The sequence below is a fragment of the Elephas maximus genome, chromosome 25 (genome assembly GCF_024166365.1).
Source record: "Elephas maximus indicus isolate mEleMax1 chromosome 25, mEleMax1 primary haplotype, whole genome shotgun sequence".
Taxonomy (NCBI): domain Eukaryota; kingdom Metazoa; phylum Chordata; class Mammalia; order Proboscidea; family Elephantidae; genus Elephas; species Elephas maximus.
Genome location: NC_064843.1, coordinates 33743240 through 33885591, shown reverse-complemented (window position 1 = coordinate 33885591; position 142352 = coordinate 33743240). Strand labels below are relative to the sequence as shown.

Sequence of the window (142352 nt, the reverse complement as noted above, 5' to 3'; positions counted from 1 at the left end):
ATATTTCCCGCTAAAACAAGTGATAGAAAAGTGGTAAGACTGCATCCTGTCAAAGGTAGAAAACTTGTGAAACTCAGAAAAATAAGACAGTCCCATCAAGTTCCAGATCTCACAGGTTTCACTGTATATATAACAATGATATCACAAAAGAGAGGGGAAGACGTTTCTACGTTTTACTGGCATTAAATTACCATTAATCTGAAATAGATTGTGATAAATTAATATGCATATTGTAATCCCTAGAGTAACTACTAAGTAAAAATCAATGAAGAATTAAAATAGTACACTAATATCTATTTAATACAAAAGAAGGCAGTCAAGGAGGAACAGAGAAACAAAAACTATGAGACATATAGAAAACAAATAGCAAAATGGCAGACATAAATCCAACCATATCAATAACAATGTTAAGTGTGACTAGAGCAAACACTGCAATCAAAAGGCAGAGATTGTCAGACTGGATTAAAAAAACAAGATGCAACAACATGCTGTCTACAAGAGACACTTTAGATTCAAAGACCTCTTTTTCCTAATATTTTGGCATATGACTGCAATATTTCTTTTGTAGGAGAAATATGTTTAAAAAGCTTTTGAAGAACTAATGCTTATAAAATTATCTTTGGGGGAAGTTTACCCCAAAATAGGACAGCTCACCTCTTGCTGAGTTGGATAGAAACAAAGACTGAAGTGAAAGGGGTATGGGTTCCCCCATTTGCAGTATGAAGTAAGAAATGAGAGAGAACACCCCTTGGAGTTCAACGAGCAACCCGCTTTCAGTTTCATCATCTTATAGCACAGTGAAGATTTCAAACTGAAAACTCCTGCATGTGAAACAGTCATAAAATAGTGTTGTTGTTGTTGTTTGCTGGTTGGTTTGACCACCTAGTAGTCGGGAACCACTGTGCTTTGTCTCAGCGACCCTGCCACACAGGCACAGTGTTTTCATTTTACAAAGCCCTTTCACCAAGATCATTTCTCTCAACGGCTCCTCACACCGCTCCTACAAGGAGACACCTGGTGTACTCCCTTCCAACCTTTTTCTTTTGTACCTGTTAGCCATATTTTACAGATAGAAAGGCTGAAGCTCTTATAAATAAGACAAGTGATTTGACAAGCTCATAAGTGGCACTGCCAGAATTTGACACCAAAGTCTACCCTACCACAGACCCACCCATTGCCGTTGAGTGGATTCCAACTCATCTGGACCCTATAGGACAGGGTAGAACTGTTCCACAGGGTTTCCAAGGAGCAGCTGGTGCATTTGAACTGCTAACCTTTTGGTTAGCAACCACAGCATGCTGTAGCTCTTAACCACTACACCACCAGGGCCCTAAGTCCATCCTACAGTAATTACAAATTACACAAAGAATGTATTTTTCTTCTCAGCCCCTGGTGTCTCAGAGACTAGATTCCTTCACTAAGTACAGGACTCATCCTTCATGACGCTTGGCTAATCCACTCATTTAATAGAGCCAAGAAAGCATCACTGGCCCATGGACCAATTCAGGGGTCAGCAAACTCTGGCCCATGGAACATATCCAGCCCACTGCCTGTCTTTGTGAATAAAGTTTTATTGGAACACAGTCATATTCATTCATTTACATATTGCCTATGACTGCTTATGTGTTACAGTGGCAGAGCTGAGTGAGTAGTTGTGACACAGACCATAGTGCCCACAAAACCTGAAATATTTACTATCTGGCCCTTTACAGAAAAAATTTGCCAACAACCAGATAAAGGTAGCCAGCTGGGAATTTGCTCCTTTCACTTCTCAGCCCAGCACTCCTTGCCCCACAGCCTGCGCCCTCACCACTGTCAGATGCCTGATGAGCTCGGTGAAATTGGGGTTCTCACGGTAGCTGGCCAGGACCTCGGACTCCACACGTCGCCCAGCCACCTCCAGCACAACCTGGGGCTGTTCCACCTCAAACAGATGCACACGGCCGAGGCCCCTCAGACCCCAGAATAGCACCTGAGGTAGGGAAGTGGGAGATTCAGGGACCTGTGCCCAACAGAGGGACATCCAAGTGTGGGAGATGGGGTCTGTGAGTGCCTGGTGCTACCTCAACACGGAACTCCCTGAGCACCGGGCGCACGTTGGGTGGCAGGCACATGCGTCTAGAGAGGGGCTGGACCAAGGCTGTCAGGTCCTGGGGTTCCACATCACTGGGCACTGAGGGCTGCAAAGGGCAAGAGGTCAGAGGTCAAGGAGAAATCAGGCCAAAGGAGGGAAGGCTTGGGGGCTTGGAGGATGGATGTGGAGGGCTACTTGAGTATAAATCCAGAGAAACTGGGCAAGGCTCGGTTGGTGGGAGGCAGGTGTCTCAGAAATCAGCCACACACAGGAAGGGAGGGTGAGTGAGGCATGAGAGATGGAGGGACACCGGGAAGAACCCACAGCTGGGTTCTCTGGGATTGGAGGCCTGGCACGGTGAACCTAGGGTCTATCCTCTTCTAGTGTTCCCTGGGGCCAGGGTGTCCACTGAGGTAATCCTCTGAACTGCTTTCTCTGGGGGTAAGGGACGTGGTAAGGTAACTCTGGGACATGCTCATGCCTAATGGAATAACAGGATGGGCCTGCAGCCTATGCCAGCGAGGCCAGGGTACTCTGACCTCAAGCTGTCCACTGTAGTCCAGTTCAATGAGTTCAAAGGTGGCAATGAGCTCTCCAGCTGCCCGGGGCCCCTTCCTCAGGGGGAAGAACTGCAGGTCAGGGCATTGGTATGGCTCCTCCATCAGCTTTACTCTCGGGGCAGCCAGGGCCCTGCCCAGGAACACGGAGGCACCCTGCAGGGAGCCGGGCAATGAAGACAAGAAGGGAAGAGGCTCACGGGCCATGGGTGGGGGACTCAGGGTCAGAACCTAGGTGGGACCCATGCCACACTCACAAACTTATTGTGGTTGAAGACATTGATGACCACCAAGGGAGGCTCCTCCTGCAGGTGCTCCCTCCTCCCATCCACGATCAGCTGATCAAATACCAAGAGTTCATCCCACAGAGGGCTCAGCGTCTGCTCCAGGACCTTGGAGGCCAGGCAGGGAAGGAGGTAACAGCTGGTGTCAGAAGAAGTCTTACAACACACATTCCAGGTCAGTACCCCTAACTCTAACGTAATACTTGATATAGGGTGAGAATGTGATGAAAATGAAAGCAACCTCCAGGCTGGTGTTGGAGCCTACCTGTCTTCCCACTAGTGACTCCCTATTAAATGGGAGCCTAGTCCGAAAGTCAACCCCAGAACCCAACCCCTTACAGCTAAGGCCCTCTGGTTCCGCACCATCCTCTAAGTCAAGTCTGTTCTAATATCCTGTCCTGAAAATCCAGGGCAGGAAGAGAGTCTTAGATGGGGCTTTGGGGGAGAAGCTCAGACCCCACCCCACCTATTCTCCCAGAACCCTCCCTCTAAACACCCACATCCCATCCTAGCCCTCACCTGGGTGGTCTGACACTGGGTAGAGATGAGGACTCTAGCAAAGGGGTCCGAGAGACCACTGTCATCTGCTGCCAATACACCTCGGGCCTGGTACAAGTGAGCTCGGAGCTGGAAATAGCTGAAGTCTTGGTGTGGGAGAAGGGAGGAGCCACGTTTGCTCAGGGGACCACTGGAGTCCCTGACCCCAGACCACTCCTAACCCACAGCTGAGCACCTAGCCCCACACCTTGGGCAAATAGCAGTCTGGGCCCCTGGCCCCGTGCTCACCGTCCCGGTACAGGCTCTGGGGCAGCCCAGCCGAGGGCTCAGGCAGCAGGTCCGAGGGTAGCTCTGAGCTGCAGGCCTTGGCTTGCTTGCCCAAGCCCAGCCACAAGAAGAGCTCCAACTTGGCACAGACCTCACCAGGGGCAGCCCCAGGTGCCTGTCATGGGGAAGAGGTATGTTAAGGCCCTAGATACCACATCTAAGAACAACAAGCTGCTCCCCCAAGGCACACCCCTACTCTCTACGTTGCTAAACTATTCCCCAGCTCTCTAATCTAAGGAACCTCCACCCAAGATACCCTCCATCCTACACTCTAATATCTATTATGCTCCCATTCCTTATACTTTCTGCCCTAACACTCTCACTTCCTACACCCCACAACCCCATACCCCAAATAATGCTGAGTCTGCACTCCCATACACCACACTCATCCTCTTCACTCCCTCTATCCCCAACACCTTTACATTCACTGTCTCCTACCCCAAGGCTCACAGCTTCTCATCACTAGGGACCCCTTTGTGTGTCTTCTCCAGCTCTACTTGTAAAAAAAAAAAAAAAAATTTTTTTTTTTTTTTTTAAGGGACTTATTAATCATTCTCCATTTTTATTACCCTGCCCATCTGTCAGAGCCTAGTCAGCAAAAGGGCTGGTGCAGGCCCAGAGCTAACAAATTTTTTTTGTGTGTGTAGCTCACTTCAAAGCTGATATGTATAATGGCACAATCTCCTTTCCAGCTTTTTGGGCAATTGAAAACAGTTTGGGGAAACCTGGTTGGGAACCACTGAACCTCCACCCTCAGTGCCCCACCCTTGCCCTATGAGCATCTCCCCCCCGTAGTCCCATTCCCCTGGCTCACTGTAAGCAGCAGACTCTGGATCTTCCCACAGTCCCGGCCCCGCTCCTCCTCCACCACAGAGAACAGCACATCCTGGGCGGGGATCCGGGCCCAGGCCACACGGCGCCGCCCACTGAACATCCAGACAAGCACATCAGGGAGGGGTGGCTGGGGCTGTGGAGGCAGAAAACTGGGTCACAGGGGTGGATTGGGAGCTGAGACCATCTGCTCCCCTAGCTTCAACTGCATGAATGGACTAAATATCCATCTCCAGCTCTGACCTCCTCCTGATCCATGTGGCCACCTGCCTCTGGTGCCCCTCAGATGATCTCAGACTCAATGTACAGCTGATTTCTTTACCTTTCCTTCCTTCCCAACCTGATCCTTCTCCAGCGTTCCCCACAATATGCCCTTTCACATCAGCCAAATATCTGACCTGGTGTCACCCTTCCCCTCTAACATCCAATCTGGCCAGCTACCCGCTTCTCTCCATTCCTCATTGCTCTAGTCCATGCCACCATAACTCTTCTCCAGACAATTGTGACAGCCTCATACCCAGTCTTCCTGCCTTCAGTCTCTCCTCCCAACCCATTCTCTACCGTCCAGCTTCTTCCCATCCTCTGGGTCTCAGTTTAAATGGCATCTCCTTAGAGAAGTTATCCTTGACTAAGTTACCCTCCCGCCCCCTTAGCCTCTATAACGTCTTTCTTAGTGATTCTTACAGACTTGAATTACTTTTCTTATTCATTTACAGAGTTATATCTCCCTTACTAGAACTTAAGCTCCAAAACAGCAAGGAACATGACAGGCTGGATCTCCAGAGCCTAATACAGAGCCTAGCACATAGTAGGCCTTCAAATGTCACTGAGTAAGCAAACAAAGCACAAATCTAGCCCTTGTTCAAAGTCATCATCCAGACTTCAGATATTTCCAGCAATATCATAAGCTAAGGGACAAATACTGACCTCCCAATAAAGACAACTAAAATGTCTGAGTAAAATATTTTCCTAAAGGCAATGGTGAGATAATAAGAGTAAAAAAATTACCAGACCAAGTGCAGATGGGAACCAAAGAGGTTAGCAGAGCACTTAAGCTTTAACACTATTGCCACAAGAACATTTGCCAAACCTGAGTTTTTCATGACCTAATAACAAATTAAAAACAAATTAAAAAGCTCAGATCCCACTCAGGGAAAGGAGTTAATAGGAGATCTCCCCACCCCCACCACCAGAAAGCTAGAGTCCCAAAGAACTATGCCTTCGGAATAAAGGTAAACCATAAATAAACCTGCCCTACTCTCACACCCAGGAATCTACAAGGAAGGTTTCCTGGCCGAGAGGAATAGTAGGGGTTAGAAATTATTCCCGAGGACATGTAACTACAGCTGATCTTTTCACAGTGCCTGAGTGGTGCTAAACATTAAAATTTTGTTTAAGGTGATCTACGGCAAAAGCAAAGTCAAATGCTTTCTGGAAGAATGTACCTTTATTCTAGGACTGAACGAATTCCCACAAATTATTATTATTTTTTTATTGTGCTTTAGATGAAAGTTTACAGAATAAATTAGTTTCTCATTAAACAGTTAATACACATATTGTTTTGTGACATTGTTTGCCAACCCCACAACGTGTCCACACTCTCCTCTTCTGGACTTTACATTCCCAATTTCCATTCGTCCAGCTTTCCTGTCCCTTCCTGCCTTCTCATCCTTGCCCCTGGGCTACTGTGCCTACTTAGTCTCGTATACATGGTTGAACTATGTGTGTTATTGTTTGTTTTATAGCCCTATATAATTTTTGGCTGAGGGGTGAACTTCAGTACTGAGTTAAAAGGGTGTCCAGGGGCTATACTCTTTGGAGTTTCTCCAGTCTCTGTCAGACCAGTAAGTCTGGTCTTTTTTTGTGAGTTTAAATTTTGCTTTACTTTTTCTCCAGCTCTGTCCGGGACCCTCTATTGTGATTCCTGTCAGACCAGTCAGTGGTGGTAGCTGAGCATCACTTAGTTGTGCTGGACTCAGTCTGGTGGAGGCTGTGGTAGTTGTGGTCCATTAGTCCTCCCACAAATTATTTTTTAAGGAAAACGAGAAGTTTATAGTCAAAAGCACAGAAGGAAACAAAATACCATGAAGGAGTACCGGCAGAAACAGACAGCAAAACCAAGTGAACAACAAAAAAAAATGTAATACTGGATTCATCTGACATTATAAAAACAACACCGCTTACTATGTTTTAACAAAAGACAAACTTGACAAATATTTATTGGGAATAAGAAAATATAGAAAATAACAGTGGATTTGAAAATAATTGAACTTGCAGAAATGAAATTAAAATTCAATAGAAGCACTTACACAGTCTTCTGATTTTCAAAAAAAAAAAAGCAATCTAATGGGGAATGGAAATCTTTTCAACAAGTAGTGCTAGAATATCTGGACATCCATGTGGGAAAAAAAAAATGAATCTTTATCCACATGTCATACCACACGCAAAAATTAACTTGAGAACAATCAAAGATCTAAATGTAAAATACAAAACCATAAAGCTTGTCCAAGAAAACAAAGAATATCTTTGTGATTTGGAGAAGGGCAAAGTTTTCTTAAACAGGTAACAGAAAGCTGTAAACATAAAGAAAAATTAGATAAATTTGGAAATTAGACTTTATCAAAATTTAAGACTTCTTTTAAAATTTTCCTCAAAAAATACCATTAGGCCACAAGCCTGAGCCCAGAAGAACTAGACGGTGCCCATCTACCACCATTGACTGTTCTGACAGGGATCACAGTAGAGGGTCCCAGACAAAGTAGAAGAAAAATGTAGAACAAAAGTCAAATTCACACACACACGCACACAAAAAGACCAGACTTGTTGGTCTGATAGAAACTGGAGGAACCCCTGAGACAATAGTCCCCGAATACCCTGCTAATTCAGAACTGAAGCCACTCCCAAAGTGCACCTTTCAGCCAAAGAGTAAAAAACCAAACCAAACCTGTTACCATCGAGTCATTCCAACTCATAGCAACCCTATAGGACAGAGTAAAACTGTCCTGTAGAGTTTCCAAGGAGCGCCTGAAGTATTTGCACTGCCGACCCTTTGGTTAGTAGGGGTAGCATTTAGCCACTAGGCCACCAGGGTTTCTGGCCAAAGATTAGACAGGCCTATAAAACAATAACACACGTGAGAAACGTGCTTCTTAGTTCAATCAAGTATACAAGACCAAATGGAAAACACCTGGACAAAAGCAAAGATGAGAAAGCAGGAAGGAACAGGAAAACTGGAGGAATGAACGCAGGGAGCACAGTTGGAAAGGAAAAGGGGGAAAGTGCTGACACAACGCGGGGATTGCAACCAATGTCACAAAAACAATTTGTGTATAAATGTTTGAAATGAGAAGCTGATTTGTGCTGTAAGCTTTCACCTAAAGCACAATAAAAATAAAAATTAAAAAAATTAAGAAAATGAATAGGGAATCCACAGACTGGGAGAAAATATACATAAAAAGTAGTGGTACTCAAGATATATATATATATATATATTTTAAACCACCTGCAATTCAATCTTTTAAAAAACCCACAATTTTGTAAATGGGCAAGATGTAGAGAAATCAGAGCCCTTATATACTGCTGATGAGTATGTAAAATGATCCAGCTACCTCAGAAAACACTCTTACATATATCCACACAAAAACTTGTACATAAATGTTCACAGCCGCATTATTTTTAACAGCCAAAAGGTGGAAACAACTCAAATGTCCACCAACAGGCAAATGCATAAACAATGGTATATCCATACAATGGAATATTTTTCACATGGAAAAAGGAATGAAGTACTAATACATGCTGCAACATGGATAAACATTGAAAACATTATGCTAAGTGAAAAAAATCAGTCACAAACTTCACATATGATTTCATTCATATGAAGGTCTAGAATAGAGAAATCTATAGAAACGGAAAGTAGATTAGTGGTTGCCTAGAGGCTGAGGGGGATGGGGGATAGAAGAGTGATAGCTAAACTGCGTAGAGTTTCTTTTTGAGACGATAAAAATGTTCTAAAATTGACTGTGGTGATGGTTGTATCGGTGAATATACTAAAAACTACTGAATTGTACACTTTAAATGAATGAACTGTGTGGTGTGTTAATTACATCTCAAAGCCGATTAAAAAAAAAAAGGAATCTGTCATAATTGGAGATGAGGAGAAACCACACTACTTTTAAGACTCTTTTTTTAATGGCTATGTATGAGGTAGCATGCCAAATTAGAATCTCAGGAACTCCAGCCACAAAGTAAGTTTATATCTACCTACCAACTCTTTCCTATGGTTTTTACCAAGAGCCAAAGCTGGGAGCAGGGAAAGAGAGCTGAGAGATCCTCCCTGAAGCACATGGGTCTTCTCACAAGTGCAAAGTAACTACGCTTTGAAGTAGGTGGTAGAGAAGCAGAGCTAAGAGAAATCTACCAGTAGCCCTCTGGAATTTTAGCTACTGAAAACTAAGGGTGAGTCAGGAGAGCCAAAAGAAACCTCTCCCAGGCACTCAGTACCAAATGTTGAAGGCTTAGCTGAAAAGCCAAGTGAAATCTCTCTGAGGCATCCTGGACTCTCAGAGTGTGGAGTGGGTACTCTTCAAAGGCCAGGAGAGGGGAAGCAGGACTGAAAGGTATCTTCTAAGGTGCAGGGATCGGGAGGCAGGACTGGAGAGCAAAAAACACTCCCCAGCTACTGAAGAACCTAGTGGGTGGTTTGGGAAACAGAGAGAGATCCCCCACAGACTGAAAGCATAAGTGGGTTTCTGGAATCTTGCCCATGGTCACCAATCCTAGGACTGAATGAAAGAAAAGTCCTGATCCCACCATCAAAACAGCTGAAGCCAGAGGTGGACTGAATCAAATTAAATCCACAACAAAGTCCAGTTCAGCTACAGAGCATAATGACTCAGAATGACTCTAGAGTCTGGCATAAGAAGGGGAATGTCTCTTTCCAGAGATACATAATATTTGCCTTAGTCTCCTTACTATGTGACCCTGAGGACAAACTGACCCAAGCAGTCAAAACATCCTGTGCCTTTGAGAAGGACTGAGTTTCAGAATCAAGCAGAGCTGCCTTTGAATTCCAGCTTTGCCACTTACCAAATGTAACATGGTAGACCAATCACTTTCCCTCTCTAAGCTTCCATTTCTGCATCTGTCAAATGGGGTAACCTCCTCCCAGGGTTGTTGAGAGGATCATGCAAGATAACATTTGCAGAAGTCTACAGAGGAAGTCCTCTAAAAACGTGAACTCCCTTCACCCTGCACATATCATGTTCAGTGCTCCTAAGGGAACCTGTTGTTGTTGTGAGGTGCCATCGAGTCGGTTCCGACTCAGCGACCCTATGCACAACAGAACAAAACATTGCCCGGTCCTGTGCCATCCTTAAAAGTGTTGTTATGCTTGAGCTAAGGGAACATAGCTACCCTCAAATCTTCATCCAAAGAGATCCCCTGCCAGGCCCTGGGACTCCCATCCACACCCTTAGCTGCTCCAAATGGACCTTGGTCCTGTGCCCAGAGCAGTGGGCCTTATGGTCCTGACATCATACCATAGGAAAAATGTTGAGCCACCCCTGCCCAGAGATCTCGAGAACAGCTCAAAAGCTTAGCAGCAAGAATATTTAGGGGTGGGGAATGGGATGAACAAGGTATTACCTCCAGGGCCAGGAAACGCAGTTTTGCCAGGAGCTTCTTGGCCAGTGCTACCTTCTCTTGCACATTGCCTGGTCTCAGGTCCTGCAGGAGCCGTAGTCCTTGCTTTGCCAACAGGTTCTGGAAGGGTAGGAACACAGCATGAGTAGAGGGCCACAGGCAGTTCCTCTTAATCCCGCTTCCCCAGGCCTAGCCCTTACCAGGCTATGTACCAGCAGCTTCCCTCGGCAGCGATCCAGAGCATTGGGCCGGGTCATTGTCCTGCGTTCAGCCCCACGGCAAAACTGTCTGTGGTGACCAGAGGAGTGCACAACACGTGGGGTCAAAGAATATTGACCTTTAGGGGCATGCCTCCTACACCCAGACTCCCTCAGAACCCCTCTCAGTCTTGTCCTCGGAAGAAGCACCCTTTCTCACTCAAAAATGGCTTTCTACTTTGGACCACGTGGGAAAAAGATGTGGCAGTCTGCTTCCATAGAGATTTATAGCCTTGGAATCCCATGGGGTCACTATGAGTTGGAATTGACTTGATGTCAGTGGGTTTGGTTTAGTTTTTTTTTGGTACTTGGACCACGTGCAAATTCATCGAGGTTAGACTGGCCTTTTAGCCCCTGAATTCATGAGTATTAAAGTATTCACCACCCTGGCTACTCAAGTGTGGTCCATGGGCCAACCGCATTGATATCATCTGGGCCCCCGTTAGAACTGCAAACTCTCAGGCCCCATTCCAGATCCACTGCATCAGAATCTATACATTCTTACCCCAAGAGATTCCTATGCACAGTGTAGTCTGAGATGGGCTGTATTTGACATCACTACCAGGTTGACTACAAGATAGTGCAAACATTACAGCCCCAAACCCATTACAGTGTTAACATTCCAATCCCAGAAAAAAACCCCTGCTTAATCTCAAAACTTCAGAGTCATCTTTCACTCCTCTTTCTTTTTCTCACATCCACATCAATCCACCAGCATATCATATAGGTCCTACCTTCAAAAAATATCCACACTCTGACCACTTTTCTCCTCTTCTCCTTCTCCAGAATGACCCTGGTCCAATCCACCATCATCTCTCACCTAGGATTATTGCAACAGGCTCCTAGCTGTACCCTCTGTTTCTACTCTTGCCCCCTCCCCTACATAATATTCTCAGTACAGCATCCAGATATGGTCTTTCAATGATTTTCCAAGCCATTTCACTCCTCTTCTGTAGCTTCTCTTCCCAGAGTGAGAAACAAAATCCTTAAAATCGCCTCTAGGCCCTACATGATCTGGCTCCCTCTATCTCCCATCCTCATCAGATATTACTCTCCCCCTCATGCACATACCTGTAGCAACTCTGACCTTTTTGTTCTTCCATAAATACATCAAGCCTGTTCCTATCTCAGGGCCTTTCTATTAGCTGCTCCCTCTGCTAGCATGTTCTGAGATCTTTGCGTGGTTCACTCCTTTTTTTTCATTCTGGTCTCTGCTCAGATGTCACCTTCTCATAGGACCTTCCCTGACCACCCTATCTAAATAGTCCCTGCCACTGTCTTCATCCTTATATGCTGTTGTATTCTTTTATTTGTCTCCCTAAAAAGAAAGTAAGCGAGAGTAGTGACTTCATTTTGATTACCACTGTATCCTCAGGGCCTGACACCTAATAGATGCTCAAAAAACATTTGTTGGGCAAAGTAAAATGATTTTTGAGACAGGATATTTTGGGCCAATTTTGAGCCTCAATGATTTTTTTAACTTTGCATTATGGAAAGTTTCAAAATTACATAAAGTGAATGATTCCAAGGATTTTTAACCTAATACTGCTCCTACAGCTTACACTTTTGCCTTACTAATGCTCTTTGCTCTAAGACTTCTATTGATAGAAATAATCAACATAAAATAAAACTAATAAGGGCCAAAACTATTAATGTTTGTTATTGATTAAAAATTGATAGATGAATCAAATCTTCTTCACAAGATTTAGATCCACAAAATTGGATTCATGGAAATTAGATCTGGTAGAAATAACGGCTGCAAAAGAAAACTACACTTGCTAAACTATAAACAGTGAAATATGATATGGACATAAAACTGATTAATCAAGTCTTTCATTGAAATTTTTCTGCCAAAGGGTTGGGCCAAATAAAATAATTTCAGTAAAGTGAAAGTGGAAACAGTTTAACTGTACTGTATAGAACATCAAGCAAGGAATTAAATTGGGTTAAAAGTGGTTGGCCTTTTGGAAACTTAGAGAATGTAGACAGAGAAGAGAGCCCCAGGACTAAGCTCTGAGACACACAAACATTTGGAGGTCAAGAAGTACAGCAGTCAGCAAAAGAGACTGAGAAGGAATGGCCACGAAGGTAGAAGGAAAATCAGGGGAATACAGGGTGATGGGAGTCAACTTCAGAGTATTTCAAGGAGGAGGGTAGAACGAACTGTGTCAACTGCCACTGATAGGTTTCGATGGTTAATTTTATGTGTCAGCTTGGCTAGGCGATGGTTCCCAGTTGTTTGGCCAAACACTAATCTATTTGCTGTCAGGGAGTAGTTACACGTGATAAAATCAGTTAGTCTTGGGTATAGCAGGTTATCTCTCATAATGTAATTACCTTCCACAATGCAACCTAATGTAGCATCACGTATAATGTAATTAATCAGTCAAGGTCATCCTAAATCTAATCACTTCTGAGTCAGAAAAAGAGCAGAATGAACACAGAAACACACACATGCCAAGGAAGATAGACACCAAGTGAGGATCATCTATAAGCCAAGGAACTGAGGAAAGCCTGGGGCTGCCTACAAGGAAGGAATCAACACAGCCAAGACCCTCATTTGGACTTTTACCCTCCAGAGCTGTGAGAAGATAAATTTCTGTTCTTTAAAGCCATCCACTTGTGGTATTTGTGTTACAGCAGCACTAAGTAACTAAGACAGAGGTTGAGGTAGACAAGGTCAGAAAAGTTACACCTACAGCCTACTACCTTACTGTCCCTCCTGATCGAGGTCCTTTTTTTTTTTTTTTTATTGCGCTTTAAGTGAAAGTTTACAAACCAAGTCAGTCTCTCATACAAAAACTTATATACACCTTGCTATAAACTCCTAGTTGCTCTCCCTTTAATGAGACAGCACGCTCCTTCCCTCAACTCTCTCTTTTCGTGTCCATTTGGCCAGCTTCTGACCCCCTCTGCCCTCTCATCTCTTCTCCAGACAGGAACTGCCCACATAATCTCATGTGTCTACTTGATCCAAGAAGTTCACTCTTCACCAGTATCATTTTCTATCCCATAGTCCAGTCCAATCCCTGTCTGAAGAGTTGGCTTTGGGAATGGTTTCTGTCTTGGGCTAACAGAAAGTCTGGGGGCCATGACCTCTGGGGTGCTTCTAGTGTCAGTCAGACCATTAAGTCTGGACTTTTTATGAGAATTTGAGGTCTGCATCCCACTGTTCTCCTGCTCCCTCAGGGGTTCTCTGTTGTGTTCCTTGTCAGGGCAGTCTTTGGTTGTAGCTGGGCACCATCTAGCTCTTCTGGTCTCAGGCTGATGTAGTCTCTGGTTCATGTGGCCCTTTCTGTCTCCTGGGCTCATAATTACCTTGTGTCTTTGGTGTTCTTCATTCTCCTTTGCTCCAGGGGTGTTGAGACCAATTGATGCATCTTAGATGGCTGCTTGCTAGCTGACTGAGGTCTTTTGCCAACTCCTTCTCTTCCACTCTAAATGCTGGAGCTTTCCAGTTCTCAGCCTTCTCTTCCTCTGCTCCCTAGATGATCTTATCCAGCCCCATTTACATATTGACAACTCTCAAAGTTACATTTCCAGACTAGAACTTCTCTTATAAATGAACTCATATGGCTAGCTGCCAATCTGACAAGTCCACTTGCAAATCTAATAGGCATCTCAAAGTTAACCTGTCCAAAAATGAGCTCCTAGTATTCCCCTCTGCTCCCATCAGACCTTCTTCTCTTGCTTTTCATATCTCAGGAAATAGCATAATCTATGCAGTCATGTAAACCAAAATCTTGGAAGTCATTTGTGATTTTTTTTTTGCCTACATCCTCCACACTTATTCATCAGCAAGTCCTGAGGCGTCACCTCCAAATTCCAAAATTGCTCTTGGATCCATCCACTGCTCTCCAACTCCACTGCAAGTACTCTAGATTCAAGTCATCACCGCCATCATCTCTCACATGCAGTATTACAATGGCTTCCTTAGTAATCTCCCTGCTACCTCTTATGCCACCATCAATCATTTCAAAAAATTTTAAATTGTGATTATATATATATCATAAGATTTGCCAGTTTAACCTTTTTTTAAGTGGCATTAAGTATATTCATAATGTTGTGCAACCATCACCATTATGGATTTCTCAAAGTTTTTCATTGCCCCAAAAAGAAACTCTGTCACCATTAAACAGGTAATCCCCATCCTCTCTTGTCCCCAGCCCCTGGTAACTTCTAATCTACTTTCTGCCTCTATGAATTTGCTTATTCTAGATATTTCATATAAGTGGAATCTTACAATATTTGTTCTTTTGTGGCTGGCTATTTTGCTTAGCATAATGTTTTCAAGGTTTAATGATGTATCAGAACTTCATGCCTTTTTATGGCTGAGTAATATTCTATTGTATGTATATACCACATTTTGTTTATCCATTCATCTGTTGATAGACAATTGGGTTGTTTCCACATTTTGGCTATTGTTAATAATGTTGCAATGAGCATTGGCATACAAGTATCTGTTTGAGTCCCTGTTTTCAATTCTTTTGGGTCCCACTGATACTTTCTAGGGGTAAATTACAGCATGTCTCTTCTCTTTTCAAAACCTTCAGTGGCTCTCCATCTTACTTAGATAAGTCAGGGTCATTGCAATGGCCTACAAGGCTCCCACTTGAACTGCCTCTCCCCTGACTCTTCAACTTCATCTACTCTCACTTAGGTCCAGTCACACTGGTTTTCTTGCTCTTCCTCAAACACACTAGGCATACTTTCACCTCAAGGTCTTTGCACTCACTGTCCCCTCTGCCTAGGATGCCCTTACAGACATGGTTTGCTCCTTCATCTTCTTCATATTACTTTCACAGTGGCCTTCCCTTGCCATCCTTTCTAAAATTGCAATACTTCTCTGTAACACTTCCTTGCTTCATTTCCTCCCTTAACACTTGTCTTTATCATGCTTACATTTCTTCTACTTGTTTGCATGCTTATTATCTATGCTGCATACACACAACATCTGCATCTGCATCTATATGCTCTCCTTTCTTCCTGTTATATCAAAGGAAGTATCCCTGTTCTCCCCACTCCCAACATACCAGAATGTAAATTTCAGAAAGTTTTGTAGACAGGAATGGTTTCTCATTGCTATTCCCTGTACCTAGAACAGTGTCTGGCATGGTAAGTGCCATAAATATGCATTGAATAAATAGACAAATAACTATTTTGAGAAATGAATCAGAAAAACACTAAAGTACCTGGAGGAGGTTGTGAAATTCAGGGCAGTGAAGGTGAAAGATGGAAGCAACTAGAACATGTTTATGTGCTTAAGGTAATGATGTGGTAACTAGAGGCCAGTTGATGATGCAGAAGAGAAAGTGGACAATTGTAGAGCTAATTCAACCACTGGGTGAGAGGAGATAAAATCAAGGTCACGGCTGTGGCTATAGGAGAAATACTTCCTTTGATGAAGCAGGAAGAAAAGAAGGCATATAGATGCAGATGCAGGCAAGAAGGTAGTTTGGATGTGGGAAAGGCAAGGCCCCTATTTTCTCTGTGAGGTAGGACAGAAGGTCATCGCCTGGAAGTGTGGAGGAGTGGATGAGGGGAGGTTTGAGGAGAGAGAATAAGGCTTAAACCTCTAGGAATGTGGGAAAGGAAGCATCCTGGAAATGCAAGGCAACAGAGGGTCAAAGGATCTGGGGTGGCCTAACAGCCAGTAATCTCCATCAGCATCCCTCCATCAAGCTCCCTTGATATGGACAATCAATCCTTTCTCATTCTTCTGTAAAATGCTGAACAAACGCAGTTTCAAGGCACCCTTAGGTCCAGACGGCCACCAGGACTATCCCTCACCCTAGAGTTGGCACATAGGACAGGCAACAATGAAGAGGCGCCTCTCAGCTCACCTGCCGCCAGCCACCAGCTCTTCCAGAGCCTGCTTGAGTCGTGTGCAGGCGCCGGGTCCGATCCTGCGCTGCAATGTCTCAGTTTCCTGCAGCCCCTGGTCCTGCACAACCGGGAGAGACCATCAGAGTTGAGGGTCTTGACAGTCTGAATCGGACCTCCTTTATAACACACCCCATCCAGGGCCATGCCCACTCATGATCCACCCTCTTGGCCCCGCCCCTTTTGCCCCCCCCCCCCCCCGCCCCGTTCAAGTTTCCACTTTTCTTGCCTCTTACTGGCTCCACTCCTGTGGGACCCGGCCCCCCATAGCCCATCTCCTCCACCCAGCTCCTTCCTGGACCCAGAAATTCTGAATCTCTATTCTCCCACTACTTCTGGCCTCAGGTAACCAGAATTTGTGCTCTTTGGCCTCCACCCTTTGGCCTTTAACCAACAAGGTCCTAGCTGCCTGGTGCTCCGGCCATTAACCCTGCCCTAGTTTTTTAGTAGTTGTTTAAAAAAAAAAAAATTTTTTTTTTTTTTTTTTTAGTAGTTGTTGCTGTTAGGTGCCCTGGAGTAGGCTCACAGGGACCCTATGTATAACAGAAGGAAATGTTGGTCAGTGGCGCCATCCTCACAAGAGTAGGTATGTTTGAGCCCATTGCTGCAGCCACTGTGTCAATCCGTCTCCTTGAGGGTCTTCCTCTTTTCCCTGATCTTCTCCTTTACCAGGCATGATGTCCTTCTCCAGGGATTGATCCCTCCTGATAACATGTCCAAAGTATGTGAGCTGAAGTCACACCATCCTCTCTTCTAAGGACCATTCTGACTGTACTTCCTCCGAGACAGGCCTGTTCGTTCTTCTGGCCCACCCAGTGCCATCGACAGTCCACGGTATATTCAATGTTCTTCACCAACACCATTACTCAAACACTCCCTTCAAGGGCTGCAGTCTTCCTGAAGCCCCTAAGCCCCGCCCCCTAACTTCCTGCCCCCTAACTTCCCGCCTCTCTCCTGGTGGGCTCTGTTCCCGCCCTCACCAGCCTCTCTGCTACTTTGCGCACGCAGTTGCTGCTCTGCAGGCGCCATGTGTGATCCTCCCAGGAGCTCCAGACGCTGATGCACGGCTTGCGGTGGCGCAGGGGTAAGCAGAAGTACGGCCTGAGCCGGGCAGAGAGGAGCGGAAGCTGCGGAGGACAATCCTGGGCCGTGACCCTAAGACTTCCCAGGGCTCTCATCCCAGCTACCAGAAGCACTTACCCGCTCCCATCCATGGGCTCAGGCCGCTGAGCTGGGATCCCCACCTCCTCCTCCGCCTCAGCCCCTGCATCGGACTCCAGCAGAGGCTGTGCCTCCACCGCTGCGCCCTCCGCTCTCTCCCTGGCCCTGGACCCTCGGCCCATTTGCTCCTCCTGGCGGCCTGCGCGACCTGCTCGGAGCAGCAAGAGTCATTAAGCACCATGCTGAGGGTCCCAGCCCTCTCGCAACTTTTCTGCCTCAATAGAAGTCAGAATCCACCCCGTACTGAGGGTCAACAGCCCCCTCCAGGGGTCTAAGATCCGAAGCAGAGTGGCCACCCTCAGACCCATGACTTCAGGGGTTAGGCTAGGTCACACACCGATGGAGATCTCAAAGCTGATGGGCTGGGAGACCAAGGCAGGGTCAATCATCGCGGCCTCGAAGAGCACACCGAAGAGCAGAAAATCTTCGCAGGGCGCCAGGGCGTTCTGGGGAAGGTGGGTTAGGCTGGCGTCACCCCCATCCTTCCAGGGAGCAGCCTCAGCCACAGAAAGACATTGCGACCAAAGGCCTAAAATAGTCATTGTGAGTATCCTACCTTCCTCTCAGCCCCTTTTAGCACCAGTCACCTGGACCTGGGGCCTAGTCCTGTCTGGCCCGCCTCTGGGTGGTCAGACACCCCCACACAGGTGTACATACACGAGCACATGAATACACACTGCAGTCTGCACCCAGGCCCGCAAATGGAGACCTTATGGAGTTTAATGTCTGGGATCCGGTTTACACCTCCCAGAGGAAGTTGTTCCTTGTGGTTGGTGGGCAAGCTAAAAGTGGCCCCCCAGCCTTCACCTCTGGCAGCGGCAGCAGCTCCTCCACCTCCACCTCCATCGCACTAGGAATCTCAGGCACCTCCGCACTGGAGCTGGCATCCAGGTGCTGCGGAACCCCCATTGGAGCCTGGCCTCGCTTGGCTTTCTTCTTCTTCCCTGTGAGCCGGGATAGCCTGGACCTCTGTGAGGCCTGAGGAGGCTTGGGTTCAGCTCTGCCTTCCAACACCTCCATGGACACAGCCACAAGCAGGCGGCCGCGAAACCAGATGCCTTGGCCAAGGCCTTCATTGAGATTTTGAAGACTATCTCGGAGCCCCCCGCTGGGGGGTGAGCCATAGAGAGGCACCCAGGCCGGGCCGAAGGTGGGGTTAAACCCCGCTGTGGGAGCAAGAACTGTTTTGGAGGGAGCATAGGGCAGGTGGGTACTAGGTCAGTGTATGTGCCACGCCCTCATCTCCTCTAATTTCTAAGTGTGGGAGGAGCCTGGGCCTCGGTAGCTCTGGGAGGGAAGGGGAAGTCTACGGATAGCTGTAGACGGACAGCTGTGGACCACAGCCTGCAAGCACTTCTAAACGGCGGGGGCAGCGGCCAGGCCTGGGGGCGGAGCCATCGCCCTGGGGGCGGAGCCAGAACTGAGAGGAAGCCTGGGCTGGAGTGATTATTGGATGTGCCGCTAGGCTCAGGGTTTTGTCAACCGAGCCAACCGACGGCGCGGTTTGTAATCTGCGGGCGACATGCGAGGCTCTGAAAGACCGGGCAGGGTTGGAGAACTGTTTGTTTAGTGGACGGGACTCAGAACAAAGTGAGGACGGAGCCTGCCGTCGGGTGGAACCTAAGGCGGGCTGGGGCTCCCAGGGGCCGAGGCTCACCCGCGCGCCCCGGGTGCGAGATCTGCCTCAGATCCAGCACGTGCGTGGCAAGGGCCACATCGACCAGCGGCGCGTCGTCCCGCAGCTGCAGCCGGAGGCCGCGCGTCAGGGGCGGGAAGAGCTCTACGAAGCTCAGCTGCTCGTTCCACTCGGGCGCCACCGCCTCGCTGCGCACGGATGTCTCACCCTGCGGACGGCGAAGGCCGGGGGAGCTGTCAGCGTGGGATCGGGGCCGGAGCTGCTGCGGACTGGGGCGGGCGGGGCTTGCTCACCTGCTGCCCCAGGAAAGACACCCGAACATAGGGGTCCAGGAGAACGCGCTGGTCGTGCAGGGCGCGGGCCAGGCTGCCCAGCAGCCCCGGACGCAGTGCAGGCAGCCCCTCTGCTCGGTACACGCGCACGCGGAGACGTGCCCACGGTCTCTCAGCCGGCACCCAGCGGGGCAGGAGCAGGTTCCTGAGGGGAGGGGGGCGCCGAGGCGGAGAAGCCGGAGTCTGCGCCCCTCCCACTGGCCGCGCCTCCGAAGCCTTGCCTCCCCCAGGCTAATCGAATCCCGCTATCACGTGTCCCTGGCCACACCCCGTTCAATTCTCCACTCCCCTGCTCACTTTTCAATGTCCGAACTGTGCCCCGGTCCCGGGGGTGGCAGCGAAGGGGGCAGGTCCCCGCGCGCCCTCACTGACAAGGTGACTTTGACGAAACCCTTGGTCCCAGCGCGAGTGTCCTGGGGGTCATGCAGCGGAGCCCATTTCTGGTAGAAGTGGCCGTCTGGGGGCGGAAGGGCGGGTCACGGATCAGAAGAGACCGTGGGATGTGCAAGGGTGTGTTCAGAGGGATGGCCAATGATCGCGGAGGATCGCGAGTGCAAGATCAGCCTTGGGGAAAGATTACTACCTCAGAAGTTAGTGTTTAGGGGTCCATGAGGGGTCAGTGCCCAGAGGGTTCGGTACCTGGCTGATCGAAGGCTATACCCAGGTCCATCCTGAAAGTGCCTATCCTGGTGGCCATAAAGGGAAGGGTCTGCGAATGGAAAGCCTGGGAGGAAGAGGTGTTAGTCCTGAAACTTTAGCACACGCCCCCCACTTCCTCTGTCGGAAACCTCTCACCCCCAACTCTCTCACCGTGATCTCCAACACCAAGTCTTGGAGGCGAACCCGGGTCTCATGAAATTCGAACAGGAAGTACTGGGTTGAAGAGGGGAGACAAGGGAGGTGAGAGAAGGTTATGTGTTAAGGGTTCACGCCAGCCTACCCCTGCCCTTTGCAAACAGAACCCCCACCTCTTACACCAGACCACTCTTTAATTCCTTTTCCCTGCCTATCCATAGGCTCCTCCTCTTAGCCTCAGGCCCGCCCCTTGGCACGAGTCCACTTAGGCCACGTCCCTCTGGGCCTGATCCCTACCTGCGTCCCGCCCATTCCCTCAGGCTCGCACCCTTCCTTGATGGCGCCCACCTCGTTGTAGAAGGGGCAATTGGTCCCGCGCTGCGTGGCAGTTACTCGGCGCTGCTCCCCAACACGCACAGCCACATAGGGGTTAATGTTGACTCCTACCAGCTTCTGGGCCTCGAGCACCGTGACCCCCACCTACAGAGTGGAAGCCAAGCGTGCCCACGGCCAAGTAGGGGCGAGGAATGTGTGTGGAGGGCGGGTGGTCGTCCGCGAGGGCTAGGGCTTAGAGGAAAATTAGTACCTGGAAGTCCTGGGCTCTGGACACCTGGAAGGGATCCCCGCGGGCCAGGCCCCGAGCTCGGCTGCGGGAAGAGTTAATGTCAGCTCCACTCGGCCCGCCCTCTCAGTTCGCTGACACCTCCCCACCCCCTGCTCAGTGCTGAGGATGAAGTCTCCTCTCCCTGCAAACTTTTGAATTCTGAATCGCTCAGGTCCTGTTTTGCCTCCTTGCTCACCATACACCCAGAATGTGACTCATACCTAGAGCCCTGAAACCATTTATTCACTCAACAAATATGCCTTGAGCACCTACTATGTACCAGGACTATTCTAGGCACCGTGGACACTGCAGTGAACAAAACAGACAAAATTCATCACCTTCATGAAGATTTCATCACCTACATGGGCTCCAGAAGTTGTGTGTGAACCAGTGTAACTGTGTATATGACTGTGGCAGTATCTGTGCCTTTGAGTAAGTGACCCTTGACCCCAGGATGTCCACCCTTCACTCGTACCTTGACATATGCCTGTGAGTGTGGAAGGGTGTGAGTCTGCATGTTTGAGCGAGTGACACTGACTCAATGGTGAGATGCGGAAGCAGCTGTGCCGTGGGTACAACTTACCTCTTGAGGGGGCTGAACACCACGCCGGAAAGTTCCACTTCAGGTTCATCCTCCAGCTCCAGCTCCAGCTCCAGCTCATTCTCTTCATCATCCTGCTGGCCTAGGCCTCGAGCTAGCTTGTGACCCAAAGCCACTGCCCGCCGCTCCATTCGGGCCTCGGCAGGCCTGATAGGAAGGTTGCTCAAGGGACATGTCTGGACCCTATCACCCATCTCTGGGTACTCCCTGACTCCAGGACTGACCCCTAATCCTGGGACTGACCCTGTTGATCCTAGGATTGACCGCTGACCCTGGCACTGACCCCTGTAATTCACAATTGATCCCTGATCCCAGGATTGACCTCTGACCTCAGTACTGTCCCTTTGGCCCTGGAACCAACCCTTTGATTCCAGAGCTGGCTCCTGACCCTTAGACTAAACTTGGCTCTTCACCCCAAGACTGACCCCAGTGATCCACGTCATCCCCATACACTTACTCCAGCTCCTGGAAGCCCACATTGGGAATGATCAGCTCAGAGCTGGAAGGAAGAGAAAGTAGAGGAAAGGGCTATAGAGCTATGTCTATAGAGCTGCAAACTGGTCAGCAAGACCATTCACACTATCAGGCAGATCCAAAGTGTAACTGGGTACTATTCCTTCCTCCCCAGGGCCTGCCTGGGCTGGGATCACCAGGCCTTACTGAGGTTGGTGAAGGGGTTACCTGTCCCGGATAGGTGCCCCAAAGTCCTCCTCTGCCCAGGCCCCAGTGGCCCCCTCTGGGGGCTGGTACCTCAGGTCGAGCTCCACCTGGATCTGAAACCAAATACAGTTTTCTCCTAGGGCTCCTCAAATTGCCCTTGGGCTAAGATAGGCCCAAGGTCAATGTCTTTTACACCATCCGTAAACAGAGACCCTCCTGGCTTGCATCTCTAGTGGCATGTAGTTCCTTTCCGATAATTATAATATTGACTACCCATAATCTATTAAGAACATACTACATGCAAATTACCTCTTAGGGGAGCTGAAAGCAATGCCAAAGTTCCCTCATTGCTCTTGGAAACCCCTTACTCTGACCTCCAGCACTCCTGGCATAGTCTGGCCCCTGCCCACCTTTCCAACCCCATCTTATATTGGTTTCTGCTCCGCTCTGCACTGCAACTAAGCTCCTTCAGGGCATTGGGCTTTTGCATATGCCAGTCCCTCTGCTTGGAACGTTCTCTCTGCCCAACCTAATTAACTCCTATCATCCTTCAGTTTCTAACTCAAGCACCGCTTCTTCAGGGAACCTTTTCTGATCTCCAGATAAGTTGTATCCCCTTGTTCTACACTCTCCCAGACTCCATTAACTCTTTTATAGCACTTCTCAGTTGCAATTTTACATTTATTTGTGTGAATATTTTTTAATGTTCATCTCCCTCTTTAGGTAGGGAAATCCACAAAGGCAAATCCTTGTCTGGTTTTGCTCACCCCTGAATCCTCATTGCACAGCACAGCACTTGGTGCATAGTAAGGGCTCAATAAATAATGACAGGCTGAGTAAGTGAAAGGGTGACTCCCTGTTGTGTAAAGGAGGAAACAGCTTAAAGAAGTTAGACAACATGTCCAAGGTCTCACAGCTGGAAGGTGGCAGATCCATTTCCATTATGCTATACTCACCTCCATGGGAAAAAAACAAAAAATAAACAGGAAAATCTAGCCAGATTCACCTTTGTCTCCCACAAAAATTGAGTCTGGTACAGGGCCAGGGGACAGCTCAAAACCTCTTATCTCCCTTTATCGCCACACCTCTGGCCCTCAGAACTCAATCTGGTTCTTGTCCCATGTGAGACTTAGGCAGGGGTTGGAATGAAAAACCCCTGGCTGAATAAAAGGAACCTTGTTACCACTCTTGTCCAGGACTTGGGTTTTCTCCTGTGAGAACTGGAACCCTCTATCTAGAGAAATTCTCTCAGGCTTGGGGTTGGCCTACTGAAGACTGGTAGGGCTCACCTGGGACACTCGCAGGTTCTCATCTACTAAGGCCTCACGCAGTACCAAACGCCCGACGCTCTCTAGCTGCTGTAGGGAGATCACCAGGGTCCCCAGAGGCCTGGGGGGGGGGGTGGCATGGAGCAGTAGAATGACCCAGAGAAGTGGCACCAAGTCACCCCCAGGCCAATCTGCATCCCAGCCCTCAGCTTCCCCAGGCCAGCTCACCTGGGGCTGAACACACGGCTGCAGTTAATCACCTGCACGGACAGACACTCCCCAGCCAATGGAGCCCCATAGTGTGGCCAACGGAACAGCTGGGAATAGGGGGAAACTTGAAACACCCAATTCTGAGCTGACCCTGACCCCCAATCCAGAGCCTATTCCCAAAACAGGGGCTTAACTTGGAGCTGACTCTAGGACTGACCACTCAAACCTGGAACCAATTTCCCTAACGTGGTTGACTGAACTATGGCTGATCTAGGGCTAACTACCAACCAAGAACTAATCCCCTCAATCTTGGGACTGATTGTCCCAAACTGGGTCTGACCTCTCAAGCCTGAGACTGACCTCACTTCCTGAGACTAAACCACCCAAAACCCAGGAATGAGCCTCCCAAACCCCAGGATGGATTTGGACTGGGTTCAAATCCAGCTTTTCCCCATCCAGGAACCAACCCTACTGACCTCACCAATATCTGCTTCTTGACCACAATGAATTTTCCTTGTTTTCTGGGTAAAACCTGTTCAGAACTGAAACTAGTCATTAATCAGCCCTTTTCCACAAAAACAGATCATTCTCCTCCACCACCCTTGGCCCAGGGCTCATTCTCCCTGGACTCACTTTCAAAGAAAGGTCAGGATAGAAGCTGGGTAGGGAAGGAGGCAGGAGGGTAGAGATGTTGGGCTGGCAGTGAAAGGGGACAGGCTGTAGAGATGGCCAGGAACCAGAATGGAGAACTAGAGCCCCCCAGTTCCAAACTGCAGGCCTCACCCCGAAAGCTGAGCCTCACTTGTCGGTCATGGGTGCCAGGTAGCCCTGTCAGTCGCCGCACACACACAGTCAGAGCCATGGTCCCAGTGCACTGGCTCTCCTTCTGCCTGCTTGCCTTCCTGACCACCTGCCCACCCACCTGAATCGCCTCTGACTCACTGGACTCACCCAGCAGGCTCAGCAATCCCTGCCCTTTAGTCAAACACACAGTCGGCAGGCCTGGGGGGTCATGGGTGAGCAGGGAGTGGAAGGACTAAGAGAATGGGGGTGAGGTCCCTATGTTCAGCTTAGTCTTCCCTACCTGCACCAGCTGCAAACTGGCAGGACTGTTTCAGCCTCCATGCTGCATCCTTGTGGGGTGGGAGCTAGAATGGAGTGAGAGGATGGAGGGAAGAGGAAAGGACAGGACCCTGGTCTGGTCCCTGATAGCCTATGAGGTCTCTAGGGCATAGATCTCAAGTTGTTCCTCGTTCATCTCTCTGTCCCTAATGCGCAGCTCAAGGCCTGGCACATGTTAGGTCTTCAGCACACTGGGTAGATTAACAAATGAATTCCCTAGCCCCCAACATTAGTGCAGTAGGCATTCAACGCATTTATTGAGTGAATGAATTAATGAGTAATTGAATGTGTGTCTCTAGCTTGCACACAGTGGGTATTCAAACACTTCTTGAGGCCAGCGAGCCTTAACTTTGGGCCCTGGGACCTTAGTGGGACCATAGATGGGCTCCAGGGAGTCTATGAACTCTTAAAATTATCTGCAAATCCCACTTTGAAGAGTGGCATCTGGGTCCTTAAACGCTAGCAAGCAGCCATCTAAGATACATCAATTGGTCTCAACCCACCTGGATCAAAGGAGAATGAAGAACACCAAGGACACAAGGTAATTACGAGCCCAAGAGACAGGAAGGGCCACGTGAACCAGTGACTACATCATCCTGAGACCAGAAGAACTAGATGGTGCCCGGCTACAACCGAAGACGGCCCTGACAGGGAACACAACACAGAACCCCTGAGGGAGCTGGAGAGCAGTGGGATGCAGACCCCAAATTCTCATAAGACCAGACTTAATGGTCTGACTGAGACCTGAAGGACCCTGGTGGTCATGGCCCCAAGACCTTCTGTTGGCCCAGGACAGGAACCATTCCCGAAGCCAACTTGTCAGACATGGATTGGACTGGACAATGGGTTGGAGAGGGATGCTGGTGAGGAGTGAGCTTCTTGGATCAGGTGGACACTTGAGACTATGTTGGCATCTCCTGCCTGGAGGGGAGATGAGAGGGTGGAGGGGGTTAGAAGCTGGCAAAATGGACACGAAAAGAAAGTGGAGGGAGAGAGCGGGCTGTCTCATTAGGGGGAGAGTAATTGGGAGTGTGTAGCAAGGTGTACATGGGTTTTTGTGCGAGAGGCTGACCTGATTTGTAAACTTTCACTTAAAGCACAATAAAAATTTATTTAAAAAAAGAAGATACACAAAATTGTCTGAAAAATATTGAGCATATGTGCATTGTTCAGGACATAGGGTTCCTAGCTTAGGTGAATAACCCTTAAACTTTAAACAGATGTGCAATACTTTTGGTGAATGAAAGAATGAATATATCCCCTTGTCTGAACCCTTAATAAGTGGCGGTAACTATGTGTTGAGTACATTTCGTGGCCATCCATAATCTTTCTATTTAATGATACCTCCTGTATGCAGGACTTGTCCTATGCCACCCTGGGGGTAGGGAGAGCAGCCAAGAGAGGAATCAGATATGTTCTCTGTCTTCCATAAACTCCAATACCAAACAAAGCCTAGAAAAATTGCAAGCACCATCACAGTGGGAAAGGATAAGGGCTGGGGATCTCAGTGGGAGGAGATCAGAGGGGGTGTTTACAGTAGTCTCTGAAGTGTAGCAAACACTAAGAGTGAATACTGCTGAAGAAACTGACTAGTACCATTTGCCATCTAGTCAACCCCAACTCACAGGGACTCCATCTGTGTCATAGAAAAAATGTGTTCCATGGGCTTTTTAATGGCTGATTTTTTTGAAGTACATCAGCAGGCCTTTCTTCCCAGGCACCTCTGGGTGGACTCAAACCTCCAACCTTTCTGTTAGCAGCCTAACACATTAACCAATTGCACTACCCGGGGACTCCTCAGAGAGAGTGTTTAAAATGGGCTTTGAGGATAGTTGAGAGCAGAGATAGACATTCCAGGCAGCGGGGAGGAATGCAGGGTGTGTTCTGAGACATCTGATTTGTTCATTTTTGCCTGAGTACAAGGCGTGTATCAGGTAGCAGAAGCAGATAAGATTAGACAGTCAGAGGAGTCTTGCTGTATAGCCTTGACCCAGAGACAAGGTCCCTTCTTATGCTTCTCCATTTCAGCTCTGGAGTTGGAAATCCCTGTTCTATTTCCTAGTTGTTGGGGGCTCAAATGAGTTTTGGGGGGTATAAAACATCAGACAAGATGGAAGAGTTCTGTTTTTGTAAGCAAGGTCCAGGTTAGATCCTAAGGCCCTCAGATACTGGGAGAAGGTTTCACCATCCCATTTGACAGATGGAGGAACTGAGACCCGAAAGAGTTCACAGTCAGGAAACGGCAGGGGCAGAGGGGAGGACCAGAATTCTTAGTTTGCAGTGTTTTGGCCTTCCTCTCCCACTGAGGAGAAAAATAAAGCAGGGAAGGGAGGCAGAAATTGTTCTATGCTGGGAGCAATGTTGGATGGGTTTTCAGGGAAGTGCTGTGATGTCATTGCTTGCTTTATAATGTCAGAAGAGATAAGACGGACTACCATGACTCCCCGTCACGCCAGGGCCATCTCTGTGACGCCCAGTTAGGACGTTACGCGGTGATTGTGGTCTCCTCTATGACGTCAGCAGCCAAGCCCAGAAACCGGGGGGAGAGGGCTGGGTCCAGCCGCGGGGCCCGCCGGCTGCACGCGGGGTCTGAGGGGTCCGGGCGGCGCGCACCGCCTGAGGGCCTTGGCTGCTGCGGCGGCGACTTTGGCGTCAGTGAGGGCAAGGCCCCAGTCAGGATGAGGCGGAGCCCCGGTCCGAGCTCCGCCGCTGCCCCGCACAAGCACACACCCAACTTCTACAGCGACAACGACAACAATTCAGTGAGCGCCACCTCGGGAGACAGCAGCGGGCACCGGTCAACTGGGCCGGGGCCCGGGGAGCCCGAGGGCAGAAGAGCCCGGGGCTCGAGCTGTGGTGAGCCCGCCTTGAGCGCAGGAGTGCCCGGAGGAACCACATGGGCTGGAAGCTCTCGGCAGAAGCCGGCGCCCCGGAGCCACAAGGGGCAGACAGCCTGTGGCGCGGCAACCGTGAGGGGCGGGGCCTCGGGTGCGGGCGGGGTCGAACCCGGGTAAGCGTGGGCGGGGGAGGGGCCTAAGTGGGCGGGGCCTGGCCTGGAACCGGGATAAAATTTTGTCCGGGCACCTTCCGAGGGGAGGGGCCTGTAGGATCTGTGGCTGCAGGCACTAGATAAGGCCCCTTAGGGGCCGCGGCCTTGTGTGAAGGACGGTCCTGGGAAGGGGCGGGGAAGGTCCTGTGATTGGGCATCACTGAGGAGGCGCGGCCTCGATGTCAGCTCGAGGAGCCACCGCGGAAACGGGGCCGCACCGAGGCCTCGGGCTGGGGGCGGGGCCCCGGACTGGGGGCGGGTCCAGCGTCTTGACTGCGCTCCCTGAGGGGCGGGGCCTCAGGGTGCTGAAAAAGACCTGGGATGCGGGTTCGGCGGGACCAAGGCCTGCGAGGCTGCCCTGCTTCTGGGCTGGGGAAGCTGAGGTGGGGTCTCGGGGAAAGAGTGGGCCTGCGATGCGCATGGCCCCAATGGAGCCCTTGGGCTCCCGCAGAACTGGCTGGGACTTCCGTAGTCTCTGAGGAGCAGCTCGACCTTCTCCCGACCCTGGATCTGAGGCAGGAGATGCCACCCCCGCGGGTGTCCAAGAGCTTCCTGAGTACGAGCAGACCAGCCCTACTCCCCTCTGGGCCTCCGGCTTCTCTCCCTGAGCGCCAGTGCTCATCTCTGAGACCCCGTTCTCGGTTCCGAGCCCCCATCCCATCTCAGAGCCCCCAGCCCTATTCGGAGACCTCTGCTCCCTCCCAGAGCCGGGTCCTGTTCTCTGCGTATCGAGCAGTTCTCCTAGGCCGTACCTAATTCTTGTAGCCCACGCCCTCTTCCTGAGCCCCAGGCCCTTCTGAGCCCCCCTTCCTTAACCCCTTCAGAGCCTCACCACCAACCCGCCTCCCCTCCCGCTGGGAGCCACAGCCCCTTCCCTGAGCGCCCTCTCCTCTCCTCAGATCAGCTCTTCCAGGTCCTGAGCGTGTTGTTATCCCTGCTAGGAGACGTGCTGGTCAGTGCGTCCAGGTCAGAGGGAGGGAAGGGGGAGCCCCAGGCCAGGGACTGTTCTTTGGCGGGGGGTGAGCTGCGGGGCCGCAGCGGCTGAGGCTTGTGCCCATCCAGACCTCGTGTTCCCAGGAGCTGGGTCCAGGACCGCGGGGTGGGGGCTAGGGGAGGTGACACGGGTCTGGGACCTCAGCCTCCCTCCGGTCCCTCAGGGAGGTCTGTTCCATCCGCTTCCTGCTCACGGCTGTGTCGCTGCTAAGCCTCTTCCTGGCCGGTAAGAGGGTGCTGATTTCCCTGGGCCCTGAGGGAGGCGACTCAGCCACAGCCCTGGGTTCTCGGGAGCCAAAATGCAGCCCGTTTTCTCCTGTGTCCCTCAGCGCCGTGCAGGCCCCCCAAGGCCCTCTAGTCCCTGCTCGGACCCCCACAGCCTGCCCCTGGCTAGACCCCTCAAGCCTCTTCCCTCCTCCCCGTCCCTTTATGCCGGAGAAACCATTTTCTTCCCTTCCCCTGAGACCTCCTCTTTCTCCAGCGCTCTGGTGGGGGCTCTTGTACCTGGTCCCTCCTTTGGAGAATGTGAGTGGGGACACTGTCCTGGGGGGCGGGTTGGCAAATCCTGAGCCGGGAGGCTTCTGGGAGGAGGGCAGTGCCGAGGCTGGAATCCTAAGGAAGGGCTGGATATGAGCCGGGGGTTCCTGAGGGATTGTGCCCAGAGGTGCTTGGGGGCCTCTGAGGCTGTGATCCTGGGAGGTCAGGGAAGAGTGGGGGCGCACAGTCCTCAAAAACGGGGCACTGAATCTGGCTGCTCCGAGGCCAAAGTGGGGAATCTGGGGAACAGAGAACTGAGCGGCGCTGTATTTGTCCCTTCCTCCCCACTAGGAACCTAAGGAGATGCTGACTATGAGGTGAAAGAGGGCGCCTGGGGTGGGAAATTGGGAGGCTCCAAGGTACTTATGTGCGGGACCCTACGGGGTGATACGGAGCCAACCCCTCGGCACCAACCCCTCCTCCAGCGAGTACCACGAGCGCGTGCGCTCCCAGGGGCAGCAGCTGCAGCAGCTCCAGGCCGAGCTGGATAAACTTCACAAGGAGATGTCCAGCGTCCGCGCCGCCAACAGCGAGGTGAGCCGTGTACCCCATCCTGCCCACCCGTGGGTGTCCAGGAGCCCGGCTCCGATGGCTTCAGCCCCCCGTGGGAAACCCCATGCGGATCCCGCTCCCCGGGTCCTGGAGTCCTGACCCTGAGCCTCACCCCAGAGCCTCGACCTCGTAGTTTCTTCCTGGGCCACAAAGTTCATTCCAGAGAGCCTAGTTCCCAGAGACCCCTGCCCACCCCCCAAACGCCTCCCTCGGTCTTTCAGAGAGTGGCCAAGCTCGTGTTCCAGAGGCTGAATGAGGACTTCGTGCGGAAACCGGACTATGCGTTGAGCTCCGTGGGTAAGGCCCAAAGACATCGGGCGACAGATTCACAGTCAGTGACACAGACTGACCTGCGGGAGGGGACAGAGCTGCAGACAGACCGTCCCCCAGCTGTCCGTCTGGCCCGGGAGCCTCATCTCCTTCTCTGCCCTGCTCCAGGAGCCTCCATCGACCTAGAGAAGACATCCCGTGACTACGAAGACGCAGACACTGCTTACTTCTGGAATCGCTTCAGTTTCTGGAACTACGCGCGGCCGCCCACGGTTATCCTGGAGGTGGGCTTCCAATCGGGTTCCCGGGATGGGACTGTGGGCGGGACGCTAGGGAGAGAGCCAGAGCCCGGGCTGCAGGCGGGGCCCGACCTTGCCGAGGTGAGACACTGAGCTAGGCCGAAGACAGCGTTAAGCTGAAGAAGAGACCTAAATTCTGGGAATTGGGGCTCTGGGAAGGAACCTCGGGACCAACGGAGGGCGGGGGCTGCCCAAGCCGGGCAACAGCCAAGCTGGGGAGGGCCGCAATCGCTCAGACCGAGGGTTCTGATGGTCTATCCGCCCGCCTACAGCCAGACGTGTTCCCCGGGAATTGCTGGGCTTTTGAGGGCGACCAGGGTCAGGTGGTGATCCGGCTGCCCGGTCGTGTACAGTTGAGCGACATCACCCTGCAGCATCCGCCACCCAGCGTGGCGCACACCAGGGGAGCCAACAGCGCGCCCCGCGACTTCGCAGTCTATGTGAGTGGGGCTGAGGCCAAGAAGATGAGGAATTGGGGCTAGATTTTACCTAGAAAGCAGCAGGTGGTCGTGGACACTATCGCCAATATCTGAGCCTATGCTTGCTCATCTATAAAATGGAGATGTCACCACTTGCCCCTCAGGGCTGCTGCAGGTTATAATCACAACCACACCCAAGTGTTAGTTATGGCTTATCGAGGCTTAGTGTGTGCCCAGCCCTTCACATGGATTATGTCATTACATCCACAGAACAACCTACGAGGTATTATCATCTCCCCTGTTACACTTTATTCAATTTTTGCCTGTAAATAGTGTGTTAAAACCATGAAAAAGTGCTAAATACATTTTGGACCAGAAAAAAAAAAAAAAAAAACCACTTGTGACTGTGATTTACACAGGTTTTCAACTTCTGACAGTAGATGGTGTGTTAAGTCTACGAAAAAGAGGAAACTAGTGTTCAGAGCCGGGAAGTTACTTGTCCAAGGTCACACAGCTAATAACTGGGCAGACTAAAATTCAAACCTTGTCTCTACATTATACTGTCCCTAACACCAAAAAATACCTGAGAGCAGGTGTACAGCTGCTGAGTAGATAGTAGGTCCTCAGTAAAGCCATTTTCTCCCTCCTTCTACCCGTGCCTCACTGCTCTCCACTCACTCTTCACCCTCTAGGGCCTCCAGGTTGATGATGAGACTGAAGTTTTCTTGGGAAAATTTACCTTCGATGTGGAGAAATCTGAGATTCAGACTTTCCACCTGCAGGTGTGTTTGTCTCAGGGGATGGGTGTGCGGAGGGAGTGGGGCATCAAGGGAAGATGAGGGAGGGGGACAGCCCATAGGAGGATTCGAGCCCTGGCATGTTCCATTTGTCTCCCCAGAATGACCCCCCAGCTGCCTTTCCCAAAGTGAAGATCCAGATTCTAAGCAACTGGGGCCACCCCCGCTTCACATGCTTGTATCGAGTCCGTGCCCATGGCGAGCGAACCTCAGAAGGGGCAGGGGACAGTACCACAGGGGTCACTGGGGGGCTCCATTAAACACACTGATGATTGGAGTAGAGTGGAGGTCTGTGCTGAAGGAATCTGGATCAGTGCTGGGGGGTGCTCTGTTGGAGGCCTTGGTTGCCTTTAGCATATAAGTATGGTGGGGATCTGCCTCCCAATACACCCTCCTTTAAGCTTGGAGAAGTTCATGTCAATGTAATAGCAGCAGCTCACATTTATGGAGTGCTTACCATGTGCTAGAGAAAGTGCTCTGGACATTATACACATCACCTAACTTAATCCTCACAATCAAAGAGGGGGAAACCACTCAGGAAACTTACTGAAGGTCACACAGTGAAGAGCAGAGCCAGAGCAGGACCCAGGACTGCCTTCCCCCAGAGGCCATCCTCTTTAACTGTAGAGCTGCCAGTCTGCCTGGAGCCAAATTTATGCTCTGCAATCCCTACGCTCGACCTCTTGAAAAGTCCCCCAATCCCTGCTAGGTGCATAATGAGGTGAGGGGGAACTACCCTCTTTTCAGACAAACACAAAAACTGAAGAGACTTGAGAACCTGTCGGAAGCTTGTGAGTCAGAGCTGATGCAGCCCTGGTAGCCCTTTCTCATATTGTCTTTATTGAGACCTGAGTGCCTGTCCCTCTGCCAGGCACGGTGTAGGTGGTCTGGTGTTCAAGAGTCACTGCCCTCAGGAAGCCTGATCAGAAAAAGAAGATGCTCCAGGAAACAGGACAGTTCATTTAGAGATCTAAGAAATCTTCACTCTGAGGGTTGAAAGTAGAATTGGAGGACTAGGGGATGAAAGAAACAGGCATCAAAGAATTGAGTTCTACCTGTGCAGAGTGCAGGAAAGAGGGACCACCATGAGGAAAAGAATGCTCAGCAACTTGGCTAACAATGTTAGGATGCTTCCCAGTGTGTTCATGTTTTAGAAGAATGCACAGACTATTAACAGTAGTTACACATCTAGGAAGTAAAATTGAGATGTCTAAATATGTGGGGGTAGAACATTTATCCATGTTTGAATTGTTGGGGTATTTTTGTAATCTGAAGACAGAGAAAAAAGTATTCTATCTGGGGCTGTCAAAGCCTAAAGTTAGACATGTGAACTAGTAAGGCTTTCCAGAGGCAGTTTCACAATAGAAACCAAAAGCCTTGAAGCTTTTTATATTCTTTGATCACAGCAATGCCATTTCTAAGAATGTGTCCAAAGGATACGTAGATGTATTCAAAAGATAATACTTATCAAGGATATTCATCACACTGTTGTTTATAGAGAAAAAATAGGGAACTTAGCATCCAAGTAGATAAATTACACTACAAAATGAGAGTCAATAGAAATGGTAATATAAGGCAATGTTTAATGTCATGGAATGTAATTAGTGATATACTGTTAATTTTTTTAAAAAGCAAGCTATTTGGCATACATAAAAAATTTAAAACTTCCTATTAAGAGTTCTATATACCAAAGGACACTGTAAATGAAAAGACAACAACCTGGAAGGAAATACTTTAAACATATATAAGGCTAAGAGTTAACCAGAATAAAGGCTGTAACAAAAAAAAAAAAAAAAAAGAAAGAAAAAGCTATGAATAGGCTACTACTCAAAAGAAATATAATTCACAAATATATGAAATGATACCTTGCCTTCATAATTAAATTCAAACAAAAGATCTTTTTTTTTTGGCCTGTCAGGTTAACAAAAGAGGTAAGTTGACCATAACTTTTGTTATGGAGGGCAATTTGATAATATTAAAATTATAAATAACATTTCCACTTCTAGGAACAAATTCTTTAGAAATATTCCTGTACGTATATAAAGATAAATGTGCAAGGATGCTCATAACACCATTACTTATAGAACAAGAGTGGAAGTGACTCATTTCTCCATCAATAAGGGATTGGCTAAATAGGCTATGGTATATTCACAGCATAGAAATAATATGTAGGCATTAAAAGATAATATGTACGCAATAAGTTCGGATGGATAAAGATACTCAAAACATATTAAGTAAAAACAAGGTGTAAGCAGTATGTCTAATATCCAATTTTGGAAAAAAAAATTTTTTTGGAAACCTATACTAAATTGTTAATTATCTGTCAGACATATCTGATGGGGGCCCTCACCTGCTCCATCACCTATTTCTGTAATACTCATAATTTGTGCTAACTAGCATGTATTACTTTTAAAATTAGAAAAAAAATTAAAGTATGCTGCAAAAGCAGTGTGTGCAATACCCTATTTTTGTACAATGAAAACATGCAGACTATCGATATGCTTAGAGAAAGCCTGAAAGATTACACCAAATGTTTTATGGGAATATGGGAGTTTTGGTGATAACTTATTTTCTATGCATACAATGAATATAAATTAACTAGCTATTAAAAAATTTCAGGCTTGTAGCCTATCTTTACACTGCTCCCTCCTACAGGAAGTCTAACATAGCCCTTGCTTCGTCTAAAACTCACCCTTCCCTCAACCATTGCCTCTTCCTATGAGGCTTAGCACTCCCCACTATGTCTATGTTCTGTGTTTGGCTTACATTCAATCTTTGTATTTCCAAAAATAGCATCAATGTCTCTGTTTGGCTAGTAATGCCCAGTGTAATGATACTATTCTTTGACTGGGGCTACTGTGCTAGAAGGAGCCCTGGTGGTGCAGTAGTTAACTGCTTGGTTGTCAATGCAAAGGTCCGTGGTTTGAACCCACCAGCCACTCCATGGGAGGAATATGTGGCAGTCTGCTTCAGTAAAGATCACAGCCTCGGAAACCCTATCGAGCAGTTCTATTCTGTCCTATAGGGTTGCTATGAGGCAGTTCTATTCTGTCCTATAGGGTTGCTATGAGTCGGAATCTACTTGACGGCAAAGGGGTATCATGCTAGCAACATCCTTCATTCAACAACCCCTGACATAAACATGGCTAACAGCAGCCTCTCACCCAAAAACACACAGAGCAATAGCAAAGCAGTGGTCTTTCTTGTTTCTTGGTCTTTATTGAATGAGAGGCACCAGGGACAGGAAATTGGGATCAAGAGCAGCAATAGCAGGAGCAAGTATAAAAGTATAAAATATAAAATGCTAGCACTGGGGTGTGTGTACAGGGTTGGACCATGGCCCAAAGGACTTTTGGGGATACAGGATTGAGGACTGTCCACAGCCCATCCTTCAAGGGAACCTAGGCCTGGGGGACTTGTGCAGGGCCCTTAGCTGGGGGTGGAAGTGGCTTGGATGGGGCCCAACCTTGGGCCTTGAAGTAGGAGACTAGTTGTGTAGGCACTTCTGCGAGCACAGTCTGCGCCAACGCCTCCCGAGGGGCCTGCCAGGAGAAGAGGGGCGAGGTCAGTTAGGGTCCATAACAGCCTCCCAAGGTCTACATTTTATGGGGTCAAAGGGCAAATACATCTCGGGCCTCCACCTTACATCAAGGAGGGGCCCTACTCACATCCTGGAAGCGGCGATAGGGCACAAACTGCACTATGTCACGGGCAGCTGCCTCTCCAGAGCGTGTATGCAGGGGCCCACCATCAGCATCCAGCTGCTCCATGGCCTCGAAGTCTGCACCGCCCACACCCACGATAATCACTGACATGGGCAGGTTGGAGGCACGTACCACAGCCTCACGTGTGGCCTCCACATCTGTCACAGCACCGTCGGTCAGCAGCAGCAGCACGAAGTATTGCTGGGGGTAAACCCATTCATATACCAAGGCTGATCCTCCCAGCCCTTGTAGACAGCTCACAATGCCCCTCTCCAAAAGAACACCCATCCAAAATATTAAAAAAAAAAAAAAAACAGCCACACATTCCCACACTGACAGGAAGTCCCTTGACCAGGACCATCCCTACCACCCATGTCCCATCCCCATCACCCATGCCCCATCCCCACCACCCATGCCCCATACCGAGGCAGTCCTTTCATGTGCAGCCTGAGCTGCAAACCTGGCCACGTGGTTGATGATGGGTGCAAAGTTCGTAGGGCCATAGAGGCGAACTTGAGGCAGGGCTTGACGGTAGGCATCCACAATGCCCTGGATGCCTGCAGAGAAAGAGGGCAAAAAATACTGTAAATCCCTGGGGACAGTGTGTGAGTCACAAGTCCTGAGATCTTGGGTACACTCCTGTAACTCAGAGTACCTAACCCTAGCTTACAAAGGTTCAGAGAGACTTGCCCTACTCGCAGCCTGAATTAAAAACCAGGTTAGAGGAGTCCTATATCAGATTATAACCTACTTAATAAAATAAAATCCATTTAATAACATTAATAGTGGAGAAGGAAAAGCTACTGAGAAATGTAAAAGGAGGAACTACAAAATAATGACAGTCACAGAAATTACTGATTTAGGCAAGGACCATCAATGGATGCTAAAACTAGATGCTGAAAGTTGAGTAACCAGACATTTACATAGCCTCAAAGACACTAATTAATTACAAAGGGAAAAACAGTGCTTGTATAATAGAGAAAGCTGTTAGACAGTACCTCAACCACTCAACCAAGTGGTCAAAGTTAGCATGACTGGTAACGGGACAAACCAACACCATATGCCTTCTGATATGACGCACTGAGAAGGACACACAGCATCCATTCTGTGGTATTCCCGTCAAAAATGCAAAGTCTGAATCTAATCATGAGGAAATACCAGGTAAACCCAAATTTAGGGATATTCTATGAATTATCTGCTCTATACACTGTCACGTAAGACATGAAGAACTTTTCCACATTAAAAGATAGGACAACTGAATGCAACGCGTGATCCAGGATTTTCTTTTGCTGTAAAGACATTATTAGAACAACTGGCAAAGTGTGAATAAATTCTATAGATAAAAGTATTGTATTGATGACAATTTCCTGTTTTTGAAAATTATACTATGGCTATGTAAGATAATGTCCTTGATTTTAGGAAATACACACAAGTACTTAGGATGATGAAAGGTGCAAAGTTGGTGAGGCTACAGAGGTAAACTTTGGATCAGGGCTTATTCTCTGCAACTTATTCTCGAACATTTCAGGGGAAGGGGGAAAAAATACATATATAAAAACCAAAACCAAACCTGTTGCTGTCGAGTCGATTCTGACTCGTAGCGACCCTAAAGGACAGAGTAAAACTGCCCCATAGGGTTTCCAAGGAGCGCCTGGTGGATTTGAACTGTGAAGCTTTTGGTTAGCAGCCGAGCTCTTAACCACTGTGCCACCAGGGCTCCATATATATACATAAAATGCAAAGCAAATACAGTAAAATGTTAACCTTTGGGGAATCTGGGTGAAAATAAACAATAGCCCCTGTGACCCAGACCCTGATCCCTGAGCTCCATGACCTCAACCCCATGACTATTCTTGCAACTTTTCTCTAAGTCTAAATTTATGTCAAAATAAGATAACATTAAAAAATCCAGATCTGATCAAGTCAGGTCAAGTTTTCCACTTCAGCTTGTTGCCTACCTGGAGGCGCTGGGGAACCACAAGGTCAGAAAGCACCAGTCAGAGGCAGGGTTTGGCCACCCCCTAGACAAAAGGGCTTGGGGGGACTCAGGCAAAAAGTACCCTGATACCCTGAGTCCTCCAGGACTCATCTGGGGCCAACAGCACAGACTAATAATAATATAACAGCTGCCATTTTCTAGAGGGCATTTAATATGTGCTAGGCTCACTGTGTCAAACTTACTGCTTTACATGTATCCTTTCCTTGAATGTTCAATATCTTTACGATTTTGCCTTATTGTGAAACCAAAGTACACAGAGGCTAAGCAACCTGCCCCAAGTCAAATGTTTACCAAGTGGCAAGACAAAGATCTGAACCCAAACAGTCTGACTCCAGAGGCCTAGTTCTAAAACCACTCCTCTGGACAATGGGGTCAGGTATCTGCCCTCCAACTCTTCCTTGCCTACCCAAGTTTGGCTCTCTAGATGTGGATAGTTCTGCTTCTGTGACTTACCTGCACAATAGGGGTTACTGGGGTTGAAGTTCAAAGCAAATTCGTGGGAAACCTGAGGGTGAGAAAGAAAATGAGGTTCTTCCCCCCATGACTTCCTTTATGCCAAGGAAAAGGGCACTATGGCATGTACTGAGCATCTTACAAGAGATACTTAGTACTTGCTGCATACATGCCTACAGGGATGTACCCCTGTATCTCCACATAATTCTGGTTGCCAGGCAGCAAGTAAGTTAGATGCATCCCCCAAAATCAGAAACTTGAAACTAAAAACAGGAGTAGGGAAGAAGAAGGGAAAGCTCACCTGCCAGTCAGGGGGCACCTGGGCCCCAAATCCAAATGCTGGGAACAGCTTGTCCCTGTGGGAGGACAGTGAGTTGGGAAAGAGGCAGTGAGGGGAGTGTGAGACCAGAGGCTAAAGTATCTGCTGGCAGTGTGGATGGGCAAGAAAACTAGTTACTCACGAGTCATAGTCCTGAACCACACTGCCCACACTCCACAGTGCTGTAAGGTACTCATTGACACCTGTTGGGCTCAGGTAGTGCAGGGAGTCGGGTGAGGAGGGGTCTCCATTTGAGCCAGTGAAGTCCACACCTACCTGGGAGATGAGAAGGGGCTCTGAAGGTAACCTTAAGCCCCAGACCTGCCCTCTTGCCCCTGGTACGGCAACTTACAGTGAAGTTGATTTGACAGCCTCCCATCACATAGTCCAAGAAGGAATACTCTGTTTCTACCTGCAGATAAAGCCAGGGTCATGGCTGGGGTGATAGGGGTTAAGGACATGGAGCTCAAGGGTCAGAGGTTGAGTCACACGGGTTGTTTCACCTGGCAAGTCTTGATACAGATAGTTCCAGAGTTCTTGTAGCTTTTCTTTTTCTGTTGCTTCTCAGGGTGAATGCATTCAAAGATGGCCTGGTGAGGAAAGAAAAATTAGGGTAGGAAGCTCCCAGAGCATCAACCGAGGACTTAAGTTGCCTGCCCCCCCGCCCCCCCGCCCCATTCTCCCTGGGACTGCAGTCCTCTAGGCCCACCTTGACATCCCTAAGCATGGCCGGCACTCACCGGGACTGATTGGAGCTGGGCCAGGCTAGTGTGGAAAGTGCCAATGAGGTCATGTGAGCCATCACTGTCATAGTCTAAGCATCGCACCTGGGGGAAGTCATGTGTGTATTTAACTACTAGGAGACAGGTGAGTAAGCCCCTCCCCAGGCTTCTTGCATCTGTTCAGTCCACTCAGGAGGCAAGCTCCTCACCTGGATGGGTGCGCTGGGTTCTCCCCCACAGAAGTGCTGAAGGGGAACTGAGAAGCGCTTCCATGTAGGGTTCAGGTTGTTCTTGATTACCTGAAGGTGGAGGGCAAGGCCTCCAGTGAGCTCTGTCCTGTCCCATGGGGTGTTGCCACCATTCCCTACCCACCTGCAGTTCCTTTCTCCATGTGTTTCAAACCTTGGTCCCAGGCCCAAGGAGACTCTCTCCTATCCCACCCTACCCAATCCCAGGGGTCTCACACCTCAGATCTGTATGTCAGGTGCCATTTCCCGTCACCCTGGCGGAAGAACTCCAGGAATGGGTCCGATTTTCCTAGGAAGTCCTGCCAACGCCACAGAGACCCCAGTTATAAGGTTCAAGGAGAGATGACCACTATGCCAGCCCTCTGTCCCACTTCTCCCCCACATAAATCATCCCTGTGCCCTTATTCCTGGAACCCTAGGGCATCTCTTCCAGACACACCTTCTTATCTAGGTTTCTGGCCTCCACCTCCATGGTTACTACACGATTGTCCTTCAACTCTTGAGCTGAGACCTAGGTTGCGGAGGCAGGAGACTATATCACTCACGAATCCCTCAATGATATAATCCTTCACCCCCACCCTTACTGAGTTCTTCCTTACCGTGACGGTCCCCCGCCCAGCAGGTTTTCCAGCCTTCAGCATCAAAGGTAGAGTCAGTATCTGGCTGGACACAATCTAAGGCAGGGCAGGGGTAGGGGGTCAAGATCTGGGGCATGGTTAGGTTAGGTCCTGCTTGCTATTCCCAAGTTCCAAGCAGGCTGAGTTGTCTGACAGCATTCTTACAGAACCCAGGTCTCAAGGTTCGCAATCCCTGGCCCTGCATACCTGACCCAGGGAACACTCAGCTCCCCCTAGGAAGTCATCATCCCCCAGTTCAGGTGTCTTGTTGTCTATGTCATAGATGCCAAAGCGGAGCTTTTGAACTGTTTCAAAGTGGTACTCAAGTTGCAGGGTCTTGGAGAACTCGGGGCTTGAGCAGTTCCGTACTCGCTCGGTCCGGCCAAGCTGTAGGCATAACCCAATAAGCATTATAGTTACCAACCCTATCAACACACTGCTAGCCTCCCTCCACAACCTCAACTCCCCCAGTTCTCACCTCAGTCCAGTTGCCCCCTCCCACATCCTGTAAAAGAACGCAGAGTGGGTCCGACTTGGAGCCGATGTCTTTGTCAATGAGGTGGTCACAGGAAATGGACAGCTGAACCAATGTCACGCAGTGGGCCATCTGGGAAAAAGGAATCAGGTCAAGCACCAAGGGCCCTTCTCCACCTTTCCCTGACTGTGGGGCTCACCTTACGAGGGCCAAGAGCCTTTGCCCAGGCAGGGTTGAGCCCATATCCACCCCTAGCACACCCAAGGAACAGAAATCTCTACAACCTCCATGTCTCCAACCCTCTGATTGCACTTCATGGGACAGGAGATGGACAAACCGTGGTCCAAGAACATGATGGGAAAATATAAAAAAAGTATATTGGCCTCCATCTACAACTTAGACCCCCAAGCTAGTCTTCACTTTAAAATTAATCCTTACCCCAATGTTGTTACGTGCCACTGAGCCAGTTCTGACTCATAGACACCCTATGTACAAGACCCTACGTCTAAGAGAAATTGCCCAGTTTTGCACCATTCTTATAATTGTTGCTATGTTTGAGCCCATTGTTGCAGCCACTGTGTTAATCCATCTCATCGAAGGTCTTTATTTTTTGCTGACCCTCTACTTTACCAAGCATGATGTCCTTCTCCAGGGACTGGTTGGTTCTGATAACATGCCCAAAGTACGTGAGATGAAGTCTCACCATCTTTGTTTCTAAGGAGCATTCTGGCTGTACTTCTTCCAAGACAGATTTTGTTCATTCTTCTGGCAGGCCATGGTATATTCAATATTCTTCACCAACACCATAATTCAAAGGAATCAATTCTTCTTCAGTCTTCTTTATTCACTGTCCAGCTTTTGCATGCATATGAGGTAATTGGAAATACCAGGCACACCTTAGTTCTCAAAGTGGTATCTTTGCTTTTTAACACTTTAAAGAGGTCTTTTGCAGCAGATTTGCCCAATGCAATATGGCGTTTGATTTCTTGACTGCTGCTTCCATGTGTGTTGATTATGGAGCTAAGTAAAATGAAATCCTTGACAACTTCAATCTTTTCTCTGTTCATCATCTTATCTCTTACTGGTCCAGTTGTGAGGATCTTTGTTTTCTTCATGCTGAAGTCCAACCCATACTGAAGGCTGTAGTCCTTAGTAAGTGCTTCCAGTACTTTTCAAGGTTGTGTCATCTGCATATCGGAGGTTGTTAATGAGTCTTCCTCCGATTCCAATGCCTCATTCTTCTTCATATAGTCTGGTTTCCTGTTTTATTTGCTCAGCATACAGACTGAATAAGTATGAAGGAACACAACCCTGATGTACACCTTTACTGATTTCAAACCGCACAGTATCTCCTTGTTCTGTCTGAATGACTGCCTCTTTGGTTTATGTACAGGTTCTGTATAAGCACAATTAAGTGTTCTGGAATTCCCATTCTTTGCAACATTATCCACCATTTGTTATGATGCACATAGTTGAATGCCTTTGCATAGTCAGTAGAACACAGGTAAACATCTTTCTGGTATTCTCTGCTTTCAGCCAAGATCCATCTGATATCAGTAATGGTATCCCTCATTCCACATCCTCTTCTGAATCTGGCCTGAGTTTCTGGCAGTTCCCTGTCAATGCACTGCTGCAACCATTTTTGAGTGATCTTCAGCAAAATTTTACTTATGTGTGATACTAATATTATTCGATAATTTCCACATTCTGCTGGATCACCTTTCTTTGGAATAGGTATAACTGCAGATCTCTTCCAGTTGGTTGACCAGGTAGCTGTCTTCCAAATTTCTCAGCATAGACAAGTGAGCATTTTCAGCGTACTGTCTGTTGGAACATCTCAATTGGTATTCTGTCAATTCCTGGAGCCTTGTTTTTCACTAACGCCAATAATGGTCCCTAAATCCGGACTCCAACCTTGATTTCCACAGAGACCAATACCTCTCACTCTGGCCCCCTTACTGGCCCCAGCTCAGACCCTAATTCAAGTTCCAATTCCAGCATTGTCCCAAGTGCCCCAGATACTGCTCCCCAAAAAGATACTTCCTCCAATGATTTCCCACTAACCCTGCATCTTGAGGTAGAGTTATGATCTCTTACCACTGGTTCTCCTAGTCACTAATAAGCTACTCATATCCCATTCCTCACTATTCCCACTGCCACTAACCTGTCCAAGTCATCGTCTCCCACCTGGTTTATAGCATTAGCTTGGTCTCGCTATTCCACACCATTCCCATCCCACAAGCTATTCTCAATACAGCAACCAGGGCTATCCTTTTAAAACATAATATGGGTCATGTCATAATGGCCCATACTCTCTAAAGATTTGCTATTGCTCTTAGAAGAAATCCAAACTTTACCATGGCCTACAAAGTCCTGAAAGATCTAGATTTCTCTAACCTGATCTCCTAACACTTTTGTTTACTCCATTCTGGCCACACTATTCTCCTTGCTTGCCATTCCTCAAGAAGAGTAAGCTTTTTTCTACCCCCAACTCTCTGCAGTATCTGGAATGTTCCTCACCCAGATTACCCATATGGCTTGCTACTCCCTCAGTTCCTCCACATCTTTATTCAAAATCATCTTTTCCATTACGCCTTCCAACTGATCTAAAATTGCAATTGTACGGCCACTGACATGTCACATAGCCCTTTTCTAATTATTTTTTCTCTTTAACATTTATTACTATTTAACATATTACATGTATTTTGTTATTCATGTCCCCCACTAGAATATAAACTCCATGAGGGAAGGGATATTTACATGTTTTGTTTATTGTTCTATCCCAAGCACCTAGACAATATGCCGAATGAAAACTAAAAGGCCATTTCCAGCCCCAGCTCCGAGCCCATCCAGTTCCAAACTGACTGGCTTCAATCAATCAATCAGCACTGAGTGTCTCCAATTCACTGATTTCATCTGTTGGAAACACGCCCCTCTTGCAAGGGTCACTATGGTAACTCCCCTGTTAGTCCTTCCTCTTACAGCCACCGTAACAATCATCCTCAAACCCTTCACTATCTCTGTGACCCCTCGGACTTATACACCTGCATGGTATCTACACCAGGGACACAAACAAGGTTAGATTGCTCACTGAGCATGACTCAACATTCAAGGTTTCCCAGCAGTATACCTCAGAATGCCTCCAGCCTCAGCCTCCCCTACAGTGACCCTTACTTTCTCCCTCCCCCACCCAGCCCAGTCACTGTCAGTCCAATCTCGGTAACTCATGGTCCCCCATTTGGAATGCTGCTATCAACCAAAACTGGAATGATTCTTATAATTCACCTTGCTTCATATATTGCTCGTTCATAGGAGCTCTGCTTGAATGCATCCAATGATGGAAAACCCACCACTCTTGCAATTCACTAATCAGAAAGTCCAGGTCCATAAAGTCCTACCTCAAACTGACTCAAATCTGTTGAATTCTCACTTCTACCCATTAGTCTTGTTTCTTCCCCAGTCTACAGTTACATAGGAGAGCCTATTCCATCTCCCTACAAGGACCCATCTGATACTTGGAAGCAGTAAACAATCCCAGTTAAAATCATCCGGTTCTTTTAGCTGGTGCTTTTAGAATGTGGCCTATAGGCTTCTGACCATCCTGATCATCCTCTTGGAAGATGAACACCTACTCCCAAGAGAGTCAGCCTACAACTTCATCCAAATCACAACCTGATCTCCATGCTTCTCATCTCATGTTCTCTAAGACAATATTTACACAGTAGAGACAAATGAAAAAGAATGCTCATTTCACTGTTGTTGAGAATAGTGAAATACTAGACACAGTTTAAAAGTTCATCAATTATGTGGTGACTAAAGGTCCTGGGTGGCACAAAATGGTTTGCACTTGGCTACTAGCTGAAAGGTTGGTGGTTTGAACCCACCCAGTGGTTCCACGGAAGAAAGGCCTGGTGATCTGCTTCCATAAAGATTATATCCAAGAAAATCCTATACAGTTCTCCTCATGGAGTCACCATGAATCAGAATCAACTTGATGGCAACAGGTCTGGTTTATTTGCAAATAAATTATGGTACATCTAAACAATGGAATGCTGAGAAGCAGCTAAAAAACAAGGCAAAGGTATATTGATATTATATGAGAAAATAATGTAAAAAAATAGTAAGAAGGATAAGATTCCATTTTAAACTTCAACTGTATGCATATGTAGATAAACTGGATTTGAATACATATATAAAAAAATACACACAGAGATAAGTCGAAGAAGACACTCCAAATAAATGCAATCTTAAGATCTCTGGGGAGTGTAATGAAGGTGAGACTTTTATATAGTGTACACACTTATTATTTCAACATTTTATACTGTTATTTTGTATTTTTAAAGGACCTCATCTGCTTTTTCCTCAATTCAGGCTCTGGGTCCTCTTGACTATTCATTCTAAAAACTTCTAAGTGTCTACCTAACTTCAAGCCTCATTGTCTCTTGCCTCCTCCCTAGCACTGCCATCCTTGATGCAAGCTTCCAGAGTCTCATCTCTAATTAGAAGCCCTATACAGCTGCCCATGATCCTGAGGTTCAGAGCCAAACTCTCTAGCAGAGCCACCTTGTTACACAATTCCAGAGGGCACATTCGCATAGAATTTAGTAGTTGTACATGATGGTCCTGCATCCCTAGTTCAACCTTCAAAGCCCTTCCCAGACTGCCACCTGTCCTACCTCCTGCCATTTCCCCACCCACCCTACCACCCAAACTATTTCTGGTTACACACACACACACACACACACACACAAAACACATAGGTACCTCTTTCCTGCCTATCAAATATCTTCTCATCTAAGATTCTGCTAAGACATTATTCCTTGATGAAACACTGACCATCTTCCCCAAGTAGAATTTTATTACCTCTCCTCTAGATGACTGCAAAGATTTCCTCACCAGTCTCTCTGCAACCACACATACCTGTGTGTTTATTTGCCAACCAGCAACCAGGGTAAATTAGACCACTTCATTGCTCTGCTTAAAACTCTTGTAATGGCTTCCCAAAACACTCAAAATCCAAAGTTCTTAACACAGTCTACAAGGCCAGGCAAGACCCAGCCCTGGCCTATTTAATTATCTAGCCACCCTTCTTCTTGCCCACTTTGCTCTAGGTTGGCCTTTCTGAACGACGACAACAATCTCATTCTCCCATCTCAGGGCACCTCTGCACTGACTCCCAGAAAATAAGCTGTGCAGGAGCAGAATCATGTCTGGTTTGTCCAGCTCTGTATCTCCAGCGCTGACCCTATAGTAAGTACTTGGTAAATACCCCATGACTGACTTAAGTGTTTAAACCACTAAAGCATTATTTTGATTTCTGTTTACCCCCATAAACTATGGGCTCCTTGGGACTAGGGCTAGGTATTATCTCTATTTTCCCAATACTAGCGCTTACAGGGTCGCTATGAGTCAGAATCGACTCGACAGCAGTGGGTTTGGGTTTTTTTTAGTGCTTAGCACATAGTTGGTACCCATAACCATTTGCTGAACAAATGGCTTTTGCTAAACTCAAAAGTTCAGGTCTTTTTCATTTGAATACTCAGCAGTAAATCTTCTGTATCCTCACTCTGAAAAATTAAGCTTTAAAATTTAAATGCAGGACTCCTACAACTCAACACTAAATGACAGTCCAATTAAGATATGGGCAAAAGATTCATCAGACACCTCATAAAGTAAAAGTGATGAATCAGCAATAAGCATAAGAAAAAGTGACCAGGAGCATCAGTCATCAGGGAAATGCAAATTAAAGTCAAAATGAAATACTATTACATGCCCACCACAATCGCTAAAATTTAACATGGAATGTTGGTGAAGACATGGAACTCTCATACACTGTTAGTGAAAGGAGTAAATACACTACTTCAGAAAAGGCCTGGCAGCATATTAGAATAGTAAACATACATGTCACCCAAGAGCAATTCCACTCCTAGGTTTTTATCCAAAAGAATTGAAAATGTTATGTCTATAAAAAGATTTATACAAGAATGTTCATAGTAACTTTATTCATAATAGCAAAAAAAAAAAAAAAAAAAAACTTGAAACAGCCCAGGTGCCTATCAAGATGATAACAGATAAATAAACCATGATGTATTTATATAATAGAAAACTACTCAGCAATAAAAAGAAGCAAACTACTAATATCTGCAATATGGATGAATCTGAGGGATAAAATACATAGATTTCATTTATGAAGTTCTAGATTAGACAAAACTAATCTACAGTAGAAAAAAGTCAGAACAGCGGTTACCCAGAACCCGGGGCTGTGGGAGGAAAGAAAAGTTCTATGTCTTGATAGGAATGTGAGTCACAGCAATGTGTGCATTTATCATTTTTATCTAACGGTACAATGAAGGGGTATATAGTTTATTGCATATAAATACTACTCCCCCCAAAAATACCCATAAGCAAATATTGAACTTGAACTAAAGCATGTAAATATTTAGGGGTGAAGTATACTAATGCCTGCAACTTCTCTGAAATGCATTCAAAAATGAAATTATTGAATCAGCACGTATAGGGTAAAATATAGAAAAAATATATAGAATCTAAATAGTAACTATATATGTAGTTTCTGCACAACTTTTTCAACTTCTCAGTATGTTGAAAGTTTTCATAATAAAATGCCGGGAGAAAAATACAGGAATGTTGATCCCTGCTAAGATTCTGTTGTGAACTACAGAAGTATTAGCAGTGATTACCTGTGGTAGTGAGATTACAGGCAACAACTGGGGCTGCTGCCTTTTCCTCACTCCATGACTTCTCAGAGATCCCCAGAGAGGCTCTGGTCTGAGCCAAACGCATGCAGTGAGCCAGGAGCTACTTCCTATGCCAGGCTTCAATTTGTGGGGGAGGACTGGGGCATTCTTCCCTAGTCTACTACCAAAGCTGGTCCAGTTCCATCCTTTTTCAGTCTCTTCTTTGAACTTGGAATTTCTTGGGCACATGTGTACTTCAGTATCACATCTGGGGCTGGCCTCTCACTGATGCCATTACATTGCGCTGGGGTCTACTCTGAGGCCAGCAACCATGCTGCAACCATGCTGGTTTGTTTTGCACAGATCTGTCTCCTTTTCTTTCTCATTGGAATTACCAACTCTTTAGAAGGATATCTTTATAATTTGCAGTTTTCTATCATATGAAACATATTCCCTTTTAAATTATCTAATCCACGGGACTATTAACCTCTTCCAAATCTGGTTTATCTCCTTTAAAATCTAGTTCTAAGCCTACCTCTTATTGGAGATCATCTGTGATTAAAACTCCTGCTTTATGTCATTCTATCATCCTATATCCTTTGAACTCTAAATCAGTCTCATTTGCTTTTCTTCTCCATCCAGCTGCTGTGGAGTCGATTCTGACTCATGGCAATCTCATGTGTGTCAGAGTATAACTGTGCTCATAGGGTTTCTAGTGACTGATATTTTTGGAAGTAGATCACCAGACCCTCCCTCTGAGGTGCCTCTGGGTGGACCCAAACCTCCAACCTTTCAGTTAGCAGCTGTGCATGTTAACAGTTAACACCACTCAGGGATTCACTTTTCATCTGATGCCATCATGATTAACACTTCTGGACTTAAATTTTACAAAACCTTATTAAATATCACATCCAAATAAGTCAAGAGAAATCTTAGAAATTGTTATCATTTAAGCTTCTTATTTTTGTAAGAGATCTTGCCAGGTCTTTGTGCATCCTCTTCTGTCATCAGTATATCTTACCTAAAACCAGTTGCCACTGAGTCAATTTCAACTCATAGTGACCCTGTAGGACAGGATAGAGCTGCCCCATAGGGTTCCCTAGGATCAGTTGGTGGATTTGAACTACTGACCTTTTTGGATAGCAGCCATAGCTCTTAACCACTGCACTAACAGGGCTCCATATCTTGCCTAGATGTCTGTAATAGCCTTCTAACTAGTCTCCTTGTTTCCACTCTAAATTCCTTCCAATCTGTTCTCTGTAGTAAAGTCAGAGACCTTCCCTGACTCTAATCCAACACTCTAAGACAAAACCCAGTTTCTCATATATAGGTAGTCTCAGACTTATGACAGGGCTCCATTCCGACGACTCTGTCTTAAGTCAGTTCTGACATTAAGTTGAATATTTAATTTTTTTTATTATCAGTATCTTTACAAATCTGATCTTTGTCTTTGGGGGCTGGAAACATTACATATGAACTTACACAGATGATGACATCAGCAAATTACACACTGCAACATCCTCTGTAGGACATATTACTAACACAATAAGACGCACACACACAAAAAAGACAATCGTTTTAAGTGTAGTTCACAGTAACTCGGCTACATCATAAGCTGGGGGCTACCTGTATCCTCTCCTGGAAAAGCCTCCTTTCTTATATATTCTTCCACAGCAATCTGATGTAATGGACAAGAGCATGGGTTCTGGAAGGTGACTAGGCTCCAAATACCAGCTTACTCCTTTCTAGCCAATATACTCCACCACAATGATGTCCTACCTATGTAACTTGGGCAAAATACTCTCATTAAGCCTCAGGTTCCTCAGGTGTCAAGTGGGGATATTATCTATTTTCTGAAAATTAACTTAAATAATGCATGTACGGTGCTTGGCACAAGGTCTGGAACTATTACCATCCTTCAAACATTACTCTCATATATATGCCCCCCTTTTCGCGATCTCTCCAGCACTCAAAAACTTCCTGTTTCTGGACTATTATACTCAGTCTATACCACACAATTATATTGTCAGTTTCCAGTTCCTCGCCTGTCAAAGATATGACAAACTTTTTTAGAACAAATGCTGCTTCAGCATCTCCTATATCACATGAAGACCTGAGCACATAATGGGAATTCAAAACACGTGAGGGAAGTTTGCAGCAGTGTACTGGAACAGGCTTGTAGAGCTTGCAAAAGTAAATTGTGAAATATTAAGGAACTGTTTAAGCAGATGGCAACAGTAAAGGTTTGAAATCACAGAATTAGACAAATGCTAAAAATTAGGGTGACCCTTCCCCTCCCCCACAAGCCAGTTTATCTACACACAACAGTTGACAGAGAAGAGGGAATAACTGGGCTTCAAACCGGTTCCTTTGGGTTCTAACCCCTGCTGAGAATTTGTACTTCTAACAAGTTCCCTGCTAAGAATTTGCATTTCAGGTTCCCAGGAAGGTATACATTAGAATCACGTGGGGATCTTGTTAAAATATAGATTTTGATTCAGTACATCTGGGGTGAAACCCTGGCGGCATAGCTGTTAAGAGCTGCTAACCATAAAGATCGGCAGTTCAAATCCACCAGGCACTCCTTAGAAACCGTATGGGGCAGTTCTACTCAGTCCTATAAGATCGCTGAGTTGGAATTGACGTCACAGCAATGGGTTTGGGTTATATCTGGAGTGAAATGCAAATTCTTAGCAGGGAACTTGTTAGAAATGCAAATTTTCAGCAGAGGTTAAAAAAAAAAAACCCAGAACTGGTTCAAAGTGCTGCTGTGCTCTTCATAGATTTAAAGATCTTTTTTCCTGAGTCCAGTTAGATCCAATTCTATACCAGGTGAGCTGGGATCATTCATCAGTCCTTCAAGCCCAGGAGTTACACTAACCTCTTCCACTCTGAACAGCCTAACCAGGCACCAGCATTCAATTTCCATTAGTCCCTTGCCCGCCCCAGGTAATGACACAGAAGTTGCAGAGATCCTTCAGTCAAAGAGCACGCTGCAAGGAGGAGGAATACAGTGTCAAAGTTTCTGGGTGGCGGGATCACTCCTTCAATAAACCAAAGCCATGCTCGTGCTCCTGTTGCCTACCTTGGCATGCTGGGGCAGCCCAAGATGCTGGATCAAGACTTGAAAGCAAATCACGTAATCCTTCATGTTTTCAATGGAGAAATCACTATCTGATAAATCCACTGATTGAAAAGACAAACTATTCCCCCACCCCACCATTCTCTTCTTTCTCTGCCTCCCAGAGAGCCATGAAGACAATTTTTCTTATTCCTGCTTCTCTCTCAAACCCAGGGATTTTCCAAATTTATACTGGCATCCCCAAGGACACTTCTCACAGGTCAAACCAAGCCAAAAATGCAAATCCTTACTAAAAAACAACACATCACCTTTATTCATACATACGACTAACCAAAAAACCCACTGCCATGGAGACGATTCCAACTCATAGCGACCCTATAAGGCTATTAAGATTGTGTTCATGAATTAAACTTCAAACAATAATTTGGTTTAGATCCATGTACTACTAAAAGTCTGGCTACCAAGCAGTATTTGGCAAAACACTGCAAAGTTTAAAATGTGCCTGTGCACACTAAAAGTGAAAAATGGGAAAAGGCAAAGATAGGAGCCACAGTTTTCCAATTCTGCTGTAACGTGTGAAGGTCAAGTTTGGAAGCCACTGATCCAACCCCAACATCCCCAAAGACTTATCCAAACACAACAGAGAATTCCTGAAGGAGCAGGAGAAAAGCGGGATGCAGAACTCAAATTCTAGTAAAAAGACCAGACTTAATAGTCTGAGACTGGAAGGACCCCAGAGGACATGGCCCCCAGACTCTCTGTTAGCCCAAAACTAAAACCATTCCCGAAGCCAACTCTGCAGAAAAGATTAGACTGGACTAAACCCCCAAAAAACAAACCCACTGCCATCAAGTCGATTCCGACTCATGGACTATGAGACCTAAATTAATACTGGTGAGCAGTGTTTCTTAGCTCAAGGAGACATATGAGACTATCTGGGCAGCTGTCTGCAGGCGAGATGAGAAGGCAGAAGGGGACAGGAGCTGGTGGAATGCACATGGGAAATCCAGGGTGGAGAGGAGTGTGCTGTCACATCAGAGAGAGAGCAATTAGGGTCATATAACAACGTGTGTGTAAGTTTTTGTATGAGAGATGGATTTAATTGTAAACTTTTGCTTAAAGCACAATTAAAAAAAAGGAAAAAAAATTAAAAGATATTTTCATTGCCCCCCCCCCAAAAAAAAACTTAGCAAAGTTGAATATATCTAACCCGTGCCCAAATCTTCAAAGAGAACCTAGCTTGAAGAGCACTGGATATACGGAAACAAACTAAGGATACATGATCTTCAAGCAGGACAGGACTGTATCGAAGTGGGAGGAAAGGAAAGTCTTTCTCTGCTGAAACGCTGAACATACTTACTCAACTCCTCCACATACTTATCTCAAAAGTCCAGGTCTCACTATGCAACAATAAGGTTGGCTGTAGATGCCAAGAAGCGTTATCAACCAACAGGTCATGCTGTCTGTCTGCCCCTCTACACTGTACTTGGGAGTTGGTGAACTGAAGAGACATTGGAGTCAGGCTGGAGCCCTTCTCCAGTAGGCTCAGGACCCTGACAGAAAAACACTGCCAGTGGCCTCCTGCATCTTCCCAAAAAGTCAGAGAGGAGCTCTGCCTCTGGAGTCATGCAGGTAGTCTATGACTGAATAATTTTTTTTTTTACCCCTCAGTCAGAAACCCTGGTGGTGTAGTGGTTAAGAGCTATGTCTGCTAACCAAAAGGTTGGCAGTTCGAATCCACCAGGCGCTCCTTGGAAACTCTGTGGGGCAGTTCTACTCTGTCCTATAGGGTCACTATGAGTCGGAATTGACTCGATGGCAACGAGTTTTTGGGTACCCTCAGTAGCAACGAGACCTTGACAAGTTGTTTTGCTTCTCTTTCCCTGGGTTTCTCCATCTGTAAAGTGGAGATAATACCAATTTTACAGGATTATTGTAGGGATTAAATGAGACCGACTATGGAAAGTGGCCCCTACCTGGTACTAGTGCCAGTGTGTTAGATGTTCCTCTTTTTGGGGTTCACAAATAGGTGAGTGCACCCTCGGATCCATTTGCAGTTATCATTAACTGCTTGTTGGTTCGTGGGATCCCAAGGAGGAGGCCTCTGGTCTCCCTGCTCCACAGGACCTAACTGGCAGGTCAGAACAGCCCCCAAAGGGGGAAATGAAATCTTCCCTTTTTTTTCTCTCTTGGTGAAGTTTAAAGCTGCAGTGTGGGTAACTATAACACTCAGAAAAAGCAGCAGGGTAGTGGCCTGTGTTTAACATTCAAATTCACTGCAGATTTCCAGAAAAAAAGAATGGCTGGATTCACAGACTCACAGAAGTTTAAAAGTGGTTAAGAGATTACCTAGTTTAATCCTTTTTTGCAAAAGAAAACACTGAGGTCAGAGAAGGGAAATGACTTGTTCTGGGTCACACAGTAACTAAGTGATAGAACCATGACCTCATTCCCTGAGAATGTGAATTCTATATCCACCCATCTTAGCAGCAGCTCACATCTTGCAATCCAGTCCACCCTGAAGTCCACTTGGTCACTAAAACAGATGTGAGGAGGTTCATGTGGCCTCCCTCCATACCCTATCTTACTAGCCTTACACACAGACAGAAATTAATTCTGCATCCACCACACTTTCTCCCTATTTGTCTGACTGCTGGGGCATGAATGGAGGAATTGCTGAACTCCACATCTTAGGAATTCATCAAAGGGACACATTTTACATAATAAGTATGAACAGTGCAAATAAGGTAGGGTTTGCCTTAAGAAAATGTGATTTATATCAAAATCTTCAAAGAACATGTACTGGCTAGTCAGTTCTACCCACATTCTGCTCCAATGGAATCTACACTCTTTTAATAGACCCCTGTCTCTCTACTGTCTGAGACAACAGTACTGGACCACCCTCCTAAGTATCTCCAGGTCAGAGGCATTGCCAAGAACTTCTGCATCTCCAGAGTGTAATACAATCTATGCCTGAAGAACTGACTAACAAAAGCGGCACGCCAGGAAATCTAACAATTTTTCATAATGTGAGGCCCCCCACCAGGATTCACTTGTACTTAGGAGATAAGATGGGTTGCTCTTCAGAATTTGCATGTTAGGGGCAACCAAGACGAAATTAAAAAGGAAGGATTTCAACAATACCAAAAACAGCAAACCTGTTGCTGTCAACTCCATTCCAACTAATAGCGACCCTATAGGACAGAGTTGAACTGCCCCATTCGGTTTCCAAGGAGCAGCTCGTGGATTCAAACTGCCCATCTTTTGGTTAGCAGCCAAATTCTAAACCACTGTGCCACCACAGCTCCATTTCAACAATAGGGGAACTATATTATAGCCACAGACTGGTTTACCTATTTGCCATTGTGTTCGGATTCGGGGATTCTAGTTCTGCTGCTTTTGGTGCAGGACTGATTTTACAAGGTGAAACTGTCACCTAGCTAATCTCCAGTGTGGGCTATGAAAAAGGTGACTAAGGCAGTTCTCTTGAAAAAAACTGCAAACACAATAGAAGTGGAAAAGTCAGGAGAAATGCTCAGAACAAAATTTAATCAGGACTGAAAAAATGCAGGTAGAAAAGGCAGCAAAGCTAGAGGAGATAGGAACAGGGAAGAATTTTTTTTTTTAATATTCTAAATTTGTGTTGCTCAAAAAATGGTAGCTCCTAGCCACATGTGACTATTGAGCACCTGAAATATATTTAGTTCAAATCAAGATGTGCTGTATAATTTTATACAGATTATGTTGAAATAGTAGTATTTCAGACATACTGGGCTAAACGAAACATTAATTTCATCTGTTTACTTTTTAAATGTGGCTACCAGAAAATTTTAAAATATGTATGTGGCTCATATTTCTATTAGATGGTGCTACTTAGATGTGACAGAAAAAGGGAGCTTTCTGTTATTCTAGGAGTCTAAGAACTGCACTGTCCATATGGTAGACACATGGCTATTAATTACCACATGAGTACAAATTAGAACACGTTCATTGGAGAAAGTTCTTCTGGACAGAGCTGGTCTAGAGGATTAAACTAGGGCCAAGGGGTAGACATTTCATATAGAAAAAAGATAAAACTGTAACAAATCTAAGGAACCCTGGTGGTGCAGTGGTCAAAGTGCTCAGCTGCTAACCCAAAAGTTTGCAGTTTGAAGCCACCAGCCGCTCCGCAGGAGAAAGATATGGCTGCTTCTGTAAGAGTAAAGATTTGAAAAACCTATGGTGCAGTTTTACTCTGTCCTACAAGGTCGCTATGAGCAGGAATCAACTTGACAGCAGCAGGTTAATGGGTAACAAATCTATCCTAAACTAGAAAACATTATCAGGCAGTCAACTGTGCATGTAAGTGGTTATACTGGGGGAAGCTCACTAAATTCTGGAGTGTTACTGAATGTCTTATTATAGCACTTGTTTATAAGTGGTATTTAGCAATTAGTCAAAAGATTACTAAAGAGACAAAAGGTTCTATCCCTATGCTGGGCCAGGACACCCGCAGAACCCTCACTGCCTGCCCTGACAATTCAGCTCAGTCATGCCACTCAGACTGCAGGCGGCCATCAGAGAGAGGCTCAACATGAGCTTCCAGAGCAGGCCCATTTTAGACAGTGCCACCGTGTTTTCTCACACTATTAATCGCTTTATTACTAAATTACTGTTTTCTCTCCAAGAATCTTGGTTAGCTTACACATTTGTTTGTTTCAACCATCATTAAGCAACTAGCCAAGGCCTTGGTGGTGTAGTGGATAAGTGCTATGCCTCCTAACCAAAAGGTGAGAAGTTTGAAACCACCAGGCGCTCCTTGGAAAATCTATAGGGCACTTCTACTCTGTCCTATCGGGTCGATATGAGTTGGAATCGACTCGATGGCAAAGGGTCTTTGGAAGCAACTAGCCAGGAAAGCTTCTACCCAGTTCATATGGCATATGGGGAGCCCTGGTGGCACACTGATTAAGAGCTTGGCTGCTAACCAAAAGGTCAGCAGTTCGAATCCACCAGCCACTCCTTGGAAACCCTATGGGAGCAGTTCTACCCTGTCCTATAGGATCATTGAGTTGGAATCACCTCCACGGCAACAGGATGATGATGGGGTACATGAGAATGGTGACTACACACGACTGAGAACTTATGTAATTTAGGATTTTAAATTCTTGAAGGACAGACAGTAAGTGCTAGGATGCACAACACTGCTCAAAATTTTTATTGTGAGTATGGGACATAACTATGGCTAAAGCTGTAGATCCAGGAAAACTTGTGTTAAAAACTCAAAGCCAATAGATGTTTCCAATCTCATTAAGTAGAAGGCTTTGAAACCCATCTGTTAATCCAACGGTCAAAGCAAAGGTAACTGGCAGTATCTGTTTCATTAAGCCCTGGTGGCGCAGTGGCTAAGTGCTCAGCTAACCTGAAAGGTCAGTGTTTGAACCCACCAGCTACTCTGAGAAAGATGTGGCAGCCACTTCTATAAAGATTACAGCCTTGGAAACCCTACAGGGGAAGTTCTATTCTGCCCTACAGGATCATTGTTCCAGCAAGTAGGAGTAGCATTAATCTTTCCACTTTAGCCAGATTTTTAACAGAGGGACTCTACTGGTTCCACGGGCCACACCACAGAAGAGAGTTAAAAATAAGGAAGTGACCACCCCTGAATGGCAAACCCATGTTCGGGAGAGTGAAGGGTGTCATTAACTCACTCCTCCCAAGCGGAACAAAACAAAACAAGGACATCAGCAGAATTTACGGCAGTAGTATACTTTTAGACCCCTTAAGTCACTGATTTTCTTTACCCTTCTCAGGCCTTTCCCTCTATGTGGGGAGTAACAGGTGACTCATGGTGGCACAGTGTGGTTGTTACTCACATTTGATATGTAGCACAAATATTCACTCATCAAGAGCTATGAGTGAACTATCCCCTCCCCCCTTGAATAGGAGGCTGGGACTACGTGGATGGCAGTGAGTGGGCTTCAGTTGAATAACTCATAGTCCTGGTTACTAGCAGATCTACTATACAAGCAAGGGTACAAGAGAACAGACTTAAATGAAGATGGACTTAAACTCCAAGAGCAGGATATTTGAATACAGTATAGCTCACTCTTGGGATGAGTTAAACTCATTCAAAGTCTTTGGTTTTGTTCATACTGAATTATGTTCTCTTGCTGGTCATTGCTCCATTTTCCCCAGATAGTCACCCCTGCCTTCTCTCAACGTGGAATGACAAGCCATCAGCTGATTAGGAAAAATGACACTAAACTATTAAGTTACTAAGGTCAGAACGGTCAGAGCCTAGATGTCTGGAAAGAGCTGAGGTGCCAACTCATGCTCTACTGTGCCGGTTACTTTTCTATAGCTGCTGTGTGCAGAGTCTCTATGCTATAACATTCAATAATTTCACTGGGTGGAGGTCCCTGGGACTTGACAGAATTCAAGAAATAGTGCTGAATGGGATTTTCCTCAGTGCTATTTCCTGTCCCCAGACTTTTAAGGTGCTATTCTTCCCTCCCTGGGGCTGGAATGCCTACATCAGGTGGCCTTTTGGCCCTTCTGGACTCTGTAATAGTAGAGCAATACATAGAAAAACAATGCTACCTCGGTTGCTCGTTGCTAGTTACGTTGATCCAGAAAAGGATGCTTGTGAGATTCTCTGGCACACAGTAGCTTCAAGTGCTGAGAATAAACCCAGGAACAGCACAGTAAAGCATTAACATTTACCTGAGCAGGCACCAACTGCTGATCAACTTGCTTATGTTGCTGACCAGAAGAAAGAGGCTTCTCAGAACAGTCACAACAACATCACAGAATTGTGCCACCACCAGAGTACTCTTTCCAAAACATTTTACAGTAAATCAATGTGATCAATCAGATTTTACTCTAAAAAGACTAAAGTGAAACCAAGCAATTTTTGAATAAAAAAAGATAGCCCTGAGTTTGGATTCAATAACATCCCATTAAAAGCAAGCTCTACTTCTGGGGGTGGGCAAGAGAATGGTAGTGATGCACATAATTGATAAGCTGTTTTTTGATATAAACCACTAGAAAGCAGACCACAATGAATTATAAAAGTGAGTGAGCTTCCTGAGCGAGCATGAAAACAAAAGACGTATTACCACAGTTCATTCATTTCAGATGGTAAGGCTATTCTGGATCTCTGTAGGTAGTAATTTTTCAAATGCTTAGTCAAACCTTGATAATTTTAAGACAGCTCAGATATTACCTGGAATAATTATGGCTGATAGAAACCCCTTAAATTAAGCTGAGTATTCAAACTCAAATACAGGCTACACTTTTATGATAAAGATAAAAACTATAAACATTTTCCAAGGGCTTTGGTTATAAGCAACCGTCCACTAGTTTCTTTGCAACTCCAGTATAGATTTAAAAAAAAAAAAAAAGGTGGACGTGGGGGACACTAGAATTTACGGAAACTTTTCATTTGTTAACTTTCTCTGTAGAAGTACAAATGTGAAAACGATAAAATCAGGGCAACAATGTCAGAAAGCAGCAATGTTTTTGATTTCTCTCCCTTCTTTCCCACCTCAAATACCTCACATACCAATGCAAAAACAAACAAAAAGAGAAAAACAAAGCTTTAAGGGTGTGTGCAACTGACAACCTAAGGACTTCTTGCCCTGCTTCCTACTGCAATCAGTGTATATTCACAGCCCCCTTTAAAACTCCTTCTGTGAAAAGGAGCAGCTGGTTTCCAGTTCTTTCTGAATCCACATAACGAAGTAGCTTGCTAACAAAACACACATAATAAAATTAAATTCTGAAAAGGTGGACACCATGGGGTTTGACCCAGGATCAAGTTTCCTCCCTGCTTTTCCAGGTGTCCTCTTCTTTCCATACTTCAGCATTAGCAGACAAGGATAAGCAACAATTGTTACCACCAAGACCACCAAATCAATCTTTCCAAAGGCACAAGGTATTTTCCAGAGTTAAAAAACAAAAAACACCCAATAATGTTTTAAGATGGTGACTTCACATCCCCATAGGAAGCGCAGCTTAGAGCTCAGTACTCTTGTGCATTTAAAGCATTAAAAGCATCAGCCTGTTTATTTTGTGATAAGTTTATTGAACAGTGTTAAAGGCTCCATCTTTATAAATGAAATCCTCTGCTGAAGGGTGCCAAGGCAGCATTTGCCGGCAATATTCAGGCTATATTGGCAATGAGCCATTTTACTGTTTGGATTCTAAAGTTTGGACTACTATAGAACTGCCAATAAAACAATAAGTGTAGCAATTTTGCAAAGATGGGAAATAATTTTTAAAAGTGATTACTGCCAGAAATTCTTTCCAAGATTTGACTAGCAGCAATTTTACATTTTCTTTACTCATTTTTCAAATATTCTTAAAATTAATTAGTGGATTTCTTAAAATTTTTTACACACTTGACCCACACCTATACAGTCACAGAACCCAGTAATCGGAGCCTGTAAGGCCTTCATGCAACCTTAATGTTACCCAAGGTGGCTATCTCCACCCAACATGTATGTGTTTGCTCACTTCCATACGCAGCCCTAGGTTTTCATCCAGTGGGTTAAGACTGACCTTAACTACACTGAATATTACTCTGTGAAATTCTGAATAAAGTTTTCTAATGGAATTTTCATTATTGATGCCAGGACAACTTAAGAATACAAAGCTAATAACTTTCACTCAACTCTGTGTTACATTAAAAAAAAAAACCCACTAGTGATTGTACAAACTATAGTATACACAGAACACACCTTTAAATTCTGCTGCGAACTAAATGTTTCACTAAAATTCAGAAAATTTACAAATTATTTATAAAATACATTTTGTAGATTTTTCTTATTCCTTTAAACCAAAAGAAAAATAACACCAATAAAAACTCAGCATAGGGGAGAGAAAAATAAGCCTAAAAGATTCTCTTCCATTAATGTAAGAGTCACCAAAAGCAGACAATAAAATTTACACAGAAAATTAAAAATATCATGATAGTGTTTACAGATGCACACAACTTTAAGCAAAACTTTACAAATCCTTCATACCATACAAATCGAATGAGAAAATAACGTAAATTCATTTCCATCCCAAACCTACTTCTTGTGAGAAAATTTGAAGAGGGATATAAGAAGTTTCACAGAACATATTTTCAATAATTTTTTTAAAAATGAAACTCCCAATACTCAGAACAAGATAAACAATGTGCTTAGCAGTTAGCACTGTTAATAAGTCTCAGATACACAAAAATCAAGTTCCAGAGGGCATAGCATTTAATTACATTTCACAACAAAAAAAGTACTGTTGTGATTCAACCAAATATGAAACATAGTTCTCTCTGATTTCTACACAAACCACTATTTTATTTACTTTGATGAACAATTAAGTCAGGTATTCCTTTTCAGCATTTATCTAAGATGTAGAAATAACAAAGTAGTTGCAATAAAGTATATGAAATATTTAATAAGATGCACGAACATAGAACCAAAATAAATTGTGAAAAAAGACTTTCATCTTCAAACAACTCATTTTTCTAAAATGAAAATTGTCAGTTTTCCAATGAGAAAAAAAATCTATAATTGAAATAAAAGACTCCCAAGAAGCGCTGACGTTTTTTGCACTCTTTGGAATGAGAAATGATTACTTAACAGAAAACTTAAACAGCATATACAAACATCATAATGCTTTTTAAATTGAAGAGACAATGTATCTAGGGATCTGTCAAAGCAAATTTGTATTAGTGAATTATCCAAAGACCCACAACGCAGACACCTCTTCTGTGAAAAGTCCGAACAATCCTTTTCCCTAAACAAAAATCCTGTACTGTCACACCTCTAAGAATGTAGTATTGAAAAGGCTTTCCAAATCTTATCACACAAATTAAGCTGCTGTCACTCGTAAGCTCTAAATTACACGACGCTTTATTTCAGTATTCCCCTGACTTGCAACATCAAGAAGGCACTATAATTTTTTTAATAGGAAGTACTTGTTTAAGAAGGCTGCTCCTTTATGAGTACATTGATTTGCAGAAATGTTGGGGATGTTTCAAACCAAAACAACTGGGCCATGCAAAAGACAAAATTTGTTTTTCATGATATCTTACCAATCTCCCACTCTGTAGGTTTGTTAAGAACATGACACATCTTAAGGACATTTTAACTAAGAAGGAAAGTAAACCTAAGTAGTGCCTTCTGTGCAGTGAGCAGGATGTTTTAAGGCTAATGTTTTCATGACAAGGACACTTATCAACCAGAACCTATGCGGTCCTCCTCCCTTAGTGTCCCAAATGTCAAATAAAAGAGTATGAAAGGGCAAGGGCCTCAATTCTCTCCCCTCTAGCAGCTGCACTTGTAGTCTGTATGAAGAATTTTTGTAAGCAGGCTCCTAATCGAACAACTATGCCAAGAAACCTCCAAGAAACAGGATTAAATGCGTATCAACCTACGGACTAGCTTGTACATCTTTTGTTCTGTAATACCACTGCTAACAAAGCTAAGAACTTCAACTTCAGTTTTAAAAACTAGAAAATATAATGCTTTCTTATGAATGGACCTTAGTTAACATATAGCCCAAAATTTCACATAAATTGGGACAGAAGGAAATTGCCAGAACAAGTAGTTCATCATGGACAGGATTTCAAATCAAGCATCTTAAACACTGATTATTAAAAGTGGTTTCTGGTTTTCAAAGCCACCCAAACAACATGAACAATTTTTAAACTACCTAAACTAAAACTTGGTGGTCAAACCAAAAAAACTTCTGGTAGGTAGAGGATTCCATATTTTATTTTTGTGGCAAGTCTTATTTCACACAGTTGTGTGACATTAGAAATCAAAGTTCAAGGTCACAGCATAAACCAAGTATGGAGTTTTATATTAAAAAAACAAGCAAACAAACAAAACACAATTCTGCTCATTTACAAATGAGTCAATTAGGCAAACAAAGCAGCAACATCAGAAGCAGGACTGTCTAATATAGCAAGAACCTCAAGAAGCAATAAAGGTACATACAATGAATCTGTATACAGAGATTTTATTCAATTTTAAAGAAAATGAGGACTTTAGACAAAGATTTGACCCTATAACAAAGCAAATCTGTCCAGCTTTAAACCAAATTCCAAGAGTAGCCAATTTCAATTTTTCAGTGGCTGGCAAGAGCACCCTCAATGAGCTCTACTGACGTTTCTATTTTCGTCATCCCATATGGTATAAAACAAAACCAATCTAGACTCCTTGATAAGCTTTATGCAGTCATTTGAGTTTTACAAACAGTTTCTCTAATGGTATGCCAAAATCATTTTTGTGTTCTCTCCAGATAGCTCTACTGTAATACACAGCAATGTTTATCCTGGTAATGAGTCTTCTGTAAACAGGCAACCAATGCTATTATGTTATGGAAAAACCAATCTATTTGCAATTGAAACAATCCACAGCTCCTAACCTGGAAATACTAGGAAAACAATCTTGATGCATTAATCACAGCACTATGAAGAGCTACCCTACAAAGAACTGATGTGAACAGCTATCCTAATATAAGTTTTACTTTCCTTGACCCTATAGGCCTGTCATTTAAATCAATGACAGCAGCTGTGGCTTCATCCCGAGACTCAAAGGCCACCATGGCTTCACCTGTGGGCATACCTTTTTCATTGTATTTTAAACACACCGAGCCTGGGATTACTTGATAGCCATAAAAGAAATCTAAAATCTCATCTATAGACACAGTGAAGGGCATGTTCTGCACTTTAATGACTGTTGGTCCTGGTTTTCCAGAACTAGATCCAAAGCCAGGGGGACCCCCAATGTGGATTGGGCCAGGCCCAGGCCCAGGCCCAGGCCCAAAGGCTGGCGGCCCACTCATGTGCCCAGGGGCATTTCCAAGACCAGGAGGGCCACCTCCAAAGTTTGGGGGGCCACCTAAACTACCAGGGCCATTTCCAAAATTCTGAGGGCCCCCTCCAAATCCTGATGGCCCACTTAAATTATTTGGTCCACTTCCAAAACCTGGAACATCCAGTCCTAAACCAGGCAAACCACTGTTTCCGACTGAAGGCATACCAGGCCTAGCATCACCAAAGGCCCCTCCTAATCCTGGAGGAGGGAGTGGTGGCCCAAAAGCATTAGACCCACTGAAATTACCAGGAAAATTAAATGGAGGCCCATTGTTGGCCTCCTTTGAGCCTACAGTCAGGAAAGCATGCTCTTCACCTCCTGCACCAGGCATTCCTACACCAGGCATTCCTGTACCGGGGATTCCAGCACCAGGAATTCCAGCACCAGGCATTCCAGCGCCAGGCATTCCGGCACCCGGCATTCCGGCGCCGGGCATTCCGGCACCAGGCATTCCGGCACCGGGCACTCCCGCGCCAGGCACTCCAGGGCCGGGCACTCCAGCACCCGGCACTCCCGCGCCAGGCACTCCCACACTGGGCACTCCTGCACCTGGCATTCCGGTGCCAGGCATTCCTGCACCAGACATTCCTGGAACTGGAGGATTACCTGGCATAGGCATCTTTAATCCTTTTTTTCCTTGGGCAGGGGGATTTTTTTCAATCTCTCTCATGTCTTCTAGGGTAACTACATGGACAAAAGCTTCTCTCCCATTAAGTTTTTTACGGTGTAAGCGTTCAGACTTACGTGCATCATCTTCATTCTTAAACTGAACCAATGCCTGTCCTAGACCTTGCCCATTGTTATCAACAAGAACGTGTACAGCATTTTCATCCACTGGGATTCCCTCCAGGAACTGAAGAACATCCATCTTGGTAATGCTGAAGGGAATATTTGTTATGTGTGCACAGACTTTGGCAGAGCTGACATCCCCCTCCGGGTTTAACATCATTTCCCTCTGGTCATAGCTGAAGTTCTGCAGTCTTTTTCTAATCATATCTATCTTTTCAAGCATACCTTTCTTAGTAATTGGGTGAACTTGAATAAAGCGATTGCCCATGTACTGTTTATGGCGACAAAGGGCAGCCTTATAGTCAGCCTCATTCCTGAACTCTACAAAGCCTTCACCAGTTGCTTTCCCATTGGGTCCATAAGCTATATAAATACTATCTTCCACAATATCTAACTTTTTAAAAAAATCAATGACATGTTTGTTTTCTGCTTCAAATGGTAGCCCTTTCAAGTAAACACAAAAGCCAGCCTCCTGTGGTGATCTTGACCTTGATCTTTTCTGCCCACTGGGTGATTTTGATCTGGGAAGTGTCTGAGGAGGGGGATGGGCTTGTCCAGAAGGTCCCAAACTTTGCTTAAAAGTGATATGGCCTCCAGCAGCTACCCACTGTCTCTCTGTGGCAGGGCTAACTTCCACATAGCGTTGAATCATCAGCATTCGGTTTCTTTTCAAAGCTTCAAATGTATCTTGAGGGGAAAGAAACTTAACCAATCCATTCCCATTATTTCGACCTACATGATCTTTCAACAAATGTACTGCATCAACACGGAGCCCATGGAAAAAATCTCTCACATCATTTTCCATTGCAGAAAAGGGCATTCCATGCACACTGACATACAGATCATCAGGGTTGATGGAAAGTGGCTTCACACTGTTTTGAGAGTTCATCTGGATAGGATTAACAGGATTCAAAGGACCCAGAAACATAGGGTTCAGGTTACTGTTCAGATTCACAGGTGCTCCAGAGCCATTCATTCCAGCAGGTAGAGGTGCCACAGGCGGTGGGTTCAAGGGCGGCATGCCTGACATGGGTGGCAGTGTGGTCATGGGTGGCACAGAAGGGACTGGGGGGATTGGGGGCACAGGAGGCACGGGAGGCAATGTGGGTACTGGAGGAGGAACCGGTATTGGGGGAATGGATGGCATCGGTGGCAAAGATGGTATCGTTGGGATTGGAGGAATTGGTGGCGGTGGGACTGTGTTCATTGGCGAAGCTGTGCTCGGAATGGTCGAGCTAAATGTTGGGCTCCCAAAAGAACTCCCCATATTTGGAGGGGCTGTTCCTATGCTGGCTGTGGAAAATGTCTGTATGTTTTTGTTGCTTTCATGAACAGAAGTGGTGGCAGTAACTATAGAGGGTGAAGGATTATTAAAGTTGGGTACTGTTGTAGGCAAGTTTACCCTGCCACTCATTCCTGAGCTAGGTGGCGGTCCTGATCTACTAGCATTTGCTGGTGGCATATCTAAGTTGGCAGTTTCAAAACGTCTACGGCTCAGTTCAATCATATTTTGCATTTCCGTTTTACTACTCAACAATAGTGTTACTTTTGACCCTTTAATTGTACCACCTGTGCGCATCATACCAAGCCTTGCATCTTCATCAGTGGCAAAAACGATGAAAGCCTCACCCAGTTCACCCCCTACAATATGCACGCCCCCATCAGGGATGGTCAATCCAGAGAAGAAGTGGCGAATGTCCATGGTCCCCGCCACAATCGGGAGACCTTGCAAACGGATGACCACAGCCATGCTGCGCTGAAACCACACACACCTGCAGATGAGAAAAGGCAACGGCCAGGTCAGACTCCTGTTTATCACACCAAGTTTTTAGCTACAAGAAAGGCCAACTACCATATCAGGCCCTCAAATATTCCCTTTGAGCTAACACAGGCAATGTCTTTAATTTGGATATTCTAAAAACTGAACATTACATGCCATTTACAATGTAAAACCCAGACAATTTCAACTTCCAAAGGCATTAATTCAGGAAACAATTAGAAGTTCAGTCCCAAGACTCAAAAGTTTCAGGAAAAAAGAACCATAGAACAGTAAAATCACCAATCACATCACTCAAACCACTGATTAGTCAGTAAGATTTAAAAGAAATGTGTACAATGAATCAAGAAACAAAGTTTAACAATCTATAAGGGAAAAACATGCAAAGGATGCATGAAAATTACTATTTAAAATTGGCTTAGCAAGTGAAACAACTAGAACAGAAATAACGAGACTGCTGACACAATGTGAAGACTTTTACCAATGTCCTTGATCATTATGTGTAGAAAACTGTGGAATGGGAGTGGGTTTAGTTATATAAATATTTTCACCAAAAATAAAAATTTAAAAAGCCAAACAACAAAAGGAACAAAAAAAAATAGCTTAGTGTCTTCCCTATAAACTTGACAACTTCATGGCATTACCACCAGTGTCATTTTACATGGCTCAGTCTCAAAATCCAACAAAAACAGAAAACTAGAATACTATAAAGTAGTTTCAAGTCTCAAATGAGAATTGATTCCAGATTTCATACTAAAACTCTTCAATCAGCCTTACAGCTCTACTTATTAAATAAAACTACATATGGAATTATTACTAACAAGATTAATACATATTAAGACTCCAAAAGGAATACTGAATAGCCAAAATCTGAGTTAGATATATATATTATCACCTCAAAAAGGAGAACCTAGTTACAGTCAGTTCGCCGTAGCTGTTTTAATAAAAACTCAGGTCCAAGGACTCATTCCTAAGCCCTCCATTAAAAGAAAGGAAGGAAAGAAAAAAAACTGGGGCGGGGGGGCGTCTTGGTTTTTCCTATAGGTAAGTAAAATGAGGATTTTCTCGTGTTTTTATATTAGAGAAGGTAAAATGTGAACTTTACTCAACTACTGTTATAGTCCCTGACCCAACATAAAACTCCTGTAGGATCTCTGGTTGCGCACTGATCTCCTTAGATCTTGTCCATTTTGATCTAATCAAAAAGAAAAGCTTCCCCCCAATTTAAGTCAAATTTCAATTCTGATGGCTTCCAAGTCCAAATTGAAGGGCAGCCCTTCATAAAGTCAAATTAATTTGAAATTAATGTGGTCAACAACATAAGTTATTTTCCAAGCCATCTTAAAAATCAACTTTTAAAAATATGCCTATTAACTGGCTCTGTGACCTCAGGGAAGTTACAGATTATTTGAACTTTGGTTTTATGATTTCTCAAACAAGAGCACCAGAAGGGGCAACGTTTCCTTCAAGCTCTAAGATTTCTATAACTCCATGAAAGCACAGTTCTTCAATGTCAAGTATTATCTATATGAATACTACCTGAATGCAACAAAGTCTATAAATATATCTCAATATTATGATTGCTGTACACACAATATATGGTTTGTCTCTAACCATTTTCCCATACACACATACACAAAAATAAAAGCCATCTTAGATTAATCCAGAAAATGTGACTGGCAAACAAAGAATGCTCTTTTTGAAGCTATTATAAACCAGTTGCCATCGAGTCAATTCTGACTCATGTACGTCAGAGTAGAACAGTGCTCAGGTATGCCTTATTTTTTGGAAAGACTGCCAGGCCTTTCTTCTGAGGTGACCCCAGGTGGCCATGAACCTGGAATCTTTCAGTTAGCAGTTATAAAACACTAGAAACCTGGGGATTAAGGGGGGAAGCTTTTTCACTTTTGGTCTGCAAGAGTCAATAAGAAAAACACTTAAAACACGAAACACAGCAACGCGGATTCTTTTCCCCTTTATTTATTATTTAGCAGCCTATAAGGAAGTTCATCAAGAAGGTTCCAGGTCATAAACAAAATCCTCATTCCTTACTGACTCTAGAATACATGGCTATATGCAAAATTGAGACAGCATTCCCATTCAACTTCAAAAAATACTAAATCAATTTATATTGGGAAACATCATGGATAATCTAGGTATCACAAACATCTTGAGAAAGATCTGCTAGTCTGCACTGGGACAATAAAATGAGAACCTGATATGGTCCCAAGAACACATAAATTATACACAGGGCTAAAGTGACATACACAGTAAGTCTTTAAACCATCTGCTGATGAAAGAAGGAATTTAGTGAAAGTCTATACAAGGTACACATAAAAACATGATACCGAAAATCTGCCTCAGTTACCAGTTAGAAGAGGGCTGAAGATTAAATCAAAATAAAGCGAAACCCTTTATTCATAAAGCTACCTGCAGAGGAAAACACTTAGTTTTTAGGTTTTGAAAAATATGAAATAACATCTGCTGTTCTGCTAAGTACCTGTCTAACCTTGGATAAGTCATTTTAACTCTTCTTGAGCCTAACTTAGTTAACTAAACAAGAGGATTAGATTCCAATCACTGAGCTTCCTTCTAAAGTCTAAAATTTGTAGTCTAAAACATATAGCCCAGTATCTATAACTATACCTCTAGTGGATATGAATAACCATACCAATAACAAGCACGTGTATTTATAATTAAGTCTAGAATGCTACTGAGGAAAAACCAGCTACTTACTGCCTAACAATCAGGAATGCAGCAGGAGAAATGCATCCATATAAACTGACCCCTGAAGAGGCAACAACTGTTTAAGGCACACAGTCCACCCAACCCCCAACTCCATCCCTCAGATAAGCTTGAAAAAAAGGGACAATTTTAGTTACTACCCATATTTTCGTGTTATTTAAGCCATCTCATTTTATTTTGTATAAAAACAAGCCCTCTATTCAAAATCTCTTACCTGATAAAACAAGAGATGTATTTTCTTAACAAGAAGTAGAGGCCAAGTCAATCCTGTGGGCAACCAATTAAAACCAACTTTTAGACTGCAATAGAGAATAAACGGAGGCAAAAATCAATGCAGGAAACACAAAACAACACGCACAGGCCACACTGAACTGTACATTAAGAAGGCGAGTCTGAAACCACCAGAGTACTTCATTAGAATGCGTACGAAGGAGGGGGGAAAGGGGAACAATATGGACCAAAATCCCACACAATTATTACTTGGAATTGATTTCAAATTTGAGTATCTCTCAAAACATCATATATTTACATATATGAAGAATGTGTCAAAATTAGTCCAGAATGAATTGAAAGCAGTCATAAAGCTCAGCTTCACAGCTGGTAATTGCTTTTATCACTTGATGATGAAACCAGTTGGGTCTAATAAAAAGAGTATCATGAAGAAGTCCAGAAAACTGTTAACACAAGTCCAACTGCTGCATATTTCCCCAGGTTCCCAACAAATTTTTGATGAAAAAGTACATGTTCACATAATAACAGTTCCTGAACAAATTAAGTCATCAATTTAAGGGTACATGGAAATTACTGCAATTACTTCCAACATACTTTCTTTCACACCAAAATAACATCAGACGCCACAAAACATACATGAAGTGAAATTTCTGGGTATAAGGGCTAATTCCTAGTTAAACCACTGGGGTTCAAAATATTAAGGAAAAGCACCTTTTCCTCTAACACCAAAAGAGTTCCGAGAAACTGGGGTTAAAAAAAAAAAAAAAAAAAACCTAAAAATGTCTGGCATATTAAGAGTATTTCGCAAAGTAAATACAGGCCGCTTATCTTTTACTGCAATTTCTTCCAAACTAATGATGTTATGAACAAAACACAAGCAATATATGACCAAACTATAAGACGACTCTATTCAAAAGGTCATTTTTTTAATTCAGAGAAACAGTCAGAAAAAATGGCCACTATTAATAGAACTATCAATAGACTACTTATCAGAACAATGCTCATTTTTAATTGACATCTTTCAAAATCAAAAGACCACCAGCAAACTTAATTCATCACCAAAAAGTAACATTTCTTCTAAAAGACAAGCTAAAAACCTAGCCAACTACTCGAATTACTAAACAGTGAGACTGTTTTGCGACAAAAAACTAACCAAACATCATGAACAATGCTTTTAAATGCTCAGGGCACTGTATCAATCTTTTATATGTTGTACAACTCTATCCTTACTAATTAAGACTGAAGAGTTTAAAAACTCTTCATTTAAAAGCCACAACTAGTATTTTATCCAATGGACCACAAAACTAAATCTGAAACAGAAAAAAAGCTTACAAGGCTCTGCCCAACGGGGAAGAGCATGAATTATGGCAACATTCACTTCTAAATTTATGTTTGGCCCTACGAACTATAGAATCAGGGTAATTTTTGACTGAAGCACATGTGATAAATGTTTAATCCCCCAGTTAAGATTCCAATTCAAAAGGTCTGGCTTGGGGCCAGGACGTGCGCCCTGGGAGTTAAGGGAAACTTTCCTTAGCCTCTTCCCTACCAGAACCAAGAAACCACATCTGTCTATCTGGAGAAGAACAAGTTCTGGATCAGTCAGTTAAGCCCAGAGTGAAACCCATTTTCAAAAATCTCTAAAGGGTTGCCAGAAATTACTTTAACATAGAGGAAACTTTTCACTGACAATGAAAGGTTACAATCCTCAGTTGTATCTGGCAAATGATTATTTTGTGTTATGCGTTCAACCAGAAAAACAACATCAATCTATATATCAACTTGTGATTCTTTTCTATTTCAGCAAAGAGGAAGCCCCATCCCACCCTGTATCAACGAAAATTATACAGAAAGTCAAAGCTAGAACACAGAACTTCACAACCCTTGGTGTCGTACTACTTCCTTCAAATGGAAACTGAAGTACTTTTATGATTTTTTAATTTTTATTCTGTGGTTTTTCAACACTTCATTTTGTAAAAAGCACAATAATTTAACAGAGGAACCGAATCAATCCTGTGTTCTAAATGCCAGCTAGCAAATGAACACAAGATCACAAAATGAAAAATTCATTCCACTAACCTTAAGCTTTGATGAATTTTTAAAGGATTAACACTGAATTCTAGGCAACAAAACATATAAATACATGTTTTACCTATACATACAGCATAAGGGTAGGGAAGGAGAAAATATGCCTGGTTTGTCATTAAATTCACTTCAAAAGCTTCAAAAGATCTCAAATAAGAAGTTTGCTTTAGTATATTTTCCACTTAGAAATTAGTCCTAACATAGTGGCTTTGCTTCGGCTTTACAAATACCAGATACACAAACTATTTAAAAGTATCTGCTACAAAATTAAGTAATTTAGCATATTATTATGACAAGACAGATTTTCTTATTTACCAGCCATTCCAATCCCTTGGAATTTCAGAATAAAATGTCCGACAACAATCCTCTATCAAGAAGTTAAGGCACAAACTAGAACCTGACCATTTCCATTCTTCATCTGGTAACAAATATCCAAAAGTGAATTTTAACTTTGTTCAGTGATCAGTCTTTAAGCAACAAGAACCAGGGTACAGCAAAGCTAGGTTCTTCAGATCTAAAAGAAACAAAAAACCAACAACCACTCAAATGTTCACCTTAGAGATGAGCAACAGAGAATCAGGATGCGGACAATACTACAAGCAGCATAATCACGTTATGGCAGGCATTACAAAACAACCACAACTTGAGTCACTTGATTTTGTCCCCCTTCCCCCAAATGGATCACATTTCATATTCTGGGATCATCCTAATAAAACATTTCTGACCCTAATGAGATGTATAGTTTTTATAATACATTACTCAATTTTCCCATTAACATCCACTCAGTACTCAAAAGGCAGCAAATCAAAAGACATTTATTCTACCTGACTTTAATATTGTTTTTCAGTCCCCCCAAGTGTCAACAAAAATTTTCTTTATCTTACTTCATTTAATCTTCAAAGCAACAATTACTTATAACCTAGTCAACTGCAGTCACCTTCACTATTGATTTTAAGACTTATGCTTTAAACTTAATTAAACTCCATGCAAACCAAAAGGTATATGGGTGATCGCAGTAAAATCTGGTCAAACTATAAAGGGTGAACTTACTTCTCTGCTTAGTTAGCCTAAAACATTTAACAATATTCATTTAATCCACAAACATTTATAAGCACTTGTGAGTCAGGCAGGAGATATAAAAATGATCAACTGTCTCTGCATTTTAGGGAGCGATATCTAAAAGCATCTTCTGGCAGTCAATTACTGACACTTAAAAGTTATTCCTTACAAAACATTCATCTAAACCGGGTGATGGAGCAGCTCTCTACAAAATGTAATACAAACAGTGTCAACATTGTCACTAGGTTCCAGCACCTTGAACACACTGGCCCACAAAATTGAGCTTCACTCCTAAAAACGGTACCAACAACTCCCAAATTCTCAATATGCAGTCACCGAAACATCTGGCATGTCAAAGAAAGTGAAAGAAACCTAAAGGATATGCTGCATATTATCATGTAACAAAATGTTTCAGGTAACTACCAGAATGGTTTCTAAAGCTTCAGATCTTTTACCTAACAAATGTGAACATAAGAGAAACCAAAATTATACATTACAATCCATAAACAAAGTAATCAAAATTTAATGGAGCATATAAGTGATTACAAAATGCATTGTTTCATTAAAAAAAAAAAAAATACGGCCCAGTAACATACTAAGCACATCCTCATTAACTCTTTCATATTATCACCACCAATTGTTTCATTTTCTTCAAAAATTAAATTACCATCAAATTATTTGAACCATCTGTAACAGTTCTTCCCAACTATGTTTAATATTCTTGGAAAATGCCTGGACACACTACTTTCCATTAATCCAAAAACATTCCGTTCTATCAAAACGACCAAATTTCAAAATCAAGTACAACCGGTCTTGTATTATATTTTTATAATAAAAAAAAAAAGAAAGAAAAAACAAGATTTCCCTACATGTCCAAACCCGTGAGATTTTTTTCAACTGCAAACGCTTTGAAATGAATAAACAATATAAAACAGATAACAACGTCTCAGGCAATTCTGTTGCTAATACTTCATTTTGCAAAAATTACCATTTTAAACCACTGGACCAACACGCTGTAACAGAAATAGCTCCAATCACAAGCCTCTCTCTTCAACAAACGTTCAGGTGCACTCAACGTTTTCCGGGTGGTTATATTGACAAGCATCAACCTAATCTCGAAAACTACAAAACGGTTCCTGCCAACTGCCCAAATTTACATTAGGTCATTTCTGGGAATTCAAGAGCCAAGGAGTTTTAGGGCCCAAAAAAGCTCTCCTACAGAGCCTGCACCTCTCAGAACACACCTCCCAGCTGACGTTTAGCGTTGAACAATCCTTGATAACCCTTACCGAGGATTCTCAGATTGTTTTATTGTAAAGCACACGGTGCAAGCACACAAACAGCCCAAGCAGTTTCAACTAGCAGCTAAACCTACCACACTAGCGTCCATCCCCGTCACTAATCTGTAGCTTCTCAAGACCCTCCCACCCTTTCACGTGGCTGCAAACTAGCACCCTCCGCCCCCCTCCCAGCCTTCGCCCTCCATCAAAAGCACCCACTCTCCTTATCCCATTGGGTCTTCTCCTTCCTGAGTGCCGGAGGCTCCCTCCCATTGAAGGTGGTAAAGGTGCAGCTCACAGCAGCTCCTTCCTGGGCTACTTGGGACCAAAGGGGCTGGGCATATAACAGCCTTGGGGGATGTATTCACCCCCACTTCCCTGCTACAGAGGCCGGCTTCCTAAATTGCCTAGACCCTCGAGGGTAAGCCCCTGACCAGCGAGGGGTCTTGGAAGCACTTCACTGCAACTCCCTTCCACCTTCGAGCCAGAGGCGGCCAGTTCCGAGGCTTCCTTCCGGGACTCACAGGGGTGTGCCGACTACAGCTTCCTCCCCACAGGTGTCCCGATTGTAGGTCCCTTTTTGTGGTAGGCCCCAGGGGCCTCCTTCCCACTTTGAGAATACGGAGTGTTCTCACTACGATTATCAGCTCGCTTCAGGACAAAGAGGTGTACTTATAGCCTCTTCCACATTAGGGGTATTGAAGAGCGTCTCCATTTCGGGATATAGGTGTTTTCAATACAGTCCCCGTGAGTTCGCAGGCTGCTGGGCCTCCCAGCTCTGGCCGCCTCCCCCTCAGACCACGGGGTGTCCTCGCTATGGCTTCGTTCCCACTTGGTACGCAGGTTCATCCTGACTCTTGCGTTCTCCTTGCATCCTTCAGGCCTCACAGGTTTAAGTGGCGCCCCAGGCCCCCCGCAGCCCTGCCCCGACCCTTTGTGTGGGGCGCTCGCTGCGACGGGCTAGAAGGCCTCCGAATGCCCCGCCCCGGGCCAGCAAGGGGCGGCTCGAGCCCCGCACAGCCCCGTCCGTTCCGGGGCTGCGGGAGTCTTACCGGGGAGAGCTGCGCGGTACCCGAACCCAGACCCGAGTTACCCCCCACGCGAGTGCCTCCGCCCCGCGGCCGACAGCCCCAGCCCGAACGGCTTCCCGGAGCCCAACGCAGTCACCACCTCCTTTGCCGCTCCACAAAATGGCCGCCGGCCCGCTCAGCCGCTTCGCGTTCCAGAAAGGGGAGGGACGCCGTAGTGACGTCACGGGGCGGGGCAGCGCAAGCGTGCTGAGGCTCCCGGGCAAGCTCCGGAAATGGCCGGTGTGCGTAGCGATGGGGGCTCTGAATCCAAGCCTGCAACATTTCCGCACTAGCCCCGCCTCGCGAGTGTGACGCTGCGTGGTCGGATAGGTAGATGTTTCTGGCTCGGCCCCTCACAGCCTGAACTTGCACAAATTGCTTGATTCTTCCAACCACCGTAAAGGGAGGGAAATGGTGCCTATCTCGCACAGTCCTTGTTACTGTTGTTAGGTGCCATCAAGTTGGTTCCGACTATAACAACCCTATGTACAACAGAAGGAAACGCCTCCAGGTCCTGCACCATCCTTATGATCAGTTGTTATGCTTGAGCCCACTGTCGCAGGCCTGTGTCAACCCACCTTGTTGAGGGTCTTCCTCTTTTTACTGACCCCTACTTTACCAAGCATGATGTCCTTCAGAGACTGGTCCCACCTGATGACATGTGCAAAGTGCGTAAGACAACGTCTTGCGGTCCTCGCTTCTAAGAAGCATTCTGACTACTTCTTCCAAGACAGAGTCACTCCTTCTTTCTGCAGTCATGGTATATTCAATATTCTTCACCGGCACCGTAATTCGAGAGTGTCGATTCTTCTTCGGTCTTCCTTCTTCATGGTCCAGCTTTCCCATGCATATGAAAAGATTGAAAACGCCATGGCTTGGGTCAGGCGCAGCTTAGTCCTTAAAGTGACATCTTTGCTTCTTAACACTTTAAAGAGGTCTTTTACAACAGATTTCTTGACTGCTGCTCCATGGGTGTTGATTGTGGCTGCAAGTAAAACAAAGTCTTGGACAACTTCAATCTTCTCCATTTATCATGATGCTGCAGATTCATTATGAGGATTAAATGGACAGTGTAGGTGTCCCTACTTCTACCGATTATACCCTGACATAAGAACCAAAACTTCATTTTTTTTTCCATTAAAAAATTAAAATTCAGGGAGCCTTTCCCATCAGTCCGCACTAACCCCTCAAAGATACACTTTAGTATTACTTTATTACAGAAAGAAACTATTCTCAAGCTGCTTTGGCCCTAATTCCTATCTTTACTCCCCCTGCCTATAGCCTATATTTTGAAGAATATCACCATAATTGAACTAGTATTACAAGACAGAAAGAGGAGTCAACTAACAAAACTGGGGGCCTAAATTACCACAACTCTAACAAGCTTTTAGCATAGTGGTTAAGAGCTCCGCTGCTAACCAAAAGGTTAGCAGTTTGAATCCACCAGCTTCTCCTTGGAAACCCTGCAAGGCAGTTCTAGTCTTATAGGGTTGCTATGAGTTGGAATCAACTCCACAACAATAATAATATTTTGGGAAGATATGTGTAGCAGACTTCATTGGTGCCAACCCAGTGTTCCAAAAACAACAAATTGAAAAAACAGTCCACACTTTTAAGCCAAACCTATACTACTTTATATAGGAGCCCTGGTGGGCACAGTGGTTAAGCACTTGGCTGCTTACTGAAAGATGGGAGGTTCGGACCCGTTGGCTGCTCCTTGGGAGAAAGATGTGGCAGTCTGTTTCCATAAAGATTTACAGCCTTGGGACACTATGAAACAGTTCTACTGTCCTATAGGGTCGCTATGAGTCAGAATTGAATCGACAGCAATGGATCTGGTTTGGTTTATACTTTATATATACTCTTTGTAGGAATGCACAGTTCATTGAAAACAAAACTTCCTAATGCAATGTGGTATCCAGGATTGGATCCTAGAACCAGAAATGCACGTTAGTGGGAAAACTGGTGAAATCTGAATAAAGTCTGCAGTTTAGTAAATAGTAACATACCAATATTGATCTCTTAGTTTTGACAAAGGTACCACAGTTTTATGTAAAATCTTAAAATTAGAAGAAACTAGATGGATTTATGAACTGTACTGTATTTGTAACTTTTCTGTAAATCTAATATTATTCCAAAATAAAAAGTTGATTAATAATAAAAAATCTAATTTCATCTTCTCCTTCCCTTGACCATCTTCATTCACCATACTTTTACCCAGTTACTTTCAAATTTTGACCCTTACCCACAATCATATATTTGGACCTGGTATATGTAACCAAATACATAATCAAAATGAAAAATTTTAATAATGTGTATGAGGTATTTTAACATTTTCTTTTCTCTCATTTTTTAGTGCTGGTAACTATTCACCTAAGAGTTTAGACCCACAAATGAGAAAATTGCTCCAGTAGTATTGGCCTTCTCTTGATTTCTCAAAGACACCATGCTTTTCCACACCTCAGATCCTTTGCTGTCGCTGTTCCTTCTGCCTGGAACGCTCATCCCTAGAACACCCAGGGTAGGAGACTCTCCCTAACACTCTGTTTATTTCTTCCATAGCATGTATGACAATCTATAAGAGTCTTATTTGTTTACTTCTTATTTTCTGTCTCTCCACTAGAATGCAATTTCATTGAAAACAGGGTTCTTCTTGGTCCTGTTAACCGGTACAACTCCAATACCCAGAATAATGCTGGGCTCCTGGCAGGCACTACAGTAACTGCAGAATGAACAGGGATGCAAACAGATCCAGTCATCTACGGAAATCAAGTGGAGTGATGGTCTGCTCACAGTTTCCAAGGGCACCTTCCACTTTGCCCTGAGACTTTCACAAAAGTCACAGAGCAAATAGAAGGTGAATTTACTTCTCCAATCTATAAATTAACAACTTTTAAGGAGAGAAACATAACTTATTTTAATAGTGGATAGAGTCATATACTTGTTTTCTAGCTCTGTTAGGTAAAAAGAAAGGAAAGAGGATGAAAACAGGAAATAAGCCTTCTAAGTAACATGCTGTTCAGTCTACAATCAGTATGAAGAGGTGACCTTTGGAAACACACAAAAAAATTAAATCTCAGTTGATTATGCTTATTCCTGAGGGAGCCAATCCAGTTGAGCAGCAGGAAGTAACAACTCAAAAGTTCATGTAGAGCATTGGCGTCCTAAAGAGCCTTCTTCCTTTTCCTCTGGCTCTTTCCAAGTACACAGGCATGACCAGCAGCAGTACCAAATGACCCTACTGCTTCACGATTCGAATGCCCACCCACTGTAACACCAAAGGAAGACTTCTGGAGAGAAATGCGGGAATATTTCCCACCAAAGGAACCGGAGGCTGGGGAAAGATAGTTTTCTTGTGTTTCTGTCTTGGAGGTGGGCTGATGCTAAAGTCATCTGGGCTATAGCAATTCTGGTTTGAACATGGAACACCCTCTGGTGTAACAAGGTGCCTGAGGTGCATGGATCAGTGAGGCAGGAGAGGCCGGGACCACACAAGTGACTACTCTTCTAGTGTTGAGTCCACTTGATGCTCTTGAGGTCAATGCCATCCTGTACCATCTCCCAGAGAGGGCTGCCAAAAGAAAAGACATTGGATGAGTGAGCGCACAGATAGGAAACAGTCAACATTGGCTTCAAGGCCCTCAGCAATGACTTGCCTACTCCTGTCCTTATCTCTGCTCTGTCTCCTTGCCCTGGCAGACCCCAATACAGGTAGCTAGCAAGTCTTCTCCAGCTATCTGAAAGTCCTTGTCAGTTCCAGCCTCTTCCCAACTTCCAACAAATAAGTATAACTAGCTACTTCAGGCTCACCTCCACTAGGGCCCTGAGCCAATGGGCATTATGCATGGTCACAGTCTTGAAGCTCCTATCCCTCTTGTGAGAGGCTATGGACATAGTCTCCCCAGGTGGGAACCAAGACCATTAAGCCCTATATAAGCATCAAGTTTCAGGCTTTCTAATAACCCCTGTCGTGAATGGCCCACTTTTCAGTACTAGTTTCTAGGTTTTACTTTACTTCCCAGGTAGGGCTGGAGCCTACCCCTAAGTCATCAGGGTATACAGCACCCTCATCCAATTCCTACCATCTCCCCTGGGTTAGACTCTGGCTCCAACATCCCTGGATCCAATACAAAGGACCTCTTGGAACTTGGACCTGGGCATCCCATCATACAAAGGAACTGCTGCTAAGAAATCTTTGCTAAGCTCTGATCCCCTTTAGCTTGGATGTCTTTAATAATGATACCAGACCAGATATTACTTCAATGTGCTTTGACTATGGGATTCTATGCTTTGGATTACCCCAGTTATTTTTTTTTCTTTCCGTTATCATTCTGTGATTGGCTTACTCCTCTCCTTTACACTACGAATTCCCAGCATGCCTTGCCATTTATGACATTCTCCATGGCCATTTATAAGTCAGCCAACTCCTTTCTGTGCCTTCTCTTCAGGAGAAATCATTTGTCGTAAGACCACAAAATCAGGCTCTGGCTGAGGGCTAAAGGGATCAGGCTGAATTCAGTTTGTAAAGGGTCATAAGGAATAGGGTATAGATAATGAAACCACAGATAGGAAAAATAAAGGTTTGCTGGCAGCATGGTTAGTAAAAATGTCCCTTGAGTATGCCAGAGAGTACCAGAAAACCAGGCCAAAAAAAGAATCCTGAGCCTAAGAAAGTTGTTGAAAGCCATAAATGCTTAAGCTATTCAGTTTTGCCCTAGAAAGGAAAATCCAGAGGCCAGAAAGGCCTAGAAGAGCTCACAAACGGAAGCAGAGTATATACATGAGCTTTCTCATTCCCAGCAATCAGACCAAGGGAATCTTCAAAGTCAAACTGAACCAGGACTGAGCCATGCTATGAAAAAATGCAGAGGCTTCAATGTTCCCAGGAGGAAGCTGAACTGTATGGCTACTAGGAGCAACCCTGGTGGCAGCTGACCAGTCAAGGACCACTTGGCTTTTACATACACCTTTACAAAGAGAGCTCTGAACAGTGGTTAACATTTTGAGAATCTGATAAAAACTCTAAACGTCCCTCCCCAAAAAATGCACAACTTCACAACATTTAGCATGTAATTTCAGGGCAATCCTTTATCTCCTGAAGTTGAACTGTAGAACCCAAATTAAGAATCCTCATCTCAAGGGGTCTTAGACACTAGCAAGCAGCCATCTAAGATGCATCAGTTGCTCACATGGAGCAAAGGAGAATGAAGAACACCAAAGACACAAGGTAAGTATGAGCCCAGGCATCAGAATGGGCCACATAAATCACAGAATACATCAGCTCAGCCTGAGACCAGAAGAACTAGATGGCGCCCAGCTACGACTGATGACTGCCATGACAGGAAGCACAAGAGAGAATCCCTGAAGGAGTAGGAGAGCAGTGGGACGCAGACCTCAAATTCTCATGAAAAGTCCAGACTTGATGGTCTGATTGAGACTAGAAGGACCCCAGAGGTCATGGTTCCCAGACCTTCTGTTAGCCGAAGATAGGAACCATTCCCAAAGCCAACTCTTCAGACAGGGATTGGACTGGACTATTAGAAAATGATACTGGTGAGGAGTGAGCTTCTTGAATCAAGTAGATACATGAGACCATGTGTGCAGCTCCTGTCTGGAGGGGAGATGTGAAGGCCGAGGGGGACAGAAGATGGCTGAATGGACACAGCAATACAGGGTGGAGAGAAGGAGTGTGCTGTCTCATTGAGGGAGAGCAACTAGGGGTATATAGCAAGGTGTATAGAAGGTTTTGTATGAGAGACTGACTTGATTTGTAAACTTTCACTTAAAGCACAATAAAAATTAAAAAAAAAAATCCCATCTCGACGGGAGTTTTCTGATAACTAGTCTAAAAATTTTTTACTCAATGATAACTAGTATCAGTAATGAAAATACTACCTGCATTTACATAGTTCTTTAGTCTTTAAGAACACTTTCTCATATTCTGAAAACATGAAGCTGAGGAGAGTTGCTTTCTAAATTCTAAAATCCAAGTACAGTCGTTCCACAGTATCCTTGGAGGATTGATTCCAGGACGCTCCACAGATATCAAAATCTGAGGATGCTCAAGTCCCTTATATAGAATGGTAGTATCTGCATATAACCTACGCACATCCTCCTGTATACTATAAGTTATCTCTAGATTACTTATAATACCTAACACAATGTAAATGGCTATGTAAAGTTTTTTTTCTTCACAGTTGAAGCCCTGCCTTTCTCTTCTATGAGTTTCTTGAGCTCTTCCGGGAATGCGGATACTGCCCAGGCATCAGCCCATGCCGATTCTCCCATGATCTTTAAGTTCTTGAGGCTGTAGTGCTTTACATAGCTAGCTAGCCATCTCTTACTAATCTTAAACTCCTTCCTCTCGCTCTCCTCAACCCCTCATACTTAGCCTTTGAGGGACTGCTTTGACCACTTAATTGCTTTTAGGAGCCATTTTTCACAGAAACAAAGGGTACCCACAACACAAATAGTGAACAAATAAGATGGGAAGCGCTCATTCTTGAGGACAGAATATACCATCTGTACTAGTTTGAGGGCAAATAAACCCTTGGTGGCCTTTGGAGTGAACAATGCTCAAACAAGTGCTGGAGAGAGACTGAGGATGTGTGAAATGGCGGGAGGCTACAGTAGCACATGCCTACACATCACTTCATTCACGTGGATTCAACATAGTACGTGGAATGCAGCAAATTCAACTTTTGCTTTTGGGAACTAACCCCCCCCCCAACCCCTTGAATATATTTGATGCATGGTTAGTTGACTCCTTGAATGCAGAACCCACAGATACAGAGAGCTGACTATACTCTCCAGCTTCGCTTTCTGGCAGTGTGAACACACAGCTGAAGGACAAGAGAGGAGCCAGCACTACAGTTTCTTCCAAAGGGTGTCCAGTACAATACTGAATACCTCATTTCTCGAAGGCGCTTCACATGCTGGATGCATTTCTCCACTGTGTAGTCCACTTCTTCCTCTGTAGTGAAGCGGCCAATGCCAAACCTGAAAAAGGCACAGGAGAAGGCTCTGCATCAGAGCTCTGGCACCAAAGTACATTCATTCAACAAATATTTGGTGAGGATCTCCTACACATAAGATACACAGAGAGAAGAACGTGGTCCTTCCCACCTAGGCATTTCTAAGTCAGCATTTCTCAGAATGTGGTGTGTGGACCAGCCACATTTGAATCACCCGAGAAGATTCCTGCACCTCCTCCAGACCTAGTAAATCAGAATCTCTGGGTGCGGAACTCAGTAATCTTCATATTTTACAAACCTCCCAGGTGATAGTCAATGAAGTCTTAGAACCACTGCACTACAAACTTTCAAGAAGATTCAGGGACGAATAAGGAAAACTAGACTGAGAAAGACTATAAAAGGAAATGAAAGATACAAAAGAAGATGGTGTTGCAGCACAACCCACTGACCTGATGGAAGAATGAGCTAAATCCTCGTCAGTGCCAATCGCTCTAAGGACATAAGAGGGCTCCAGGGAGGCAGAGGTACAAGCGCTAAGGAGAGAGACACAAGAGCCTTGCTCAGCTGATCATCAACAATTGCTTTTAACCACAAACTCCAGGCCCCTGGAGTCATATCATACAAATAAAAGAGGCCCAATCTGGCAGAACTAAAGAGCCAGATGCTGCCCTACCTATCATGGGATGTGAATCTACCTCCTCCAGCCTCTATGGTGGACAACCAGTTAGAACAAGCATACTGCCAAAGCATGAGAGAGCATGATGCCACATGTGTTTGACAAAAAAGGCAGCAGGGGATGCTGCGCTCATTCCTGAGGATAGAATATACCATCTGTACTGGTTTGAGGGCAACTAAACCCTTGGTGGCCTTTGGAGCAGCCTTCAATTCCAGAGGCCTGCAGGAGAACTGCTAATATAACCCTAGAACAGATACATACATCCCCCGGAACCACAGAAGGCACAAAATTCTACCACAGGAAGCCCTCTCTGGGTGGCAAAGTTCAGTCTGTGCCAAGCCAGCTAAAAAAACTGTCATTTATAAAATGACCTTCACTCTTAACCAAGAGCTCTTTTACCTGACACCTGTCAGTGTTCTCACTTGCACACTGGGAAGCTTAATACACTGTTATGGCACTTAGAAACCAGACTAATCAGCCCTGCCACAGTCCCTGTCTATCTGGTGGAACTCACCTCCCTGAGGATAAGGCAACATCCTTGAGCGCCATCAGTAGACTCTCCCCTTCCACATATGCAAAGGAGAGGTTGATACAGCCTGGAAAAAAGAACCATTATGAGGGGATCCTCAGAGTCTCAGGATCTTCCAGAACGGGAACAGAAAGGGCTATACCTGGATAATGATGCTCAGGGTCCCCATTCATCACCACATCTGGAAGGCTCTTCATTATCTTCTGTGTCAGTCGCTCTGCTAATTTGGAGATCCGCTTGTGGTCATACTGAGAAGCAGGCAAGGGAGGACTAAGCACAGTGACCATCAATCAACTCAGAAACACATGGGTTGAGGAGCTCTTCTATGCCCTGAAGTGACTATGCAAGAGAGCCACCTATCATCCTATGTTACTCATGGAGACCACTGCTTCCCCAACACTAAGTCACAGTGCCTGGTGTGCAAAAGGTGCTTAGTAAACAGGACATTGGTCCCAACAACCCAGAAACAAATGATCTAATAAACTACTAAAAGGGCATAAGTTAGGGAGCCTATAACATGTCCTTTAGAACAAGACACCAGTAGCACCAGGACAAGAACAGGTTTTCTTAAACCTCCTCTTTCTACAAAAATCTGACCCAGTCGTTCTGAGACGCCTCTAGATAGGTGACCCAGCACAGGGGGAGAAATTGTGGGAGGAAACTGCTCTCCCCATACCTCCATCTCTTGCTGTGCCACTTCACACGCAGCCCCCAGCCCCACCACCAAGGGTGTGGGCACTGTCCCAGACCGCATACCCCGTTCCTGCCCCCCTCCACTCTGCAGGGCCTCCACACGCACACGGGGCCGGCGGCGAATGTAGATGGCACCAACCCCTAGCAAACAAAGTGCGGTTAAAAAGAGAGAGAGAGAAAGAGAAATGCAAATGAGACAAAATATTACTTTCCAAAGGGATCAAAAAAACTTTCAACTTTTCTATAAGTTTGAATTTTTCTAAATAAAAAAAGTTGGGGTAAAAGAAGAAGTGGCAGTAAAAGCATAGTATTTAGCAAAATTATGTATCGTCAGACAGGTGACTAGCAGAAGGAATAATGAACAAAATGGTTTAAAAGTAGCTGCCTATGCATATATGAAATATATCATTCATTGCAGCATTATTTGTAATAGCAAAGATTGGAAACAACTTGGATGCCAACCATCTGGGGAATGGTCAGATAAATGAGGGTATGTCCATACAATGAAATAGCAAGCAGGTATATAAAAGAATGAGGAAGCTCTTTCTGTATGGATACTGTAAAATTTCCAAGACACATTGTTGGAAAACCAGTGAAATCCAAATAAAGTGTGTATTTTAGTTTAAAAAAAAAAAAAAAAAAGATGCATTATTAGGTGAAAAAAGTAAGATCCTGAACAATGAATACCATATGCGACTGTTTAGGTAACAAAGCAAAGCATGGGAAAGGTTGTGTGCTTGCAAATGTATAGAATAATTCTAGAAAAATACCCAAGAAACTGCCTCCCCAGAGGGGAACTCCATGGCTACAAGAAAGAGGCGGGAGATAGACTTTCCACTGTATACTTTTTTTGCAGCTTTTGAATTTTGCACCATATATTACCTTTTCTAAAAATAAATAAATAAAAACTTTGAGGAATAAAAGGGAAGGGTCAGAATGGGAGTAAAATTTGGCACAATTCACAATTTCCCAGTGTATATCAAAACTGAAAAAAGTGTATAACCTATGAGTCAGCAAACACTCTTACAGGAATTTCATACCAAAAAATGAAAATGAGTGTGTAAAGTTAGTCACTAAATAGTCTAGGGTTTTTGAATAGAGTAGGCACTTGATAAAGTTCATTTACTGACTCTTCTCCCATACAGGACAACTGTTCAGGCAGAGGCTGTAGATATCATAAAAACTAAGACAGTGGTTCCCAAATTTACTATGAAGGACACAAATTTTAAAATAATTGATGTACCAAACTGTATTTTATTAAGAAGTATCTCATTTCACCATTTAAAAAACCAAATTCAATTATCCTCCACTATGTTAATCTATGCAATTCCCAAGTTCAAAAAGCAAGTGCTCAGATACCGTAACGTGGTAAAGGACACAACATTATCCACATCTATTTAGACCCTGAGTTCAGAAATCAGGAGTTTGGGTACTAAGGGATATCCGTATAAATGTAAGTGCTGATCAGAGGTTCCTGTCAATGTGATAACTGCTTTCATCAAAATAGATACATCTATAATAAAAGTGAATCCCTGGTGGCTCAGTGGTTAAAAGGTCAGCTGCTATTTTGCAGAGTGGTGTCTAGGGTCTTCAACACTAGCAAGTGGCCATCTAAGATGCATCAATTGATCTCAACCCACATGAAGCAAAGGAGAATGAAGACCACCAAAGACACAAGGTAATTATGAGCCCATGAGACAGAAAGGGCCACATCAATCAGAGACTACATCAGCCTGAGACCAGAAAAACTAGATGGTGCCTGGCTATAACTGATGACTGCCATGACAGGGAACACAACAGGGAATCCCTGAAGGAGCAGGAGAACATTGGGATGCAAACCTCAAATTCTCATAAAAAGACCAGGCTTAATGCTCTAGACTAGAAGGACCCTGGAGGTCATGGTCCGCAGGCCTTCTCTTAGCCCAAGACAGGAACCATTCCAAAAGCCAACTCTACAGACAGGGATTGGACTGGACTATAAGACAGAGAATGACACTTGTGAGGAGTGAGCCTTATGGATCAAGTAGACACATGAGACTATGTGGGCAGCTGCTGTCTGGAGGGGAGATATGAAGGCCAAAGGGGACAGAAGCTGGCTAAATGGACGCAGAAATACAGGGTGGAGAGAAGGAGTATGTTGTCTCGTTAGGCGGAGAGCAACTAGCAGTATATAGCAAGGTATACGTAAGTTTTTGTATGAGAGGCCAACTTGATTTGCAAACTTTCACTTAAAGCACAATAAAAATTAAAAAAAAAAAAAGGTTGGCTGCTAACCAAAACGTCAGCAGTTCAAATTCACCAGGCATTCCTCGGAAACCTTATGGGCTAGTTCTAGTCTATCTTACAGGGTCCCTGTGAGTCGGGATTAACTCGATGGCAACATGTACAGTAAAAGTCAATAAAGGCAATATTTTAGCTAGATTAAGAAAGAATGTCTATTGCACTTTGTGAAATAGTACGTCTCAAAACCACTTTTATGTGGGGAGCCATAGAAGCAGTCACCTTACATGCTTCTAGGAGCTCACTGTACTTTGTTCCACAAGGTATACACCAGATGACACGCTCTGTAAACACACAAAGTGTAGTGACACAAGTATCACCAACCACCACAGGTCCTCACCCCACAGACAGAGTTGTTTGCTATGGCTGTCTCCATAATACAGAGAACAATAGTCTCTTCTCAAGTCTCTTCTTGGGGGAAGAGGCAGGACTCAAGCTTAAAAACACCCCTAAAGCTAACAGGACCATAAGTAACAGAAAGGTATCCTTGAGAGACTAACAGGAGCACAGACTACTAAGTCTTTTAGGAACAAAAACTAGAAGAAATATAAAAACTCATATAATCTCATCTAAGCTAAAAATTACCCAAAACGAGAAGAAACAGATGCAAACATCCATTAATAATCGAAAGTAGAATATGCACAATATGAATCTAGGAAAATTGGAAGTCGTCAAAAATTAAATAGAATGCATAAACATCGATATCCTAGGTGTTAACCCATTGCCATTGAGTCGATTCCGACTTACAGCAACCCTGTAGGACAGAGTAGAACTGTTCCAAAGGGTTTCCAAGGAGCAGTTGGTAGATTCAAATTGCCGACTTTTTGGTTAGCAGCCGAACTCTTAACCACTGAGCCACCAGTGTTCCTCCTAGGCATTAGTGAGTGAAATGGACTGGTATTGGCCATTCTGAGTAAATCATATGGTCTCCCATGCCAGGAATGACGAATTGAAGAGGAATGGCGTCATGTTCATCATCAAAAGAGCATTTCAGGATCTATCCTGAAGAACAACACTGTCAGTGATAGGTTAATATCCATGTACCTACAAGAAAGGCCAGTTAATAAGACTATTATTCAAATTTATGCACCAACCAGTAATGCCAAAGATGACAAAACTGAAGACTTTATCAAATTCTGCAGTCTGAAATTGATCAAACATGCAATCAAGATGCATTGATAATTACTGGTGGTTGGAATGCAAATGCTGGAAATGAAGAAGAAGGACTGGTAGTTGGAAAATATGGTCTTGGTGACGGAAATGACACCAATGCCGGAGAACGCATAATAAAATTTTGCAAAACCAACAACTTCTTTGTTGTACATACCTTTTTGCAACAACATAAATGGTGACTATACCCATGGATCTCATCAGGTGGAAACCACAGGAATCAAATCAACTACACGTGTGGGAAGAGACAATGGAAAAGCTCAGTATCACGAGTCAGAACAAGGCCAGGGGCCAATTGCGGAACAGACCATCAATTGCTCAAAGACAAGTTCAAATCAAAGCTGAACAAAAATTCAGAGAAGTCCATGACAGCCAAAATACGTCCTTAAGTACATCCCACCTGAATTTGGAGACCATCTCAAGAACAGATTTGACGCATTGAACACTAATGACCAAAGAACAGACGAGTTGTGGGAAGACACCAAGGACATCATACATGAAGAAAACAAAAGTTCACTAAAAAGACAGGAAAGAAAGAAAAGACCAAAATGGATTTCAGAAAAGGCTTTGAAACTTGCTCTTGAACACAGAGTAGCTAACGTGAATGGAAGAAATGACAATGTAAAGTGAAATGTGCGAAGACCTGGAGTTAGAAAACCAAAAGGGAAGAACACTCGGCATTTCTCAAGCTGAAAGAACTGAAGAAAAAATTCAAGCCTTGAGTTACAATTTTGAAGGATTCTAGGTGCAAAAAATTGAATGACACAGGAAGTATCAAAAGAAGATGGAAGGAATACACAGAGTCACTGTACCAAAAAGAATTGGTCGATGTTCAACCATTTCAGGAGGTAGCATATGATCATGAACCGATGGTACTGAACAAAGAAGTCCAAGCTGCACTGAAGGCATTGGTGAAAAATAAGGCTCCAAGAATTGAGGGACTATCAATTGAGATATTTCAACAAAGGGATGCAGTGCTGGAGGTGCTCACTTATCTATGCCAAGAAATTTGGATGATAGCTACCTGGCCAACTGACTGTAAGAGATCCCTATTTGTGCCCATTTCAAAGAAAAGTGATCCAATAGAATGCAGAAATTATTGAATAATATCATTAATATCACAAGTAAAATCTTGTTGAAGGTTATCCAAAAGCGGTTGCAGCAGTACCTCGACAGGGAACTGCCAAAAATTCAAGCTGTATTCAGAAGAGGACGTGGAACCAGGGATATCATTGCTGATGTCAGATGGATCTTAGCTGAAAGCAAAGAATACCAGAAAGATGTTTACCTGTGTTTTACTGACTGTGCAAAAGCATTTGTCTGTGTGGATCATAACAAATTATGGATAACACTGCGAAGAATGGGAATTCCATAACCCTTCATTGTGCTCACGTGGAACCTGTACATAGACCAAGATATAGACATTTGAACAGTGCAATGGGGTACTGCACGGTTTAAAATCAAGAAAGGTGTGAATCAGGGTTGTATCCTTTTTCCATACTTATTCAATCTGTATACTGAGCAAATAATCTGAGAAGCTGAACTATATGAAGAAGGATGTGCCATCAGGATTGGTAGAAGACTCATTAACAACCTGTGATACACAGATGACAAAACCTTGCGTGCTGAAAGAGAAGAGGACTTGAAGCACTTATTGACGAAAATCAAAAACCACAGCCTTCAGTATGGATTACTCCTCAACACAAAAAGAACAAAAATTCTCACAACTGGACCAATAAGCAACATCATGATAAATGAAGATAAGATTGACGTTGTCAAGGATTTCATTTTACTTGGATCTGCCATCAAGGCCCATGGAAGCAGCAGTCAGGAAATCGAACAACATACTGCATTGGGTAAATCTACTGCAAGAGTATTAAAAAGCAAAGATGTCACTTTGAGGACTAAGATGCGCCTGACATAAGCCATGATATTCTAAATTACCTCATATGCATGCAAAAGGTGTACAATGAATAAGGAAGACCAAAAAAGAGTTGATGCCTTTGAGTTATGGTGGTGGTGAAGAATATACCATGGACTGCCAGAAGGACAACTCTATCTTGGAAGAAATACAGCCTGAGTGCTCCTTGGAAGCAAGGATGGTGAGACTTTGTCTCATGTACTTTGGACATGTTATCAGGAGGGACCAGTCCCTGGAAAAAGACATCATACTTGATAAAGTAGAGGGTCAGCAAAGAAGAAGACCCTCGATGAGATGGACTGACACAGTGGCTGCAACAACAGGCTCAAACATTGCGATGATTGTGAGGATGGTACATAGGGTCGCTGTAAGTCAGAACCAACTTGATGGCACCTAACAATGACAACAAGCTAAATAAAGCAAGACACTGATAATGAAGGATGCAAAGAATGAATACCTCTAAAGACTTCACCAAAAGAGTAAAAAGACCACTTACAGATTGGGAAAGAATTTTCAGCTATGACATCTCCGACAAGCGCCTGATCTCTAAAATCTATATGATTCTGTCAAAACTCAACCACAAAAAGACAAACAACCCAATCAAGAAGTGGGCAAAGGATATGAACACACACTTCACTAAAGAAGATATTCAGGCAGCTGACAGATACATGAGAAAATGCTCTCGATCATTAGCCATTAGAGAAATGCAAATTAAAACTACGATGTGATTCCATCTCACTCCCACAAGGCTGGCATTAATCCAAAAAACACAAAATAATAAATGTTGGAGAGGCTGCGGAGAGATTGGAACTCTTATACACTGCTGGTGGGAATGTAAAATGGTACAATCACTTTGGAAATCTATCTGGCGTTATCTTAAACAGTTAGAAATAGAACTACCATAAAAAAAATATCCCACTCCTCGGAATATACCCTAGAGAAATAAGAGCCTTCACATGAACAGATATATGCACACCCATGTTTATTGCAGCTCCGTTTACAATAGCAAAAAGCTGGAAGCAACCAAGGTGTCCATCAACGGATGAATGGTTAAATAAATTGTGGTATAGTCACACAATGGAATACTACGCATCAATAAGGAAGTGACAAATCTGTGAAACATTTCATAACATGGAGGAACCTGGAAGGCATTATGCTGAGCGAAATCAGTCAGAGGCAAAAGGACAAATATTATATAAGACCACTATTATAAGATCTTGAGAAATAGTATAAACTGAGAAGAACACATACTTTTGTGGTTACGAGGAGGGGAGGGAGGGAGGGTGGGAGAGGGTTTTTTACTGATTAATTAGTAGATAAGAACTGCTTTAGGTGAAGGGAAGGACAATACTCAATACCTGGAAGGTCAGCTCAACTGGACTGGACCAAAAGCAAAGAAGTTTCTGGGATAAACTGAATGCTTCAAAGGTCAGCGGAGCAATGGCGGGGTTTGGGGACCATGGTTTAAGGGGACTTCTAAGTCAATTGGCAAAATAATTCTATTATGAAAACATTCTGCATCCCACTTTGAAATGTGGCGTCTGGGGTCTTAAATGCTAACAAGCGGCCATCTCAGATGCATCAATTGGTCTCAACCCACCTGGATCAAAGAAGAATGAAGAACACCAAGGTCACACGACAACTAAGAGCCCAAGAGACAGAAAGGGCCACATGGACCAGAGACCTACATCATCCTGAGACCAGAAGAGCAGTTGGTGCCCGGCCACAATCGATGACTGCCCTGACAGGGAGCACAACAGAGAACCCCTGAGGGAGCAGGAGAACAGTGGGATGCAGACCCCAAATTCTCATAAAAAGACCAGACTTAATGGTCTGACTGAGACTAGAGGAATCCCGGTGGTCATGGTCCCCAAACCTTCTGATGGCCCAGGACAGGAACCATTCCCGAAGACAACTCATCAGACATGAAAGGGACTGGACAGTGCGTAGGAGAGAGATGCTGATGAAGAGTGAGCTAATTATATCAGGTGGACACTTGAGACTGTGGTGGCATCTCCTGTCTGGAGGGGGGATGGGAGGATAGAGAGAGTTGGAAGCTGGCAAAATTGTCACGAAAGGAGAGACTGGAAGGGCTGGCTCATTAGGGGGAGAGTAAGTGGGAGTACGGACTAAGGTGTATATAAACTTATATGTGACAGACTGACTTGATTTGTAAACGTTCACTTGAAGCTCAATAAAAGTTAATTAAAAAAAAAAAAAAAAAAAGAATGAATACCATAGTGGGGCAGACAAGATAGCTGAGTCTATCTAGCTAAATTTGTTATGAAAAAATTCTTGTTCCTGAACCAAATTAGCCTCCATATGCCTTCTAAGGATTTTCTAAAGGACTAGGAAGAATGGCCTATAGTATAGTAACTTCTAGGGACTACAAATAGGCAAGTATTCCTGGCTATTGCTAAATGACAATTGCATTCTGCAAGGCATTCTATTTCCTCTGAGAGCAAAGGCAGCTTCAAAAGACTCCAAGATACAACTGGTTAAGGGTTTCCTGGGAGGTATAGAAACGCAGAATTCTAAAGGATGCTAGTACCTTTTGGACCATAGATCTTGTGACCACTGATGCTCATGAGATCAATTTTCATGTCATTGACATCAAGTGGGATTTTCCCAACGGCCTGGGCTGCATCGGTGTGGAAATATACCTTTCTGGAACTGCAAATCCGCCCTACGGAAACAATAGAGGGAAAGATCCACAACACAATGTTGGGAAGTTACCTATGAGAGGTTCCATAATGCAAAACTGTAATCACATCATTAGTTTCTCGCCATATAGTAAATCACTGCTCTCTCTTTGGGTTCCAGCTTTCTTGACTGGAATAAATAAGAAATGAGGGCAAAGCACCAAGCCAAAACACCCCTGATGTTCTGATATGTAACACTCTTCCCATCTCATTAACATTGGCCTCTCAACATATCAGATGAACATTTAGTTTGTTTGTTTGTTTTTTAATTTAAAAGGAGAAAGATGAACAGATGTATTTGCTAATCTGCGTAAGAGATTATAAGGTGAGTCTCTAACTCTAAATGGGGTTAATAGATATTCTAAAGGGGAAAGAGAACTACAAAAAAGGGTGAGTTTTGTTTTATTTTTCCCACAAACTACAGTAAAACATAAGGAACATAAAAGGTACTAAACCTGGATTCAAATACTAGCTATGCCACTTTATAATATTTCCTTGAACAAAGTACTTTAGCTCTTGCCCTTGATTTCCTTACTGCACTCTATAGAGTGTTACGGTTCCCAGTCCAATCCTGCTCCCCATACAGATTCTGGCAGTGGGCAAGAATTAGGGTACATCTACGATACTGACCTATTTCCGCAATGGGTTGCTTCACTCCAATCTCATTGTTCACAGTCATGACTGAAACCAGGCTGGTATCTGGCTGGATGGCAGCCTCTAGTTCCTAAGAAAATGCAAGAGTGAAGAGACTCTATATTGCCAACAAGTCCTCCCTAACTCAGAATGTATGCAAGCTTAGTCTTGACAAAAGGCTTTTCACTGAACACCTATTGGAATAGTTAAAATAAAAAGAGTGACAACACCAGATGCTGGTAATGCAGAGAAATTGGATCACTTATATTCTGCTGGTAGTAATTAATGTAAAATGGTACAGCCGCTCTAGAAAACAGTTTGGCAGTTTCTAATAAAACTAAACATGAAATTACCACGATCCAGCAATTGCACTCTTGGGCATTTATCCCAGAGAAATGGAAATTTAAGATCATGCAAAAACCTATATATGAATGTTCACAGTAGCTTTATTCATAATAGCAAAAAAACTAGAAACAACCCTGATGTCCTTCGATGGGTGAATGGTTAAACAAACTGTGGTACACCTATACCATGGAATATCACTCAGGAATAAAAAGAAACAAATTATTGATACATGCAATAGCTTGAATGAATCCTCAAAGGTTTATGCTGAGTATAAACAGCAAATCCCAAAAGGTTACAAAATGTAAGACTCCATTTATATACTACTATTATTGAAATAACAAAATTACAGAAATGCAGACTACATTAGTGGTAATAAAAGAACAACACCAAGGATCCTTGTGGAGAAAGAACTGTTCCATTGCCTTGACTGTGGTGCTGGTGGTTACACAAACCTACACAGGTGATAAAACTACATAGAACTAAACACACTCGTATGAGTACAACTGGGGAAATCAGAAAAACATTAATGGATTGTATCAATATCCTAGCTGTGATATTGACATTGTACTATACTTTTGCAAGATACTATCACTGAGGGAAACTGGATAAAGGGTACATGAGATTTCTGTACTGTTTCTTTCAACTCCATGTAAATCTAAAATTATTTAAAAATAAAAAGGTTAAAAGAAAAGGGAGGGACAGCCTTTGCTACTGAAGGTTGTCAGAGCAAGCTGTGAAGAACAGAGTAAATAGCAAAGAACAGGGTTACTATTAACAATGTAAAGGCCAGGATGACATCTGTCTGAAACATTACACACCTCAGAGAAATTATTAATCAGTTCACCAATATCTATTATACCTTCCCTGACACTCAGTCTAATGTAGGTTCTCAATGTCATGTTCTCTCTCAGCTCCATGTTCGCTTCCGTCATTGCACTTATCCCAATTTATAATTATTTCATTTACAGGTAGTCCCCAACTTACGACATATTCCAGTTATGACGAACTGCACTTAGGACCAACTAGTTTTTTTTTTTTTTCACATATTATCATTAGTAATATATACTACATACGACGTTGCACATAACTTGCTGATATTATCATTCTCAGATGTTCACTTGCAGATGTTCAATGTTATGATTTACTGTTGAAAACACTGCCGTATAGTAGGCTATGAAAACTAAAAAAAAAAAAAAAAAAGAGGTATTCGACTTACATCAGAACAGAATTACAAAAGAGTCGTCACAAGGGAACTCTGTCATTAAATCAGGGACTACCTGTATGTTTGTTTACTTGTTAGCTGTCCTCTTCACTAGAATGTAAGCTTCCTGGAGGCAGGGAATAGGCCTGTTTTGTTCATCCTTCTATCCTCCCCAGTACCTGGCATTGTGGCACAATAAATAACACTAAGTGAAAAAAAAAGCAATATGCTAAGCATTATGAGAAATAAAAATACAGAACAACAACAACAAGCCTTCAAGAAACATAGCCTAGTTGGAGAGACAGACATATACACGCAACAGAGAAGAAACGTAAAAAGCCACTAAGTGTTGAGGGAATCCAGAGAAGAGAGAGATCAGAACAGGCTGGAGTAGCTAAGGAGATTTCATGAGGAAGGTGGGACTTGAGCTAAGTTCTTAAAAGATGGGGAAGATTAACTAAGTGCAAAGAAGACAGTAAGAGATCAAAGGTGTGGGGATATGTAAGGAAAGGTGCAAGACAGAACTGACCAGTGTACATTAGGGAGACGTATAGGTCTGTATGGCTGATATGAAAGGGTTTTTGAAGGGGCACAGTGGTTGGCAAGACTGAAACAGTAGGTTCCAACCAGCATGTACAGGCTAGTATTATCCTGATACCAAAATCTGACAAAGATATCACAAGAAAATAAAGCTAGAGATCAATATCCTTTATGAATATAGATGCAAAATTCCTCAACAAATACTGGCAAACTGAATCCAACAACATATAAAACTGACTAAACACCAATGACCAAGTGGCATTTATTCCAGGAATGCAAGACTAGTTAAACATACAAAATCAATCAATGTAATATACCATATTAATAAAGAACAAAAACCACTTGATCACCTCGATAGATCTAAAAAAATATTTGACAAAATCCAACAACTTTTTATGATAAAAACTGTTAACAAACTAGGAATAGAAGGGAATTCCCTCAACCTAATAAACAGCATCTATGAAAATCCATAGCTAATATCATACTTAATGGTGAAAGACCAGAAGCTCTCACTACTTCTATTCAACATTGGAAGTTCTTATCAAGATAGTTAGGCAAGAAAAAGAAACAAAAGCATCCAGAATGAAAAAGAAGTAAAATTCTCTCTATTCACAGGTGACATGATCGCGTATGTGGAAAACCCTAAAGAATCCATATGAAAAGAAAACCAAAAACCAAACCCGCTACCATCGAGTCAATTCCAAATCAGAGTGACCCTACAGGACAGAGTAGAACTGCCCCACAGAGATCCCAAGGGGTGCCTGGTGGATTTGAACTGCCGACCTTTCGGTTAGCAGCCATAGCACTTAACCACTACGCCACCAGAGTTTTCATATGAAAAAATTAGAGTTAATAAATAAGTTAGCAAAGTCACAATATATAAGATCAATATACAAACATCAGTTGTATCTCTGTATACTAGCAATGAACAATCCAAAAATGAAGTTAAGAAAACAATTCCATTTATAATAGCATCAAAAGAATAAAACAGAAAAGAATTAAATTTATCCTAATAAAAATATTTAACCAGGGAAGTGAGACTAGTACACGGAAAACTACAAAACATTGTTGGGAGAAGTTAAAGAAAATGTAAATAAATGGAAAGATATCCCAAGTTCACAGATTAGAAGATTTAATATTGTTAAGATGGTTAATATCCCCCAAATTTATCTACAGATTCAATGCAATCCCTATCAAAATTCCGAGTGCCTTTTTTTGCAGAAACTAACAAATTGATCCTAAAATTCACATGGATTTGCAAGGGATCTCAAATAGTCAAAACAATCTTGAAAAAGAATATCAAAGTTGGAGGACTCACACTTCCCAATTTCAAAATTACTACAAAGCAATAATAATCAAGACAGTGTGGTACTGGCAGAAGGACAGACATAAAGATCAATGAAACAGAATTGAAAGCCATACGTCTATGGTCAATTATGGTGCCACGACCATCCAATGGGGAAAGAGTAGTTTTTTCAACAAATGGTGCAGGATCTCCATATGCAAAAGAATTAAGTTGGGCCATTACCTCACACCATATATACAATTTAATTCAAAATGGACCAAAGGCATAAATGTAAGAACTACAACTATAAAATGTAGAAACAAAGAAAACACAGAAGTAAACACAACACAGATTTGACAATGAATTCTTAGATATGGCACTAAAAACACAACCAAAAAAAGAAAAAATAAATTGGATTTCATCAAAACAAGAAATATCTGTGCCCCAAAGGACACTATCAAGAAAGTGAACGACCAATGTCACAAAACAGTATGTGTATTAATTGTTTAATGAGAAACTAATGTGCTCTGTAAACTTTTGGCTAAAGCATAATATAAATAAATAAAGTGAACAGACAACTCATACAATGGGAGAAAATATTTGTAAATCGTGTATCTGATAAGGATTTAGTATCCAGAATGTCTAAAGAACTCCTACAACTCAATAACAAAGAGACAATGTTAAAAAATGGGCAAAGGCTTGAGCAACGTGCTCTTTTAAGAACTATTTATATAGGATCAAACTCACAACAGTAAGTCAAAAGATTAGACAGGAACCTTAGGGGGCAGTGAGTTTACATTAATGAGGGAGAACAACTCAGAAAAAGAGGTGAGAATGGTTGCGCCACTTGAATATAATCAGTGTCACTGAATTGTACATGTAGAAACTGTTGAACTGGCATATGTTTTGCTGTGTACATTCTCAACAACAACAAAAAATAAAATTTTTTAAAAATAGGCAAAGGATTGAATAGACATTTCTCTGAAGAAGATATACAAATGGCAAATAAGCACATGAAAAAATGCTTAATATAATCAATCATTAGGGAAAAGCAAATCAAAACCACAATGAGCTACGACTACATACCCACAGAGATGGCTATAATAAAAAAAGATAGACAATAAGAAGTACCAGCAAGCATCTTAGTTATCTCGTGCTGCTATAACAGAAATACCGTGAGTGAGTGGTTTCAACAAACAAAAATTTATTTTTCACAGTTTAGGAGGCTAGGAGTCTGAATTCAAAGCACCAGCCCTAGGAGAAGGCTTTCTCTCTTTATTGGTACTAGGGGAAGGTCCTTATTCCTTGGCTCCTTGGTGATCCTCAGGTGGCATGGTGTCTATCTTCTCCCATCTCTGCTTCTCTCTGCTTACTTGTTTAATCTCTTTTATATCTCAAAAGAGAATTACTCAAGACACACCCTATACTAATCCTTCCTCATTAACACAACAAAGACAATCCATTGCCAAACGGGATTATAACCACAGGCAAAGGGATTAGGATTGACAACACACATTTTGTGGGGGACACAATTCAATCCATAAAAGCAAGAATATGCAGAAACTGAAACTCTCACACACTGCTGTTAGAAATGTAAAATGGTACATCCACTTTGGAAGATAATTTGGAAGTTCTTTTAAAAAGTTAAATATAAATTTGCCCTACAAACCAGCAATTCCTAGGTATCTATCCAACAAAATGAAAACGTATGTCCCCAGAAAGACCAGTAAGCAAAGGTTCACAGCAGCATTATTCATAGTAGCCAGAAAGTGGAAATAACTCAAATATACACCAACTGATGAATGGGTAAATAAAATGTGGTATAGCCATACAAGGTGCCCTGTGGAACACTGGTTAAGTGATTCGGCTGCTTACCAAAAGTCAGCAGTTTGAATACACCAGCCATTCCCTGGAAACTCTCTGGGGCAGTTTTACTCTGTCCTATAGGGTCATTATGAGTTGGAATCAACTCGACAACAATGGGTTATACCCATACAATGGGATACTTCTCATCAAAACAAAGGAACTAACTACTGATACTTGCTACAACACGAACCTCAAAAACATGCTCAAAGACACCACACACAAAACTAAAACACGTACACAAATATTCAGAGCAGCATTGTTCATAATAACCATAATGGGCCAAAATGTGGTAACAACCCAAGTGCCCATCAACTGATAAATGGATTTAAAAAAATGTGGCTTATCTATACAATAACATATTATTCAACCAAAAAAAGGAATGAAGTACTGATACATGCTACATCATAGATGAACCTTGAAAACATCATACTAAAGGAGTCAGACACAAAAGGCCACGTATTTTATGAAATGTACAGAATAGGTAGAATGCCCATAGAGACAGAAAGTAGATTTGTAGTTGAAAGCAGGAGGAAATTGGCGTGCCTGCTAATGGGTATGAGCTTTTTCTTGGGGAGAGGCCATAAAAATATTCTGGAATGACCCAAAGCCAACTCTTCAGACAGAAATTGGACTGGACTATAAATTAGAAAATGATACTGGTGAGAAGTTAGCTTCTTGGCTCAAATAGACACATGAGACTATGTGGGCTGCTCCTGTCTGGAGGTGAGATAAAAAGGCAGAGGGGTACAGAAGCTGGCTGAATGAACACAAGTAATACAGGGTGGAGAGGAGTGTCCTGTCTCATTAGGGGGAGAGCAGCTAGGAGTACATAGCAAGGTGTGTATAAGTTTTTGTAGGAGGGACTGATTTGATTTGTAAATTTTCACTTAAAGCATGATAAATTAAAAATAATTTTAAAAATATTCTGGAATGAGATAGTGGTGAGAGTTGCAAAACTCTGCAAATGTATTAAAAACCACTGAATTGTATGCTTTAAAGGGGTAAATGTTATGGCATGTGAATTACGTCGCAATGTTTAAAAACATGACAACATGCTGAAGGAAATGGAAATTGCTCAAGGTTTTTGGGCAAAGTGAAAAAACATCAAAACAATACTTTAGAAATAAAGTCTGGTAACAGTCTGCAGGACATACTGGGGGGTGGTGGCTAAAGGACTAGTTCAGGCAACAGAGCTTTAGTCCAGAGGTTGCTAAGATCCAGGATGCAGCCCGAACAAGGGAATGAAAGAAAAAGCTACAGACATGCTGACTGATTGAATGTAAGCAAGAAGAAAGAGGGAAAAAACAAAGAATGGTAAGAAACAGTTTACAGTTTGGAGTAAAGGCTCTGTCTACAAAGTGTATCTTAGGATTTGTCTAAGGATCCTGGTTTCCAAAATCTGATGGTAATGTCAGATTCATCTTTCAAAAGTGACATAGAAAGAAATGGGCCAAAAATGCAAATATTCTTTAAGAAAACCACACCCCCTCTTTAAGGGGTTGAGAAACATCAGTGCAGGGGAAGAAGGGGCCAGAGCTTTGCAATGGTTACAATAAGTCCCTGGCATCCTGCACATGTGCCCAGTGGCTCTTATGTAAACCAGGAAGCACTGACAAAGCTGAAAAACAAGTTCTCCAGAGAAAAGATGGATGATACATACTCAGGGGAAAAACACCCTCAGTTCCCCTGACATGCCTATTTGTCTAAATCCTACCCTAACAATTAGATCTATTTCTTAAAGCTCAAACTGAGGCTGAAGAGATTGATTAACTGGCTGAAGCCAAGCTCCTCCTATTTTGTCCCCTCCTACCAAGAGTCACTCCTACCTTTAGGTTGATGATTCCGCTCTTCTGCACTGGAAGATAGGTGACCTGAAAGCCCTCAGCTTCCAGTGAACGGCAGGAGTCCAAGACACATTTGTGTTCAGTCTGGGTGGTGATCAGGTGCTTTTTCCGTGACTTATAGAACCTAGCCACGCCCTAGAAATTGGTGGTGGTAGAATGAAGAAGAAAACACTCAGAGTGACAGCAATGACTTTGATCCCATGTCTAAAGAGAAAGTGGACAAAAGCAAAAAATGGGGACAATGCCTATCCCTGGATTCCAGGAAAGAGTCCCTCTCTGTCATATCTACTTCAATAACAAAATATAACAAATATGGCGATACCCATAAAACCCAGTGCCGTTGATACCAGTATCCAAATCTGGCAGTGTAGAAATGAAACTCAAACACTTAATCCTTGCTGAAGGCAATACTTACATTATAATCTCTTCAGAGAATTATTTAAAAAGATATCTTAAAAGCTGCATTCATACTCTTTGATTTTAATTTCTCTTAAGGAAATATTTTTTAAAAAAAGATGAAGCTTTAGAGATGAAATATGCTGTAGTTGTATTTATAATCCTTTAAAAGAGTTGGGTCACCATTATTCACTTTCTGAAGTAGCTGCCATTCAAAAAACCAAGTGGTTGATGGTCAGAGAGCCATCACCGATCCTATTCAACTACCTCACTCAATCAGTTCAAGAGGAGCAAAGACTTAAGACAGATTGCAAAGGGTTGAAAAGTCAACAATCAGAAAGAGTGTGTGTTTGTCTTCTCTTCACAGTGGGGTGGGGGTTCGGTGAGTGGGAATACATACATAAGATCCAAGTGATGGAGAAATACCATCTCCCAAGTCAGGCGAGCCCAGATGTCCTCTGGTTCCCTTCTCTTACCTTAATTGCTATGTTGTTGGATTCAGTAGCACCACTGGTGAAAATTATCTCACGAGGGTCAGCCCCAATCAGAGATGCTACTTGCTGCAAGTCAAGCAATAAAAGAAACCTAACATTAGTTATCCAGGCAGGAACGGGGGTGCTAGCACAGCTGGGACAGAGCTCTGGACCAAGGACAGCTCCACTGCCCCAGGAAGAAGCCCTACACCAACATTACCATCCCCATTTCAAATCTGAGAAATTGAGGCTTAGAGCAATTAGGTAACTTGCCCAAGATCAGTCAGCTAGGAAATGCTAGAACTAATCAAATGCCCGAGGTCAAACTCTAGGGCCTGCTTTCCGAATCTCTTTCTGAAAGAGCTCCAAACCACCTCCATCTTTACCCCCACCCACCAAAAATGAAATGTCCTTCCCACATGCCACTGAATATCTGACCTCAGAACCTCCCAGACTCCTCTGTACTAACCTGGCGAGCATGTTCCATGGCTGCCTCACTCTCCCAGCCATAAGCATGTGTCCGGGAGTGTGGGTTCCCGTAGTAGTTGACTAGGTAAGGGAGCATGGCATCAAGCACGCGGGGGTCCTGAGCACAAAAGAATAAATCAGTCTTCCCAAGCCCATAGTCAACCTGGGCCCTACTCCTTCCCTCAGACCTGCGCAACCTGCCTCAAGACGCTTCCAATCCTTTAGGCACTCCCAGATTTGGCCTCAAGCAATTTTCCATCCCTTCAGATACTAACCAAATACCAGCCTGATATACTGCTACCCCAAATTGCTCTCAAATCAGATTGTTCTACCATCCCAACAGGTAGTCTACAAATATTGCCTTGTTCTGACAGCTATTTCAGCAAGTGTTTTCATTCCTGCCATGCAAAGTGATCTATGAAGGGCTGGGACATGACAGCTGTTGTTAGATGCCGTTGAGTTTGTACCAACTCGTAGTGACCTTATGTACAACAGAATGAAACACTGCCCAGTCCTGTGCCATCCTCACAATCCTTGATATGTTTGCGCCCATTGTTGTAGCCACCATGTCAATCCATCTCATTGAGGGTCTTCCTCTTTTTCACTGACCCTCTACTTTACAAAGCATGATATCCTTCTCCAGTGATGGGTTCCTCCTGATAACATGCCCAAAGTACGTGAGACAAGGTCACAACATCTTCCCTTCTAAGGAGCATTCTGGCTATACTTCTTCCAAGACAGATTTGTTTGTTCTTCTGGCAGTCCATGGTATATTCAATGTTCTTTGCCAACACCATAATTCAAAGGCATCAGTTCTTCTTCAGTCTTCCTTATTCATTGTCCAGCTTTCACATGCGTAAGAGGCAACTGAAAACACCATGGCTTGTGTCAGGCGCACCTTAGTCCTCAATGTAACATCTTTGCTTTTTAACACTTTAAAGAGGTCTTTTGCAGCAGATTTGCCCAATCCAATACAGCATTTGATTTCCTGACTGCTCTTCCATGTGGGTTGATTGTGAATCCAAGCAAAATGAAATCCTTGATAACATCAAAATTTTCTCCATTTATTGTGGTGTTGCTTATTGGTCCGGTTGTGAGGATTTTTGTTTTCTTTATGTTGAGGTGTAATCCATGTGGAAGGCTGTAGTCTCTGATCTTCATCAGTAAGTGCTTCAAGTCCTCTTCACTTTCAGCAAGCAAGGTCGTGTCATCTGATTATCACAGGTTGTTAATGAGTCTTTCTTCAATCCTGACCCCCATTCTTCTCAGATTATTTACCCATCATACAGATTGAATAAGTATGGTGAAACGATACAACCCTGACACACACCTTTTCTGACTTTAAACCACTCAGGGGATACTGGGACATAACAAGACTCTAACTTGTACAGGAATCCAGATATTTCTGTTCACTGCCATTTAATTCCCCGACCCTGGGGAAAACTGCCCCTCCGTCCTTACCAGAGGAGTTGTAGCTTGCACATCCATATAGAGAGGTCGCAGCACTGGCTCTGCCTCTGGAGCAGGGACCGTATCTGAGGGAATAGCTGACTGGGGAGCATGATCTACAACTGACAAAAAAAAAAAAAAAATGGAACAGTGTGGCCAAATGAGAGGGAATGTAACCGCGGATACAGGGCATCCAAGACAGCAGAAGGTAAAAGCTGGACAGAAGTGAGAAGGTAAGTTTATGTGATGCTGGGGTCAAATCTCAAACAAAAAGGAGACAGAACACTGAGAACCTGTGCAAGCCGGAAGAGAAGGTAAAGGGAAAGAGACACAGTTCTATGGGTGGGATGTTGGGAATAGGGAGGGCTCTTTAGTGCAAGCCATTCAGAATGAATGTGGAGACAGAGCAGGTGACAATTCACTGAAAGGTTACTAGTGGGACGGTAGCCTCGACTCTAAAAGTCCAGTAGAGACTTGAAGGCCGAGCCTCAAAGTCTCTGACGGTCTCCGCGGCTGAATCTGATGGGCGAGGCTGCGGGGTGAAACATGCGGAGGGCTGGCCTGAAAAAGCTCGAGGGATGCAGCAGAGGATGGTCAGAGGGTGTGGGGCACGAGACGCTCCGGAATTTGCAGGTGCGTAGCGGAGCCCGTGTGGGGACAGGTTCTCGTTTCCCCGGGGGGTAGCAGGGAGCAGGATCCGAAGCGTACCGCGCAAGCGCAGCCCCCGAATGGGCGCCCCAGACTTCGATCGAGGAGCAGCAGTCAAGGCTGCGGTCACCCTCCTCCAGACGACTCGTAGCAACATGGTCTAGATGGCAGAGTCCCCCGCCCGAAGTGGCGGCGGTCCTCAGCCCTGAAATCCCGGAAGTGTTGCCTCGTGCCCCGGAAGAGGTTCCTGGGGTCGCGAGCGCCGGACGCTTCGCGTACGGAGTGAGACGTAGAGCTGAGCGACCGCAGCCGCGAGCCGAGGTGAGGTGGGGGCACCGCGGCTTGCGACCCGGAATGCGAAGCGGGCGGTGGAGCCTGGCTACGAACTATCTTTCCTTCCCAGATTTCCCCGAACCCTTGAGTCCGCTCCCTACCCCCCCACCCCCGCTTCCTCCCGACTCCCAGGCTGGCGCTCGGGCCCTCACTTCCCTATCCCCCACACCCCGCAGATGCCGGTGGCCGTGGGTCCCTACGGGCAGTCCCAGCCAAGCTGCTTCGACCGCGTGAAGATGGGCTTCGTGATGGGTTGCGCAGTGGGCATGGCGGCCGGGGCGCTCTTTGGCACCTTTTCCTGTCTCAGGTGAGGGGGGCAGGCGTAAACTCTGGGCAGACTACCCGACCTCCCGCCCCACCCGGTCCTGGCTGGAGCCTAATTGGAGCGTATCTTGTTCAGTTTTCTCAGTAGCCTCTAGCGAGACTGATTTCCTGGCCACATTCGGTCTGGAGGGACAGGTTGAAAGCCTCAGTGTTTAAGAATTCATTCAAGTTGGTTGAGGCTAGCTTTCCTCAAGTGTAGAATGAGAGCAGTAACAGCTATCTCAGAGTTGGAAGCAGATGGACTCTACTCTCAAGGTCATTTTCAGTTTTAGGGACTGTTATTCTCATTTTTCCAGATTATAAATTACCATTAAGCACTTAACCATGTGTCAAGTGTTGTGCTAAATGCTGTACATGTGTCGTCTAATTTATTACAACAAACCTGTGAACCATGTTGTTTATGATCTCTGTTTTACACTTGGAAACCCTGGTGGTGTAGTGGTTAAATGCTACGGTTGCGAACCAAGAGGTCGGCAGTTCGAATCCACCAGGTGCTCCTTGGAAACTCTACGGGGCAGTTCTACTCTGTCCTATAGGGTCGCTATGAGTCGGAATCGACTTGAGGGCAGTGGGTTCTTTTTATTTTACACTTGACACAGCCTGTAAATTGCAGGCTGGATTTTGAATCCGGGTCTGACTCCAGCATCCGTTAACACCATAAAACTATCTAAAACGATAAACATCTTTATTGGATCATGTATACTCTGGAGCACCCGTGTACTTCACACCACATATGCTCTCCCACAACCTGAAGACAGTTGATAATGACATTCATCAGAGATCTTATAATGGATCCTTTTTTTTTTATCATTACTCACCTCAGGTGGGAAAAGATAATGCCCAGCAAGTGGTAAATAAGGTATGGGAACTGGCAAACTTAGGAGTGCTTGGTTCATTATTATTAGCACAGATTGGCAATACTACTTGCGTTTTTGTTTCCAATTGGCCCTATCTTGGTTTCCTCCTCACAGGATCGGAATGCGGGGTCGGGAGCTGATGGGCGGCATTGGGAAAACCATGATGCAGAGTGGTGGCACTTTTGGCACATTCATGGCCATCGGGATGGGCATCCGATGCTAACTAGTGCAGTGGTTGCCCACCATGTCTACCCCCTCCCATCCATCCCAGCCCATGTAGTATAATAAAACGGTGTTTGAGTAATCAGTGTGTGTTAGAAGCATCATTTTCTTTTCATTCTCAGCCTGTTACCTAGCTTGGCCAGACTAAAAAGAGGTGGGCAAATGAGTCGGGAGAATATTGTCCCATGATGTGCTAGGAGATGAATCCCTAGGTTGGAAGGCAGTCAAAATACAGTGGCCACAACAGCAGATTCGAGCATACCGATTGTGAAAATGGCATGGGACCAGGCAATGTTTTGTTCTGTTTACATGAAGTCACCTTGAGTCCAGAGAACAACACAAACAAATGGGTATGGTCAGTGTCTGTTTCACAAACCTGGCTGTTAAACCAAAATTGGTTTTTGTGTGTCTGGTACTTTGTAGATTGTTAGTTGATGTCAAATCTATTGATTCATGGTGCCTCCAGGTATGTTACAGTGTAGAACTGCTGCATAGCTGTAATTGTAATGCCAGGCCTTCTGCAGTAAGTGCTGAGGGGGCTCCAAGTTCCAGTCTTTAGATGAGTAGTCAAGGGCAAACTATTAGTGCCACCTAGGAACCTTCTATAGATTCTAGTATACTAGTCAATTAAACCCTTAAAAGGTTGGTGCTAAGGAGCTCAGGTGGTGCCAACAGCGTTCAGCTGCTGGCAAGTTAACCTAAAGGTCTGTGGTTCTAATCTACCCGGTGCATATACAGGAGAAAAGACATAGCCATCTGCTCCCATAAAGATTACAGCCTAGGAAATCCTATGGGCTAGTTCTACTGTCATACAGGGTCAATAGGACTTGGCATACAAAACAAGGTTGGTGCTATTCAGGCCATTTTAAAGGTGAAAAACAGTTTCTGAGTTAAGTCAACATTTCCTCAAGGTCACACACTACAAAATATGTAACCCCCATTTTTTCTCCAATGCTGTTTATCGTTTTAAGAAAAAGAATTATCCAAAATGCCAACAAATTCATATCACTTTCACAGTTGCTCAACTGGATAAATTCTAGATAATTTTCTAACAAGCAAAAAGCATGAACCGTTAACCATATAACCTGAAACCACCCCCCACCCACCACCCCCCCGTTCTATTAATTGACTTGATACACAATAGGTTGTGGCAAAGAGGCAAGTACCTGTCACCTGCTCAGGCTAAACAAGGGCCCATGGGTGCTTTTGCTCTGACCTGCATTGCCTCTTAAGCATGATCTCAGGAGCTGGCGTAAGGACTTCACTCAGGATGGCAACTGAGCGTTACACTATTCAAGTCACTAAATTCTAACATTTCCTTTGAACATAAACCTTTCTTTCTGTGTGGTGGGGAAATTTTGGCTACCCTTAACAGATTAAGCAGTTTGTGTTTGTGTAATACCTACCTACTGAAGTCCATGTTTACTGGCCCAGTTCCATGGGAAGAAATTAAGACAACCTGATAGGATTTGGTTCAATAAAAAAAATTTTCTTAAATGTGAGGCCACCAGGAGGTACTTTAGGGAAAAAATGAAACATTTACAGAATACAAGTCTCTGCCAAGACTGCTGCCCAGAGTTGAAAAATAAAGTTAATTTGAACCTTGAAGATTTTCTTCAAATTAAAGAATTGAGGCAATTAAGGGAGGAATTATTCACTGATAGAGTTTGCAGAAGTTTTGTCCCCAAAGTTGATTAAAAGTCACAAATGACACCTAAATAAACCTCTTTGGTATCAAAATCAGTAGTTAAAACAGAATTAGCAGATGAGGAACAGTAGTTAAAACAGAAATAAGCAGGTGAGGAAATCAGTACTAGAACCATTATTCCATTAGAAGTGGCTACTGAAAGGTTTAACCGAGACACTAAAAGTGAAGCAGAGTTCACCAGAGTATAAAAGGTGAAGGCTGGCTGTCCAAACGTTGAAGCTCAAAATCTCCTGTAGTAGATTATAGTTTTTTTTTTTTAATATGCAGCTAAATCAATCTGGGAAATAGTTTGAACTTTTGTTCAGTTTTTTTTTTTTTAACGAAGATGCCCATAGCACACAGGAGACAATGCCCAGGTTTAAGGCCTAAATAAATGTGTGTTTTTTTTTGTTAAACTCTTCAGTTTTCCTACATTACCCTAAATAAGTAACGTGTTAGGCTATAGCGATACCCAAACTCCAGTTCTAAAAGGAAAGTTGAAAGACTGTAGCCTAAATCTCACTGAATTACATGAAAATCTGAACGAGTTTCTGAAAAATTGCAAAGTTGAGTGCATAGGGACAGCTTGAGGTTAAGAGTCTTCCAGACTAGCCTCTCTGTACACTATTGTTTTCCTGAAGAGGCAAGTACCAAATGATTACTGAAAGTCAGAGAAACTAATATTCTATTCTCAAGTTTCTTTGACTTTGAAAACATTTGAAAAATGAGATTTCTTATGCCTTTTTAAGAGAATTTTATTTGAGTGGTTCTTACAAAGATTGTTGCAATATGAAAGTCATTGTTTTGATAGAAATATCAAGCTGTCTTGTCAAACACACTGAAGTAACCCAAAAATATATTTCAGAGCTCACAGAGCTTAAAAAGAGCAAAGATTATATGCAACCAGACAAAACCTATTTCTGCATTTCCTGTTTCCTGCTCGGACTGCTTTGCTCACCAGACTGTCACTGAACATTTGAGGAAATGCAGGGATCATTTTGTTTGGAGTCTTAGACACACCAGAACACACAGTATTTACAAAAAAAAAAAAAAAACTTTTACAGATACATTAATTGAAAAGTTACCATCAAGAAATATTTTGAAAATCTCCCTTTCTTGCCAATTGATCAGAACGCAAGATGAGATGTTAAACAGCCCTTTAGCTGTCTTCAATTTTCATACACTAGATAGGTATTCCAGAAAACTTATCTTGCTAATCCATTAGCCAAATACCAACATTAGTGAAATGTAACTGCTGTGTAAAAAGTTAGGCTTCTGAAACATTAAAAACATTACATCCCTGTCTGCCTTTTTACAGAAAGCAAATTTGTTCTCCTAAAGCTATTAATTCCTACAGACCCATAATGTAATTCTTGTAAATGTACATTTAAAAGGCAGAACAAGAAAACAGCTTTGTATACAGTGGGATTTACTAGTTAGGGAGAATGAGCACACTGCATTCCTGTTAACATTTTTATTTTTTCAAAGTAACAGGAATTGTATACAAATGACAGTAGACCCTTGCCTCTTTATTTTTATCTAAATAAAAGATAACTCAAGGTGAATTCTCAAGAAAGAAAAAAAGCTATGTACATAAGGGACTATATTTTCCTTCATCGTCTACTTGGAACCAGTAGTTGTGTTGCTGTCATAGAATCAGGAAAGAGGTTGTGGTAAGTTGGAAGAGGTACATATGCTGCTGTTATCATTTTACCTGTTGAAAGAAACACATGTAGTGGATTAGTGTCTTCACTTAATTTTAGACTCTTATTAACAATTACTCAGATAAAAAGACCAAACTCACCAGCAAACCACCTGCCATGCAACGCATTGACAGCAGCAATAGCTGCAGCAATTGACGGGCACTTCACATATACATTGCCCTAAAATTCAAAACAGAAAAAAAAAGAGGTTAAGGACATTGCTATGTAGCTACAAGATGGATTAGGATATAAGTTTACTCATCAAGAGTTCTCTAGAAAAACACAGTGCTGTATCGCCACAAAATAATTAACATACGTGTTTTACAGGCTGATAAATACACCTAATTTTTTACTGAAAAGATGATTTATATTCCAAAAGTCTTTTCCAGAATAGCTGTTCTCTTTACTTTGGAAGCATCCAAACAGTAAATTAAGACACCAGGATTTTATGGCAAGCTTTGAACGTTACCAGCAATGGCTACAGGATAATCTGGTAAAAACTTAAATCATTCTGAAACTATCTTTATTTAGGGGGATTTATTTAACAACTATGTTAAATGTTCTTTCAGGAAAAAACTCTTGACGAAAGACAGTGGTCATAACGTACTATAAATACATGTTAAGATTATTAAGACATAAAAAAGCATAACATCATCCTATCTTTGTTCATTAAAAAAGAGAAAATACCTGAGCTGAATTTTTGTCAACATAAATATGAATAACTCCTCCATGTTTATTACATTCTTCAATCACATCATCCTTAATTTCTGTATCCCATCCAACTTCTTCTTCTCTGTAAGAAAGTATTGAACCCTATTAAACATTCAAATGTATTAACAGACAAAACCATCCCACCAAACATCTACTTCACTCAAACTTATCCACTCAGAATGATGAATCCCAAGGCTCCATGTATGGTAAACCATAAACTAATATAAAACCAATGAGAAGATTTTGGATTACTAAATGGTATTCTAATCATTGGCTGGGCACTGGGAAAAAATTATTCCTAATTCACACCATGCGCTCATCAATAAAGAAAAATTTAAAATACTTTTCCACTATTACACTGACAAGAGTTCAATATTGCAAAGACAAGAACTGGTGAGACGATAAACTGATGATGGAAGTATCATGAAAAACTACTTAGGAATAAAGAGAACACAAAATCTGAATAGCTTTTAATTCAACTCCAACCCTACAAATGTAACCAAAAATAATTAGCAATGTACATAAAGTTTACACTAAAAGGACTAAAACTGCTGCACTGTCTTAATTATGATATATTGGGAATTATCTAGTTAACTTAGAAAAGATGACTATTTCAGCTTTCATGATATACTTTTTTGAGTTTTACCAAAGACTGTTACTTACGTTTGAGGGTTAAACATGTTTGAGAGTTGGAAACACTGTGTTGCAAGTGGTTGAACAGAGGCAGCTGCAGCTAAAGCTGAAGCTAAAAAAAACAAACAAAAAAAAGAAATTACTTTCATAGAAAATACAACAGAGTATCCCTGATAAATAAAACAAAACAAAGCACTAAACCTACCGCAAGTGTGAAACTAGGGTTGTTTCACCAATTTTTCTCATTTAATAATGCTTATCAAAGTACATTATAGTACCCCACTGTAGTTGCCAGAAAACTGAGGCAACCTAAAATTTGGCAACGATTATCATTGAGGGTTGTACCACAGGAATAATGCAACTGATATCACTAAATTGCACACGTGAAAAAAGATGAATTGGTGAATTTGTTATGTATGATTTTGCAACAATTAAAATTATCCCCCTGCCCTTGAAGGGGGGTAAAAAAAAAAAAAAAAAACCAGAGGCAAGCTATTATTGTAAAAGGTCAATGGTTAAGAAATTTGGGAGTTCTTTATTTAGAAGGGAAACCCTGGTGGCGCAGTAGATGAGTGCTACAGCTGCTAACCAAAGTTCAACAATTCAAATCCACCAAGCACTCTTTGGAAACCCTGTGGGCAGTTCTACTCTGCCCTGTTACAAGTTGGAACTGACTCAACAGCAATGGGTTTGACTTTATTTTCGATTTTATTTAGAAAGGAAATTAAATTTGACAGATGGTGATCTGAATCCATTTGATTATATTAAGTATGAAAACAAATCAATCCAGAATGGCAAAGAATAAAATGGTAGACTGATTCTGTAGTACTGCTGGAGTTTACACCTTAGTAACAGTGGGGATGGGAGATACACAATCCTTTAAAAATGTCACTTAAGTCTATATACTTTTGCACTTATGTTTCTGCCCAGGAATATACCGGAGCCTATTTTAAAATCTTTTATAATTACTTATATTTAAAATGATTAAGTTATTAAAGTAAGATGCATAAAAATCATTCAAGCATGTAAGAGTCAATATCCTAGAAAAACATGAAATCAAAATTTTAAGAAGGATTAGGTCCATTTTAGTGCAATATAAGAAACACTGAAAGTAGTAGTATATTATCAATAAAATCACTGTGAAAATTCAAAAGAACTACTGGACATATTAATATTTAGGAGCAACAAAATACAGAAAACAGTAGTTTAAGTTTTAAGGTATAACATTTTCCAAGATAGTTGCTCCATTGCTTTTATATGAATTATAAAAACATTACCAGTAGCTGATACAAAACTCACCGTAATCATATTATATGACCAAATTTCATTCCAATACACAACATGGCTAAGGATAAAACAGTGCATTAGATATTATGGTAATTAAAATGAATGATCATATGAGGAAGTATCCGTAAGTGGAAGTCTTCCACTGAATAAGAATTAGACTTGTGCATGAAATACAGCGTAACAGAATGCTTGTTTCTGATAGAATTACAAGTTCCTTTAGTGTCTTTGTATTTTCCTTCAATTAGCCTTTTTTTCTTTCATGCAGCTTAATTTTAAATTAACACAAAAATGCTGAAATGGATGATATCATGGGGAAAGTTAAAGATGCAACAGTGCATGCATTACGATTACAAAACAAGGAATACTATTCTGTGACTTATCAAATAGAAGTACGCTGTAAAAAACACTAGAAGATCATAACAAAACAACTGGGAAGGACTTAAATTTTTCAGTTTTTCAAATGTACAACGATTATGAATTACTAATGCTGAAAATTTAAAGAAATGTACAACAAAAATATTTGGGCTCAACCTAAATCATGGTAATACACAATGAGTTCATCATCTAACAGGAAAAATCTTTTTCTACTTTCTTATCAAAAACAGCAGTGAGTACAGTAATCTCATTTGCTAGAAAAATACAAATATGTGTAGGTACTTCCTATCAACTACCACAATAGACTTTATATATATATACAATTGTATCTCTAAAATATGGACACCAAATTTGCTCAAGAGGAAGAACCTCTTGTCAAGTGGCAGACATTTACCTGGTATTAAAAGCAAAAAATTATAGCCTACTTTATAAATTATTTCAATGTTTAAAATATGCATGCACTTTAGGACTGGACAATCCCCCTCACTGCTTAGTTCTACTTATACAAATCACTGGAGCCAGAGGACCACTTCATAACAAAAAAAGTCAGTTATAGACCACGATTCCTCATCTCGCAGTAAGTTCAATACTCACTGACATCTACTAAAATATTTCATCTTCTGATTTTTATATAAAACATAGTAATATGAACATACAGATAAATATGAAACAAGTACAAGATTGAAAATAATTCTAAGCAAACTAAAGCAAAAAAAAAAAAAGCATGGAAATTTCCGTTTGTTTTGCCTACGTAATTTTCATTTGACTTGTATTAGCCCTTTCGAAATAGAATTTACAAAAAATCTTACTATGTATATACACTGTATAATGTAAGCCAATATGCCCAAATTTGGTCCAAAATAAAAACTATAATAAAAATAAACAACTATATCTTGCTACTTTAAGTCTACTTCAAAGGCAAATAAAAAAGGATAAACAGTTCAACTCACCTTCAGTCTGCTGGGAAAGTCTTGTTTGCAAATCTATAACAAAAGAGAATTCTACAGCTCAGTGCAGGAACAATGAAGAGCCTCAACTAACAGGGTAAATGTCAGGAAAGCATTAATAAAAGAGGACTACAGTAGCAGGGTTTATCAAAAGGAACTTAGTAAAACCTGGCAGCAAAACCACCTTCCCCATTCCTCATTGAGAAGGCTTTGGGGCCTTTTTTTAATCCTCTTACCCTAGGAAACTTTCTTATGCCTGTCCTTCCTATAGCTCCTGGTCCTCCACATCTCAAGGGTTATCCTACTACACTACTTTTCAGTTGGGCATAATGGGAAATGGGGAAAGGGGATCACACCGGTCAGAAAAAGCACAAAAAACCCTGACCTTGAGAATTCAATTCCAAGTACTTGGGAAATGCAACTATTTATTTTTCCATCAATGGCAATAAACATAAAAATGCTTTTTAAGTTTATATTCAAATTGTTAAGTACTGTAACAGTATACATCAAACAGCTGTGAACACTGTCATGTCTACCAAGTAGTAAGTCTTCCAAATACGAGAAACACCAACCGTGTGTGTATGTGTGCGCGCACGCACATTTGTGTATATATATGTATTTTTTAAGTGCCTTAAAATTTTAATTTGTCATATCTAACCCAGAAGATGGTAACATTATGATTCCCTAGCCTAGTCTGGAAATTTAGAGGCAAATAAAGTCCATGGGGATGTTCTCTGTATATAATATATAAAGTCCAAGAAAAATATAAGCATCTAGTATTAAAATAGAACAAGAATTTTTATCAATATATTTTCTCATACTATCATTAAAATTTCTACATTATAAGGCATCATTAACAGTGCTGTTAAGAAGAAGCAATAGCCAACTCTGAATAGTCAAGAAAATAACCATGTATTTATGTCAAAATGCTCTAAGTAGATGTCTAAAAGTTTCAAAAATGCACAACTAACAAATTAGGTTCAACAGCTAATATTCTTTAAAATGCGATTCAACTGCCAACACTTTATTACCATTTGGGTTTCTTCCTGAGGTAACAAAATGATCACAAAAATGGGCAAAAAATCTTAAAGGATCTGCAGCCCAAGTTATATTGTGATATAAGAATACCTGGGTCCTACGTGCTCAAAATTGGCATCTCAGGGAGCTGAAGAAATGTAACTGATGTATACTGAAGGAACTTGAAGATAGGACCATAGGACCACTGTCAAGAAACGTTAAATTATAACACAATTTGTCTTTTTTTTTTTCTCCTAAAACGGGAAAAAATGTATAGGTATCAGAAAACCATGGCATTTTAAAGATCCATCAATCCCTATCCATATTCAAAAATGACTGATTTAGGATGTTTGTCACAAACAAGGAAATAAAGCATGAGTTTCATAAAGATAAGGACTCCAACCATAGTTTCTCTCAGAACGGGCTAACAGGATAAAAAATGTGGATGCATTCAATAAAACGAGAGCTTTAATGTATTTAGGGGACAGGGCCTCGCACACATAACTCAGCAATTTATTTCAAAAAGGAACATGTGTACGGTTTTAATGTTAACCATCTGGAGAAAATGGAAATGAACATTCATTTGTATAAATTTTCAGCTAAAAAGCTAAGTGTTTACCACTAACACAGTAGCAATTTATGAGAAGTCTAAGAAGCAGAATTTTGAAAATCATTGTAATAAACATTCTAAACAAGCTTTGTAACAAGTACATAAACACTAAAGAGTCATGGCTACATTCAGCAATCAATATGGATCTTGAGATTTCAGTTAATCAGAACCAGTCAAACTCAACGTAATTAAACTACACAATGCCCAGGGAGGTGAGGAGTCATACATCATAGAAGAAATGGCCGACTGTAGCACCAGCATTTAAGACTCAAAAATCTTCAATTAATGGGAAATAATGTTGATGAAGAACAAATCAACATATTTGCTACAGCGTCCAGAGTAGGACACACTGTTTAGAAATGATGCTTATACATCACTGTGTCAATTGCCTGAAGGCAGGGACCAAATCATTCCAACAGCCCCTAGAGCAATACCTGGAATATGACTACTAATCAAGCATTTTCTCAATTATTCAAAGAATGACCTAAACAATGGGAAGCAATACAGGGAGATAGTTTTCAGGTGAAAGAATAACTTTCAAACCATAAAAATAAAGTATATTTCTGGAAGTGATGAATTTCCTTTAAGGTCTTCAATTATAGCAAGTAGCATTCTTAAGACTATCTGATCACTTTAAAGAAATTAAATATCTAATATCTAGTTTCAGAAGGCAAAATAAATAAGCTATTAAAGGGATAATTTAGAGACACTTGGGAGCTCCAAAAAGAAAAAAATTTAAAGCAGAGTGTTTTGTTAAATATGTGGAGCTCTGGTGGCACAATGATTTGGCTAGCTGCTGCTAACCAAAAGGTCCGCAGTTCACATCTCCCAGGCGGCTCCTCAGAAACCCTACGGGGCAGTTCTACTCTGTCCTACGGTGTCTCTACAAGTTGGAATTGACTTGACGGCTATAGGTCTGTTTTTTTTTTTTCAAATATAGAAATGCCTTTATGGTTATTTTTCTTTTCATAAGGATATATCAGGATAGCTTTGCCAAAAATTCTAGAAAATATCTAGATATAAGACTTCAAGATAAATGATATAATTTGATGGTATGCGTAACAAACCAAAGGCAGGTTTTCTACAGGTACTTATACACTTTGGGATACTCACTGAGCACTGAATGCCCCATCCCTCTTAATAATAATGTATAATTTAAAATTAGAAATGATCTTCTCCTTTAGTAGGTAACTTAACTTTCTTAAGACAATGAGTTTATTTAAAAGGAAATCATGAAATAAGCACGTGGACCTTTTTGTATGTTCAGACACTGTACAGCAATCACCATGGGCTTAAGTATTTTATAATTTCTGTTATAGCATCTCAAAAAAAAAAAGGACCAAATTGTATTAGAAATTGCCATACTTTCTTACAATAAATATCTCCTGCAACCCAAGTTCCAAAAGACAGACACATGGTTCCTCTAAGGTTTTCTAAAACCAAAATTAAAATCCTTTCCTATCTCCTAAATTTGGGTTAATGTCAAGGTTTCTAAAATTAAAATGCATGTAATTTATTTAAGCCATAAGAGATGGGGAGATAATCTGTTTTATAAACTGAGCCCCCTGTCACATAATTTTAATAAACTATTTCAATTCTCCTCTTCCTGCTCTCCAGGGAGTTCATTCCTTTAATTAAAAACTCCTATGTGCTATTTAGCAAAGCAGTTTTCTCTGCACTTGTGCAGAGAATAAACCTTACAAAGAAACATTTTTACTTTGGAACCATATTCGCCTTTAAGTATTATCTAGTCCTGGTCCTCAAAAGTGGTATATTTAAAGAGCTCTAGATTTATGTCAACTTCAATTACCCTGACAGTTTATTACAATTAGTGGTTAACCCTTTTTTATATCTCCCCTACCTTACCCAAACTCTAGAAATTTACAGGCTAAAAGTACTTGATGAATTGAATTCTCAGTAAGTCCTTTCAAAAGCAAAAATTTGGCAAATTTTCGAATTAGATGAAAAACAATGATTTCGAATTAGAAAAGATTCAATTCCTACCTGCCACAGCACCAAAGGCCAAAGAACCACTCATTTGCAGAGCCTGTTGTGCTGCTGGCGGAATCTGCAAACCTGTACCTGTAAAAGATAAAATGTCTAAGTTCTTAACTATGTTAAGAGCAGAAAAATTAAGTTTTCTGGGTGCTTAATACCTAGGTCATCTTACTACAAATAAAACTACAGGGAGACGGGGGGGCAGCGGGTAAAAAGTGGAAGTAAGTTTATTCTTAAAAACAGGGACCTAAACATTATAGAAAGCAAAAAGAAGTGTCGGTTAATCTGTGGTACTTAAAACACATCACCGGAAAATAGATATTACAACTTTAAGCAAAGCAACGTTGTCTATGAAAATAATACATGCTGCCCAAGATAAGGAAAAACCTTTTTTCATTCCCTAGTTTGCACAGTTGCATTCTTCCTCATCACCAACCAAATCCGTAATAAATCATTCACAACACCTGGCAAAACTTACCCTCTGCAAGTCTTGCCATCAATTGGAGACGACCAGTTGTTCCCAAGTCAATTCCAGTCCTTTCCAGTTCATCACTGTCCAAAAATGAACTAGCACTGGAAGCATCAGTGCGTTCAGTAACATGACCAACTTTCATTGGCCTTCCAGCTAGTTCAAATCCATTAAGCTGTTCCAATGCCTTTTTGGCACATTCTGAATCAGAAAACTATTTAAGTCAGACAGGAGGAAGGAAAGTAAGGTGTATTAGTTTACGTATCTATGTAAGGTAAGAAAAACATTTATTTGTTAAGTCTGCTATATTTAATAATTACTACTGGGTGGACAGCAAAGCAAAAATTTTGTTCCCAATACATGTCAAATTTCAAACTATAAGTAACATAACCTACACGATCATATCACAAAATATAGATTTGTTGATGAGGGGAATTAAATCGTAGAAGATAACCAAATAATAACTTATCTTCATTTTTTGGAATGTACACCAACAAAATGCAAAAACTACTACTTCAAGTATCAATATATTTTTTAATGTGCTGGGACAAACTGAAATGGGGCTTTTCTCACCAATGTAAAAATTCAGAAAAGTAAAAAGTTTATTCAGATGTGATTTCTAACACAAAACTACTGAGTCGTGTTTTATTTAGTGTCAATAAAATCGCTAAAATTCTTTTAATTCCAGGATGCCCATAGAAAAAAATAAATCTGTAATTCACACAACTCTGGCTTTAAAGGAAAAAAGAAACAGTATCCCACCCATTCCACAGCTTAATCTGTCATCAGAATGTGTAATGGTTTAATTGTTTTTCAGTTGAGATGGGAACTGCAGACAGTTATTACAAAACAGAATATATAAAAACACATACACAAATGCACCACGTAAATTTATACAGCCTAGCTTTGTGTATGTTGTTGTTATGTGCTGTCAAGTTGATTCCAACTCATAGTAACCCTCTTATGACAGAGTAGAACTGCTCCACAAGGTTTTCTGGGTTGTAACCTTTATAGGAGCAGATTGCCAGGTCTTTCTCCTGCAGAACTACCTGCTGGGTGGGTTCAAGCCCCCAACCTATCAGTTAGCAACCAAGCACTTAAGTGTTACACCACCAGGGCTCCTGTTTAGCTATATTTACAAGTCCAGAAAAGCTCTGTATATAGATCACAACATACAGTCACAGTAGATTATACTAACAGTTGATTTTAACATATTATAACAAAATGCTCTGTGAAATACGCCCTCATCCTTTTGGCAACATTTACAGTCTCAATGAAAATATGTCCATTGACCACACATGCAAGCACTCACCCTCCTCATACAACATAAAATACTAAATACTTTTGGTAAGTAAGTAAAATAGTCAATGTAATATAAATCACATATGAATGTTCAGTTTTAATTTTAAACATCCTCCCTGATTGCAATCATTTTTTTAAAAATAAAGAACCACCACACTATAAAGTTACCACAGAAAGAAAAGTGCTGTTGACATGGTTTTATAAATAATTGTTTTCTTTCACCAATACACTGAGGTAAAAAAAAAAAATGTAGGTAACGGTTATTAACTAGTAATTTAAAACAGGTTCTCTATCACTACAGAAACAGGCTTATGTTTTACTGAAATTTGGATACAAAACAATTCTAATTTCCTGGTTCAAACAGAGACCTGTATTTTTAACAAAGAATATTTTCTATTTCCAGATGTAAGATCGTATATTTGCAAAGTTGCTGTCATATTATATTTGCATTGCTTTTAAAAAGAGTGTATCTCACAATTATTCCAGCTGAAACCTCATTCCCTAACCTGGACTGGGCTACCATGGTTAGCCACAAACACATTTAATAAGGCAGTTCTCATCTTGGTTGTGAGGTACATACATATAAAAATGATTTTAAATAAATTTCTTCATTAAGAAAAACAAGACCTTCATTCAATTGATAAACGTATCACAATGGAGTTAAAAGACTGGTGTAAAACTTAATCATATGAAGAGCTGGCCAACCAAATTAACCATATATAAAAACATGGATAACAGTAAAATAAACTTTCAGGTTTGGTGGGCACTTAATACAGCTACTAGGTAGTAAAGAATTAACTTTATCCAGAGAGGTCGGCCTTTGTCCCAGGTGTCTAAGACATCAGTGTCATGATGGACCCCCACAACTGATGTTTGTCTTAACAGGGTGACTTACAGTGGGCCCCTGGATAGTTTTTAGTAACTACATGAGTCAAGAAGGGGGCCTGCCAGGCTAACCATGTGATTTAGAAATTTGAAGTTAGCCTGACCTCATGCAAGGGGAAGGGGGCAGGAATTCAATCACACAGCTAATGATTCAATCGATCATCGGTGAGTTTTCCTGATAGATGACATACCTGGACGTGAAGAGAGGATGACCCCTCCCTGTAGACTCAGATTTTCAAATCTGGGACCCTCCCAGACTTCACCCTACGAGTCTCTTTTTAGCTGGTCTGATTTGTAGTTCTTTTGCTATAAGAAAACTGTAATTGTAACTATAGTGCTTTCAATGAGTTCTGTGAGTCATTCTAGCAAATTGTTGATCCTTAGGGCATAGTGGGAACCCTGAATCTACAGCCAGTTGGTCAGAAGTAAGTGGCTCTGGGAACCTCTCAAAGCTGTATATTCAGTAAAGGTAGTCTTGTGGAAATCTGCCCTTAACCTGTGAAGTTAGACCTAACTCTGGGTAGTTGGTATCAGGTGTCATTTGCAGCTACTAACTACAAACTAATTTCAATGACTTGAAAATATTAACCACAATCAGTAATCAAGGCAATTTGACTATACTGCTTAAAAGGTTTTTAAATCACAATGTTAATCCTTTAATTGTTTACCGTAATAAATCCGTATCCCTTGGATCGACCTGTTTCACTATCCATCATGAGCTGGATACTTTCAATCTAAAATAGAAAAACATTATTTAAGCCAGAAGAAGGAGATATATGATTTGAAAAATCAAGAAAAACCTCGTAACAATAAAGATGCTTCCCTTAACAGCAAAAAATTTAAAACTTGCCCCAATCCCTCCTCCCAAAATAATCTTGTAAAGTCCTGAAACTTCCCCAGCAAGAAGTTATACATGGGGGAGCAGGAAAAATTTTGAACAATTTTAGTCTTTTGCCTCAATAACAATCTCTGGGTATCAAAAGTCCTTTATAAAGAAATACAATCAGGAGTCAGAAAAAGAATCAACATCCTTGTTCCTTTCCATTATCCTAAAAACACCAAACATAAATTTTCAACTATACTGTTGTTAAGATGCCGTTGAGTTGATCCCAACTCATAACGACCCTACAGGACAGATCAGAACTACCCCATAGGGTTTCCTGGGCTGTAAACTTTAACTTCATTTTTTAAAATTATGTTTTAGATTAACATTTACAGAGCAAATTAGTTTCTCATTTTCTCACTAAATAATTAGTATACATATTGTTTGTGACACTGGTTGCCAACCCAGCAACAGGTCAACATTCTTCCCCTCTCAATCCATTTCCATTTGTTCACCTTTCCTGTCCCCTCCCTTCCTTCTTATCCTTGCCCCTTGGCTGGTGTGCCCATTTAGTCTCATATACATGGTTGAGCTATGTATATTACTGTTTGTTTTATTGGCTTGTCTAATCTTTGGCTAAACCTCAGCAGTGACTTCAGTACTGAGTTAAAATGGTATGTAGGGCCATACTCTTAGGGTTTCTCTGGTCTCTGTCAGACCTGTAAGTCTGGTCTTTTAGGCTGTCATCTTTATGGGAACAGATTGCCAGGTCTTTCTCCTGCAGAGGTACTAGGTTAGGTTTTAACTGCCAACCTTTTGGCTAGCAACCAAGCAATACCACTGTATCACCAGGGCTCCTGCTCAATTATACCAGGCTAGAAATTAGAAAAATGTTAGGATTAGAGTAACCAAAATTGACATTGGATGTGGCGATGGCTGCACCACTCTGAATACACTAAAAACCACTCAACTGTACTTTAACTGAGTGAACTGTATGATTTGTAAGAAATCTCAATAAAGTTATTAAAAAAAAAAACTTGAAGAAAACATGAAAAACTAAAGTAGAGCACCCATATATTGTATTTCTTTACCTTTTGATGGTTACAAAGTACATTTATATTGTGGTTAACAGACCAACCTCTACAATTGTGGTTTGTGCACCCTTTGTATGTAGACCATGTTTCTAATTAATAAATAAGCACCTGAACCTTATAACTAATACCCTAACTCAAACCATGACTGACACTTGATGGGGTAAGAAAGGTACTGAGTGGAGTAGTGAAAGAAAATTGTAAAAGTATGTGCAATGGATTGGCAGTAAATAAAGTACATCAAAAACCAAGTTTTTTATTTGCTGCCACACAATCAATCCTTTAGAGTACAACCTACTACTTATATCTATTCTAAAATGTCTAAAGACCAACTAGACAGAAATAGAGACACTTTAATTCCTTAATTTAATCATTATAAGAAAAGTTGCTCTACATACTCTGAAAACTTCAATTAAGTCTCCCAAGAAACCCCAGAAGTTCTTACTCCAAACATACTGAACTTTTTTGCTAATATATATTTAAAAAAAATTCTATTGTAGTAAAACATGTACCTAAAAATTTGACCTTTTTTAACCATTTTTAAGTGCACAGTTTAGTAAATTACATAGTGATTGATTCTAACCATTATGTATTTCACTGCAGCATTACACTAACACTTTAACCCATCTACAAATGATATCTTCTAAATTCAGACCTATCTTAATCTAGGCTGTCAGAAAAATCCTACCAAGCCACCCTCTCCTCTCGTAGTAATTAATCTCACAGAAACATGACAAAACAGATACAGAGAACTATCAGAATCAAAACCTATTACAGACCCACTGAAGAACTTGAACTCACTCTTCCAAAAGGTTCAAAGATCCCCCGAAGCATATCCTCAGTTATGTTAAAGTGTAACGAGCCCACATAAAGCCTCATAGGTCCAGCGCTTCCCTTTTGAAGATTATTTGCCATTGCTGCAGCTCTGTTTTTTTCTGCCTACAATTAAAACAGAACAAATTACACACCACACAGTGCTAATTCAAATAGTGTAAACAGACTAAATCCCACTCATTGTTTAAGTCTGCTTAACGACAACTAATGTCAAAGCCGAAGGTTAGGAAAAACATATGGCAAAGTCATACATAAAGCAACCACATACAGTATTTCATACTTAAGATGAGATCAATCTCAAAACTACATTATGCCATCAATCTCAAAATGCATGCTGATAGCAAAGGTATTAAATGTAAGAAAGAAGTGTTTCTTGGAACTATCGCATATATTCAATATTCATTAAAATTATTGTACTCTAGAGATCAGTGCTACTCAAAGTATGGTATGCCGTCATTCACAAACTGTTACCAGCTTGAGAAAATAAGGCACTTATGCCAGTATATAAATCAAACTGTGTACCTAAGCATTCAGTTCAGCTGTCATTTTTACCACAATAAGACCATCTCAACAAAAAAAAATAAGTGTTCAATTTACATTCTAACACAAGCTCCCTTTCTTGTTACAAACTGACACAATGGACACAATGAGTAATACTCCTGTACATAAGGTTAAAGTTAAATAAACTGAAAAACCTTATTTAATTTGCTGCTTCTCACCCCTTCCTCATTCTAATCTACACACTATTAGGTTTGTCCCCCTTCATCATAGGTAATAAACTGAGCAATGAGCGGTTCCCTATCTAGTTTATATACAATCACAAGATAAATACCCAATATCAACCAGTACAAGTTGCCATAAGTGACTCTGACTCAAGGTGACCCCATGCATATCAGCACAGAACTGTGCTCCATACGATTTTCAGGGGACTCAAACTTCAAACCTTCCGTTTAACAGCCAAATGTTATTAACTATTAGCACCATCCAGGGACATTACAAAAATGTGTTAAATCTGACCTATCATTATCTTCATTTTATGATGATAAAAATAGGCTTAACCAGTTATTTGGCCATGTTTGCATACAGCTTGTTAACAATGAAACTGGAATTTTCAGTCAGATTTGGTTTCAAAGCTTATATACAACTTTATAAAATAAATACATTTGATGAAGTAACAAGATTACTTAGGAATTGTTAAGTATTTCTGTGGTTTGAAAAGCAACCAACATGACTATCTTATAATTCTCAAGCTACTCTTTATAAAATCTGTATTCTCCATTTGAATTAAAAGTTACTTGTTAGTGATAAAAACTCGTGACTTTTAATACAAATTGATACTGAATGAGATCCTTAAGAATATTTTCACAGTATAATATCCTATAAAATGATACATCCCAACTTTTCCTCATTCAAATGATCTAAAATGCTAATTTCTTTTCCCTAAAGCAGTACTAAATTACTGTGAGGTACCAGAAAAGTAAATAAATCATGACTTAGATCAACTCGAACAAAAGATATTATCAAAATTAGATCTTATTTCAAGAAACGCTAAGACTGGTGGTTGTTCAGTGAAACTACTCAACATTATGTAAAATCATATGAAAGTGTTTATTGCAGAATAGTGAAAATACTAGCGAAATTATGAAAAATATCAAAATCATTCAATGTGAAAGATGGGAAGGAGAAAGCACATTAAACGCTTCTATCCTTTGCTAAATAAATCATCACAAACAATACAATTGCAGACCAAATCCTCAAGTTTTTTCATTAAAGACATTTACAGGTTATATTAAAATGGCACAGAGTAGTACTGAAAATCCAGTATAGCAAAGCTATCAAGGAAAAGTAAAAAAAAAAAAGTTGCCCTGAGAACATCTGACTCAAGGGGAGGGTAATATAAATATATGCAAGGCCTAAAACACTACACCAAACAAGTTACCAACATTTTTAATGATCAAATCCTTAATTAAAAGAAAATTTACCTGTGATGCTTGTACTATGATTGGCACTCCTAAGACGCGCTGGCCAGTTAATCCTATAGCTAGAGGCACTGAGCTAACATCGACAAACTCCACATAAGCAATTCCTTTGGAACGTCTTGAATTTCTATCAGAAATCATCCTCACATCGCGAACCTGGAAAGACATTTAAGACAAAGCTCTCAGTTCCTGCAACCACCCACTGTAAGCCATCTTAGATATAATTTCAAAAAGCGATTAAGAGGCATCTTAATGATGCAGCAAAAAGTCACTACAAACCTTTTTAAAATTGTCTAGGCCTACCTGATTTCCTAACTACATCTTTTGACGAATGTGTGGTACCATTTGTCAACTCTGACACGATTAACTTCCACATGATGCAAAACAGAAGTTATCAAAATCAAGTTCCCTATCTAAATTCTAGCTAGTGTTAAATCAAAATAAAAGATTTGGGTGTTTAGATGTTTTCTCATTTTTATCTGCTTTACTGACAGTTATTAAGATCTTGCATACAACATCCATTTTTCTGTCCTTCCTAAATAGACTACGATTACCTTTCCTACTGTAGAGAAAAACTCTTCCAAATCCCTTGGCCGAATCCTTGCTGCCAGCTGCATGCAGAAAACAGTCCTTGCATCTCTTTCCTCAGGAGTTAAATTATCAATAGGCTCCCTAAAAGAAATGAATAATACAAAATTTTATTCTTTTTTAAATACATTTTCAGTAAACAGAATAAACTATCAAAACTATTCTAAAACCCAACTTCACAAAGATTTATATAAATGTCTATGAAATAATTCAATGTGACTAAATTCCTATTATTAGCAAATGATAGTTTACTATATGTTTATGATCCTATCTTCCACACTCTCAGTACAAAAATCCACTGGTCCCAAAATCTTCAAAATGTTAATTTCTTCAGAACAGTAAATGGCAAGAGTCTGAAAGTACAATAATGTTCCTAACAAAATAACCCCTAACTAGCCACATATGCCAAACTGTAGAACTAAGAATCAGCAGAATATGTGGTCACTGAAAACTGGGATGCCTCCCCACAACAAAATTATAAAACCATAAGATAAAATTAAGATGTATGCCTAGACATGCTCTTGTAGTGAATAAAGCCTATCATGTTCTGGACGTTTATTTGAAAGCAAATAAATACCATACTCCACCTACAAAATAATGATATACCCCCTTGAGAAATCCAAAGCTAGTATTAAAAGGATTACTGCAAAATAAGGAAAAAAAAAAAAAAAACCTGGACTATATCCAGGAAATGAGATCTAAAAGGATTTTTCTTACGAGAGAAAACTAGAGTTAAAAGCCTCAATATTTGTTAACAAAGAGAGCTTTTAAAATCATAAATCTTTCCACCAAATCCTAGAATCCTACAGTATAATTAGAACATACCAAATACTCAAAGATAAAAAGATGCCCTTCAAGGGAAGCCAGAAATGTTGGTAAAGAATAATGCCAATACATGACAGAAATATTCCCTGAGCCAAAATGGCAGCCTGGAAAAATAAATTTTACGTTCTATTTAAGAGCAAGAGAATTCAACATTCAAGAACTTAAGAGCAATGCTTTAAAAAAAAAAAACCAATTTAAGCAAAATTTTAGAAATTAAATACTTTTTCTCAGGAAAGTAGGCCAAATGCTAGAACTCATGTCTGTTAAAATGTTTTTCCTACATGTGGCTAATTCAAGTAATAATTCATTAATTCCAAAGTTAAGTCTATTTTATGTTTTTTATGCTGCTGTTGTGTGTTATGATTTCGACTCACAGTAACTCTACAGGACAGAGTAGAGCTGCCCCATAGAGTTTCCTAGGCTGTAATCTTTACTGGAGCAGATGGCCGGGTCTTTTCTCCTACAGAGCAGCTGGTAGTTTTGAACTGCCAATCTTTCGGCTAAGCATGTAACCACTGTACCACCAAAACCACCAAACCCACTGCCACTGAGTCATCTCCAACTCAAAGCCACCCTATAGGACAGAGCAGAACTGCCCCACAAGGTTTCCAAGCCTATAATCTTTACGGAAGCAGACTGCCACATCTTTCTCCCGTGGGGCAGCTGGTGGGTTTGAACTTCTCATCTCTCAGATAATAGCTAAGCGCTTAACCACTGCGCAACCCCCCAAAACCCAAACTTGCTGCCATTGAGTCAATTCTGACTCATAGCAACCCTATAGGACAAAGTAGAACTGCCCCATGGAGTTTCCAAGGAGCAAGTAGTGGATTTGAACTGCCAACCTACCTTTTGGTTTAGCGGCCAAGCTCTTAATCACTGAGCCATCAAGGCTCCTTACAGTTTTTAGCATCTATTACAAAAAACTTAAACATAAAAGGGAAATAAGACCACATACAGTATCTACACATTAAAATTAAATTTTTTCATTTTTAGTTAAAGATATTTTTCTTTTTGAACTACTGAAAATGTAGTGGAAATCCACACTGATTTAACAGTAGTACTAAAGAAAGCCAAATTTTTAAATAAACAGAAAAAAAAGACTTTGTACAGTCCAAATAACCGTAATTAACTTTAGCAACACCATACATTACAGAAGTTTTATAAAAGCTGAAAGGTGTAAAGAAAAGAAACAAGGACAACAACTACCTCACAGGGCTCTTGTCTTTTCTGAATGGACTTTTGCTTCGGGAACGTCGTCTGCTGCAAAGTTAAAAAAGTTTCAGAAGTTACCCAAACAAGTACATCACATTAATTCCTTGAAAAACAATTTAAACAATTCAGAAGTATGTTTAAAAACCTTAATTTGATGCTATGAGGCAACCCAATCTTTCCTCGGATGGCACTGTTAAATTTTGGTCCGGAGCTAAAAAGGAAACACAAAATTACACTAGTTACAGGTTTAGGGTCTTGCTATGATCGCGTTCATGCGCTCTCCAGCAGGTTTAACATTTTTCAGGCTGCTTATCTTTTCCATATCAATTTAAAAGGAAACGAGACTTTTTTGTTAACTCTATCCCAAGCAAGCTGCCATTATATTTATCCATCCTGGACCACTGAGAGGTGCCAAGACCAAAGGTTACAGCCTCAAAAATTTTAAGATTCTGAAAATGCTCACACCCAATTTCAGTCTATAGTCTTTTCTTTAAGTTACACGTTTATGAATATATTCTTGAAGTTTAAAAAATTTAAACATTAAAGTAAAAATCCACTCTCACACCAGTAGTAACTAGGATTAACAACTTGGTGTGTATCCAGGCAGGTCCTTTCTCAGGAATATACACGTGTGTGTATGTACACACACAAACAATATTCATGATTTTTTGTTTTAGGGGCTTCTTTTTTAAATTCTGGGAAGGTAATTCTTTACATAGTCATGAAATTTGGATTCTTCCACTTAGGAAGTCTTAGAGACTACATGACAGCAAATTTAGCACTATACTTCAGTTTATTGTGGCAAAGTATTTCACACTAACGATGTGAAAATAGTTTGCAAATTCTTCAGAAAAACTTCTTTAGGATTTAAAATGAATAACTAAAAGGGTATTTTCAAAAGAAATCACAAAGGTAGCTTTGTAACACACCAATAGTTTTTGCGCCTTTTTATTTTTAAAGCCCAGACTAAGTTTAAAGGGACAAGTCAGATGTCCCTTAGTGCTCATCCTGCTATCCATTCCATAAGGGTAGCAAAATGAAAATAAATGTTTAGCTGTCTGTGATCCACATCTGTATTAGTTTTCATAAACTTTACACCTACCTACAACCCTAAGCAGCTTCAAATAAAATTATTTTATATTAAACAGGTCTTTTGCCTTTTAGACTAAAAATAATTAAGAATATACATTTATGGGCTAAATTAGAAGTTCAAACAAGTATCTGTAAGCTATTTTCTTTCCCCCTAAATTAACAACATCAAGATGGTCTCAGTTACAGGCACCATAGTAAAAATCACAAGAAATCAAATATAGTAACTAAACCATCTTAAAATAAAACCAGACCCGGATCACAGGCAGACAGACCTCAGGTATCTTTCACTCAACATACCTAATACTATTGAGTTTACCATTTAATCCCCCTTCCCCATTTAGTTCATTCTGGTAAAAAGATTTAATACAATTCCATTTTAAGAATGCAGTAAATCTTTGTATTTTTGTTAAAAAGCAAAGAATTTTCTAATACAACATGTGAACTGAAATAACATTGGGTTCTTTTTCACCTCTAAAAGTTTATGAAATAAACCACTAAGAGGAACCTAGAAAAGTTTGAGTTCAACCCTTTTTATGTTAAAAATTAAAGAGCTGGGCTCAAAACTCAAAGTGTTATCAATACCAGTAAACATTTCATCAATACCAGTACTTTATTTATATTCTCTTCTCATTAGCAGCTTATCTGCCAAATGTTTCCCTCTTAAAAGATGAGGTAAACAAAAGCTTAGAAGTTTAAGTAACCTGCCCAAGTGACTGATTCAAGTCTGTTTTGTTTTCGAATTCCATGTTCTTAAACCATTCAAATTTACATCAGAAGTGTTCATTTTAATATATCCCAAATAGTTACAACAGTACATGCTAAGGGAAAAGAACACTACAAAGCACTAAGGACTGCAGTATTCAATCCCTGTTAAGTCTGTAGGCAGGCTCTTTCCAAGGGACTCAGTTGTTTGTGACTATTATGAACTTGTGGTTTTGTACTATCTGGTTTCCAAGTAACTTAAATTTAAAATTTCCACACTGAATTTTCTAAGCACTTTTTGGTTTATCTTAAAATTGAAGAATCTTAACGTCTGATGAGCCCAGAAAAGTACCGTATCAAGGTACAATAAATGCATTAAAAACAAAAACCAAATCCACTGTTGTCAATTCTGACTCACAGGGACCCTATGAAGAGTGTGACATTTCGGTTGAAATAGCCAGACACACACCTTCAAAATTTACTGTTGACCATTTATTTGTAACAGAGTATCTACCTGAGCTTTAAAACTTATTAAATATACGTTCAGTAAAAAATACCATAATAGCTCACACACCTTTAGCATTCTCAAGTATTCGGCACTACAATGTACCAAGTTTTTTTTTGTTTTAAATCTAGTTTGGACTGGTATTCAATATTTTTAGGTGGAGTAACAAATTAAGTTTCAGAGAAATAAAAGTTCTATGTATTTTCATCTTACTATGTCTTTTCAATGCTGATATCCTTACTCAATTACTTTTTAACCAAATATACTCAATATACAATTTCGCAATTCAAATCTCTTGTGAGTTGCTATTTGGATAACCAGAGAATGACCCTCAAAACAAAGTCATCATTATTTTAGCTACATACTAAGGACTTCTGTAGCGGCCTCTGAATCTGCGATCTCGGCTTCTTGAGCGGCTCCGTCTCCTTTCTTTGCTTCTACTTCGCTTTCTTTCACGGCTTTTGCTCTTTTTCCTTTCTCTATCTCTACTTCGTTTCCGTTCCTTACTTTTGCTTCTCTTTCGTTCATGACTCCGGCTTCTGCTTTTGCTTTTTTTCCTCCTGAGAAGAAGAAAATACCATTATTCTGCTACTTTAAGAACCCATCAAGATGTGCTTCCTTTTGTGGTCAGAAATTTTTTTATCCTTTTGTAAATTCTGCTATTTTTACTATCTTACAATGGTACATAATCATACTTAAGAAAAAATTCCTACGTATAGTAATCAACACCCAGCTTTTGCCTTTACTACTGGAAAACAGTCAGTTGGCAAGGAATTATTTGAGAGATCCCCTAAGAACAGAGACTGTAATAATCTCCTGGGAGTCCACTGCGGCTTTAACAAGGAGCATGACTTGTTGGTAGCTAAAGATCAAAACCTAAACTTTTATATAAAAAGTTCAACCAGTCATACAACAGGCCAAGAAATATTATATAATCTACAAGGTAATAAAATCAGTTACAATATGCTCATATTTTACATACTAGTTCGTGTACAAAAGTTTATTAAATACAGTAATTTCTCCTAAGTAAGCCAATTTTGACCCAATTTAAATGCAAGAATGTTTTATACTTTCAAAGGGCCATCTAATCATCAACATTTTGGTTTCACAGACAAAATTACAAGTAATGACAAAGAACCCTAAAAACGAATGCAGTAAAATGCATTTTGAGAGTTCCTAAACTTTAACATGACTATTTCAAATAGTTTAAATTTATGATTACACCAGAAAATGGAGTATGCCGTTTTTAAACTACTTTTTTACAAGTCTGTGGGGTGCAATCAAAAACAAGGATCCACACCTTTACAGATCTTTAGAAAATCTCAAACTCCGAAACGTAAAAAAGCCAATCATATCTTTCTATTCATTTCTGTATTTTCCTGTATACCATCCATTTATTTCATAATTAAATATTATACTCTGTACCTCTGCTTTATCACCCAAATTTTAGAGGTGCCTTCAGATATTTCAATATAAATTAAGACATTTCAAAAGATTTATTCCACTAAAATGTTAATGACCATTAAACCATTTTGACGCTGTATCATTATTTGGAAGTTTAATTAACTGTTTAGTCCTTATCAAAGTTAGCAAAAGAGCAAGTGAGGTCTGCCTCAGAGAACCTGTAAGCAGGTCATCTTAGAGTGCATTGAAAATAGAAAATGAAGACACCCACCTTCTGGAATCTTGAAACCCACACTCCAATCACAAGGAGATGTAGAGCTTTCCAAGGAGGCAGAAACTTTGTCTAAAATTTCAAGATAATCCACCTGACTGTCAGAAATTTATATGCTAGGTAGCACATGACAGAATATTAGGCTACACTCATCATTCATATAGAAATCATCAAAGCAATGCCCAGAAGGGCAACAGGTAACATTCTAACTTTGCTGCCTGAAAAACCTGACACAATCTCTTAGGCTAAAGAATTCTGAGCAACTAAACTCAAGTCCTAAATTTAATCAATTCAATCAGGGGGAAAATGTAAAAAGTGACTCCATCCTTCACAAATAAAGATGAACAAGTGAAGTTTTTGCTCTGCTCATAAATGGCCCATAGCAGAGAGGCAGCCAACCTATTTATCATGTTACAGACCCCAAAACTTACTCTGCCAAAAGAAAGGACTTGAAAATTGGATAGCTAATTTTAATGTAAGATCTTCCTACAACTTTTTATAAATGAATCCCCACCCACATCTGAAGGCAACCCCAGACAGGTAAAAAGACAGCTTGAATACTACAACAGCATACTAAAACATTCAAAAATTAATGCTCTGCATAAAAGACCAGTAAAAAAACTTAAAGGTGCAAGAAATCAGTATACTTCTCTATAACAAATTCCACCTTCAAAGAACACATAGTTTAACTAGAGAGGAGTTATCGAAATCCACACTAATAGTCAAATCCTGTTACAACTTAAAAGGGACTTTCCAAAGTCTTTAGTGGCAGTGGAATTTTGTACTGAACATCATTGAAGTAAATGGTCCACTGGGCTGGGCCTTTGGACTTTTTGGTTATATGGCCTCTGCTGTAAAGGTGTTTTGCTATAACTGGATTTGACCTCTTCCATGTAAGAAGATCTAAATTTTAAATGCAAAGCATTCTGGAAAATAAGAAAAAAACAGAAAAGTCATTTATTCCAAAATTTATAGAAAATCCACACCACAGTAGCCAATATATTTTAATTGATGTCATTTTATTGCTGTCCTTGAGTAATTCCCTCAAGAGCTTAACTGAAGGGATGCTGGTTTAGCATCTGTAAAACTGGTTATACTAACAAATAATATTCCCATGAAGGCAAGCCCATATATTTCAAGTTTTGGGGTCTTGCCAAACTCAGGGTTGTACCTTTTCAAAAGGAGGCTAACTGGCAACCAATTCGTGTCATATTAAACTGAGTTCCTTTTACTATTACTGGGATACAATCAAGTATATGTGTTTAGAATCACAATTACTATTTTTAAATATAAAACATTTCCTCCAGGTACAGTCAACTCTCAATTTCTCAGAATGTGCATTTTCTTACTACCTTAAAAACTATATCCCAAAACTTTTAAGACAATGGCTCTTAAGACAATGAAGTTTAAAACCAAAAATTCAACAGGGCACCTTTGGTTAAGGCTTACTATATTCTGAAAACTAAAGCACAGGCAGAACATTTCAGTTGTTTTATATCTTATCTATCCTTAAATATAACCTTTTTTCTAGAGAATTTGAAAGATAAATTCCCTTCAGAAAAATGAGTGAAAAGTTCCCGACTGAACAAGATATTTAATCAACTATAATTAAGAAGTCTGACAAAAATATGTTCTATGTTTTAAAAGACTACTAGATTGTAGTTGGGAGTATTTTGAAAGGCTCTTCCCCTTAAAGAGAGTCCTAAGGCCAACTGCCAATTCTCTGCAGTCCCTTAAGGCTATTTATATTAGATAAAGGCCACTGAACATCACTCATCTAGACCTTATTACTCAATTTTCTTGTATGATTGAGAAAGTTTAGTCGTCTTGAGCTTAGACGCAGAATGAAAACAGTATAAGCTGAAGCATAAACTGAAAGTGATGTGAGAGGCAATGAGTGACATCTAAAAATGGTACGACAAAGAAGCAAAGCCTAAGCCCAAAAGTATATACGTCCTCATCATTTTGGAACTTAGGGTGAAATCTTTATTCACCCATTACGGCCTGACACCTAAATTGGGTAACTTTCAATCTATATGGATGCCTCTTCCTACGTTTCCTTTTGACTACAGAATTGCAAAATAGAAAACATGAAACTCTTACTTTGTAAAAAGGTAAAACCAGGTGACATAAATCCTGCAATTGGTTGATACCCTCACACCACAACCACAACTCAAGAAGAAACCTAAGCTGATTCCCACGTCCACTTATGACTGGTGAGAAACTGTTCAGACTCCTACCAAAGCTTGTGCTAAAAAAACAGGCATTTTCTACAAATCTTATCATCTTTAACCTACTGCTACCATGTTATTAGTTTTAAGGGAATTTTAAAAGTAATATTGGCTTAGCAAGCCCTGAGTGATCTGATTCAACAATTTTCTCACCTATTTTATGAAATTATATCAATCTACGTAACACAGTTGTGAAAACGCATGAGGTAGCGTATTATGAAGCACTCTGAGCTCTTAGTAGGAACAGAGCCAAAAGGAACCAAGTAGCTACTTTATCACCATTTTTCATTATGGTATCATGGGGTCACGAACATGACAAAATGTTTTAGTATGTAATCACAAACACAGGCTAATAACACAATTTAATACCTGTAAAATGACCACATGAAATGAGAATCATTATCTTAGAGCTGAAAATAAACTTCAAAAATTGACAGGATCCAAACTTTTAAAGTGGACCTGGTTTAAACTGTTACATATTTTTTATATGTTGTGTTCTGTATCAGCCTATAGCAGAGATTTCATATCCTGGGTTACCACCCTAACCCAAATAAATTGCACAAGCATTCTTAATTTTTTAAAACTCCGTTCTCACAGTATTAGGCTTATTCAAGTTTAGAAAGCATTAAGACAATGAAAGTTATATGACAGAAACATAACATAAATTTGAGTCTTAAGCTTTACCACAAAATGGGCCTTTAAGCAGCAAGGAGCAGAAATGACTCATAGGTCTGGCTCCTTCAGTGATTTAGGGCAAATTGCTTTCACTGGCCTGGTTATTACCTTTTCTAATTTAACTTTTCTTACTCCTTTTAAATCCAATGGATATGATAGTTTTATTAATAACATCTTCAAATATTAAGCCAAGTTACCAAGAGAAGCTCCAGTATAGGAACTTAACTAGATTGTCATGGATGGACTGGGGCGAAGGTGTCCAGAAGGCCCCTAAAACCATGTCCAAATATCTAGGAAAGAGCCCATAGTTTTACATCCTCAAAGAGCTTCCTGTCCCAAAAGGTAAAGAACCACTTTTCCAAAAGAGGCCAAAAAAAAAGAGCTTCAGAAGAAAACCTTAGTTTGATGCTTTAGACACAGAATAGAACATAAAATCCCAATCACAGAAAGTTCACCCCCCGCCATGTCCCATTTTTATAACTCACTTTTTGCTACGTTCTTCATGGCCGTTAGCACTGCTCAACTTGTTCTCATCCTAAGCAGGGTTGATAGAAGAACATCATGAGGACGAAGTGGAAACATTTCAAGTTGTCAAAGGGTAAAGGGAACAGGAATAAGAAAATACAAAACAATTTTAAAACTAATTACTTAGTTATAGTTTGACATGGAAGGCTATAAAAAAATTTAGATGGATATGTGTTTAACCACTTTGTTGCTTACAGTTAAATCATCAAAATACAAAAATAAAAAGCTCTGCATATTAACAGGTTAAATTTTAGTTATTTTCTTATATATCTTAGATATTAAGTTATCCACATTTACATTGTTGAAGTGGTTAAATAAAATTTCTATAAAACATGAATGAAGTCCTCTTTTGAGTTTTATTCCATGTGCTATGGTCCCTTTGGTCAGTACCATGGCTCTATTTCTGCCTAAGCCCCAAGTGGCCATGCTAGCAGCCAGCCACTATCGATTTCCTGTGACCGATGCCATTCCTGAGATCTTCGCCCATTTCCGTTGGAGGGTTGGGACTGTAAGAGCTTGATGCCACCTCTGTCACACATCTCGCCCTGAAGCAAACAGGGATTCACACTGCTTTAGTAATGTTGACTCCCAAGAACCCAAGAAAGTCAATTAATAATCCACCAGTCCAGCCTAAACATTTCCTATTTCCATACCTGTTTACATGGAATTACATCCATGTTAAACTAAGACACAAGAATCTTAACATTAAAATAGAGTAGCTCTTCAAGAGTCTAAGCATTATAAAATTACATAAAAACTACCAAGAATTCATCCAAATTGGTACCACATGGTCGTGCTACACACTCCAAAACAAATGTATTATTTTTAAAAGGTTTAGTGCAATGTTTATTTTAAAGTTTAATTACATCAGTTACAGGAGCATAACTGCTAACTTACAAAGTTTACAGTTTCTGACACCAGTGATAATGCATGCATACTGCTATTTTCACCACCAACTGGTGAAAGAATGAAAAGACAGTTTACTTTTACTGCTATACTGAAATGGGTCAAAGACTAAATATTAGCCAAAATAATTCCTTTGTAGTTTTTAGTGTGAAATATTATGGCAGGGCCTAATTTAAAAAATAAAACAATATAGAGAACAGTAAAACAGTCAATAAGTGACTCTAAACTGTGATACTGCCTCTTTTCGCTTAAAAAAAAAAAATTCTATTCAGGGATCCAAGAATTTTAGTAATTTTTAACTCAGCAGATAGTTACCTGCCTGTTTTAAGATTTACTATCACCAGTCTTACATTAAAAAAAAAAAATTCAAATCTCACCCATTTCTTCTGTTAAGAGTTATTTAAAGTTTACTTGCCACAGACTGGTTATGCTTTGTGATTCTTGGACCCCTGCTATTTTCCCAAACCACTACATTCACCTTTTTGCTATACCAAACTGGAGCTGGTAATTCTTAGTTGAGTCATTTTACCTAGGGGACCACGGTACAGCGATAAGTCACTCAATTACTACCTTATGATTGACAGTTCACACTGGAATCAAAGGTGAATTCATGGGAGTAGAGGTGAGATATCGTTAGGCAAGTCTACAAAGAGAGATAGATGGGCATTTATTCATCACACTGAAGTGAAACTACTGCACAATATTATTACATCAATATCATATATTTACTTTTGTAAGTTACACGTAATGCATCTCTGATAAGGTAAATCAAGAGGGCTCCGGGGAGGTTAGTTTACATTTCAGCAGTAGTTTCGTGAATATGCTAAATAAGAAATATATAAACCTCATCGACATGTTTTTTCTCACCTTCTTGTAAGGAGCCTCAAGCATTGCTTCAATATCAATATCGTCTGCCATTTTCTCCAAACGCCTATAAAAAAAAAAAAGACAATTTATAAGTAATGTTTTTCAATTTTGCTTACCCGACATCCTCCAAAACTCCAGAAAAGCCTTCAAAAGCCATAGACTATAGTGGCAAGACGCACTTAATCGATTTGGCTTATGTAAGTAAACCTGAAACGCCTCTTACACCAAATGCAGGAAAATAAAAGACTTCAATGTCCGGCAAAAAAGCTTACAATAAACTCCAAAAAGCAGTACCTTGAAGTCTCGCGCAAAGGAGCTTGGCACAGCACCTCTCCGCGCAAAACCCGCGCTGCCATATTAGGGGCAAAAGGAAACTCCCTCGGTTGGGAGGGGTTGAGTGCCAAGGAGGCGCTCGGCTGGCGCCATGTTGGGAGGTCGCGGCAAGCCCAAGCCTCGAAAGGGCAGGTCGCCATCTGCCCGGAGACCTCTCTGGGGTTCCTGCTCCCACAAGAATCCTGCCTCGACACAATCGAAAACCAAGGGCGCGGTCGCTGAAACGCGGCCCATTTCTCGAGAGCACCCCTCCCGTCACTAAAGGCCGCCTAAGGGGTGCCCCTTTAGCACAGAAAAGAATCAAACGCTAGGAAAGCTCTGGCAAAAAGCAGGTCCCCAGCGCCCCCTTACCTGTGAGGACTTTCGAGCGCCTGTGGGGCTCGTATTCGGGAAAGATTGTCTTCTGCAGCTGCTACTGCTGCCGCCGCCGCTGCTACCGCTGCTGTTGCTAATGTTAAGCCGCTAGGCCCAGGCCGCGATACCGCCCAGCCCGAATTTCGGGCTCCGAGGGCGGCGAGGCCCGAGCGGATCTAAAAAAAAAAAGTGGGGTTATATGAGCCCGTGCGGAAGAGCAGGACAGCGGCTGTGGCAGCTCAGGATCCACCCCTGCGACAGCGTCGACAAGCTCCCTGAAATGGCGGCCGCTGCTTCCCCGTACTCACATTCACCAATACACATACACACAAACACACGGGGACGCCGGAGCCTTCAGCACGGGCTCTCGCGAGAAGTTCTATAAGTATCAGGCCAGAGCATCCGAAATATCGCGAGATCTAACTATGCCGCCGCGGGCTCCCCCACCCCAGCGACGATGGCCCAATCTAGCGCAATGATTGCGCCACAGAAGTTCCCATCCCCCACACAGAAATGCCGCCTTTGACTCCCCCGCCCTATAGACGTCCAATCTCGCGAGACGGCGCAAGTCGCTAAGGCAAAGGCAGTTGGTGCGTTTCCTGTCAATCTCTTAGAAAAATCCACGCTGAATGGACCTCGGCGGTCACCGCCTCTTCGTGGTACCGCCTCTGAGGTTTCCCCCTCAGAGCTGATTTCCCTCCTCTCCTCCGAGCTTCCCACCCAGGTGGTTGTCAAGGTCGCAATAAGGGAACCTAACCATATGGCGATGGGATAAAACGATCATATTCAGATGATGCAGGTGAAGACGAAGGGAAAAGCATAGAAGAGAGAAGGCATAGAAGAAGAGACTGGACAGGGGTACGGGCCAATGGTGTAGACTAAAAATTAGATGTCCCTGCCTTTTGGAGCCAGTAGACTAGGCACATAGCGAGATTCGAAAAACTCCTGGCAGGAGTGGAGAAAGGCGAAGAGCAGGTGAAAAACACAAGTTTGATACCCCTTAGCAATGAGTTAGCTTTGTGTCTACACTCCCCCAAACTATAATCCGGCCTCGATTTATGTCAGGATTACTATTGTTTCTAAAAAAATGTTCTCTTTTCCATCGGACTTGGCTCCTCGACCCTAAATGCCTGGCAGAGAGTAGAAACTCGCCACTTGTTCTGTGAAAGAGAAGGAAAGGACAAGTCATTGGCTATAGAGTTTTTTCCTTTTTCCCCCTAAATAAAAAAAGTAAAAAAAAAAACCTCGATGTCTTCAAAAATGCAAGAGAAGTTTGTTAACACTTAAAAGCTTAATGATCAAGGGCAAAGATTTGAAATAAGATCGTGGTTTTCTGTGTTACAACACTGTGACTTTGGACACGTAAGTTAACCTCTCAGAGCAGATTTTTCATCTCTTACGAAACGGGGTAATATTAGCTAATATTAAGCTAAGGTCTTTAACGAGCCTTGATGGTCTAGTGGTTAAGAGCTCTGATGCTAACAAGCCGCTCCTTGAAAACCCTTAAGGGTATAATTCTACTCTGTCTTACTGGGTCGATATGAGTTGGAGTCAATGGCAAGGGGTTTGGATTTTTGGGTAAGCTCCTTAAAGCCTACTAAGGCCTTTAACACCACTACTAAATTCCCAGGGCTTAGTCCCTTGCCCAAACCAGTGTACTCTCCATAAACGTTGAATGAAGACCCAGTAGGAGGATACCAATTGCCAGTCCAGTCATTCCAACCCATGACTGCCCCATGTGTAGAAAAGAACAGAGTAGAACTTGCTCCGTAGGATTTTAAACGGCTAATTTTTTTGAAAGTAGGTCTCCAGGTCTTTCTTCCCAGGTACCTCTGGATAGACTTGAACCTCCAAACTTTCAGTTAGCCTCTGGGCACATTAACTATTTGTACCACCCAGGAACTCCTGTGAGTCAGAATCCATGGGATGGCAACTGGTTGTGGTGGTGATAATTCCAGTATTGTGACGGGTTTATTCTGCAAATATCAAAACATAAAGGTGGCCTTTCTTAATTTTTTTAGTTTGTTTGGAAACATGACAAACCGAAATACCTTAGCCTCTAGACTTTTTATTTGGGAAGATGAATAATTTAAGCTCCAAGTCAGCCACTCAATTGAATCCCTTAAATTGTTTTTTGTTCAAGGGCCATCAGAGTCAACTTGTAGATTTAGCATACAAGAAATTCCAGCCAGAAAATTAAGTATCCAAAATAAAAGTTTTTTTTTTGTTTGTTTTTGTTTTAATATTTAAAAACATTGTAGGCTTTTCATTCACTTTGCAAAATCACCCTCACTCTGTCGGGTCATGGACTTTCTAAATAAATTAATTCCTCTTTCGTCATTTTGTTCTCAAGTCATTTGCAGCAAAAAATAGTTCAGTAAAATCATCAGCACCATCAGGAATATTATTTTGTTTTATATCTCAGAAGGCCACAGCAAAACCACAGGACCTAGGGTGCAGGAGGTATCGCATATTATATTTACAGAATTTAGCTAAAGATTAAATGTGAATTTTTTTGTTCTTTTTTTTAGTTTTTACTGAACTTTAAGTGAAAGTTTACAAATCAAGTCAGTCTCTCATACCAAAATTTATATGCACCTTGCTATACGCTACTAGTTACTCTCCCCCTGATGAGACAGCACACTCCTTCTCTCCATTCTATTTTCGTGTCCATTCAACCAGCTAAATGTGAATTTTTGGATGCCCATGTATAACTTTAAAAGGAGACCTGGTGACACAGCAGTTAAGCGCTCAGGCTGCTAACCAAAAGGTCAGCAGTTCGAATGACAAGCTGCTCTTTGGAAACCTTCTGGAGCAGTTCTACTCTGTCCTTTAGGGTCGCTGTGAGTTGTCTCAATGGCAGTGGATTTGGTTTTTGGTATAGGACAGAGTAGAACAGCCCCATAGGATTTCCAAGGAGCAGCTTGTCATTCAAACTGCTGACCTTTTGGTTAGCAGCCAAGCTCTTTAACCACTATGCCACTGGGACTCAACTCCACCCTATAGGGTCGCTATAAGTGGAAATTGACTCAATGGCAGTGGGTTTCGTTTGGTATGAGTTTTATGGACAGCAAACTATTTCTGGTTGCTTGGATTTTAAAAATTAATGTTGAAATTACACGAGTAAGTGTATTTTTAATCCAGTTTTCCTTAAGACTTACGATTCTTACAAATGTTTTTGTTCTATTTATGAATCTAGCTAGAATTTTAAAATCACTTTTACTTTTCCCATTAATACTGAGTTAAATTCAACTTGAATAGAATAAACCTTCAAAAAAATCAGTCCCTTTTGGCAGGGATTTGGGGGCCACAGTTTCAGGGGACATCTGAGTCAATTGGCATAATAAAATCTATTAAGAAAACATTCTGCATCCCACTTGGGAGAGCAGCGTCTGGGGTCTTAAAGGCTAGCAAGTGGCCATCTAAGACGGAGCGAAGGATGCATCCACCTGGATCAAAGGAGAATGAAGAACACCAAGGACACAAGGTAATTACGAGCCCAAGAGACAGAAAGGCCCACATAAACTAGAGACTAGATCAGCCTGAGACCAGAAGAACTAGATGGGGCCCGGCTATAACCGCTGACTGCCCTGACAGGGAACACAACAGAGAACCCCTGAGGGAGCAGGAGAGTAGTGGGATGCAGATCCCAAATTCTCATAAAAAGACCAGACTTAATGGTTTGGTTGAGACTAGAAGGACCCCAGTGTTCATGGCCCCCAGACCTTCTGTTAGCCCAGGACAGGAACCATTCCCAAAGCCAACTATTCAGAGAGGGATTGGATTGGACTGGACAATGGGATAGAAAAAGATGCTGGTGAAGAGTGAGCTTCTTGGATCAAGTAGACGCTTGAGTCTATGTTGGCATCTCCTATCTGGAGGGGAGATAAGAGGGCAAAGGGGGTTAGAAGAGTGGAGGGAAGGAACGGGCTGTCTCATTAGGGGGAGAGCAATTAGGAGTATATAGCAAGGTGTATATAAATTTTTGTATGAGAGACTGACTCAGTTTGTAAACTTTCACTTAAAGCACAATAAAATTTTTTTTAAAAATCAGTCCCTTTTAAGGTAGACAAATTTTCTCAATTTTAGTATGCATTTACCAATTTAATGTATTTTAATAATTTTTGAGTACTTTAAAACCTTTCCACATATGGAAACAAGTCTTCTAAATCTAAGAAATTAAAGTCAGAAATATAATGAGCCTTAAATTTTCATAAAATATTCTAATATTGTTTATTACCTTACAATGGGTCTTATACTTTTCCATTTGAAATCACAAGTATCAAGTCAATTACTTAACTGTACATTTTTTTATCGTGCTTTAGATGGTTTACAGAACAAATTATGTTCTCATTAAACAATACACATATTGTTTTGTGACATTGGTTGCCAATCCCACAACATGTCAACACTCTCCCCTTCTCAACCTTGGGTTCCCCATTGCCAGCTTACCTGTCCTCTCCTACCTTCTCGTCCTTGCCCCTGGGCTGGTGTGCCCATTTAGTCTTATTTTGTTTTATGAGCCTGTCTAATCTTTGGCTGAAGGGTAAACCTCAGAAGTGATTTCAGTACTGAGTTAAAAGACTTCAATACTGAGTTAAAAACTCTCGGGGTTTCTCCAGTCTCTGTCAGACCAGAGAGCCTGGTCTTTTTTTGTGAGTTAGAATTTTGTTCTACGTTTTTCTCCAGCTCTGTCTAGGACCCTGTATTGGGATCCCTGTCAGAGCAGTCGGTGGTGGTAGATGGGTGCCATCTACTTGTGCTGGACTCAGTCTTGTGGAGCCTGTGGTAGTTGTGGTCCATTAGTCCTTTGGACTAATCTTTCCCTTGTGTCTTAGTTTTCTTCATTCTCCCTTGCTGCAGTGAGGGTCAATTGCACATTTTAATCGTTGTTAGTTGCTGTTGCCACCCCATGCGTGCAGAGTAGAACTGCTCCATAGGGTATTCGAGGCTGTGACCTTTCAGAAGCAGATCACCAGGCCTGTGGTCTGAAGCACCTCTGGGTGGGTTTGAACTGCCAACTTTTCAGCTAGTAGTGGAGTGCTTACCCATTTGTGCCACCCAGGGACTCCACATTTTAAATAGAATATCTAATACAATAAGTTTTCTTAAATATTACAATTTAAATACAGATATTACAAATTATTCCTCAGTTTAATATGCAAGCAGTAAGACTTCATTTCTGTATTTAGATTTAGGCAATCCCTAAATAAAAACACTTATTAAGAAAAGGGTCTTATTATGTCAAAAAATTTGAAATTAATATCCCAGGAGAATTCAGACACTATCTCAGAGGACCAGGTTGCTTCTTGGCCAGAGTTTTTAACCTGGATCAAAGACCTGTAGTCTAGCTGGTAGACTATAGCAATTCTTTTTGAGCCACTGATGGAATCAGTCAGTCTTTTTTTTTTCTTTAATCACTAAGCTTTATCTATTCAATTTGAATTTAACTGAATATTAATGGAAAAAGTGAAGATGATTTTAAAATTCTAGTTAGAACCATAAATATATAAAACAAAAACATTTATAAGAATTATAAAGTCTTAAGGAAAACTGGATTAGAAATACACTTGTCTAATCTTAGTATCAATTTTTTAAATGCAAGTAACCAAAAATTGTTCATAAAACTCATACATGGACAACAAGCCCATTTTATACAGATGGAATTATTTTTACCATCCGCATACTCTGATTTCAAATTAAGCCCTTATCTAATTCTTTTATGATCTTTTTGAACTTTGCTTGATTTGGGTAGATGAAATTTTGTCATTCCCCATCCTTGTTCTGTAAGTACCTGATTCAGTCATCAATCTGCTGAATCTGACTCATTGAATTTGACATTGGTTTCAAATATTTGTCCATCTATCGGCTACAATCTCAAGGGCATTCTAGTAACATGTCCCAAAGGAATTTGCATCATTTTATGAATGGTCAGTCCTTGAGAAGATGCTTCAGAGGTCCACCTCTAGCCGTTTATTTGAGGTTGATACCATGGGCTGCAACTCTCCGAATAACTTTGCCTGGGATCACTGTCAAAGAATCCCGGCCTCAAACTCAGGGTATAATTTCTTAAGATCCTGTGTGAGCTAGAGGGGGAAGCAAAAATTGATGTTCTTCCATAGTTCAAATTTAGTTGAAAAATAATGTTTTGAACTCCTCATAGTTAAAACAAACAAGAAACTAAGAGCACTCAAAAATAAGGTGACAATGCAGCTCATTTATATACTCCATGGGCAAAAGGATTGCCTAAAACATCATTTTAGATTGAAAATACAGGCAGTCCAGGTTATGAATTGACTGGACAGCAATGGATTTGGTCTTTTTTTTCTCACTTGCTCTTTAACGCTATGTAAATCTGCCCTCCCTCTGAAAGAATTGAGCCGGCCCCTACTCCTGACAAGTTCTTCGTCGTAATCACCTTCACTTGCAGCACATGCAGCTTTTAAATCATTGCAAAGGCTTCAAGCCTTTTCTTGCACTAAATAAAGTACACCTAAGGCTAAACACGAACCGTATGCACCTATTCTAACTTACCTACGAATTCGCCTTAAAGACACAGGAACAGATCTTGCCTGTAACCTGGGTCTGCCTGTAAAAATGAAAAAATTCTATACACTATAGCTTAAAATATAATTTAAAAGTCTTTTTCAAGTTTACCGTTCAATAAGTGCTTAGTTAGTAGCTTCAGAATATGTGAGACAATTCATGAGTACAAAAGAAAACACCTGAAAAAACACAAAACTGTATTTAAGATACTGTCTTGTATAGTGCTAATAAGATTTTGCATGAGCACAGTACCTTGAACATCATAGTATAAACAGTAACATATTTATATACCACCTCACAGTTCATAAACTAGTTTGTATACATTATCCCATTTATTCCTCTAAATCTGTTATATAAATTCACTGAAGAAAATTGAAGTGATCAGACGGTGATAGAAGTGATCACAGAATCTGCTTCTGGAAGGAGCTGATTGACATAAGTTGTCAGAGCAACTAAGGAGTATTTTTTTTCAACATTTTATTATGAAAATTTTTAAATAGAAAAGTTGAAAATATATACATACACCTATTTTACAATTAACTTTTTATAAATGTTTGCTTTTTTTTTTATCCCTTTACCACAAACCTGTCTATCCCTCTGTCCATCCATCAATTTCAACTTTTGTACGCTTTTCCAAGTAAGTTGTAAACATCAGTACGCTTCACCCAAAACACTTCAACATAGCACATTCTTGACTAGAGTTTAATAATTATTCACAATTCTTTTTTAGAGAGGCAAATTTTACATATGATAAAATGTACAAATTGTAAATGTATCTATAGATGAGTTTTGACAAATGCATACAAGTTAGGTAATTTTTTTTTTAATAATTTTTGTTGAGCTTTAAGTGAACGTTTACAAATCAAGTCAGTTTGTCACATATAAGCTTATATATACCTTACTCCATACTCCCACTTACTCTCCCCCTAATGATTCAGCCCTTCCAGTCTCTCCTTTCGTGACAGTTTTGCCAGTTTCTAACCCTCTCTACCCTCCCGTCTCCCCTCCAGACAGGTGATGCCAACACAGTCTCAAGTGTCCACCTGATACAAGTAGCTCACTCTTCATCAGCATCTCTCTCCAATCCATTGTCCAGTCTCTTCCATGTCTGATGAGTTGTCTTCGGGAATGGTTCCTGTCCTGGGCCAACAGAAGGTTTGGGGACCATGACCACCGGGATTACTCTAGTCTCAGTCAGACCATTAAGTCTGGTCTTTTTATGAGAATTTGGGGTCTGCATCCCCCTGATCTCCTGCTCCCTCAGGGGTTCTCTGTTGTGCTCCCTGTCAGGGCAGTCATCAGTTGTGGCCGGGCACCATCTAGTTCTTCCGGTCTCAGGATGATGTAAGTCTCTAGTTCATGTGGCCCTTTCTGTCTCTTGGGCTCATAGTTGTCGTGTGACCTTGGTGTTCTTCATTCTCCTTTGATCCAGGTGGGTTGAGACCAATTGATGCATCTTAGATGGCCGCTTGTTAGCATTTAAGACCCCAGGAGCCCCATTTCAAAGTGGGATGCAGAATGTTTTCATAATAGTATTATTTTGCCAATTGACTTAGAAGTTCCCTGAAGCCATAGTCCCCAAACCCCCGCCCTTGCTCCGCTGACCTTTGAAGCATTCAGTTTATCCCGGAAACTTCTTTGCTTTTGGTCCAGTCCATTTGAGCTGACCTTCCGTGTATTGAGTATCAAAGTTAGGTAATATTTTAAATAAAGTGAAGGAATGGTAGAAGCAGGCACAGAGGACCAGAGAAAGCAATATACTTTATCCCAAAATATTCTGACTTGACATCTAGAGGAATGGATAAAAGCATGGCAGATAGGAGGCAGAATATTGATTAAAAAAAAAAAAAAAAAAAAGTCTGCTAACCAAAGCAAAAAGAAATGCAAATAAGCATAACATTGCGGAAGAACTGAGATTTAAGCAAATCTAGCAACAGGGAGGAAGATTCTGCTGACAAGGCATCACAAGACGAAGATATACCTTGAAAATGATGGCTGGCAAGCTAAAGCAGCATCCACCCACAGTGGTTCTGAATGAAAAGCATGTAATTCCATGATATGAGCGAATGACTCTGTATAATGAATAATCCAGAATGACATAGCATCTCCGAAAAGATTTACCTAATAGACACGTTCTTTTTTGGAACTGGAAAAAAGATCCATAGCAATCATTTTCTGGAGGAGGCCCAGAGAGATGGCATGACTTGTTCCAACATCT

At 42.0% G+C, this 142352-nt stretch overlaps 7 protein-coding genes across 24 annotated transcripts in view; 2 read left to right on the top strand and 5 right to left on the bottom strand.

Moving 5' to 3' along the window:
- The window catches only part of LOC126067537 (fer-1-like protein 4), a 34984-nt gene extending 10444 nt beyond the window's left edge, over positions 1-24540 (bottom strand). Inside the window, exons 1-28 of the mRNA XM_049869550.1 lie at positions 24462-24540; positions 24155-24210; positions 23697-23785; positions 23490-23589; positions 22222-22313; positions 21998-22039; positions 21523-21687; positions 20922-20982; positions 20684-20815; positions 20351-20413; positions 20180-20264; positions 19838-19997; positions 19502-19685; positions 19230-19416; positions 18380-18738; positions 17910-18018; positions 17552-17720; positions 17332-17452; positions 16312-16412; positions 10412-10499; positions 10215-10331; positions 4555-4707; positions 3702-3855; positions 3435-3559; positions 2889-3023; positions 2614-2787; positions 2064-2180; positions 1811-1972 (exon numbers count right to left, since the gene is read on the bottom strand). Coding sequence (XP_049725507.1) covers positions 1811-1972; positions 2064-2180; positions 2614-2787; positions 2889-3023; positions 3435-3559; positions 3702-3855; positions 4555-4707; positions 10215-10331; positions 10412-10499; positions 16312-16412; positions 17332-17452; positions 17552-17720; positions 17910-18018; positions 18380-18738; positions 19230-19416; positions 19502-19685; positions 19838-19997; positions 20180-20264; positions 20351-20413; positions 20684-20815; positions 20922-20982; positions 21523-21687; positions 21998-22039; positions 22222-22313; positions 23490-23589; positions 23697-23785; positions 24155-24210; positions 24462-24540 — 3579 coding nt within the window. The remainder of the gene's footprint in view (positions 1-1810; positions 1973-2063; positions 2181-2613; positions 2788-2888; positions 3024-3434; positions 3560-3701; positions 3856-4554; positions 4708-10214; positions 10332-10411; positions 10500-16311; positions 16413-17331; positions 17453-17551; positions 17721-17909; positions 18019-18379; positions 18739-19229; positions 19417-19501; positions 19686-19837; positions 19998-20179; positions 20265-20350; positions 20414-20683; positions 20816-20921; positions 20983-21522; positions 21688-21997; positions 22040-22221; positions 22314-23489; positions 23590-23696; positions 23786-24154; positions 24211-24461) is intronic.
- Positions 24541-27353: 2813 nt separating this feature from the next.
- On the top strand, positions 27354-46026 carry SPAG4 (sperm associated antigen 4). Of its 6 annotated transcripts, none has more exons than XM_049868883.1 (12): positions 27354-27788; positions 28301-28405; positions 28749-28815; positions 29007-29068; positions 29324-29367; positions 29671-29696; positions 29805-29913; positions 30153-30228; positions 30370-30485; positions 30773-30940; positions 31612-31701; positions 45365-46026. In XM_049868883.1, exons 1-12 carry the CDS (start codon positions 27479-27481, stop codon positions 45494-45496), a joined length of 1305 nt encoding a protein of 434 aa, XP_049724840.1. In that variant the 5' UTR covers positions 27354-27478; the 3' UTR covers positions 45497-46026. The 6 variants fall into 6 exon arrangements, with proteins under 6 accessions (XP_049724840.1, XP_049724841.1, XP_049724839.1 ...); XM_049868884.1 differs by lacking the exon at positions 45365-46026 and adding an exon at positions 31818-32602 and having other exon boundaries at positions 27354-27656; XM_049868882.1 differs by lacking the exon at positions 45365-46026 and adding an exon at positions 31818-32602.
- On the bottom strand, positions 34913-73026 carry CPNE1 (copine 1). 2 transcript variants are annotated; one of them, XM_049868880.1, is made up of 16 exons: positions 72942-73026; positions 40257-40385; positions 39986-40165; positions 39761-39835; positions 39601-39672; positions 39380-39460; positions 39123-39212; positions 38932-39018; positions 38695-38781; positions 38544-38603; positions 38334-38467; positions 38174-38228; positions 37873-37924; positions 35844-35977; positions 35385-35621; positions 34913-35258 (listed from the first exon to the last, which is right to left on the bottom strand). In XM_049868880.1, exons 2-16 carry the CDS (start codon positions 40383-40385, stop codon positions 35118-35120), a joined length of 1614 nt encoding a protein of 537 aa, XP_049724837.1. In that variant the 5' UTR covers positions 72942-73026; the 3' UTR covers positions 34913-35117. The 2 variants fall into 2 exon arrangements, with proteins under 2 accessions (XP_049724837.1, XP_049724838.1); XM_049868881.1 differs by lacking the exon at positions 72942-73026 and adding an exon at positions 64301-64391.
- Positions 57401-67492, bottom strand: RBM12 (RNA binding motif protein 12). The gene is made up of 2 exons (XM_049868879.1): positions 67408-67492; positions 57401-64443 (listed from the first exon to the last, which is right to left on the bottom strand). Exon 2 carries the CDS (start codon positions 64419-64421, stop codon positions 61512-61514), a length of 2910 nt encoding a protein of 969 aa, XP_049724836.1. The 5' UTR covers positions 64422-64443; positions 67408-67492; the 3' UTR covers positions 57401-61511.
- A 1558-nt stretch (positions 73027-74584) lies between the features above and the next one.
- NFS1 (NFS1 cysteine desulfurase) lies at positions 74585-101248 on the bottom strand. 3 transcript variants are annotated; one of them, XM_049869468.1, is made up of 13 exons: positions 101072-101248; positions 100376-100485; positions 98916-99032; positions 98450-98533; positions 97560-97712; positions 90494-90587; positions 89713-89847; positions 81774-81931; positions 81240-81345; positions 81083-81164; positions 80342-80425; positions 79828-79917; positions 74585-76489 (listed from the first exon to the last, which is right to left on the bottom strand). In XM_049869468.1, exons 1-13 carry the CDS (start codon positions 101166-101168, stop codon positions 76426-76428), a joined length of 1374 nt encoding a protein of 457 aa, XP_049725425.1. In that variant the 5' UTR covers positions 101169-101248; the 3' UTR covers positions 74585-76425. The 3 variants fall into 3 exon arrangements, with proteins under 3 accessions (XP_049725425.1, XP_049725426.1, XP_049725427.1); XM_049869469.1 differs by having other exon boundaries at positions 81240-81317; positions 81854-81931; XM_049869470.1 differs by lacking the exon at positions 81774-81931 and having other exon boundaries at positions 81240-81317; positions 101072-101247.
- ROMO1 (reactive oxygen species modulator 1) lies at positions 101227-102829 on the top strand. The gene is made up of 3 exons (XM_049869471.1): positions 101227-101332; positions 101521-101651; positions 102640-102829. The coding sequence occupies exons 2-3, from the start codon at positions 101521-101523 to the stop codon at positions 102746-102748; spliced, it is 240 nt and encodes a 79-aa protein (XP_049725428.1). The 5' UTR covers positions 101227-101332; the 3' UTR covers positions 102749-102829.
- A 2554-nt stretch (positions 102830-105383) lies between these two features.
- Positions 105384-133922, bottom strand: RBM39 (RNA binding motif protein 39). Of its 10 annotated transcripts, none has more exons than XM_049869039.1 (19): positions 133586-133922; positions 132902-132965; positions 132605-132677; positions 131089-131673; positions 127694-127769; positions 126388-126579; positions 123869-123934; positions 123718-123771; positions 121653-121770; positions 121102-121254; positions 119087-119224; positions 117040-117105; positions 114194-114398; positions 113722-113799; positions 110094-110144; positions 107512-107593; positions 106825-106930; positions 106239-106317; positions 105384-106148 (listed from the first exon to the last, which is right to left on the bottom strand). In XM_049869039.1, exons 4-19 carry the CDS (start codon positions 131105-131107, stop codon positions 106048-106050), a joined length of 1584 nt encoding a protein of 527 aa, XP_049724996.1. In that variant the 5' UTR covers positions 131108-131673; positions 132605-132677; positions 132902-132965; positions 133586-133922; the 3' UTR covers positions 105384-106047. The 10 variants fall into 10 exon arrangements, with proteins under 10 accessions (XP_049724996.1, XP_049724997.1, XP_049724995.1 ...); XM_049869040.1 differs by having other exon boundaries at positions 131089-131138; XM_049869038.1 differs by having other exon boundaries at positions 132605-132965.
- Between the last annotated feature and the right edge of the window lie 8430 nt (positions 133923-142352).

Excerpts from the sequence above, each read along its gene's own strand:
- SPAG4 (XM_049868882.1), top strand. The coding sequence starts at position 27,479 with ATGAGGCGGAGCCCCGGTCCGAGCTCCGCCGCTGCCCCGCACAAGCAC. Across the intron at positions 28,406-28,748 it reads GGTGTCCAAGAGCTTCCTGA|ATCAGCTCTTCCAGGTCCTG; the intron begins GTACGAGCAGAC and ends TCCTCTCCTCAG. Across the intron at positions 30,941-31,611 it reads CCCGCGACTTCGCAGTCTAT|GGCCTCCAGGTTGATGATGA; the intron begins GTGAGTGGGGCT and ends TTCACCCTCTAG.
- CPNE1 (XM_049868880.1), bottom strand. The coding sequence starts at position 40,385 with ATGGCCCACTGCGTGACATTGGTTCAGCTGTCCATTTCCTGTGACCAC. Across the intron at positions 38,604-38,694 it reads TCTGTATCAAGACTTGCCAG|GTAGAAACAGAGTATTCCTT; the intron begins GTGAAACAACCC and ends CTTTATCTGCAG. Across the intron at positions 38,468-38,543 it reads GCTGTCAAATCAACTTCACT|GTAGGTGTGGACTTCACTGG; the intron begins GTAAGTTGCCGT and ends CTCATCTCCCAG.
- RBM12 (XM_049868879.1), bottom strand. The coding sequence starts at position 64,421 with ATGGCTGTGGTCATCCGTTTGCAAGGTCTCCCGATTGTGGCGGGGACC.
- NFS1 (XM_049869468.1), bottom strand. The coding sequence starts at position 101,168 with ATGTTGCTACGAGTCGTCTGGAGGAGGGTGACCGCAGCCTTGACTGCT. Across the intron at positions 100,486-101,071 it reads TCGGGGGCTGCGCTTGCGCG|TTGTAGATCATGCTCCCCAG; the intron begins GTACGCTTCGGA and ends TTTTTTTGTCAG. Across the intron at positions 79,918-80,341 it reads TTAGCTCATTCTTCCATCAG|GTTTGGCATTGGCCGCTTCA; the intron begins GTCAGTGGGTTG and ends TGCCTTTTTCAG.
- ROMO1 (XM_049869471.1), top strand. The coding sequence starts at position 101,521 with ATGCCGGTGGCCGTGGGTCCCTACGGGCAGTCCCAGCCAAGCTGCTTC. Across the intron at positions 101,652-102,639 it reads GGCACCTTTTCCTGTCTCAG|GATCGGAATGCGGGGTCGGG; the intron begins GTGAGGGGGGCA and ends TCCTCCTCACAG.
- RBM39 (XM_049869036.1), bottom strand. The coding sequence starts at position 132,952 with ATGGCAGACGATATTGATATTGAAGCAATGCTTGAGGCTCCTTACAAG. Across the intron at positions 131,139-132,901 it reads TTGAGGCTCCTTACAAGAAG|GATGAGAACAAGTTGAGCAG; the intron begins GTGAGAAAAAAC and ends AACCCTGCTTAG. Across the intron at positions 119,225-121,101 it reads TCATAGTACAAGCATCACAG|GCAGAAAAAAACAGAGCTGC; the intron begins GTAAATTTTCTT and ends TTTTAATTGTAG.